General features: G+C 54.2%; 2 protein-coding genes across 10 annotated transcripts in view; both read left to right on the top strand.

Moving 5' to 3' along the window:
* ARHGEF10L (Rho guanine nucleotide exchange factor 10 like) overlaps positions 1 to 17,872 on the top strand; it is a 23,251-nt gene extending 5,379 nt beyond the window's left edge. For 3 of the 9 annotated variants that reach the window (XM_054222645.1, XM_054222649.1, XM_054222644.1), the window contains 22 exons: positions 1,191 to 1,299; positions 1,660 to 1,752; positions 2,723 to 2,829; positions 3,075 to 3,152; positions 3,253 to 3,432; positions 3,662 to 3,778; positions 3,867 to 3,959; positions 4,472 to 4,645; positions 5,302 to 5,447; positions 5,826 to 5,840; positions 6,020 to 6,204; positions 6,296 to 6,411; positions 6,582 to 6,709; positions 6,798 to 6,898; positions 7,811 to 7,932; positions 8,239 to 8,325; positions 8,456 to 8,688; positions 8,801 to 8,955; positions 11,163 to 11,308; positions 12,796 to 12,970; positions 16,679 to 16,801; positions 16,926 to 17,872. In XM_054222645.1, coding sequence (XP_054078620.1) covers positions 1,191 to 1,299; positions 1,660 to 1,752; positions 2,723 to 2,829; positions 3,075 to 3,152; positions 3,253 to 3,432; positions 3,662 to 3,778; positions 3,867 to 3,959; positions 4,472 to 4,645; positions 5,302 to 5,447; positions 5,826 to 5,840; positions 6,020 to 6,204; positions 6,296 to 6,411; positions 6,582 to 6,709; positions 6,798 to 6,898; positions 7,811 to 7,932; positions 8,239 to 8,325; positions 8,456 to 8,688; positions 8,801 to 8,955; positions 11,163 to 11,308; positions 12,796 to 12,970; positions 16,679 to 16,801; positions 16,926 to 17,410 — 3,168 coding nt within the window. In that variant the 3' untranslated portion in view covers positions 17,411 to 17,872. Of the gene's footprint in view, positions 1 to 1,190; positions 1,300 to 1,659; positions 1,753 to 1,777; positions 2,223 to 2,722; positions 2,830 to 3,074; positions 3,153 to 3,252; positions 3,433 to 3,661; positions 3,779 to 3,866; positions 3,960 to 4,471; positions 4,646 to 5,301; positions 5,448 to 5,825; positions 5,841 to 6,019; positions 6,205 to 6,295; positions 6,412 to 6,581; positions 6,710 to 6,797; positions 6,899 to 7,810; positions 7,933 to 8,238; positions 8,326 to 8,455; positions 8,689 to 8,800; positions 8,956 to 11,162; positions 11,309 to 12,795; positions 12,971 to 16,678; positions 16,802 to 16,925 lie in introns of those variants that run through there. The other 6 variants (XM_054222647.1, XM_054222652.1, XM_054222646.1 and 3 more) reach the window with 5 other exon arrangements.
* Positions 17,873 to 54,427: 36,555 nt separating this feature from the next.
* Positions 54,428 to 138,406, top strand: IGSF21 (immunoglobin superfamily member 21). The gene is made up of 11 exons (XM_054222682.1): positions 54,428 to 54,545; positions 89,023 to 89,136; positions 115,284 to 115,396; positions 126,324 to 126,445; positions 132,236 to 132,354; positions 133,018 to 133,133; positions 133,405 to 133,852; positions 137,097 to 137,182; positions 137,412 to 137,604; positions 137,707 to 137,745; positions 138,333 to 138,406. Exons 1-11 carry the CDS (start codon positions 54,428 to 54,430, stop codon positions 138,404 to 138,406), a joined length of 1,542 nt encoding a protein of 513 aa, XP_054078657.1.
* The last annotated feature ends 1,041 nt before the right edge of the window (positions 138,407 to 139,447 follow it).

The raw sequence follows: 139,447 nt of genomic DNA, 5'->3' as shown, positions 1-139,447 counted from the left end.
GACTGGTTTGGGCTGGGAAGGCGACGCCGACGTCAGCTTGGGCAAAAAATGCTGCGATTGGAGGGGTGAAAGGCCAACCCCCCCCCTACCCCCCCCGATTTTTATGCTCTCCCATGTAAAACTCCCTCCTGCCGGCTTTCGCTGCATGCTCCCGCTCTGCCCGCGCCTGCTCGCCCTGCGGAGGGAGGAGGGATGCTGCAGCATCCTTCTTCCTCGGCTGCCTGCCTCCTCTTCCTCCTCATCGGGCTGCCTGGGAAAACGGGGACGATGCTCAGAGGGGACATCCCCCCGGGGTGGGGGGCGGTGTGTGACACTGCTGCACCTGGATCCGAACTGGGGGACGATGCTCGGAGATGCCACCCCAAGAAGGTGGCATGGCTGTATCTGGACCCGAAATGGGGGACCAGGCTTGGAGGGGACGTCCCCGAGAGAGAGGTACCACTGAATCCGGATCCGAAACAGGGGGATGACGGTCAGAGGTGTCCCCAAGGGGGTGGCACCACTGTATCTGAATCTGAAATGGGGGATGATGGTCGGAGATGTCCCCAAGGGAATGGTACCCTGCATCCGGATCCGAAATGGGGAATGATGCTCAGAGGGGATGTCCCCAAGGGGCTGGTAGCCCTGCATCTGGACCCCAAATGGTGGACAATGCTCAGAGGAGATGTCCCCAAGGGGACGGTGCCCTCCATCAGGACCCGAAATAGGGGACAATACTTGGGGGGGATGTCCCCAAGTGGGTGGCACCGCTGTATCTGGACCTAAAGTGAGGGGTGATGCTCAGAGATATCCCCAAGGGGATGGTATCCTGCATCCGGACCCAAAATAGGGGACAATACTTGGAGGGGATGTCCCCAAGGGGGTGGCACCGCTGTATCTGGACCCAAAGTGAGGGGTGATGCTCAGAGATGTCCCCAAGGTGATGGTATCCTGCATCTGGACCCAAAATAGGGGACAATACTCGGAGGGGATGTCCCCAAGGGGGTGGCACCACTGCATCTGGACCCAAAATGGGGGACAATGCTTGAAGGAGATGTCCCCCAGGAGGTGGTACCACCGCATCCGGACCTGAAATGGGGGGCGATGCTTGGAGGGGACATCTCCGAGGGGATGGCACTGCCGTTTCTGGACCCAAAGCGGGGTCCCAGTGCTGCCCCGAGCTGCCCGCTCCCTCTCGTCCCCCTGCCCAGATGACCCAGCTGATGAAAGCGGCCAAAAGCGGCACCAAGGACGGTTTGGAGAAGACCAAGATCGCGGTGATGAGGAAGGTGACGTTCCTGCACCGGAAAGAAGCGCCAGGTAAGGGGGGAAACCTCCCCTGTCGCTTCTGAGAGCCAAAAAAAAAAAAGCCTTTTTTGAGGGTATTTAAAAAACCAGCTCCGTCGTTATGAATCCTTATGGTTTTCAGCTTTTCCTTTTGCTGATTTATTTTTTTGCGTTTTAAGCTTTTATTTGATCCCCCGCCACCACTCTTTACACCCCTGTGCAAGCTCGGTTGGTTCAGTTCTCTCCAAGCACCCGTGTCCCTTTGGGAACAGTGACCCCACCACGCCAGCGCCCCTGGGTGCACCCCTTGGATGCAGAGCTGGATCCGTCCCGAAATAGTGATTTTTTGGGGGAGGTGGGGTGTGTTTTCTTAACACTCCCACTGTCGCGTAGGGGATGGGGAGCGGAGGAGGAGGGCAGCGGAGGCGGAAAAGCAGCCGCCCGCCCGCTGGAGCTCGAGGGTCTCCCTGGAGCATCACGGGGGAGGTAGGATCCCGGTGGGCAACCTCGTGGCTCGGACGGGGTTGCCCAGGGGGGATCCGGCGTGTGTGTCCCCAGCCTTGCTGCATGTCCCCGCCGCGGGTTGGGGGGTTTAAAATGCTTTTGGAGGGGATCCCCAGAGTGATGGGGGGCATCCCCATCCCCCGGGGTGCAGCAGAGCATCCCGTCCCCGGCGGCGTGGAGATGGGGGAGAAAGGGAGTTTTGCGGAGCCAGCGGCCAAGGGCGGCCATCCTCCCTGCCAAAATTAGGGAAGGAAAAAGGTCAGCCGGCTGCCAGCACCCTCCCCTCCCGCTCGGCCGGTCCTCCCCGTTACCGGCTATTTATAGGCGCCCGGGGATGGGGCCGGGGTGGCCGTAGCGGGGCGTTGCGGCCATGTGGAAGAAGCGGCCGTCCCTGCATGGCGACGCCGCCTTGGCTCGCTCGCCCTCCTCCTCCTCAGCCGCTTCGGCCTCGGGTAAGGGACCGCTGTGTGCCCTGCCGGCCTCTCGCCTTCCCCATTTTCTTCTGCCTGCTGCTTTTGGCTCCTTTTTCCGCACTCCCCCCCCTGCCCCCCTTCTTCATTTTCCCTGCTCGCACCCGCCCTTGGAAGGAGGACGGTGGGGGGGGGCTTTTCCTCCCACCAGGGTGGCTTTTTGGGGATGGGGGCGGGGGGGACACCCTTTTTGTCCCCTCCCTGTGGGGACCTGGCTCCTGTCCCTGCTCGCAGCCTGACTCATGCCGGTGTCCGGTGACAGCGGCCGGAGCTTGGGGACAGACAGGCGATGCTGGGAGGACGCTGGCCTCCATCTCTGCTGGTGGCTCCGGACCCAAAGGCATCCCCTGGCTGATGGGGCTCTTCTTCAGACACCTCCCCCTCCCCCCCCCACCCCAAAAAAAAAAAAAAAATCTAAATTTGTGGGGTTTTTTGGCATTTGGTTGTGTTTTGTTTTTTTTTTTTTTTTTTTTGCCCTGCAGGGGACTCGGAGGAGGAGGACACGGGGTTCCTGGAGGTCACCGTCTCCGACATGAAGCACCCACCGCCGGAGCTGGGCCCCATGCCCGAGGGGCTGAGCCCACAGCAGGTCGGTGCGGGGGTGGGGGTGGTGGTGTTTTGGGGGGGTGGCACGGCTTCCCCTTGGTCCCGTGATTGAGCAACCGGGGAAAGGGCAAGTCAGCAGAAAGCGATACCACCGCGTCAGCACTTCTGCGGCGCGCTGTGCCCACGTTGCCCCCCTGAATCCCCTTTATTTTGGGGGGGGGGGGGGGGGGGGAACACCACCACGACGATGACGACACACCCCACGGCTGAGCCCTGGCGTCGTTGCAGGTGGTCCGACGGCACATCCTGGGCTCCATCGTGCAGAGCGAGCGGAGCTACGTGGACTCCCTGAAACGCATCCTGCAGGTGGGGGGATCCCCTTCTTTTGGGGGTGCTTTTTTTTTGGCGGGGGGTGGGGGAGGGAAGCAGGGATGCAGGGATGCTGATGCCCCGGCACCTCCCGCAGGATTACAGGAATCCGCTGATGGAGATGGAGCCGAAGGTGCTGAGCGCTCGGAAGTGCCAGGTGGTGTTTTTTCGCCTGAAGGAGATCCTGCAGTGCCACTCCATGTTCCAGATCGCCCTCGCCTCCCGCGTGGCCGAGTGGGACTCGGCGGAGAAGATCGGGGACCTCTTCGTGGCCTCGGTAGGAGGAAAAGTTGGGGGACCGCTGCTGAACCTCCCCCTGGACCCCTCTCGGTGGTAGCAAGGGGCGCTTGGAGGATTTAAGTGATGCATCCCCAACTTGGGGTACCACCAGCATCCTCAGCATCACTCCAAAAAATACCTGAGCACCCCCACGCTTTGCCGGCCCCCCCCCTTTTTGGGGCAGCCCCACGCCATCCATCGCGGCTCTCCTCCTGTCCTCTCCCCAGTTCTCCAAGTCGATGGTGCTGGATGTCTACAGCGACTACGTCAACAACTTCACCACTGCCATGTCCCTCATCAAGAAGGCTTGTCTCACCAAACCCGCCTTCCTCGACTTCCTTAAGGTCAGCAGGACCCAAAAGTGGACGAGTGATGCTTCCGGTCACCATTAGGGGTCAAAACTCCTCTTTTTTTGCCTTGTTCCCCCTGCAGAAGAGGCAGATGGCCAGCGCCGACCGGGTCACGCTCTACGGGTTGATGGTGAAGCCCATCCAGAGGTTCCCCCAGTTCATCCTGCTCCTGCAGGTACGGGCGAGGGGCACCAGCACCCACCTTGCTTTGCACCCTAATTTTTGTGGCCAGGAAAGGGTTTAGCAAGGGACACATATTTGGGTTGGCACTTTGGTGGCAGCTTTGGGGCCTTTCTCAAGGTTCGTCTTCCAAGCTTTGATTTCAGAGGTGCCAAAATAGGACGAGGGGCAACGGTTTAACCTAGAGCAGGGTGGGTTTAGATGAGACATTAGGAAGAAGCTCTTCACAGTGAGGGTGGTGAGATACTGGCCCAGGTTGCCCAGAGAGGTGGGGGAGGCCCCATCTCTGGAGACATCCAAGGCCAGGCTGGATGAGGCTCTGAGCGACCTGATCTAGTTACAGACGTCCCTGCTCACTGCAGGGGGGTGGGACGAGATGGCCTTTAGAGGTCCCTTCCAACCCAATGCATTCTATGAATCTATGAAAAGAGTTTCTAATCGTAGCATCTCCCAACGAGGCTGATTTTCCTGGGGTGGCTTTTGTCCCCCATCCTTTCCTTGCTCCAGGACATGCTGAAAAACACCCCCAAGGGCCACGCGGACCGCCTGTCCCTCCAGCTGGCCCTCACCGAGCTGGAGACGTTGGCGGAGAAGCTCAACGAGCAGAAGCGCTTGGCCGACCAGGTGGCTGAAATCCAACAGCTCAGCAAGAGCATGAGCGACCGCAGCAGCCTCAACAAGGTGGGTCCTTCAGCTTCACCTCCTCGTCCTCGTGATGAGCGGGGTTTTGGAGCTGGTGGTTGAGCCTTTGCAGCTTCCACCTTCCTCTCGGCGTCGGGGGTTTCAGGAAGCCAGGATCCCTGTTTTCTCTGAAGGGACGTTGAGCAAAAACAAATCTTGTGGCTGGCACAAGGAAATTCCCCTCCAGGGAAAAGCAAGGACAAACTTCCTTGTCTCATCTGACTGATTTTGCAACCGTTGGTGGAAAAAAAAAAAAAACAAAACAACACCCTAAATTAAGCTATTGCGACACATCCTGGGCTGGGGATGGCCACGGTGGCAAAAACCGCAGTGGGGCACCCGCCGGCGCAGCCTTGGGACCAGGATTTAGGGCCGGGGGATGAAGAGGGAGCCCAAAAAGGGCTGCGAAAGGGTCACCGTTGGTCTTTCAGGGCTCCCCTGGTGGTTGGACATAGAGGGTGCAAAGGGTTTTTTTTGCATCGTGCGGCCTCGGAGCGTGTTGTGCGGCCAACTCATCAGAGCTCGGGGCCATGCGTGCTCCCGGCTGGAGGAAAACCCCTTGCGATAAGGGGAAAAGCAATCCAAATTTTGGGGCAGGAGGTTTGCAAGAGCCCTGAGGCTGAGCCACCCCCCCTCCTGCTCCGTCCCCTCCGCAGCTGCTGAGCTCGGGGCAGCGGCAGCTCCTGCTCTGCGAGACGCTGACGGAGACGGTCTACGGCGACCGGGGCCAGCTCATCAAGTCGAAGGAACGGAAGGTTTTCCTCCTCAACGACATGCTGGTCTGCGCCAACATCAACTTCAAGTACGTGCTTGCTGACCCCAGAGCCCAAAAATCACTTCGCAAAGCATCGACGTAGCGGCCTTTCCCCTTCCCCACCTCAATATTTGAGCTTGGTGGGTTTTGCTAGCTCTGCCCCAAGGGCTTTTAAAAACCACCCCATCTTGTTTTGGAGGAGGAACCCACCTGGTTTAGGGTGGTTTCCCCCCGACTTTTGGCATGCTTCCCCGCAAAGCCTTCATCCCCAAGTGCTGTGGGGTCCTGGAGCCGGTGTGGGGTCCGGGAGCCTGCTGGGACCTCCTGGCTTGGTGGAGGTTGATGCTTCAAAGGGGGGAAAAACCCTCCTTGAACTTCCCATAACACCTCTTTATTCATCGTTTTTTTTTCCCCCCCTTCTTCCAGGCCGGTGAACCCAGGGTAGGTGCCGAGTGTGGTCTGCTGTGGTTGCGTGCCCCACGTTTCGGGGGTGCAGGCATGAAGCAACGCACAGCGTGGGGTTGCCCGTGGGGCTCGGCATGCGAAAATGCGTTTTGCAAGGGCTTGCAGGGCGAGCCGCGGTTTATTTACATACATTTCTTTGCGTCCTCCCTCGGCAGAGGCCAGCTGGAAATTAGCAGCCTGGTGCCCCTGGGTCCCAAATACGTGGTGAAGTGGAGCACGGCCCTCCCGCAGGTGCAGGTGGTGGAGGTGGGGCAGGAGAGCGGCGCTTACGACAAGGACAACGTCGTCATCCACAACGCTGGCGCCAAGAAGCACGCGCCGGCCGGGCAGTCTTCACACAGTGAGCACCCATCCCTTGATCTTGGGCTGGTTTTGATGGGTTGGGATGGAGCATCCTCCATGGACCTCATTTCTCCATTTCTCCACCCAAGATAAAGTCTACCTGGGGCCACCGCGGCTCTTCCAGGAGCTGCAGGACCTGCAGAAGGACCTGGCGGTGGTGGAGCAGATCACCCTTCTCATCAGCACCTTGCATGGCACCTACCAGGTACCTATGTGCCAAAGTGTGGTCAAACTCATGGGTTGGGTAGAACCATGTGGTTCGTCAGGGACTGCTGGACCTGTCATCCCCCTCCTGAGCCCCATGGATGATGAAATTTGGGGTTGGTTCAGGCGTGTTTTGGAGGCACTTCCACGATTTATGACTTTTTCCCCCAGAACCTGAACATGACGGTGGCCCAGGACTGGTGCTTGGCCCTGCAGAGGATGATGAAGGTGAAGGAGGAGGAGATCCACTCCGCCAACAAGTGCCGCCTCCGTCTCCTGCTGCCTGGGAAACCAGACAAGTGAGTTTACAGATCATGGGTGAGCTCTTCCCACCCTGAGGAGGAGGAGGAGGCTGAAGACCAACCTGGTGGTGCTTTCCCTACGCAGGTCTGGCCGCCCCATCAGCGTCATGGTGGTCTTCATCACTCCGAACCCCCTGAGCAAGATCTCCTGGGTGAACCGCCTGCACTTGGCCAAGATAGGACTGCGTGAGTAGCCCCCTGGCGTGTTGTTTGCCATCACCCTTGCTTCGAAAAGCCCAATTTGGGAGCAGAAGGGAGGTTTGCTTCAGCCCGGGGCGGGGGGAAAAAATTCAGAGCAAGGTGACGGAGAACATTTTGGGGATTTGCATGCCGGAAATACTGGGAATCGGTAATTCTGGCTCAAAATGCTTTGTGTTTCGCTGCTCTCGGCTGGCATCTCTGGAACGGCGTTGTGTGACGATGGGTTTCCCTTGGCTGTCGTGCCCACGGTGTCGGGGCTGACCCTTTTTCCATGAAATGGGATGAATAAGCAACGGGAGGAGCCGCCCCTCCTGCCGCTTCCCTATCTCTATTCCCGTTCAACTCCACCAGCTGCTGCAGGAAAGAAAAAAAACAAAATTTAATGGAAGAAAGAAAAAAAAAAAATTGAAACCCTGTTTGAGTGCTTAGATCCCCCCGGGCTGGAACGATTTTTGATTCTCTTGTTTTTAGCAGTTTATGTGCTTTTGGGGGTTTGTTTGTTTGCTTGTTTATTTGTTTTTTTTTAATGTGGGATGCCTAGGGGATAATCCTATATCCACGAGTTAGAAAGGAAAACGCATTAAAGCTTAATGTGAAGAAACACATTAGGGTGTATATATATCTTTTTTCCCATTTTTATATATATATATATATATTATTTGGGGTTTGGGGTTGTTTCCGCCGCTGTTCGGGGCAGTTGCTTGGCTGCCGTGGGGTGCAAGAGTTGGGAGGAACGGAGCGAGACGTGCCTCAGCTCCGCAGACGCTGGTGGCTGGGGTCGGAAAGGAGAGCTCTGTGCCCCAAATGACTCATTTTTGGGGTCTCATCAGGGAGGGGAGAGACGCTGGGGGCGGGGGGGGGCTTGACCATCCTCCGTATCTCCTCCGCTGGCCGCAGGGGAGGAGAACCAGCCGGGCTGGCTCTGTCCCGACGAAGACAAGAAGAGCAAAGCTCCTTTCTGGTGTCCCATCCTCTCCTGCCACATGCCCGCCTTCTCCTCCAAGGCCCTCGACCTGCAGGTAAGAGAGATGGCCAACCTTCCCCCCCCCCACCCCATTACCTCCTTCCCCTTTACATCCGGCTTTTTTTGGGGGGGGAAATAAAGGCAGAAATCCCGCGGTGGATGGGGTGTGACCCCAGTTGGTTGCGAAGGCAGAAACTGGTGCAATCCGTCCTGGAAAACTTGGAAATAACAAACTGGGCTTCGGCTGCATCCTGATTTTTGGGGGGGGGGGTGGGGGGCGCACCAAAACCTTGCACGCATTGGGGTAATTTGGGGGTGTTGTGGACATCCCCCCACCCCTATACTCCGGTTTGTCCTCCAGCTCGCCGCCGCGGTGCACAACCCCGTGCAGTCCTCGCTGCTGAGCTTCTCCGCTGTCAGCACCTCGCTGCCGCAGGGCTACCTCTGGGTGAGCAAAACCAACCCCGAAACGGGGCAAAACCCACCAGGTTTGGGGTCAAGCTGGCCACAAACCCCCCTCTCCAGTGTTTCCTGGCTGGTGCTAACGCCCATTATTTTTTTTTTTCGGCTCCCCGCAGGTTGGAGGGGGCCAGGAAGGCGCCGGGGGGCAGGTGGAGATCTTCTCCCTCAACCGCTCCGTGCCGCGGACGGTAAAGTCCTTCCCGGTGGCTTCGCCGGTGCTGTGCATGGAGTACATCCCGGAGGCGGGGGGCGAAGGGGAACCGACGGGCACCCGGGACCCCCAACCCACCACCGACCAACCCCCGGCAGCCCCGCATCCCACCGTGTGCTTGGGACTGCGGGATGGCAGGTGAAGCCCCCCCCCCATCTCCCTACATCCGGCACCGAACCTTGAGGACCGGCACGGTCTCCCTGCATCTTTCCCCCCCACCAAACCCCCCCACCCTCGCTTGCCTCCTCAGCATCGCGGTCTACGGCAGCGTGGACACGGGGACGCAGTGCTTGTTGACCTGCAAAAGCCCCGGCGTGCAGCCCGTCCTCTGCCTGAAGCACAGCCCCGACTACCTGTTCGCGGGGCTGCAGGATGGGACCGTGGCCGCCTACCCCAGGAGCAACGGTGAGGGCAATCCCTAACCCCCCCCCCCCGGCACCCCCTTGCATGCTTTGAGGCAAGCTTTTTGGTGGGACACCCCAAAAACCAGGGGAGCGGGAGGTTCTTCAAGCCAGCGAGATGCGCTGGCCGCTAAAACGGTGATAAAAGCGCCGTCTTTCATTTACTTCCCTCCCCCCCCCACTATTTCATCCATCCTCCCCCCCCACTATTTCATCCATCCTCCCCCCCCCACTATTTCATCCATCCTCCCCCCCCACCTTATTTCGTCCTCCCCCCCCACCTTATTTCGTCCTCCCCCCCCCCCCCTTATTTCGTCCCTCCCCCCCCCCCCAGCTCAAGGTGGTGGTGGGAGAAATTTGCTATTTTACCAAGACGAGGGCAAGAGTTTTTGGGGGAAAACATACGGAAAACCGTCCCGGCGAGGGGTTTCCGCCACAGCAAAGGGTTTGGTCGGGGGCTGCGGGAAGGGTCCGACGCCGGGATGCCCAAAGACCCCTTTGAGCTTTTTGCTTTCAAAAAAAAAAAAAAAAAAATATAAAAAAAAAAAAAAATCACCTTTTCGGTGCTATAAACCAAGGCGATCCCCTCCAAACCCCCTTCATGCAACACCCCCTTCCTTTATTAGCTCGATTTTGCGTTTATTTTCTCCGGCTCCGGCTCAGCGCAAGTCTGCGGCTTGCCGAAAGCCTTCCTCCCCGGGGGAGAAAATAAAATTTGCTATTTTACCAAGATGAAGGCAAGAGTTTTGGGGGGAAAACATACGGAAAACTGTCCCGGCGCAGGGTTTCTGCCACAGCGAAGGGTTTGCTCGGAGGGTGGTTGCGCTCGGGGGCTGCGGGAAGGCTCCGATGCCGGGATACCCAAAGACCCCTTCGAGCTTTTTGCTTTCCAAAAAAAAAAAAAAATAAAAAAAATCGCCTTTTCGGTGCTATAAACCAAGGCGATCCCCTCCAAACCCCCTTCATGCAACACCTCCTTCCTTTATTAGCTCGATTTTGGGTTAATTTTCCCCGTCTCCGGCTCAGCGCAAGGCTGCGGCTTGCCGAAAGCCTTCCTCCCCGGGCACTCCTCGCCTGGGCTGTTAAATACCGTCGCTTCATCGCTAGAGGGTAGGAAAGAGCCTCAAATAATGAGCTGCGATGGCCTATTTTTGGACAAAAACCCCCTCATTTGCTCGAAAATAACCTGCGGCGAGCAACACCCAGGCCAGCCCGGAGCCAGTAAAGCCATTTAAATGGCATTTTTGGGGTGCCGCGCGTCCCCTTTCCCGTCTTCATAGCCCCGGCGCGAGCCAATTAATGAAGCGGCTTTAATTTAATCTCAAGGGCATCAACGCACGCGGAAGGGGGGAGCCGCTGGCAGGGCTGCGGGGTGGGTTTTTTTAATCTTATCCCCAGCCTTTTGGAAGGAAAAAAGCTTTCCCAAAATAGCTCCTTTTTTTTTTTTTTTTTTTAAAAAAAAAAAAAAAAAAAAAGAGAAAATTAGGATTTGCTGAAAAAAAGGCGGCTCGGTTACAAACTCCCCCGCCGATGGGAGCACAGGTCCCGAGCGCCCGAAGGGCTCTTTTTATCCCTTGGATCTTGTGGTTTTAATTAAAAAAAAAAAAAAAAAAAAAAAGAAAAAAAAAAAGGTATTGGGAATAAGGAAAAAAAAGGAGAGCAATTATCTATTGAAGCTCCTCGGCCGCCGCCGCTGGTGGCGAATTCATCCAAATCCAGATTGGAGGCTGTTCCCGGAGATACTCCAGATCGGCCCCGGATGAATCGGATGAAGCACCACTCTGGAGTGGCGCTTCAAAAGCAAATACATTTTAAAAAAAAAAAAAAAATTAAAAAACGAAAAAAAAAAAATAAAAAGGGGGGATTTTTGGCTTTTTCCAGCGAGGAACGTGCCCAGGCGTTGCAGGTGCCCCGGTTGTTTGCTGCGGAAAAGCTTTTTGCGTGGGGGCAAAGGGGCTTTGGGGGGGGGTCGTGCAAACTAACCTCCGTCCTTTTTGGTTGTGGCATGAAGATGCTCGGGGGCATCCCCGGGGGGGGGACACGAGGGGTTCGTGGCCGACCCCAGCAACCCTTTAGGGTGATTGAAGCCGCCGTCAAAAGGGGATTGATTATTTTTGATTATTTTTCCTTGTTGCTGAGCGTCTTCTTGCCTATCCCCCCCCCCCCCCGCCCTCCACTTCCCCCATCCTTATCCTGCCATCTCCGCTGCAGGGGGGCTGTGGGATGTGACGGCACAGCCCACCCGCCTGCCCGTGGGTACCGGCCCCGTGCGAGCCCTCCTGACGCTGGAGGAGACCCTCTGGGCCAGCTGCGCCAACCAGGTCACCGTCCTCGATGCCACCAGCCTCCGCTCCCAGGTAGGGACCGGCACCGTCACACACCCCCCCAGTGCTGCATCCACGGGGGGACACAGTGATGGCTTTGGGGTGGGGGTGGGGGGGATCCCACTGGTGTGAGCCCCAGAGGATGCGCATCCCTGCCCCCAAACAACCTTTTTTTTTTTTTTTTTGCTGCTTTTCGTCACTTTTTGGGTCCCTTCCCTCCGACGTTGAGTCACGGGAGGAGGATGCTGAGACCTCTCCCGCGGCTGCATAAACAGGGAAGGCTGAGTAGTTCTTTTTTTCTTTAAAAAAAATTAAAAAAAAAACAAACCAAAAAGAAAAAAAAAACCAAAAAAACTTTCTCCCACCTTTTAATTTTCACATTTAGTGCCCAAACTTACTTTGCATGTATTAGCTGTCGTAAATCCAGCCTAGCGGCGGTGCCGGGGATGAATAATGCATCGGGGACTGGCTTCGTTTTTCGGTCGCTGATTTTTATTTTCCGACAGGAGCTGGGTGGGAATTTTTGCAGAGGAAAAGTGATGGGGGAGGTAAAATTTTAAAAAAAAAAAAAAAAAAAAAAGCCGGGGGTCGGGATGGGGGATATGGTGAAAATAACATTTGATGGAGAGCTGTGAAATTAGGGTCTTGGGTCTGCCTGGATGGGACCAGCGATTCGGGAATAAACCAGCGGGGAATAAATCCCACGTGGGGTTGAGGGATAAGGGGGAGGTCACTAAAAGTCTCTCTTCGCCCCCGTTTTGGGCAAGCTTTTTTTTTTTTTTGGGGGGGGGGATGCTCTACAGTGGTTCTCTCTGGGAAGGGGATCAATATTCCTCTTTTTTTTTTTTAATATATAAAGCAAATATTGAAGTAAAAAAAACCAAAAAAAATGCTTCAAAGCCATAGGAGGAACGGAGGCGAAGTCGCTGCGTGCAGGTTTCTCCCCCAGTGATTTAATCCTTTGATGCTATTATGAGTTTTTATTTTGGGAAATCTGCAGCGGGGGGTGATTTTTTGATACACAAAGAAAAAAAAGTGTTTTTCCTGCAGTTTGCGTCCTGCATCTGGTAGGGGAAATGCTCCGATGGACCGGTCCGTGACCCCCAAATAGCTCTCGCAGGGGGGCTGAGCCTTTAATCGCTGATTTTTTCGGGGTAGGAGAGAAGCAGGCAGGTCTCATCCCATCTCGGGATGAGTTTTGCAGATGCACCTAGTCCGGCAAGCGAGTCTTTTTAAAGAAGAAAAACCAAAACCCTGGAGGAGGAGTGGGAAAAGCTGTGTCGTCATCCAAAAAAACAAACAAAAAAACCAAAAAACCAAAGCCCCAAGGACGGTTTGGTCCTGGGTTGGTTTCGGTGTCCTCTGCCCAAGCCGGAGCTGGCGAGGAGGGATGGGGACCTCAAGGTCACCCCGGTCCCCTCCCCGTGGAGCTTTGCATCTCCTGGAGAGAGCTCGAGCTCGCGGCAATTTTAGGCAGGAACCCTTTTGATTTCCTTTCCGCCATTTCCCCCTGCCGGCAGCAAACCTTCGAGGCCCATCCGGACGCGGAGGCCAGCGTCACGCACATGATCAAGGCGGGCAGCGGGGTCTGGATGGCCTTTTCCTCCGGCTCCTCCATCCGCCTCTTCCACACCGAGACGCTGGAGCATCTGCAGGAGATCAACATCGCCACCAGGACCACCTTCGTCCTGCCGGGTGAGCTCCTCTTTCCTCTTGGCTCTTAATTGCAATTAACGGGCAGGTTGGGGCATCGCCCCGCGGACGCGTCGCGTTATGGCTGTGCTGATTTGCGGAGAAACTGCGGCAGGAATTTACCTGGTGAGAGGCGTAAAGGTTTCAGCTTGGACCGCTGGGTCTCTCCTCCTTGACTGTGGAGCCTGGAGCTGGTGGCATCTTTGCACCCGCGCGTGCATCCACGCAGCCCATCTTATCCCTGCACCCCATCCTCGCATGAGCATGTGCGTCCGTCCACCCCATCTTCATACCCGTGCATCCTTGCACCCTGTCTTCATACCCGTGCATCCTTGCACCCCGTCTTTTGCGCTCGTGGGCGTCCTTGCCTGCGTCTGTGCACCCCATCCTTGCGCTGTGGGTGCATCCCTGCACCGCATCCTTGCGCACAGCTTCACCCCCGTGCGTGCATCCGTGCATCTCGTCTGTCTGCCTGTGCTCCCCTGTGCGCGCCTTCTCCTTGCACCCCATCCTCGCACATGTGGGTGCATCCTTGCACCCCATTTTTTGCACTTGTGGCCATCCTCGCCTGCATCCACGCACCCCATCTTTGCACCGTGGGTGCATCCTTGCACCCATCCTCATCCCCATGGGAGCATCCCATCTTTATACCTGCGCTCCTGCATGTGCACCTTATCCCTGCAGCCCATCCTTGCACTGTGGGTGCATCCACGCCCCCCATCTTTGCACCTCTGCATCCTTGCAGCCCATCTTTGGCGCTCGTGGGCATCCTTGCCTGCATCCTTGCGCGGTGGGTGCATCCCTGCACCCATCTCCATCCCCATGGGAGCATCCGTGCATCCCGCCTTTACACCTGTGCTCCTGTGTGTGAACCTCATCCCTGCACCCCATCTTTGCACCTCTGCATCCTCGCACCCCATCTTTCGCGCTCGTGGGCGTCCTTGCCTGCATCCACGCACGCTGTCTTTGCACTGGGGGTGCATCCTTGCCTGCATCCCTGCACCCATCTTCATTCCTATATAGGCATCCTTGCACCCCACCTTTGGCACTTGTGGGCATCCTCGCGTGCATCCGCGCACCCCGTCTTTGCACTGTGGGTGCATCCCCGCACCCATCTTCATCCCCACGCGAGCATCCATGCATCCTATCTTTGCTCCCATGCGTGCACCTTATCCCTAACCCCCCATCCTCGCGCATGTGGGTGCATCCTTGCACCCCGTCTTCATACCCGTGCATCCTTGTACCCCATCTTTTGCGCTTGTGGGCATCCCTGCCTGCACCCACACACCCCGTCTTTGCACTGAGTGTGCATCCTTCCGCTCCATCCTTGCACCCGTCTTCATCCCCGTGCGTGCATCCGTGCATCCCATCTTTGCTCCCGTGCTCCCATGCATGCACCTTATCCCTGCACCCCATCTTTGCACCTGTGTGTGCATCCTTGTACCCCATCTTTTGCGCTTGTGGGCATCCTTGCCTGCACCCACGCCCCCCATCCTTGCACTGTGGGTGCATCCCTGCACCCATCTTCATCCCCATGCGTGCATCCATGCATCCCGTATGTGCCCCTGTGCTCCCGTGCATGCACCTTATTCCTGCACCCCATCTCTGCACATGTGTGCATCTGTGCACCCCATCTTTGCACCTGTGCATTCTTGCACCCCATCTTTTGTGCCTGTGGGCACCCTTACATGCATCCATGCACCCCGTCTTTGCATCTCTGCACCCCTTCTTCACACCCGTCTTCATCCCCATGCGTGCGTCCATGCGTCCCGTCTTTGCACCCATGCTCCCATGCGGACACCTTATTCCTGTGCCCCATCTTTGCACATGTGGTTGCATCCTCGCACCCCATCATTTGTGCCTGTGGGCATCCTTGCCTGCATCTGCGCACCCCATCTTTGTGCTGTGGTTGCGTCCTCGCACCCATCTTCATCCCCGTGCACCCATCCATGCCTCCCATACTTGCACCCGTGCTCCCATGCGTGCACCTCATCCCTGCACCCCATCTTTTGCACTTGCGTGTGCATCCACGCACCCCCATCTCTGCACTGTGGGTGCACCCATCTTCATCCTCAGGCATGCATCCCATATGTGCCCCTGTGCTCCCATGTGTGCGCCTTACCCCTGCACCCCATCTCTGCACGTGTGCGTGCATCCACGCACCCCATCCTTGCATCTTCCTCCCCCTGGGAGCATCCATGCATCCCCTCTTTTCATCTGCGCTCCTGTGTGTGAACCTTACCCCTGCACCCCGTCCTTGTACATGTGTGCGCATCCTCGGCCCCCATCTTCATCCCTGCGCCTGCATCCTCACCCCCCATCCTCGGCCCCCATCTTCATCCCTGCGCCTGCATCCTCACCCCCCATCCTCGGCCCCCGTCCTCATCCCTGCGCCTGCATCCTCACCCCCCATCCTCGGCCCCCGTCCTCATCCCTGCGCCTGCATCCTCACCCCCCATCCTCGGCCCCCGTCCTCGGCCCCCGTCCTCATCCCTGCGCCTGCATCCTCACCCCCCATCCTCGGCCCCTGTCCTCATCCCTGCGCCTGCATCCTCGGCCCCATCCCTGCAGGTGCAGGCACCTGCATCCTGGCCTGCATCCTCGCCCCCCATCCTCATCCCTGTGCCCCCGTCCTCGCCCCCCATCCTCATCCCTGTGCCCCCGTCCTCGCCCCCCATCCTCATCCCTGTGCCCCCGTCCTCGCCCCCCGCATCCTCATCCCTGTGCCCCCGTCCTCGCCCCCGCATCCTCATCCCTGTGCCCCCGTCCTCGCCCCCGCATCCTCATCCCTGTGCCCCCGTCCTCGCCCCCGCATCCTCATCCCTGTGCCCCCGTCCTCGCCCCCGCGCCTGCATCCTCGCCCGCATCCTCGCACCCCTCTTCATCCCCGCGCCCTGCATCCGCGCCCCCCGCGCCTGCATCCGCGCCCCCCGTCCTCGCCCCCCGTCCTCGCCCCTGCGCCTGCATCCTCGCCCCCCATCCATGCATCCCTGCACCCACCCCCGCTGCCCCGTGCAACCCATTTTCCCGTCCAGTCTCCCAACCGCATCCACCTATCCAGCTCTCACGCCCCCCGGGCTCGCAAGGTTGTGTCCCGCCTTGTTCCAGCTACCGAGCGACATAATTGCGTAATTAGTTATAAGCAAGATACTTGCGTTAAGTCGCCTTTTTTTTGGTGGGTTTTTTTTTTTTTTTTTTAGGGCATGTTAAAATATTTATCACTTCCTCTTCTTCCCGGGCGAGTGAGCGTTGGGTATTAGTGCGTTTTTGAACTCGCGCTCCCTCATCCTTTTTAACTCGACAGGTCATTAATAAAGTCCTCCCGGAGAAACCGGAGTTGCATCTCCGCAGATCTATTGCTTCGCTGAGTCCGACGCCGTGCAGCGCTAAGTCCTGGCGATAAAATATTCATTTGCCATTAGAAGCCTCACTTTTTTTCTTCCCCCCCCCGCCCCGCCGCCTTCTTTTTATTTATTTATATTTGTAGCGCTCTCCCGGCACGGAGACCTTTGTTGCAAAGATGCCGCTTGCTTTTTGGGGAAGGGAGGGAGGGGGCACTTGTTCGTCATGGAAAAAAATCCCCTGGGGATGGGTTATCGGGGAAGATGCTGCTGTGAAATCATCCCTCACCCTCTTTTTTTTTTTTTTTTTTTTTTTTTTTTTTTTTTTTTTTTTTTTTAATTTATTTCCACTTCCCCCCTCTTCTTGTAGGTCAAAAACACGTCCGCGTCACCAGCCTCCTCATCTGCCAGGGTTCGCTCTGGGTGGGCACCGACCAGGGCATCATCGTGCTGCTGCCCGTGCCCCGCTTGGAGGGCATCCCCAAAATCACCGGTCAGCACCCAAAAAAAAAAAAAAAAACCCCACCCTATGTGGACGCAACCTTAGGTTTGGGCTCTTTTTTATTTTTTTTTTTTTTTAACAAAACCCCTCTGTTTTATTTTTTTTTTTTTGGCAGGAAAAGGCATGGTGTCCCTCAACGGGCACGGCGGCCCCGTGGAGTTTTTGGCGGTGGCTTTGAGCACCCTGGCCCCCGACGTGCTAAAAGGCGACCAGGAGGAGGAAGAAGAGGGTGAAGAAGAGAAACCGGCGGAGCTGGATGGCCCCCCGCCTCGAGAAATGAGAAAAAAAGGGATTTTATTACAATATCGTCTCCGATCCACCTCTCACCTGCCCGGGCAGCTGCTGTCGGTGCGGGACGCGCCGGCGGGTGGGACGCCGGCGCACACCGAGGAGGACGGTTCCATCTACGAGATGGCCGACGACCCCGACGTCTGGGTGCGGAGCCGCCCTTGCGCCCGCGACTCCCCCCGCAAGGAGATTTCTTCGGTGGCCATCGTTTCGGGGGGTCGGGGCTACCGTAACTTCAACGCCGAGTCGCCGCGCCGGGGCGGCGATGCCGACAGCACCCTGCTCATCTGGCAGGTCCCACTGATGCTATAGCACACCGGGACCCGCCCCCCCGTCACCCGCCGCCTCCATCCACCCGGCACCTACCTCAAAAAAAAACAAAAAAACAAAAAAAACCAACAACAACAACAAAAAAACACAAACAAAAACCCACCCAAAAGCTGCCGGGGGTGGTCCCACCCTTTATTTTTTTTTTTTTTTTTTTTCTAAGGAAGAAAAAAAAAAAAAGCTGAAAAATGGGCTTCCCCCCCCCAAAAAAAAAAACCTCAAAACAAAACCAAACCAGCTTTGGCCGTGGGGAGAGGGAGTTTTTAACGGTGGGAACGGCGACCTCCCTGCGGGCTTTGGAGGTGCCGGCTCTTCCGAAGGCGTCCGTGTGTCTGCGTGTGAATATCTATATATATATATAAATATATATATATATAAATATGATGTATATTATTACCTGTATAAAGAAGGAATCTGTATATATTGGGGCACTTGGAGAAGCAGAAATAGCTGGGGGGGGGGGGGGGGGGGGGGCGCTCAGCGGGTGCCGGCTGCGCTGAAACTTTGGGGGGGGGGGGGGTGAGAGGGGGGAATTTTTTTGCTGAAATAGCTGTTTTTTGACTGTGAAGGGAGGGTTATTTGGTACCGAAATCCCCTGGTTTTGGGAGCTTGAGTACGTGCGGTTTCTGGAGGAGAGGAAATCCGGGGAGCCCGGAAATAAATCCGATGGGAATCAGCCCGTTTTCTTTGCGGTGTTTCGGAACCCGGCTTGGCTTTGGGGGTGCACAAATGTTTTCTCTCCCTTGCTTCAAGCGGCAGCACCCCCGAGGGGTTAATATCCACACGCTCAAAAATCGATAGGAAGCCCCAAAACGCGCTTTCCTCCCCCCACCACCCCCAAGAAATGGTGCGGGATGGAGGGAAAAAGGGCAGGAGGATGTACCCCGACGCCTGCATCTCCGGTACCCGCAGCTCTCTCCATCCTCAGCGGAGAAACCCGGGGCCGGGGGAGGTGGAAACTTGTCCGAGGACTAAATCAATTTATAATGCGGTCCTCTAACCGCCTTCCATTTGATTTTTCAGTTGTAGCATGACAATTATCAGATTGATATTCCCGACCGCTCAACCTTGAAATGGGACGGCACGGCTCCCGCTGCCGGCGAGCGAAGATTATCTGCCTTGCGCCGATTTCTGAATATTTTTTTTTTTTCCTAATTAGCCATCAAATGTGCTTTGCTGGTTTTTCTTTCTTCGCCCTTAAAGTCTCTTTTTTTTTTTTTTTTCTTTCTTTTTTTCTTTCTTCTTCTTTCTGATTAAGTTTCTCCCCGTCACGGAACAGCACGAAGAGGGTGGCGAAGTCTCCGGACCAACCACGCAACATCCGCAGCCAAAGGACCACGAGCATCCTCAGGAGCATCAGCGATGCCCGGGGGAAGGGTGTCAAGGCGCCCCGTGGCTTTTTCCCACCCGTTTTTTTTTCCTATTTTTCCTTTGCAATTTTGCCACCTTTGGGGTCGGCGGCCGGAAAGAAGCTGCTTCTCGAGGGGTATCACCCCATGGCAGGGTAGGGAGTCCCCATGGGATGTGACTGCACCGTTAAATATATATATATATATTTATTGCAATGCTGTATGTACCACCAACCATGGAGTTTGCGCTTTGTTTAGCGATGGCACGTCAAAAATTTGGGATGTCCCCCAATTTATGGGACCCCGGACACCGCCCCCCATGGGCTTACCGGCCGCCCGAGCTACAATTTCATGTAAAATACCCCCAAAATGAGGATGCCGCTGCTCTCGAAGCACGGAGGAGACGCTGCTGCAGACGTTTCCCCCCCTCCCCGGCGTGGTCCGGCGGCGCCAGGAGGCTGCTCCGTCTTGGATTATTTATTTTCTACATCCCCCCCCCCCAACCCAAATTAGCGCCCTTTAAATAACGAGGATGTTTCTCCCTACGACCCCAAGTGTGGTCCGACCCCAATCCCACCCCGGGGAGGGACAGCCCCGGGCAGGGCCGTCACCTTCTCCTACGCGCGGGCAGCAAAGCTTTTCTCTTTTAACCATAAAATGCATTTAATGTGTTAAATGCCGACATTTCTACGCTGGTACCCTTTAGAAGATGATTTTTTTTTTTTTTTCCCCCCGCAAGGCTTGAGCCCCCACCCCCTCATCCCAGCTGGGGATGTCGTGCACCGAGACTCACCTTCCCGAGCCTATTAATTATTATCGTCGTATTTTTTATTTCTGATTTCACTGCTTTCTTCTTGATATTCCCTGAATCGATCCCTTCCTCCAGCCTCATTATCTCGCCCGGATGCTAACGTGCCGGGGCAGCCGGCGAACTTGTCGCAGGCCGCGTTTGCAAACTCCCAGCAAACGCCATTAAGCAGAAATAACGACTTTAACGACCGAAAAACGAATACGTAAAACCTCAGGGCTCTGGTTTAGGAAAGATTTTTTTTTTTTTTTTTTTGCTTATTTGCTGAAAGACGCTGCCGGAACGGGGCTGCAAGGGGTTTGGGGCAGCCCTCTCTGGCTTCGGAGAGCTTGCAGGGGGGATATTTTTGGACTTAAAATGGAGATTTTTTGCTACCTTGAAGGGTTGGAAATGGTTGGGGGGGGTTGGTTCTTTTCTTTTGGAAAAAAAACCAAAAACAAAACCAGGAGAAACAGGCTCCTGACCTTCATGCTGGGGGTCATGCATCATGTATGGAGCATCCACGGAGAACAAGAGGAGGCATTTGCTGTGCCAGCGTGGCCAAAACCAGGTATGGACAACAGGGACCTGCTTCCATGATGCTTTTAACCCCCGAGGAGGCAGGATCCCCCACCCAAAGCGGGTTCTTTGCCCATCCGAACGCTGCTGGAGTTACCCTTTCCCACCTTCCTCCTCCTCCATCCCCTTTGGTTGGCACCAGGCCCTGCCCAGACCCCGGTGGCCGATGGTCTTCAGCCCTCCATCCGTGTTGCAAAGAGGACGGAGCGCGGTGGTTTCATGAGCAGCCCTCGTCCTGCGGCCCCTCCGAGTGATTGAAAAGCTCAGCCTGGTTTGGGCTGGCCGGTGGCCAACATCGCACAGCTCTCCCCAGCCAGGGATTAAGGATGTTCTGGTTGTATTCGTGGCTGAAGGTCAGGGGATGAATTATGCACGGCCATGATTTCCACCTTGGAGCACGGTATGGGGTGTAGGTGGGCAGAAGGTCATGGATGTGCCGTGGTCCAGGTCCTGTGGTGGTACGGCGGCTCGGCCACCAGCCCAGAGGGTGGTTGTAGGCCTTTGGGGGCTTTTGCTGTGGGGAAAAGGTGGGCAGAGCTCGGTGGGGTCTCTTGGGTCCCCTGGAGAGCTGCTGCAGCGGGGGCATGTGCCCAGGGTGTGCCATGAGGATATGTCTCAAGGGTGCCCTGGTGGCATCTCCCAGGATTGCCGTGGTGGTGTGTGTCAAAGGTTCTCTGGTGAGATCTCCTAGGGATGCTGTGGCGGTATGTCTCAAAGGTGCCATGGTGGCATCTCCCAGGGTTGTGGTGGTAGTATATCTCAAAGTGCCGTGGTGGCATGTCCCAGGTTGTGGTGGTGGCATCTCCCAGGTGTGCCATGTTGGTATGGCCCAAAGAGGTACCCGAAGAGGATGGAGACATTGGGCTGTGATTGATGGCTCTCAGTGGCTTTTTCTTTCTTCTTAAAGAACCTGCTCTGGTAACGGCTTGTCCCGTCGCAAAGGGAAGAAGCATGGCCAGAACAGCCGCGTCCTTCAAGCAGAGGGTTCCTGTGCGGGGACAATAAGCTGGGTTATGAGATGCCTGAGCCGGTCACAGCCATGGGAAGGAGAAATTTCCTTTTCCCCCCAATATTTGGTGTGGAAACCAAATCCGAGAGGTTTCTAGGATGGGTAGGTGGTCCAGCCCTGCTGTGCTTTCCCTTCGGCTTCTTCCCCAGGAGATACAAGCAAAGCCGGTTGCCTTCCTCCCTGCCCGTCATCCCCTTCTGTTGCCTTTAATCAAGCCAGTTTGACTCCTCCTGGATTTTTTTCCCCTCTCCCCCTCCTCTTTGCAAGCTGTGGGTGGGAAAAAAAAAAATTTATAATAATAATCATCATCATCATCATAACAAGCAGTGTGGGAGCCCGGGGGGGATAAGGAGCAAAGGAGAAATTGGCTTTGAGCTCCAAAGGCAGGACGGCTCTGAAGATGGGCTCGCCGGAGATTTGGGATGAGAAACCTGCCTTGAAAGGAGCAATTAAAAAGAGGAAAGCAATTAAATCGCCGCAAGAAAAGCGGGCTGAGATGGAGAAGGGGGTGGGGGTGGGGGGGTTGCGCTGGGTGCTGCATCCCCGGCGATGCCCCTCGCTCCTGCATCCCTTGCGATGCCCCTCGCTCCTGCATCCCTCGTGATGCCCCTTGCTCCTGCATCCCCGGTAATGCCCCTCGCTCCTGCATCCCTGGTGATGCCCCTCGCTCCTGCATCCCTCGCAATGCCCCTCGCTCCTGCATCCCCGGTAATGCCCCTCGCTCCTGCATCCCTGGTGATGCCCCTCGCTCCTGCATCCCTCGTGATGGTCCTCGCTCCTGCATCCCTCGCAATGCCCCTCGCTCCTGCATCCCCCGCGATGCCCCTCGCTCCTGCATCCCTCGCAATGCCCCTCGCTCCTGCATCCCCGGCGGTGCCGCTCGCTCCTGCATCCCTCGTGATGCCCCTCGCTCCTGCATCCCTCGTGATGGTCCTCGCTCCTGCATCCCTCGCGATGCCCCTCGCTCCTGCATCCCCGGCGATGCCGCTCGCTCCTGCATCCCTCGTGATGCCCCTCGCTCCTGCATCCCTCGTGATGGTCCTCGCTCCTGCATCCCTCGTGATGCCCCTCGCTCCTGCATCCCTCGCAATGCCCCTCGCTCCTGCATCCCCGGCGATGCCCCTCGCTCCTGCATCCCTGGTGATGCCCCTCGCTCCTGCATCCCTCGTGATGGTCCTCACTCCTGCATCCCTCGCAACGCCCCTCGCTCCTGCATCCCCCGCGATGCCCCTCACTCCTGCATCCCTCGCGATGCCCCTCGCTCCTGCATCCCCGGCGATGCCGCTCGCTCCTGCATCCCTTGTGATGCCCCTCGCTCCTGCATCCCTCGCGATGCCCCTCGCTCCTGCATCCCCGGCGATGCCGCTCGCTCCTGCATCCCTCGTGATGCCCCTCGCTCCTGCATCCCTCGCGATGCCCCTCGCTCCTGCATCCCCGGCGATGCCGCTCGCTCCTGCATCCCTTGTGATGCCCCTCGCTCCTGCATCCCTCGTGATGCCCCTCGCTCCTGCATCCCTCGTGATGGTCCTCGCTCCTGCATCCCCCGCGATGCCCCTCGCTCCTGCATCCCCCGCGATGCCCCTCGCTCCTGCATCCCTGGTGATGCCCCTCGCTCCTGCATCCCCCGCGATGCCCCTCGCTCCTGCATCCCTCGCAATGCCCCTCGCTCCTGCATCCCCGACGCTGCCCCTCACTCCTGCATTTAGGAGCACTCAACTAATGCACGTACATGTATTATATATTTTATAAGTATACATACATATAAAACTTTAAAAAAAAAATATATATATATATATGCAGCAGCGGAGGAGAATAATATCTCCGCGGGCTGAAGTTAAGCTCTTTCTGAAGGTGTTTGGTTATTAAATCCCGAAGGAAGCGCGGTGAGCCGGAGGGCACTCGGCGGGGAAATTATTCCTTCAACCGCAACAAGTGGCGGCGGGGCGGGATGGAAGCGAGCTCCGCTTCCGAAGAAACACTCGGCGAACCGGACCCCATCTGGAAAAGGTGTTTTTTTTTTCTCGCTGCAGCAAGCGGTGACGTCCCCTGGGCCCTGCCGCTTCCCCCAGCGAGGGGACGGCGGAGGTGGCACCGGGGGCTTTGGTGTGTTGACGCCCCTGCTGTAACCGTGCCTCAGTTTCCCCTCCCTGCTCAGAGGGTGCTTCTTCACCCGTCGAAGGGCGATATTTCCCCCTTTGCTGGCCTTTGCGTGAGGAATTTAGGGATGAAAATCCTTGCCTGCCATTAAAAATCCTTTCCTAAGGGGATTAAAAATCCCACAATCCTAAATAAAATAATATGTATTGTTATTATTATTATTATTATTTGCTTCTGGCGTGCCCCCTCCCCAGGCTATAGGGTGGGAGCGACTCCACTTCCCCCACCACCCCCCCCCAATCCCTTTCCTTCTGGGGGGTGCAACCCCATCCCTTCATTTCCAAGGGGCTCTTCGCACTAATTAGACCTTAATTACAGGCATAAATTAATCTTGGGTCGGGCTTTCCTCCAGCCCCCATCCTGCTCGGGGCGAGGAGCCCAGAGAGCTGGTATATACATATCTATAATTATATATATTTATGAGATACCTCCGTTCGGGATATATTCCTTCAGAATTCACCAAATTTAGTGTAAATCCTTCAGGATCCGGCCCTTAGACCTCCCTGGGGCCGGGCTTTTGCCTCAGCGGAGGCTCCGACCTGCTTTTTTTTCGGGGCTTGTGCCACAGCGGCGTAAGGACAAGCGGGTTCCCCGTGGGGAAACAGGGATTTGGAGCAGGTTTACATAAAAATCAGCTGGTTTTTTTTAAAAAAAAAAAAACAAACCCAACAAAAAACATATCTGAGGAGTGGTTCCGCATGTAAAGCAGCCTTAGAAAGGCTTATGCAGCACCACCTCCCCCTATACATACATAAATGTATATATCCCACGGCCATAACACACCCATGAATAGGCTGGATTGTCATTCCTGGGCAGGAAAAAAGGCAGAAAAGTGGTTTAAGCGGAGGGAAAATAATAAAAAAAAAAAATAAAAAAATCATTTTTTCTTATTTTTCCTGGAATGGGAGCTCTGCCGGGCGGGCAGGAATTGCATTTTCTCTCCTCTCCTTCCTCCTGACCCCTAAAATAGGTCAGGGGAGTTGCAGCATCCCTAATTTACGCCTTCGCCCCCGTCCTTTGGCGAGGAGCTGGGGGGGGGGGTCACCCCCACTGCCACCTTCCCCGCCGTAACTCAAACGCCGATGATTAGCCAACTAAAATTTCCATCTGTTGAGGACTTTCCGGGAGTTATTACCGGCAATAAAACCCGTGCGAGGCGAATGATGTATCCGAGGGGTAAGTGCCTCCGTTACCAGCAAAAGTGACTTTTAAATAAGGTTCCGGGCTTCCTTATCAGCCTGAAAAATCCCGTTTGAGACTGCATGGGAAGGGCGTCACCTAAATCCTGGGAAGAAAATCTCACTGGGAATGGCTTTCCCAGGTCAGACGGGGCGGATAAATGTGAGGAATTAGTTGCTCCAGGCTGATGGAAGAGGGTTTTAGATGCTGGGATGCTGGTGAAGCTCTGGGTTCCCTCGGGATGTGGCACCTTTTGGGACCGGAGCTTGCAAACCGTGCCCGGAGCATCACTTCGTCCCCTAAATCCTGGCAAAAATCCCACTCAGAATGGCTTTCCAGATCAACTAGGGTGGATAAAGGCAGGGAATTCATTGCTCCCACTTGTTGGAGGAGGGTTTGGATGCTGGGATGCTGGTGAAGCTCTGGGTTCCCTCGGGATGCGGCGCCTTTTGGGACTGGAGCTTGCAAACCATGCCCAGAGCATCGCTTCATCCCCTAAATCCAGGGAAAAAAATCTCACTGGGAATGGCTTTCCCAGGTCAGACAGGATGGATAAATGTGAGGAATTAGTTGCTCCAGACTGATGGAAGAGGGTTTGGATGCTGGGATGCGGATGAGGCTCTGGGTTCCCTCGGGATGCGGCACCTTTTGGGCCCGGAGCTCGCAAACCATGCCCAGAGCATCCCAAGTGAAGCGCAAACTCAAGGACCCAGCGTCCTTCGCTCATCCCTTTTCCTTATCCGACGCGATTGAAGCTGCCGGGGTTGGACGTGAAAATCCCCACACACACACCCCCCTCCCGTCCCCCCCTTAATTGAAGCGGAGGGTTAACGGCTGCGGCTCTTTGCACGCTCTCCCGGCAGGGAAATGGCTGCCTGCTTAAAAAAAGCCGGGATGCAGAGCCGGTTTTCCAACCTCTTCTTGCTCTCAATGAGCTGGGCAGCAAAACGCGGTACCCGGGAAGGGCGGCTGGATGCTCCAATAAAGCCTTTTTTAAGGGCGGAGGAAGGGTCGCACGCAGCAGGATGGGTGCCAAGGTGCGGAGCCCGCTGCAGGTGGGCGGCTGGATGCTAAACCCAGCTGGTATTGTGGGGGGATCCGCTGCCCCGCCCCCCAAAAAACCCCCCAAAACCCCCCAAACAGGGAATATTTCACAATGCAGATGCATCTCCGGCTTATTTCCCTGGTGCGCGCGGCCGGCGGCTGCAAACCTCGAGCCCTGCCCGGCTTTGCGTGGTTTTGCCTTGCAAAAACCACGGGGGGCGTTTTGCGTGGCGGAAAAAAATCCTCCGGGAAACAAAGTGGGGGGGGGGTGGATGGGGAAAGGATAGAGAGCGGCGGGATGGAGGCACCTCCTGCGGCCAAGAGGCAATATTTGCGGCCTCTTAATCCCTCCGAGCGAATCTTTTTTTTCCTCGGCAATTTGGAAGGATTAAGCCCAGCTGGACGGCGGGGAATGATCCCGGTGCTGGTCAACGCGTTTTCCCCTGCCCGGGGCGTCTCCCAAGGCAGCCTCCCAGGCAGGAATTTGGTGGCAGCTCGCCCGGGGATGCTTCAATTCCCCACGAATCTACGTATTCCTTGAGATTTAGGAGCGGCGGGCGGCGATTTCTATCCCTGCGCCTTTATTTTCTCACCTTTGCAGCTGCCCAAGGGCACAGGCGCTGCAGCAGCAGCCGCGCAGGGGGCTGGGGGGTGGGGGTGTGTTGGGGGGGGGGCATTTTAGGAGGGACACTGAACGGGTGTGGGATTTGGGGTTCATCACCCCAGCCTTGCCCAGGAGGGGTGGGCTTCCCTTCCCTTCCCTTCCCTTCCCTTCCCTTCCCTTCCCTTCCCTTCCCTTCCCTTCCCTTCCCTTCCCTTCCCTTCCCTATTCCATTCCCATTTCCCTCCCTTGTCTTCTCTTCCCTCCCCTTTCCCTTTTCCTTCCCTTTTCCGTTTCCTTTTCCATTCCATTTCCATTTCCCTTCCCTTTTCCTTTTTCACTTTTCCCTTTCCTTTTCCATTCCCTTTTTCCTTCCTTCCCATTTCCTTCCCTTGTCTTGTCTTCCTTTTCCCTTCCCTTCCCCTTTTCCCTTCCCTTCCCTTTTCCCTTTTCCATTCCTTTTTCCATTCCATTCCCATTTCCCTTGTCTTGTCTTCCCTTTTCCCTTCGCTTCCCTTCTCTTTCCTTCCCTTTTCCATGCCATTCCCATTTCCCTTCCCTTCCCTTGTCTTGTCTTCCCTTTTCCCTTCCCTTCCCCTTTTCCCTTCCCTTTTCCCTTTTCCATTCCTTTTTCCATTCCATTCCCATTTCCCTTCCCTTGTCTTGTCTTGTCTTCCCTTTTCCCTTCCCTTCCCCTTTTCCCTTCCCTTCTCTTTTCCCTTCCCTTTTCGATTCCTTTTCCATGCCATTCCCATTTCCCTTCCCTTGTCTTGTCTTGTCTTCCCTTTTCCCTTCCCTTCCCCTTTTCCCTTCCCTTCCCTTTTCCCTTTTCCATTCCTTTTTCCATTCCATTCCCATTTCCCTTCCCTTCCCTTTTCCCTTCCCTTCCCCTCAAGCCAGGCTGGGATTTGGGGTTTTATCCCAAAGAGGGTTGGGAAGAGGGGGGGGGGGGGGGAAAAAGGGATAATAAGTCTTAAGTCTTGGGAAAGCTTGGAAAACATCTCCCCACCTTCCCCACCGAGCTATCAGCGTCCCGGCGTCCCAGGCAAGGGATTTATCCGAGTTTTAAGGTGCTCGTGGCACCCAAACGGCTCTTCATCGTGCCTGGGACGTCCCCAAAGCCCGTTTAAGGCAATATTGATATTTTTTAATTTATCTCCTCATGGGCATTGGCGGGGGCGGGGGGGGGGGTGTGGGCTGGGGGTTCCTTGCGTGGAGGTGCCTTGCTGCTCCGGGGGAGACCGCAGGGAGCTATTCGGTGGGGGGGGGGGGCGGGGTGCGAGGGGCGGTTTGGGGGATGCAGGGAGCGATTTAGGGGTGCGAAGAGCAATTTGGGGGATGAGGGGAGCAACTCCGGGGTGCAAGGAGCGATTCGGGGGGCGCGAGGAGCAATTTTGGGGGCGCGAGGAGCAATTTTGGGGCACGCAGGGAGCAATCTGGGGGTGCGAGGGGCAGTTTGGGGGATGCAAAGAGCAGTTCTGGGGTATGAGGAGGAATTTGGGGGATGCAAGGAGCAATTTTGGGGGTGTGAGGAGCAATTTGGGGAACGCAGAGAGCAATTCAGGGATGCGAGGAGCTGTTTGAGGGATGCAGGGAGCAATTTAGGGGTGTGAAGAGCAATTTGGGGGATGCAAGGAGCAATTCCGGGGTGCAAGGAGCGATTCGGAGGCGCGAGGAGCAATTTTGGGGGTGCGAGGAGCTATTTTGGTGGTGCGAGAAGCAATTTTGGGGATGCAAGGACCAATTTGGGGCACGCAGGGAGCAATCTGGGGGTGCGAGGGGCAGTTTGGGGGATGCAAAGAGCAGTTCTGGGGTGTGAGGAGGAATTTGGGGGATGCAAGGAGCAATTATGGGGGTGCGAGGAGCAATTTAGGGGTGCGAAGAGCAATTTGGGGGATGCAAGGAGCAATTTAGGGGTGCAAGGAGCGATTCGGAGGCGCGAGGAGCAATTTTGGGGGTGCAAGGAGCTATTTTGGGGATGCAAGGAGCAATTTGGGGCACTCAGGGAGCAATTTGGGGGTGCAAGGAGCTGTTTGGGGGATGCAAGGAGCAATTTAGGGGTGCAAAGAGGAATTTGGGGGATGCAGGGAGCAATTTAGGGGTGCAAGGAGCAATTTGGGGGATGAGGAGAGCAATTCCGGGGTGGAAGGAGCAATTCGGGGGGTGCGAGGAGCAATTTTGGGGATGCAAGGACCAATTTGGGGCACGCAGGACCAATTTGGGGCACGCAGGGAGCAATCTGGGGGTACAAGGAGCTGTTTGGGGGATGCCAGGAGCAATTTAGGGGTGCAAAGAGCAATTTGGGGGATGCAGGGAGAAATTTAGGGGTGCGAGGAGTAATTTGGGGATGCAGGGAGCAATTTAGGGGTGCAAGGAGCAATTCAGGGGTGCGAGGAGCTATTTGGGGGATGCAGGGAGCAATTATGGGGGTGCGAGGAGCAATTTGTGGGATGCAGGGAGCAATTTGGGGGGTACAAGGAACAATTTAGGGGGTGCAAGGAGCAATTCGGGGGTGCGAGGAGCAATTTGGGGGATGCAGGGAGCAATTCGGGGGTGTGAGGAGCTGTTTGGGGGATGCAAGGAGCAATTTGCGGGATGCAGGGAGAAATTTAGGGGTACGAGGAGCTGTTTGGGGGATGCAGGGAGAAATTTAGGGGTGCAAGGAGCAATTTGTGGGTGCGAGGAGCAATTCAGGGACACAGGGAGCTGTTTGGGGGATGCAAGGAGCAATTTAGGGGTGTGAAGAGCAATTTGGGGCATGCAGGGAGCAATTTAGGGGTGCAAGGAGCTATTTGGTGGATGCAGGGAGCAATTCAGGGGTGCAAAGAACGATTCGGGGATGCAGGGAGCAATCTGGGGGTGCGAGGAGCTATTTTGGGGGGGATGCAGAGGCTGTTTTTTAGGCGGACCGGCGCCGGGGCACCAATCTGGAAGGGGTGGCGCTAAAAGCTGACCCCTCTCCCCGGCGTTTGCGCGCCCCCTGGGCCAAATCCCCATGGCAGGGGGAACGACCCGGAGCTTCGCTGGATGTTTTCCCTGGTTTTGGTGGCCGCTGTTGGGGCGAAGGCAACGCCAAGCGCAGCTCGCGCGGGGCGAACGTGTTCTCCTGGTGCCCGGAGCTGCCGAAACCAGCCGCAGGCATCGCCGGGAGCGAACGCAGCTGAATTTCAGCTGCAAAAACATCCCTCGTGGCATTTTTATCTCCCGTTTATAAAGGGAGGAGGGGAGGTATTGACCCGCCGGGCTGCAGCTTTCGGTATCAAAGCCCAGCGACACGACTCCGGCACAGGGAGCTGCCGTCTGCATCCTGGGAGCGATGATAAAAAAAAAAAAACAAAACCAACAAAAAAAAACCCCAAACCTCCAGAAATTCATGTTCATTCACAAGCTTTCCTCCGGGCTCTGCCCCCGGGGAGCTGAGAGTGAGAGACATCAAATATATCGCAGCAGAGCGAAGGAAATAAGCTCTTGCGAAGCTCGAGACTGAGTTTTGGGGTCAGGCTTAGCAAAGCTGCCCGACGCATCCCTGGCAAGAGCATCACAAATGGAAGGAGAATGGGGCTCCGGATATTAAATCCGGATTTTTCCCCACCCCCCCCCCCCCCCATTTTTGCACTGTAGCAGAGCATCCTCTGCTGCAGGCGAAAGTCATCCCACCCGCTAATCGCTTCTGCGGCACGATACTTGTGTCGGAACCTTAACGAAGTGCCGTGGGACAGACCCAACCTCTGCTCCCAGTTGACTCCTGCCATGACTAAGGCGCTGAAGGACCATCTTGGCTCCAGTTTTACCCCCTCGCCATTAACTTTTTTAGAGACACCTGATCACCAACAATCACCTCTCCCCAGCTGTTACGGTTTTAATTTAATTAAGCTGGTTTTCATTTAAGTGAGTGCAGTAATAGGTGTGGAGTAGAGGTAAAGATGAGTTCTCCTCCTTCTGTATGCCTGTGGTTTGCTCTTCTGGTTCTCCCACCCCAGGTAATGTGGGTTTTGCGGCTCCATGGGAGGGTTGGAGATGGGGGGCGATGGGGTTGTCCCCATCGGTTTTGGTGCCTTGACCGGGCGAGGGGAAGCCAAGCTCCACTGCTCTTGTTTCGCTCTTGGCCAAGCGCTTGAGCTTGGAAACAGTCACCTTGAGTTGGGCGGCCGGGAAGGAAAACACTTGAGAAATGTCAAAACACGGGCTGTTCAAAAGTAATTTGCTAAACTAACAATTTGGGCTGCAAGAAAAGCCGTGATTGCCCTCTTCAGACATCTTGGATGGGTTTGTTTTTCCTCCTGGCTCCGTGCCCTCCATGCAGGGTTTTGGTTTGCGACTCTTCTTCCTCTGAAACCATGGGGTGGGCTGAGGAAGGACCCCAATTTCTCCCCTTTTTGCCCAATAAATAAAGATGCCGAAGCCTCCGTGACCATCTCGGATGTTTCATCGCACTTTAGCGTTGTCTCCAGCCGTGCAAGGGCTCTTGTAGCATCATTGGGATTGAGCTACTATTAATTACCACGGGGGCACGCATAGGAGCAATTGCAACCCCGAAGGGGGCAATCCAGCCCCAGGAACTTAAATTATCCTAAAAAAAAAAAAAAAGAGGATTTCCTGCTCCTGTCCTTGCTTGCAACACCCCAATTTGTTGAGCTGGGGGCTGAGTACTCGGAGCTGGCTGTATTTCGCTACGAGGGCGGCGCTGCCTTTCCCATAGCCGCTATAGAATATAGAGTTGCCGTAGGCGCCCTGCCAGGCTCTAAATTTGGGTAGGAAGGTTTAATTTTAGGGCAACCCTCACCCCTGACTCTGACCGGGGCTAACAGGGCCGGCCACCGAGGCTGTCGTTTAATAACTGCCCGTCTTTTTTTTTTTTTTTTTTTCTTTTTTGAATGCCCGGCTTGCTAATATCAGGTGCCGTTAAATGGCACTTAAACGCTTTTAACATTTCACCCTGGCACGGCTCAGCTGCTTGTTCGCCCGTTCGCGCTGACGAACGCGACCAGTCTGCATCCAGCCAATTTCATGGTCTGATTCCCGCGCACAAGCACAATGCAACAGCGTCCCCGGCTAAAAATAATGCACTGTGCGCTGTATTAAAGGCTGATTCATGATGTCTCTATGAAGCCGACGCTTCCGTACCTTCCGTGGCGAGGAGGGGGCCGGAGGATGGTGCGGTAGCCGAAGCGTATGCGACTCGGGGGGGGGTTCATCCTGGGATGGTTTTAGGAGTGATACGGGGATGCCGAGCGGAGCCCAAGGGTTGTCCTGCTCCTGGCTGCTCTTTCGGAGGAGGTATTTGCTCTACAAACACCTTTCTGCTTCCACCCACCGTGGTGGTGGGCACGCGGGGAAGGGAAAGTTGGACCCAAGATGCTTCACATCTTGTTTCAACAGGAGCCAGAGCTGCTGGGAAGAGTTTCCCCTTCCCAGGGTAGGATATTAGGCAGCTGCCTTAATCAGGCGTCATTGTTTGCGGGAGCTGGACCTCCGCACGCGTTGCTATTCCTGGTGGTAGGGCTCTGCCAGCAAAGGTTGCCAAGAGGAGAAGTTGGGTGAGCTGAGAAGAAGCCGCTGCCTTCGGGGAGCGTCGTGGATTCAGCTGGGGTGGAGTTAATTTCTTTCATTTCTTTTTGTTAGCAGCTGGCGTAACGCTGCGGTTTGGGTTTGGGATGGGGATAGCGTGAAAGTGCACTGGTGGTTTTGGTTGTTGTTAGGCACTCAAGGCCTTTTCTGGTCCTCACACCGCCCCGCCAGCGAGTAGACTGGGAGCAACTGGGAGGAGATGCAGCCTGGACCACTGACCCCAACCGGCCAAAGAAATATTCCGTGCCGTGATGTTACGCTCAGTATACAAAGCTGGGGGGAGAAGAAAGAAGGGGGGGACACGTTCAGAGTGATGGCGTTTGTCTTCCACGTGGTGGTTGTGGCTGCCCCATCCCTGGAGGGGTTCAAGGCCAGGTTGGACGGGGCTTGGAGCAGCCTGGGCTGGTGGGAGGTGTCCCTGCCCAGGGCAGGGGGGTGGAACTGGATGGGCTTTAAGGTCCCTTCCAACCCAAACCATTCTACGACTCTATGGTGGAGATGTCCTGGAGATGGCTGAACACCCGCCTGTGATGGATAAATGAATTCCTTGTTTTGCTTTGTTTGTGTGCACGGCTTTTGCTTTACATTTCAAACTGTCTTTATCTCAACCCATGAGTTTGTGTGTGTTTGTTTGTTTTTTTTTTTCCTCATTTTTACTCTTCCGATTCTCTCCCCCATCCCAGCTGGGGGGAGCGAGCAAGCGGCTGCGTGGTTCTGGCTGCCGGCTGGGGTGAAACCACCACGGGGAGGTTTGCTACTGGTAGAGGTTTGGGAAAGGGGAAAGGAGGCAACGGGGCAGGCGAAGCCAACTCTTGCCTTTAGCGTGGCTCTCGGTGAGCTCGGCTATGGCTGGGGGTGAGGATGCGACTCAGGGTCCTGGCAATCTCGCCCGAAGAGGTGGAAAGACGTTTGGTGAGGTGTGGTAGGGCTGGTCCACCCTCTGCAGGACCAAGCTCCTGGGCTTTAACCTGGGTCATTGCCCTCAGGGATGGTCGCAACTGGGATCGGTAGGGCCGGAGAACTGGGCCCGGGGAGCCTCGTAACTCCCTGTTTACTGGCCTTGCGACCCCAAACCACCAGATTTGAGGTCTTAAATCCACCCAAGCCAAATATCTCCTGGCTGGTAATGAGAACTCACAGCTTCCCCGGCTAACGAGGCCCGGTGAGCTCCTCGTACCCCCGGCGAGGAGGGGGGGGAAAAAATAACTCGAGAATTTATTAGTCTAATTAACATTTTCCTAACGTGGTTGACCCCAGCTGCACAGCGGAGGGCTTATCAAAGCTGCAATCTCCCGGAGATTATTGGACTCTTCCTAAGAGTCAATCGGTTGCTGTTTCTTGTCGGGTTGGACGTAGCCGTCCCCCGGGGAGCGCGGTGGCAGCGGCGGTGGCTTCGCTTTTCCGTCGTGATGCTGATGCAAAGGGCTGCAGAGCTTTTGGGGGGGGGTTTGTGGGGAGAGAGGGGATGGAGATGCTCCTGGTGGGGGAGGATGGGATGGGTGGGACAGGGGGACTGCGATGCCTTGCGAAGGGGAAGAGGGGGTTGTAACCCCCTTGGGGGCGGATTTGGGGGTCCTGGGTGGCTCACTGTGGTCTCATGCCTGGCTCGGGTTGGGGGGGGCGGGTGTAAACCATCCTAATAGGATTGCAGGCTGCGAGCGGCGAGGGGGGGGAAAGTGCTTCTCGTAGGAGCCTCGCGCAGAAACAAGGCTTAAGCGCTCTTTGTGTCAGAGCTTTTTGAAGTCCTTGTCAAAAATGACAATTTCCAGGTTGTTAGCCAAAACCCCCCCCTCTGACAAACCCCAATCTGTCAAGTGGACACGTCCTTTCCCAGCCGCCTTGACAAAGCCGTTTTGATCCGCTGCCGGCACCGAACCCCCAACGCCTTCGCCGGAGCGAGATGCTGCCGGCGACGCCGGGTCATGTCGGGCGGGGCGGGGGGAATTTTGGAGCGCGGGAAGAGGGTTTAAAAGGCTGGGGGGCGGGGGGGGTGAGGATGCCAAAAAAGCAATCCCCAGGAGAGGACGGAGAGCGGGGGGTGAGGACGTGCCCAGGCTGAGCTGGGATGCAACAGGGCAGGCATCGGCAGGGATTTGAAGCCTTGGGAAGGTCAAATCCCGGTAGAGAGGGGGGGGGGGGTGTTAAAAACCTCACTTGAGACCGGCCACGTCATTTTCCCGTTGCTAATGGTGATGTTCTGCCCACGTTTGGGGGTGCGGCGTGCAGGGATTGCACCCCCCCATGTTTCCTTCTGCTTCCTATTAACCCTCGTTCAGGCCGGAGGTTAATGGGGATTTGAACCCGGGGCTGAGCATCGCGGCTTTGCCTCCTTCCAGCCCTCTGCAATTAACGCCGGAGGAGCAAACGAAGATGCTAATGCAATAGGAGGGGCGGGGGGGGGGAACCAAACAAACCCAACTCGTCGAGGCTGGCGTTAATTGCCCGGCATGGGGATGACAGAGGCAGCGTTGGGTTTGGGGCTGCCTCTCCCCGCTTCTCTGCCGGCGGGGGGGGAAAAGGGCATTTTTATTTTTTGGGACCTGCTTTTCTTTTTTTTTTTTTTTAATATCTGCTGACTCGTTTTCAGGGGTTTAAGACTGCAAAGATCCCGCCTGGCTCGGTTTCAGGTTGCCTGACAGGCTATAATCTCCTCTTCTCCAAACAATCGACAATCTCCGAAATGGCACAAAATAACCATCTGCAACTTTCGGGGGGCTTTTGTTTTGTGGTTGTTTTGTTTTTTTTTTTTTTTCCCCTGCCAGCCATCTCCAGCACTGGGAGGGGGAATTTTCTCCTTTCCTCCCCCCCCGCCCCCCATAAAGGGTGTTTTCTGGGGGGGTCTTGCTGCCCCAAACTGGTTTATAATGGTTTTGCGGGGGGGGGTGGCGGTCGGTAGAAGCCTTGCTTTGGGTTGTGGAATCCATCCTCATCGCCTTTGGCTTGCTGAGAAAGGTTCTCCTGCCCCAAAATACCTCTCCTGAAGATGGGCTGGATGCGGCCCCTTGGGTCGGAGGACGAGCACGGATGCTCCCATCCCACGCCCGGCGGCTCGCTTGGGCTTTGCGGGGCACGCAATGGCGCGGTGGCGGTGACGAGCGGCTGTTTCGGCCTTTTGGGGCTATTTTTGTCTCACTTCTTAAGCAAAAGGGCCATGGAATAAGACGTTATTGAATTTGCCTCCTCCGGGCTGTTTTTTTTTCCCCGTCTTTATTTCCCTGACGCTCTGATCTCCCTTGAAACCAGCTTTAAGGCTGGTGGCTGTCCGAGCTTAAACTCTCACAAAGGCTTATCCCTCCGTACTCTCATTTTTGACAAGCCTTTCAAGCCACGCAACCGCTCCACGTCTCTCTCTTTCCTAGATAATGAGATTAATTACAGCCAGATTTGTGTTCTCTGCACTGGTTTTGGAGGAACTGCTTATATATGTTGATGGCCTTGCGTTCCCCCTCCTCCTCTCCCTCCTTAATAGCTTGGCTTTAGAACTAATTAATGACCAGGAAGGTGGAAGATGATGGTGTAAAACTGCAAGACCCGGAGCTGGGGGAGTTTGTGGGGTATTTTTCAAACCGTGCTGGGCAAAAAAGCTCTTGCCGCGCTGGTCTTGGGGATGTTGGATCGGTGGCCATGCCATGGGGGAAAGCCAACCAACGATGATGCTGATCCCAACCATCCCATCACGGTACGGGGCCACGGGCTTCAGCAAACCCTCCCCCCAAGCCTTGGGGATGTTGGATCGATGGCCATGCTGCTGGGCAAAGCCAACCCGTAACGATGCTGACCCCACGGTAAACCCACAATGATGATAACCCACAACGATGATGACCCCAACCACCTCGTTGGGGTATGAGGCTGTGTGCTGCAACAAGCCCTCCACCAAGCCTTGGGGATGTTGGATCGATGGCCATACTACTGGGTAGAGCCAACCCGCAATGATGTTGGCCCCATGGCAAACCCATAGCGCTGATGACCCCGACCACCTCGTTGGGGTACGAGGCTGTGTGCTGCAACAAACGCTCCCCCCAAGCCTTGGGGATGTTGGATCGATGGCCATGCTGCGGGGCAAAGCCAACCCGTAACGATGCTGACCCCACCATCCCACCCCAGTACAGGACCACACGCTACAGCAAACCCTCAGGGATGCAAAACAGCCGGTGGGTGGGATGACGTCGTCCCCACCACACCATCGACCTTCGGGATGTCCAGGTCCACCTTCAGCCACCATCCTTGCACGCCCTTGTACGCTAATTACGATCGCTGTGTTCTCATTAAGGCTCAAGCCTGGGCTATTTCTCAGCACCAGCATCCGAGCGCGTGCAGCTGGGGAGGAGGTTAGCTGGTCCATTCATAATTACAGGGCCAGAGCCCGCGTGAACATCAAACCATTAGTCTAATTTGACTATCTAACAAGGAGCTGTGATGTTTTATGCATGGCGCCTAATTTTACCCTCGCAATCTCCTGCTATATTTAACATCATTAATCATTGATTCCCATGGGACTGGAACCCTGATTAGTGTCAGATGTATTATGGGAGGAAAGGGATTTAAAATAAAACCCCTCGCCTTTCTCCTGGGGGGAGACGAAGCCGGTTCCTCGGCGTTGAGCTGCCGGTCCTTGGCTCGGTTGAGTCCGCGAACGCGGCTGGAAGAGATCGGTCCTTTGCCGGGCTTCTTTGACGCCGTTTTTAGGGCAAAGATGGGGAAACGTGGGAGCTGGGTGATGCGGGACTGTTTGCCCCTCTCCGCTCCCTGCCCCGGTCTTATTAGCCATGTTTACATGGCAGGGATGTCAAGCGATTAATTTTTAATGGCTCGGTTTATTGCGGGTTTGAACGGTTTATTGAGTAATTCCCACATTTAAGTGATTAATTCCCCAGGGTTGGGAGCGACTGGTTAGTTTTACATTAATCAGGCAGTCTGGATGCCAAAGGCGGGACAATCAATCAATCCCCGCCGCCAGCAACAGGGATGTTAAAATACCTCAAGGTGCAACGAGGTTAAGGGAAAGGAGTAATTAAGACTCCGAGTGCCCTTTGCGAAGCTGGTCCCTGGCCAGAAGCCACCTGCTCCCGCCTTCCTCCCGTTCCCCAAGCAAAAACAACCCCCCTAATTAATTTGGAGACCCAACTCCTGGAGCTTAATGTGGTTCGGTGGGGTTGGTAGCAAGAGCAGGGGGTTTTCTGTGCACGCGGGAGATGTTGCTGCTCTCGAATCCTCCAACGCCCGAGCCGAGATCGATGGAAAACCTCCTCAAGGTCGAGCGTTTTAAGTAAATGACACTAATTACTGCGCGACTACTTCTTCTTTGGGTGTTAATTGCCGCTTGCCGGTGATGTGCCGGAGGGATGGGGAGATGCCGGGCTGGTTTAGCGGGGCAACCGGCTTCTGCAGGCGCCTTGGTCCTCGGCCCGCTGCCGCCTTCTCGAGGCGACCGCCCCTGAGGATCTGCCCTGCCAAAACTGTCCTTGCACCGAATTGTCTGCGACGTGGGAGGGTGGAACGCTTGGGGAGACGCCGAAGATCGCTCCGGTCCGTTAAATCTGATTGATTATTATTTATTTTTTTTTTTCCTCCCTGTGCCTGTAGAGACGGGGGGCTTGGGCGGCGTCCACCACCACCCCCCGGCTTGCGGAGGGGCCGCGGTCCTGTTTTTCCACCACCCCCTCTTGGCTGAAGGGCTTTATTTCCCCTTCCTTACCTCCGTTCCCTGCTGGTTTGCGCCCAGGCAGCTCTCTCCTCTCCCACACGCTCTTTTTTTTTTTCTCTTTCCTCCCCAAGCTGCGCAAAACCCACCTGCAGGAGAGGTGGGAAAGCAGCAAACAGGTGCTTTGCAGCACACCTCCCCTTGCCGCGGGGCCGGCAAGTCAAACAAACGAGGCGGGTTTATTTATTTTATGTTACATATACGATTTCTTTTTTTCTTTTTTTCTCTTTTTTTTTTTTTTAACACCTCCGCGTGGAAAAGAAGCCGCTCGCTGCTAATGACGGCTGCCGACGGCGCGGGGAGCCGCTGTCTCCCGTCTCATCAAAGCAGGCGGAGGTATTTTTAGCAGAGGCATCGCGCCGGCAGCGGGGCCGAAGCATCATCGGTAGAGCGCGAGATGTACGTGTTTTCCCCCCCCTCTCCCCGCGAGGCTCTTTTTGCAAAGGATGTTCAGAAATCAAACCCTTAACAGGTAAAAAAAAAAAAAAAAAAAAAAAAAAAAAAAAAAAAAAAAAAAACCCCAAAGCGTGCGTCCAACCGGCATCGGGCGTCACCTGCTCGCCCCAAATTTGCTGCTTTTTATCCCCGTTTTTGGTCCCACAGCTTGGGAGCTGGGGGGGACATTGGGACATGGGGGGTCTGAGTACCCAAGTCCTGGGCTGGGGGGGACATTGGGGTCTGCGGGGGTCTGAAAAATCCATGTCCTGGGCTGGGGGGGACATTGGGACATGGGGGGTCTGAACATCCTGGTCCTGCGCTGGGGGGACATTCGGGTCTGTGGGGGTCTGAACATCCACGTCCTGGGCTGGGGGGGACATTGGGACTTGGGGGGTCTGAACATCCACGTCCTGGGCTGGGGGGATGTTGAGACCTTAGGGGGACGTTGGGACCTGGGGGGTCCAAAGCATCCAAGTCCTTGGCTGGGGGGGGACATTGGGGTCTGTGGGGGTCTGAGCAACCGTGTCCTTGGCTGGGGGGGGGGGATATTGGGACCTGGTGGGGTTGAGCATCCAAGTCCTGGGCTGGGGGGACGTTGAGACCTGGGGGGGACATTGGGATATGGAGGGTCTGAACGTCCAAGTCCTCGGCTGGGGGGACATCCTGGGGGGTCTGAGTAGCCAAATCCTGGGCTGGGGGGGACATTGGTGTCTGTGGGGGTCTGAAAATCCATGTCCTTGGCTGGGGGGGGACATTGGGACCTGGGGGGTCTGAGCAACCGTGTCCTTGGCTGGTGGGGGGGATATTGGGACCTGGTGGGGTTGAGCATCCAAGTCCTGGGCTGGGGGGGACATTAGGATATGGGGGATCTGAACATCCAAGTCCTGGGCTGGGGGGACGTTGAGACCTGGGGGGAACATTGGGATCTGGGGGGTCCAAAGCATCCAAGTCTGGGCTGGGGGGGACATTGGGATATGGAGGGTCTGAACGTCCAAGTCCTCGGCTGGGGTGACATCCTGGGGGGTCTGAGTAGCCAAATCCTGGGCTGGGGGGGACATTGGGGTCTGTGGGGGTCTGAGCATCCTTGTCCCAGGCTGGGGGGACATTGGGGTCTGTGGGGGTCTGAAAATCCACATCCTGGGCTGGGGGGGACATTGGGGTCTGTGGGGGTCTGAGCATCCTTGTCCCAGGCTGGGGGGACATTGGGGTCTGTGGGGGTCTGAAAATCCACATCCTGGGCTGGGGGGGGGGGGGATGACACTGGGACATGGGGGGGACACTGGGACACAGGGGGTCTGAGCATCCAAGTCTTGGGCTGGGGGGGACATTGGGACACCTGAGCATCCAGGTCCTGGGCTGGGGAGGAACACTGGGGTCTGGGGGGCTCCGAATATGGGGGGTCTGAATATCCAAGCCCTCGGCTGGGGGAACACTGGGGTCTGGGGGGGTCTGAGAATCTCAGTCCTGGGCTGGGAGAGGGCCGGGGAGCAGGGGGGGGGGGGGACATTGGGACTTGCAATCGCAGAGCTTTTGTGGAAGGCAGGATAAAAAAAAAAAAAAAGAGGGAAAGAGGGGAAAAAAAGAGCAAACCAAGGGCTGCAATCGCATCTTCCCAACGCACAGATGGTGCAATTAGAGGACAAATCCTTCGCCGAAGATGATACCACTCCAAGAAAGCAAACAGTTCCACGGGGGGTCCTTTCCCCGGTTTAAAGGGCCGCCAGCAGCACGTAATTCCTAGTTGGAAATTGTATATTTAAGCACTTAAGATGGTTATGGGAACAGCGGAGGGCACGGAAACGAACGTTTTTCCACCCTGCCAGGTTCAACGGCGCGTCGTTCTTGGGGCGCCGCCGAAGAACCCCACGCAGATAATTTGGGGAAGCCGAAAACGCCAGGAAAAAAATCCAAAAAAGGGAATATCCGGGCGCATCGCCACCCAACCCGAGGGCTGCGGGCGGGTTCAGGGCGCGATGGGGGCAGCCCTACCTCCCCGCTCGCCTCCCTCCGTCTTCTCGGGTCGTTGATTCCGGCGCCGGAGCCCCGAAACAATTTTCCACCGCTTTAAATTAAGTGCTTCCTATATCGAGAGTTTAATTAGCACGTTATAGGGCAGTTACTGGGCATTAGGATTTTTTATTTTAATTTTTTTAAAAAAATAATTATTAATATCGTCTTAAACAATGAATTATCGCGAACCATTAAAATTAATTACATTTCTCCAAGTTAATTAAATCATTCCTATAACAGGGAGACGAGTGTGCTCCGCCATAAAAATTAGCGTCCCTCCCGGGAGCGTGGGATGAGGTGTCGCCGGCAGGAGCAAGTGGGGGGGGGGGGGTCGGTGCTCCCAAATTTCACGTCCCTCTTAATTTCCCTTCTTTCCCTCCTCGTCCCTCTCCCCTCTCCGCATCCTCCCGCCACCTTCCTCCGCGGGCTCGGAGACGGTGGGGGGTTTTTTTGTTGGAATTTTTTTTTTTTTTCCAGATATTTCCCCAAGGAAAGGTTAAAAAATGGAAAAATGGTGGGTTTGCCGAGTTCTTCTATAGGAAAAGGGATTTTTTTTTTTTTTTTTTTTTTAAAAAAACGAATGGTGATTTTTATGGAAGCGGCCGGAGGCAGGTGTGGAGCGGAGGATAAGGGACGTACCCGGGGTCACTCAGGGACGCTGTAGCAGAGCATCACCCCACGGTAGCACGTTTCCAGCAACACGAATCCCCAAACGCCCCTTAATTCGGGGCAGTTTTCCCCCTTCGCGTGACCCAAGCTTGGTTTTCCCGGCGTCAAGACGGGTTTAGAAAATTGCCCTTCACCGAGGGGGATGTTTTCCAGAGGCTCCAAGTGGCCGTGAGATGAGCTGCCCGGTACTAAGCGCAGCAGCACGGCCGCCTGGCGCCGGGGATCGGCCCGTTTGACCTTCCCCGTTCTTGCCCGTAATAACTGTTATCCTCCGCAATCGCTCGGAAATAACTTGGGGTCATTATGCACCTTCCGGCAATTTTCCCCCATTTAGTCGACCGGTGGCTTGTCCCGGCCGGCCGAGGATGGGATGTAAGGGCTTTATTTCCTTTATTTATTGTTTTTTATTTTATTTTTTTTTCCCTTTTCTCCTTTTCTTGGCGAGCGGAGGTGGCTTAACCCTTCGTGGGTTAAAAAGAAGAAGGAAAAAAAAAAAAAAGAAGGGATATTGAAATTCCCCACTCCATTCACGAGTTGGCCAGTCGTCTGCGGAAAAAAAAAAAATAACCCCGAGGCTCCCGACCTCGGTGATAATTCCTATTTGGGAACAGGCTCCTGAAAGCTTTATTTCCCATTTCCCAGGTAAATTTGTAACTAGGACCTTAGAAGAGAAGGGATGAAAGAGAAAAACGGCAGGTAATTGGGGAAAAAACAAGGGGAAATGGACATTTTTCTCTCTCTCTCTAGGTGTGTAATGCCCTGAGATGGAGCAGTGCGAATCCCAACGGGACGGGATGCTGGAACAGGATTAAATAAGCGTATTTTTGGGGTGTATTTACCACCTTCGGGGTATCTCAGCCCCCAAACAACCTGGTTTTAACTCCTTTGCTTGCTCTGAGCCTCTCCCGCTGCCGGATTCATCCCACCCTACCCTGGATTTATTTATTTCAAGGATTTTTTAATTTTTTTTTCCTGCTTAACGACTTGCTTTAAACTGTCCCTATATTTACCCCATCCGTAATGTTCCTATTACAGAGACAAGGGAAAAAAACAACCCCCCAAAACCCCTTGGATTCTCAAAAGACGCATAAAGGCGGAAAAAAAACCCCACTCAAACGCAGCCAGCAAAGCACTTAAGCACCTCTGCGGCGCTGCTGACAGCACTGCCGTGATTAGCAAGGAATAAAACGTTGAAATTTGGACGGGATCCGGCCCGGAGACGACGGGAGGACGGTGGGAGCAGGTCCCCGAGGCCGGGTGACAGCCCGTTTTTATTTTCCAGCCTGACCTATTTGTTCGCAGCCCTAGCGCCGGGCGACGTGTCGGTGGCACCGAGGCGGTGACACGAGTCGGAGCCAGCCCAGGGAAACGTAAAAAAAAAAAAATAAAATAATAATAAATCTATTAATAAAGTAGCGGGTGCGCTGAGGGCGGCCTGAGCTCTGCTAAAACCTTCCCTTTATTTCAGCTAAACGGCGCGATAACGGTATATTTTGCTCTGCAACAGGGTGAAACGCCAGGAGAAAGATCCGTTCGTTGCAAAAAAATTCTGGTTTTTTTTCCCGGCTCGCCTTTGTAAAGCTGAGATTTTTATAACACTGAGGTTTTGGGGTTTTTTTTTATATAATATAACGTAAACGTTGCGATACGGTATATTTTGCTCTGCAACAGGGTGAAACGCCAGGAGAAAGATCCGTTCGTTGCAAGGAAATTCTGGATTTTCCCCGGCTCGCCTTTGTAAAGCTGAGATTTTTATAATGCTGAGGGGTTTTTTTTTTTACAACGCTGAGATTTTTTATTTTTTTTTTATAACACTGAGATGTTTTTCTTTTTCCAACACCGAGATGACGAGCGTTTGAGCTGAGCTTTGGCCCCTTTTAGAACGGCGAGGGGCACCTCGCACGCGTGCGCCGCGTCGCGCTTCTGCGCCTCCCCGACCTTTTAAAGTTAACCTTTTATAAAACGCAAGAAGGGAGAAGAGTTTTGGAGGGGGTGAGGGGCCAAGCTCAGCCAAAACTGGCTTTAGGTGCTGGCTTTGACCTCCGCAGGGCTGGAAATCCTTCCCCGAGGGCCATTTGCAAAAGCAGGGGGTTGCCCCTGCCAAGAAGCAGCTGCTTCTTGCAGTTTCCCCTTCATTTTGTTGGGTTTTTTTGCCACTTTGCCCTTAATTTTGGCAGCCAAATAGGGGTGGGGAGGCACCATTTGCTCCAGGTGGGGCATCACCTGCAGCTCGTCGGGAGTCGGTGGTACCTGTGATGGTTCCTGGACTGGAGAAGCCGCTTGGGTTCTCCTTGCTGCTCCTTTCTGTCTGTTTTACCCCAAAATGAGAGGAAAAAGAGTTCCCCGGTGTCTAAACCTCACCAGTTGCGGGCTTGTGCCTGGAGGAGCTGAGATGACGGAGAAGGAAACTTGGAACTCGTCTTCCAGCTCTTCACCTCCTGCACCGAGGGCAGCACGGTATGTTCCTAATGGGATTTCAATCTGTTGTGGGGTGGTTTTTTTGGCGATGATGATTTTTAGGAAGGAGATTTTTTTTTTTTATTATTTTTCTTTTTTAAGGAAGCCTTTCGGCACGGTGGGGAGTTTGTGCTTTGTAGGGTCTTCTGGAGAAGGCGGCCTTCAGAAAGGGGCTTTTTTGGACCTTATCTCATGGGCTTTCCTGGCTGGGATGGGTTTTGTGCTGGCCGTGCGTCCCACCGCCGGGATTTTCACATCGTCTGCTTGAGCTGCTCCGTGTATCCCAGCCTGGTCCAGAGCTTTTCCGAGCTGCTGGGATAAAGGCATCACCTGTGGTACCCAGGACGGGGGACGCATCCCTGGGGGCATGTTTGACCTGCTTTTCGGGGTCCCCCCTATGACACCAGCGTCCCGGTTTTTTGGGCTCCGCTCTACTTCGCCCTTCCTCTGGCCCAAGGAGTGGTTTAATTAGCAGGGCCTGTAATTAGGGCGTTGGTCTGGAAGGTGGGAAACGCTGCTCGGCATCGGCTCCCCGAGGATGCATCACATCCCGGGGCCGCCTGTCCCTCCGGCCACATCCCACGCCGCTTGCGCTCCATCACACTGGCTCGCCCTTGAAACCCATGGAAAAAAAAAAACCACGGATTTGGGGGGGGGAAAAAAAAAAATTAAAATTAAAATCATCCCTTTTTGCCCCATTTCCACCAGCTCGAACGTGGGTGGAACACCAGCGCTGGCGCTGGGTGACGTTCAGCGGCGCAAAGCGGAATTTTTCCCGCATCCCCGGGCAAGGAGACGGAGATTCCGTGCAACCTCCGAATTTCTGAAAATACGAGCTTGGATTGGGCTGCGAAGGAGGAAACCGCTGCATTTGCGGCAAAATTTAGGTTCCTCCTTAATGCAAAACGTCCCGGGGAATAGACGGACAGGAACCGGTCGTGCCGTTTCGAGCCGACGCTAAAAGCTTAATTCGTTTCACTAATGGGCGCGCGGGTGAACGGGAAGCGACGTGAACGGCGCGGGTTTGCGGCAGCAAAAGTCGCGGGGCTTTTAGAAACGGGGAGGCAAGGGTGATTAACGGGATCGTTTTGAGGGATTTGTAAGCTTGGCTAACGGAGGTGGTACGGCGGGAGGTGCTCATTTAGTGCTTGAGTGAAATCGGACTTTTATTTTCCCCCCCCCCCCCCCCCCAAAAAAATAGCTGCAAAGTTGGTATATTGAAGGCGGCGTGGAACTGGGCGTACTGGGGACCTGCCACCAAACGTATCTAAACTCCATAGCCTGGCTTAGGGGCGGTATTTTGAGATAAACCCCCCCTGTTTTTCCAAAAGGATAACCAGCCCTTTTTTTTTTTTGTTGTTGTTTGACGTCGTCCCTGTGTCCCTGGTTGACCTCCCCCAAGCCACCGCTTGGCTTTTTGGTGCCGTTTTTCCTTCTTCCGAGCCCCGAGAGGGGAGACGAGACAGGGATCCCTCTCCCATGCTGGAGCTTCCCAGCTCCAGGGCTGCCTATTTGTCCTCCCAGGGGTGCTGCAGACCCCAAATTTAGGCCGCGCAGGGAAAACAATTGCAAGTTAGCAGGGATGGGTGCGATTTTTACTGCTCTGCGACACCTTCTGCCTCTTGTGCCCGAAGCATCTCCCCGTCTACTCTGCCCGCGAAAGCCGCTTTCGCGAATCCGCGTTACGTAGCTATTCTCTCGCTCTTATTTCCCCTCTTCGCACCAACCCGCGGGGCTGGGAGATGCCGGGAAGGATGTCGGAATGGCTGCCGGACCCGTTTCCGTCCCGTTGATGCCCTCCGTGCTTTTCTTTCCTTCCCTTCTCTTTCATTTCCCCGGCACGCTGTGTACTTCTGCTAGATCAGCACAGGTGTGTGTATAGACACAGGCGGAGTTCATTTATAGACAGCCTTTCTCATCTCACCCTCGACCGCGAGCGCTTCTGCCGGCGCTCCCTTACTCGTACCATATAACTTACGATCCTCTATCATCGCCTGGTTGGTTTTTTGGGTTTTTTTGTTTGTTTGTTTGTTTTTTTTTTTCCCCTCCCACCTATAGTTTGACTGTTTTAGACTAACGTCTTTGATTCCCAGGTCGAATTGCTCGTTTCGAGTGTTACCAGGCGATGGCAGGAAATAAATGCAAGAACCAGGCTTTTAAGGGGGGGTGAGGGGTGGAAGGAAAGCATCGTTTCATTAAATTAAAATCCGCCAACGTAAATACATCGTCGTTATCAGGAGGGAAAATGCAGACAAGGCGCAGGAGACTTTTAAACATGAAAACGTCTTTATCTAGAGGTCTGCGCGCGCCTGCGGCGGGGGAATGGGAATTGCGGTAGACGAAGCCCTTGTGGGTCCTGCTGGGGCTGTATACTTTGGGATTTGGGGGGGGAAAAAAAAAAAAGATATTTCCACGCTGCTCCACCTCGCCAGACACCCCCCCCCCGTCCCCTACCATGGGATTTTCCTGGCGCTCTGCGAAAGGAATAAGGAATTAAAGGTTTTGCGCTGGGCTTTGGAGGGGATCGAACCCAAGGGATGGACACCATGGCTTGGTCTTCTGTCCATCTGGCTGGAGAAATTGGGGTCTGGGGGTGCTCAGGACGGGGGGGGGGTGTTGGGTGCCCTGATGAGTATATCACAAAGCTGCTCTTGGCTTCGATGCTCAGAGCTGGGGATGCGGAGATGTATGTATTTATTTATTTATTTATTTTTCCCCAACCTTAAATATCTCTTTTGGAAACCGGAGCGGGTCCTCGAGTGCGGCTCAGCCCAGGGGGGTGTCAGCCCCAGCAAACGCCGACTGGGATTACTGGCGTGCCCAGGAGCTGCTTTGCCTAATCTGGTTAGAGGGGAAAGAACTAAACAAGTCCCTTTGGACGCGGCGTTTCACGGGGTAAATGGTTTAGCGGCGGCTTGGTGGGAATTAGCTGGGCTCGGAGATAACGAGGAGGAATCGCGGCGCGTGGAGGGTCTTGCTGTTTATCTTCCAGCTCGGACCCGTTTTGGTGGAATTCCCAAGCTTTTTCCGTGCAATCACAAGGGGGAGAAATTCACATTTCTCTTCCCAAAGCCTGAGCCGCTCGTGCGGTGATGAGATGCCGGGAGCCTTAAACCCACAGTAATCACGAGAGCTGTCAAACAGCACATTAAAGTAAGTAATTACAAGCGTGGAGGGTTCCCAATTCTGCGCAAATTTTAGCTTAACGCAATTTTTCGTACCAAAAAGAATAGAGGAGATCGACTGGGTTGTGACTGGCTCCCCTTGCAGCCTGGTTTACACCTGTGTGCCTGGACCAGTGTTTCCTGTCCCCTTCCTCCTCCATCCCCGACCCGGGAGCAGAAAGCTGAGATTCCATGGCACGTGGTCAAGAGGGGGGAAAAAAAAAACAAACTAGGTTTTGGGGGGATTTTTTAAGCTGTTGGGGTTTTTTTTTTCTAGTCTTTGTGGTCACATGGAGAAGTTTGGCTACAGAGCCAAACGATGCCATGATATATAAAAAAAAATCCCCCTCAAATATAGACTCGTAAGTGGTGCAGTTTTCATAAAAGATCTTTTGATTTGGGAGACAGAAGAGCAGCTTATATTTTGTCAGCGGCTTTGGATGAACTTTTTTTTTTTTTTTTTTCCCCATGAAGCGCCTTTGCGGAGGTAGAGAAGGGTGATTGACTGACAGCGGCGCTGCTTTGAAGACGTTGCGGCGTGATTGCAATAGGTTTTTATGTTCCGAAATTGTCAAAATGGAGCAGCTTTGTAGTTGCAAATGATTTGCTTTGGAAAGCGAAGCCGGTGATGGGAGGAAATTGAAATCGGGGGAATGAGGAGAAACACGCCTGGGAGCTGGCGTGCCTCTAACCGGTGCAAATCCATCACCCGTCATGGTCCTTTGATGCAAGCCTGGGTTTACCTGTTGGCTCACGAGCCGTCCCGCCTGCCCTCCTCTTGGGGATGCTTCAGGTGACAAACGGGGTTGTCATGACCCCAAAAGCTGTGACGTGGCTCGTCCGTGGCTTTTTGGTCTCTCTTGGTCGGCAGTGTTGGTGGTGAACGTCCTGGTGAGGCTGCAGGGAGCTGCTGGCTCCTGGTTGCGCACCCAGCCCTGTTATTTATGTCCCAACGTGGGGACGTTTCTGCTCACGGCAAGGAGGTAGCCATGTATTTACCTCCTCCACCAGCATTTTGCCCGCAGAACTCTTTATCTTTTCTTTTTTTTTCTAGCAGAAAGAGGTTTGCTGGTGCTCAGAGAGCAGAAACCACCTTCTTTATGATGTTGCAGGCGCTGAAAAATGTGCAGTTGGGTAACGCAACGATCTACCAGCTTGCGTTTTGCCCAAAAAGTCCCAGCATCCCAAAAAACCTTCATGCAACCGAGCTCAAGACCGTTGATTTAGTGTTCAACCCTTGGAAAGGCTCCTGGGTGACCTTGCTCGTCTCCTTCTCCTGCTCGGCCTTTTATTTGGCATCTGGGGAGGAAAGAAGGGGAGAAGTAATCCTCAGTAATTTGGGGATAAACCCACTTATGGAGTCAGAGGATTCAGGAGGACCAAGTGCCCCCTGGAACGTTTGAGGGATGTGACGCAGACCCCATCCCTGCCTGCGCCGAGGTCATTAATGGCACTTTATATTCATCCTTCCTGATTGCACGCGCTGAAGAAACGGGGGAAAATAAATTAAAATGAAATTGGGAGGCTCTTGAGTACGAGCGACGCGAGGTGAAGCCCCGTTCGAGGCTGTTTTTCTCCTGTCTCAAGTGGGTGGGATTTGCACGGCTGTTTGCTTTACCTGCTCGGCGTCATGTGGATTGAAATGATTTTGGGGAAAGGAAATACCCTGGGGGTGAAATGTTGTATTTTTGGAGAATAATTACTCGGTACGGGGCTTGTGCTGCCCGTCCCATCGTGCGCCGGGTGTCTCCTCCCTGCAGCATCCCTTGTCAGTGGGTTGTTGGGGTGGGTTTGGTTGTGTTTTCTTTGCAAACCACTCCGTGCTGCACCTAATGCTCGTCATCCTACAAAAATAAGAGTAATTCCCGTGCGGGAAGGGAAAGCTCTGCTCATCCCGGAGCATCATGCCCAGACACGAGGACGCGCCTCTGGGAACCAGTGCGAATGCTTCGCCAAGCCAAAACATGCTTTATTGTATATATTTATTTGTTTATCGTTATTTAACCTTTTCCTTCCTTTCTTCTTTGGCAACTCATCCATTTGCCGAGTGCTTTTCATCCCGCTCTGTTCCGACTCTAGTGCCGGACCTCATGGGATCCCCGCCGCACGCGCCGGCGATGTCGCATCGCTCTCCGCATCTTGCGCATGAATTATTCACGCCGTTTGCAGGCTGCCTTGTGCATCCCGGAGTCGTCCCGCCGTTGATTTTAAGGCGTTGTGACAGGTTGAGGACTGGATCGGTCGCGTTAATACGCGGGCTTGGGGCACGGCGGCGCGGCGGAGCAGATGTCGCGTAAGTCACAGCATGTTAACGCTGTGATGAGGCATCGCGGTGATGCTGCAAAGATGATACCACCCCGGAGAGTAAATGGGGCGTAGTGGTAATTAAGGATGCTCTGCACCATGAGCATCTCCAGTGTCTGTGCTCTACTAAATCCCCTTGAGGACCTGATCCCTGAAGCTTTGGGAGATGGGATGCTGTGGGGGAAGGATGCGCTTTGCCTGGGTTTAGGTACGTGCAGTGAAGATATTGGTACCAGAACAGGTTGTGCACCTTCCCTTAAGGATCATCAGAGAGAAATAAGTGCCTTTAGGGTGCTGTTATCTTGGGCTAACGTCCTTTTTCTTTGCTTTCTTGTTCATGTATCTCCTTTTTTCCCGGTTGACTATTAAGAGCGTGAAGGTCACGGCCAAGATGTGAATATCTAAAGCCACCTTGGGTGGTGGAGGTGAAGCCCACCTTGGGTTTCTCCTTTGGTTGGATGCCAGGAGGGCCAAAACTGTCAAAGCGTGCAAGGTTTGCTCCCCTTACTGCTTGCGAACTGCCTGTATCCCGCTGGCATCTTTGTGAGGAGCAAGTCAACTGGAAGGAAGCAAAAATCTTGAACTTGGATTCAAAGCAGAAACCAAGCTTTGCTGGTGCCAGGCTTGGAAACGCTTGCTTCTGTCACAGCGTGGGGGTTTGTCTCTGCAGCCTTCCCTGCCAAAAAAAAAAAAAAAAAATCCCAATATTACTAGAAACCCCACGGAGCGTGGCTCATATTATTTCCAGCTCCTTCGCAGGGGGATGGGATCCCATCCAATGCCCTCACCAGCATCCAGGGTCCTGTTGAACATCTCCAGTTGGATTTGGGGGGTTTCTTGGAGCCAGGTGAGCTCCGTACCTGGCAGAGAGGGATTTGAGGAGGAGACGGCGTGCAGTTTTGCTCCAGCTCAGGCGACGTCCCAAAACCCTCATTAAAATTGCATGAGCTTGGCAGTATATAAACATGAAACTTGGACAAAGATGTGGGTTTTTTTCCCCCCAAAGTACAATCAATTCCTCCAGTCTAAGTAAGAGCATCTATATATAGCGATGGGAAGACACTTAAGTATTGCAAAAGGCTCTGCTTGGGGGGTGGGTGTGTTCACCAGGCTTGAAGAAAAGCCTCCGAAAGCTGGAAATTTGGGGCTAAAGACCCCTCTTTTTGGCACCCTGGCTCTGCAAAGGTGGCTGTGCATCCTCTAGCACCCGTGGCGATGCCTCTTTGCTTCGCTGGAAGAGGCTAAAGGAGCCCAGCGGCTCCCGGTTTGGGGGAACCGAAGGGTTGGTTTTTAATAAAAAGACTTTTTATTTAACATCGGCGTCTAGGAGAAGCAGAAGTCCATAATGGGGTTAATGACTCGGTCGCCGGTTCCCCGCGAGCTGGCAATAACCTGATAAATTGCTGAGTACACTCAAGCTCGCTTCGCCCGGGAGTCCCGGCTCAGGTTATTTCCTGCACGGTAGAGACCTCCAAGTAGGTCATTACTGCCTAATTACTGCCTAAACGCTCTCATTTGTCCTCCTCTTGTCAACCGAGGCGCGGGACTGTGCCGCCAGCAGCGGTGGAGATCCCTCCCGGCCTCATCCTTCCACATTGCCCAGACCGACAGAATGCGGGGAAAGGAAAATAAAAAGCGTGTTTGGTTTGTTGTGGGTTTTTTTTTGTGACTTTAAACAAAATTAATTCCATCCCAGCACGTGCTGGAGCTTTTTCTTTTCAACGCAAGCCAGGAACGAGCGCGTCGCAAGCCTTGTCCCATCTTCTTGCTCGCTTGGGTGCGAGCAGCCACCGTCAGCTCCTCCAGCCAAAATCGCTGCCAGTTTAGGAACATCTTCCCAGGCTTCACGTTATTGGCGTGGATCGTCAAGCTTTGGATGGGTTCAGATTATTTTTTTTTTTAATCTTTTTTTCCTCTTCTTATTGATGGTTGGGTTGTGTGGGGGGTTTTTTTTTGGTTTGGGTTTTTTTTTTTTTTCTTGCATTGCGCTCGCAGCCCGGCTTGTTGTCACTGGGTGACAAGTTGATGAAAGCTGCTCCGAAAAGAGGGCGAGGAGATGGATTTGTGCACGGGAAAGGGGGGTGGGAAGGGAAAAGGAAGGAGGGGAGGAGGTCGCGGAAGGAATAACGAGACATCGAGATGCCACTTCGCTGCCAGCGCTCGCCTTGATTATCCGATTGCGGCTCTTCAGAGCTGGAGTGCGCGCCGCCTCCCCCCTCCTCGCACGCCATGATTAATCCCCTCCTCCGTTTCTGGTGGCTTTCCCTATTTTTATATATATATTTATATACTTTCATATATATACATGTATATTTTTGATATATATATATATACACACATACATATATATAAGCCAGAGCCATCTAGGTACCAGCTGCATCCCCGCAAGGTGGGGATGGGGAAGGACAGACGTGGGGCTGGGCTGGTCCCTTCCCCACGTCAAACCCGCAGCAAAAATCTCTCCAGAAAAGCTTCTGATGGCAAAACACCAGGCAAAATGGCTCTTTTGCTTAAAATAATGTGGGGTTTTTTTACTTCCCCCCCCCCCCCCGCCCCCATGGAGAGAGGAGGAGCTTTGCAGGCCTAGTTAATAAAGTTTTCTGTTAATGAGACGGGATTTAGCAGAAGTTCAGCTGTGGAAAGTGGTTTTCAGGGCTCGGGTTTCCATCCGTGGGGCAAAGCGTGCGGGGAATTACGGTTGGATCCGGGGCCGGGCGAGGGGGTTACTCTCCCTACCCTTCCCTTGGGGATGAGGCGGTGGTTGTGCCCCGTGTCTAATCTTCCCCCGGGGTCCTTCGTCTGGGTTTTGGGGCGCTCTCAGCTCCCAAGGCATCGGTGCCCCCTAATTTTACAGCAAGAAGAAAAGTCCACGAAGTCCAGCCTCTAATTCTGTGCCGCGATGGTTTTGGGAAGGACGGGGTTTCTCTGGACGCACGGGTGAAAGATGATGCAGAGAAATGCAAATGCCTTCTTTTTTTTTTTTTTTTTTAATTACTATTATTTTATTATTATTTTTTTTCTCCTTTTTCTTCTTACCTTGCGCTTCCCCCAAGCTGTCGCTGGCAGCAGCCTCCTCCCCAAGGCAGCGGCACCTGTCTCCGGGATTATTTTTACCATCTCTTTTTGGCATCGCTCTCTCCTCCCGCACAAAACCACGTCCTATAAATAACTCCAGCCTGCGCTCGTGCTCGCTCTCCCCCCAACCCCCCCCCCCTCATCCTCTCCTATCACTCCATCTTCCTTTCTCCTTGCCTTGTCTGTCCCTTCGCCTGCGGAGAGAGGAGACGCTTTAAGAACCCGGAGCGGGGGCTCGTCGTATCCGACGCCCTCGTGAGCACCTCAGTCGGCTGCATCTCGGGCACGTGGGTGACGCCCTGTAATTGGATTACGTGCGCAATAACCCACCCCCAATTTTCTCCCCAAACCCCCGTAACACGATCAATTCTTATACAGGGTCGACTCTACTCTCTATCCTCCCTGATGCTCCCACATCCAGGCAGCTCCCTGCTTAAGATTCCCCTCCACCCACGTAATTCCCTGTTTTTTCACCCCCCACCCCCCAAAAAAAAAAAACCCCAAACCCTAAAGGTGAGCTTTTCCTGAGGGAAAATGGCCATAATGATGTTTTTGCAGCCTTTTCCATGCACAATAGAGCCTGGTTCAAATACATTTTGGGGGGGGAGGGGTGAATTGCTGAACCTGGATTAAGAATGGGGTCCCTTGGCCTGCGGGAATATATAAGATTTCCCGAAATAATTGTTGGGTCCGGATGAACACGTAAAGCTTCGAGAAGTAAAAATGACCCCGGTGAAAGCATGTCCATTTTTTTTGGACCCACTGGAAAAAGCTAAAATGAGCTTGAACCGGGGGGAGCGCGACCAAAGCTGGGTCTGGGTGGCGGAAACTTCGCGACGGCAAATCGATTTGGGGAGCGAGCCGAATCCCTGGGGGTGGCGGGGATGGCGAATTCGGGTTTTGCTTTGGGGTTTTTCCGAAGGGAAATTCGCTGGGGCCGGTGGTGGCGGGGGTTGCGGTAATGAAATGCCGCTCACGCGCCCTAATGAAGTGCCGAAAAGACTCGGCGCTGGGCTCCCGGCAAATTAGATCTGGATTATTGAAGCAATGAGAATTGAACGATCCGAGATGTTATCGGAGGGGGCGGGAATGCCTCGCGGCACCAAGTGGTGTGTATTTAATTACCTGGAAGAAAAGAAAAGGTTTAAAACCCCTCCAAAATCTGGACTCGAGGAGGATGAGAAGGGAGGGACCGTCATCGGTGGTGGTGATGCCGGGTTGAGCGGGGATGCAGCAACTGAGATGCCTAAATGGGGCTCTCCGGAGCATCTCCAGCTTTTCTTGGGCTGCATCTCTTCAAATTTGTTGGCAAAGGAGCTTTTTTTTCCAGTTCCTGGCTGGATTTGGTGCTCTGCTCCTTTCCGAGAGGTCCTCGGATGCCTCCGCATCCCGGTGTGTGGTCCGAAAGCGAGGTGTTTGGGGAAACGCGACGCTTAAGCGTGCAGGATGCTTGAGTTTCCCAGAAGGGAGAAAAAAAAAAAAAAAAAAAAAGGCTTTTTCATCAAGTTTGCACCCAGTTCAGCCCCTTTCCCATATGGGTGCTCACCCACGCACCGACACGCTTGGGACAAGCAGGATCCGGCCGGCGCATCCCCCCTTCTCCCTTGCAACCGCGGTGCCCCGGGAAGGAGGGCGCCATCGGAGCATCCTCCCCCCTGCCCGATAACGGGGGCTCGGAGCTCATTTAAAAGCAGAGAACAAGCTGATTTAATTAAACATCACCTTCCCTTTAGCGAGAAAATAAACTGCCTTCTCCTTCTAGAACAATTAGTATTTACAGTCGTCCCCCCCCCCCGCCCTTTGCTGTGCTTCCCCCCTCTTTTAATACCTCTCCTTTATTATCCCTGGCTGGGAACAGGCGCCGTTTGATTTCCATAAATTAGCATGAGGAATTGGGGCGGGGGGGGATAAAAAAAGGCTGGAAAAATGATATTTCTAAGCAATGAACTCGCTACGGAGAAAGATACAACAACACTCCCCGGCTGGAGGAGGGAGCTGGCAGGAGGAGGTGGGAAATGATGCTTTTTTTATTTATTTTTTTTTTTATTGTTATTATTTTTTTAAAGTTCACCCAGTCCCTGGTGTTTCTCGGGAGATAAAAGCTTTCGCTGGCCTGGGCAGGGAGCCAAAATCCGTGTTTATCTGAACACAAATATAAAATATGATCTGCACAACAGCCGCTAATTCCCTGGTTTGATTTTTTTTTTTTTTTTTTTTTTCCCCTTTTTCTGCGGGGAGGATCCGCCGCTCTCTGGCTTTTCCATGGTGGGGAAATGTCATCTCGAAGCTCCTGAGTGTTTTGGCGTGAGAAAAACCCCACCGGTACCCCCGAGGTGGAGCTTTGAGGATGGGATGCACCAAAACTTGAGGCTTTGGAGGCTCATTTTGCTTCCAGACTGGCTCGTGCCGGGGATTTAAGTGAAGCCCCATCACCCTGGTGGAGAGGAGGATGCTGAGCATCGAGGACCGCAATGGTCCCATCTCTCAGATGTGCAATTGGGTGATGCGAGTTCAACAAATCAGATTTATCCACGTTGTGTGCACTCTCCCCCACGACATCCTTGTCTCTAAATTGGAGAGACACGGATCTGATGGATGGACCACTCGGTGGATAAGGAATTGGCTGGATGTCCGCACTCGGAGAGTTGCAGTCAATGGCTTGATGTCCAAGTGGAGCCCAGTGATGAGTGGTGCTCCTCAGGGGTCGGTACTGGGACTGGTGCTGTTTAATGTCTTTCTTGACAACGTGGATGTTGGGATTGAGGGTACCCTCAGCAATTTGCCGATGACACGGAGCTGTGTGGTGTGGTCAACAAGCTTGAGGGAGGGATGGCATCCAGAGGGACCCGGATGGTCTTGAGTCCGTGACAACATCATGAAGTTCAATCTGGCCAAGGGCAAGGTCCTGCACATGGATCGCAGCGATCCCAAGCACAAATCCAGGCTAGGTGGAGAACAGCTGGAGAGCAGCCCTGAGGAGAAGGACTTGGGGGTGTTTGTGGAGGAGAAGCTCCACATGACCTGTCAATGTGCGCTGGCAGCCCAGAAACCACCCGCACCCCGGGCTGCCTCCCCAGCAGCGTGGGCAGCAGGGTGAGGGGGGGGATCCTGCCCCTCTCTCCGCTCTGGGAGACCCCCCTGCAGTGCTGCCTCCAGCTCTGGGGCACCAACAGCAGAAGGACACGGAGCTGTTGGAGCGGGGCCAGAGGAGGCCCCGGAGATGCTGGGAGGGCTGGAGCCCCTCTGCTGGGAGGACAGGCTGAGAGAGCTGGGGGGGTTCAGCCTGGGGAAGAGAAGGCTCCGGGGAGACCTTCCAGCCCCTTCCAGTCCCTAAAGGGGCTCCAGGAAAGCTGGGGAGGGACTCTGGAGCAGGGAGGGGAGCCATGGGACGAGGGGGAATGGTTTTACACTGGAAGATGGGAGATTTAGATGAGATATTAGGAAGAAATTCTTTACCGTGCTTTTTCGGGTAGTCTTCCTTCTGATAGAATTGTCTAGGTTGGAAGGGACCTTTCATGATGATGGTTTCTAGGGGTTAAGAGCTGGGAGAGAGGGCTTGGCATTAAGGAGATATTGGGATGATGCTTGTTCCTCTCCCTTGGAACCTGTCCATTGCCACCAGCTGCCTATAGATGCCGCATCTTTGCATATCTGAAGACTTGATGGTGATGGACCATAGTGCGCCTATAAATCCCGTATCGAAATCCCCTATAACATCCCTGAGATGTCTCACCAGTTGTTATTTGGGCGCTGTGATGAAAAGCCGCTTGCGGAAGAGCGGTTCAGATGGCTTTCCGTTCCCGATGAGAAACCGGTCCCTCTACCCAACTCATCGCCAAAACCCGCCTGGTTTTTGGGCGGAGGTGGACGCGGAGCAACTTTGGGGTGGGGATTGCACCAAAGAAGCTGTTCCTTGCTTCCCGTGTCTTAAAACCATTGTGTTCTTTGTTAACTTTAATAGAAAAAACCCCCAAACACTTTATGGGTAGAAAGTGCTATCTGCGGCATATCTGTTTACACTCTTATCCCACGCCGTCGGTCAACCGTTGTGATTATGTCGGTGTGATTGATGGGTGCGCGGAGGTGACATCACATCTGCTCACAATATTTGGGGGGGGGGCGGATAATGAATGGCTTGCAGTGATTTATGACGACGCCAATCAAGGTGCGTGGTCACGTCGAAAAACACCCCCCCCCCCACCCCCCCGGGGGCTGTTGCTCAGCATCCTCGAGACAGAATTCAATCTGCAAGATTACCAGTGGTTCAAAAGTTCTAGTCTACGTATTTTTGTCTGTTTTGGTGATGGGGAAGGCGTAAACCAGCTGAAACATGTAACTGGGTTTGAGGAGTTGTTATAGGAACACCAGGACTCAATCTGCTCTCACCCAAGAGGAAGAAATTCCCAGAAAGCCAATTTAACTGACACGTCTGAATGAGTTTTTAGTTAAAATCGCATGTAAATGCCATTTTCTTCTTTTTAAATGACCTCGGTGAAAGACGGCTAACCTGACATCGGCTTTTTGCTGCCCGGGCAGGCCCTTGCCTGTAGACATTTAGAGACAGCAATTACCGAAGTCCGCTTCCCCCAGCGCCTGCTCATCCCGTGATGGAGGGATGTCCTTCGGGGATATTTCTAGGGAGGGTTTTGCTGCTCTTTCTCCCCCGCTGAGGCATTTGCCGGGGCACCGGAGCATTTTTCCAGCTTTCCTTTGGTTTTCCAGGCTGAGGTTTTTTTTCCCCTCCCCAGGAGACTTTAATTCGGGCTGCCAATTCGGGGCTGTTGATAGAGATTTCCCGCCCACCCCCCCCCTTTCTTTATCCGGGTTTGAGTTTGCTTTTCCCTGTGGAAACGCAGTCCTTGGAGGCAATGGCAGAGAGAAAATCAGATTTTTGAGAGAGACGCCCCACCCGCCCAATTCTCCCCGTGGTCCCCTGGGCGCACGCACCACCCTGACACAGAGAAGAGTGTCCCGTGGCAGGGGCGGAAAAAGGAGAAAACCGTCGTCTTTCAGACAAGAGAGAGAAAACAAGGGGGTGAGAAGCTGCAAGCTGGAAAACACCCCTTCTTTTTTTGGTGCACCGCCACACTCGGCATCCCTAAAACTACCCCATTTCCCCCCATTTTGTAGGATGCCCACTCATTCCTGAACTTGCCCTCTCTGTTTTTCTCTTGGTCCCTATCCATTAATATATATATATATAAAAAATATATATATAAAAAAATATATATACACAAAATATATAACTATATATAACTAAACATGTATAAAAATAAATATATATAAATATAGACACACACATCTCTCCGCTTGCGCCTGCAATTTCTCCAACCCTCTCATTTTTTATTTTTTTTTTATTTTATTTTTTTTAAAGCGAGTTGATTTTTTCAGTTGATAATCCTTTTGAATGTCGCCTCTCTTCCCCACACAAATCCCCGCAGCTGTTAGGACTTCAAATCCTTCATCCATCAAGAGAGGCAAGGAAAAAGGCGGGGGGGGGGGGGACGGGGGGACGGGGAGCCAGAGGAGTTGGGGGCGGGGGGGGGGAATGAAAGAGCGACCCGACACGCGCAAAAGCACCAGAGCCTGGAAAAAGGCGCCGGCGATGCGGCTGATGCATAAACCGGGGAAAATTTCCTGGCACTCCTCGTATCATTAATCTGTCTAAAGTGGCTTTGATCTCTCCTGCTTTAATTAACTTATAATTATAATGTGATTATATTATGTATTATTATTTTATTTTTTTTTTTTTGGTGGGTGAAGCGGTTCTGCAGCAGGGTTGGGCTCTGCCCGTCACCGTCCCCATGGGGACGGGGGACCCATTTCCAAGGTACCTCCATCCACGAGACCCTTTGGATGGGGTTGGGGGGGGACCTGGTTTAAGATTCCTTTTCATGGAGCATCCCTTGGGGACTCGAGCTCCAAAATACCTTCAAAAAGGCCGTTTAGCAAGAAAAGGCAAGCGGCAATTTGAGTTTTGGGGTCATCCATCTCGGCACCTGGCACGCGCAGCGTCTCCCATACCCAGCCGCAGTTGAATTTGGGATTTTTTGGCCAGTTTGCCGCAAAAGGACTGGCTTCCGGAGTGACGAAGCAATTCATTGACCGGCCAAATTTCTAAAATAAAGGGTGGAAAAAGAAATTGGGGAGAGGTGCGTGAGGCTGCCCCAAAGGCCGTGCTCCTGGGGACCTGGACCACAAATAGCCCTTTACAGGAGCAACTGCACAGGGATGGGGACCAACTCATGCTCGTCACTGGCCCAGTGGAGTTTTTTAAACCTTGTTTTTGGGGTCGTTTGCCTCCTTTCACATCTCTTCCAATTGCTTTGGAAGCCTGAGGGCGGCTATTTGCTTTTTCCAAATGGGACACCTCTGCTGTGTAAATTGGTTTCCTTTAGGAAGAATTAAGGGGGATTGTAGGGCTGGAGCTGCAACGAAAACCCCAACTCATCCTTTTTGCAGGTGTTGATGAAGTGTGTTTGCCCTGGGAAGGGGAAAAACCGGGATGATGTTGGATGATATCCCTTTGGGTGATATACATTCCCTCAAAATTGCTATTGAGCGGTTGCTTCGCAAACCATCTGGGGTTTGGTGCTGGGGGGAACGCAGAAAATTCAGCAAAAGGGGGATTCGCACGTCATTTTTGCCTGCAGTGATGCAATGCTGCTTTGTCCTGAGTTTTTCCTCGTTGGTTTTCCTCATCCTGCCAAACTGATGGGTATTAGAGTGGGGATGGAGGGATGCAGAGCTGTGTCGCCTTCCGACAAAATACGGGGTCATTTAGCAGCCCTCGCTAAATCCAGAGCCTGAATTTGAGGTTGGGGTTGGTTGGGGTCTTGCTCATCTTCCACGAGAACCATGCGCATCCCTCCAGCCGCCCCCAAAACGACCCACCGGGAGCTGCTCCTCACCTGCCTTCTCCTCCATTTTTTGCCCACGCGTGAGCGGTTTCTGCATCCAAATCACAAATTAACGCGAGCGGCTGAACCAGCCGGTATCGATCCACTTTGTGCATCTGAAATTTTGCATGCTCATCCACGGAGGCAGGCGCAGGCAGGAAAATTAGGGGGTTTAGTCGGTAATATCTTCAGCAGGGATGTTTGGGCATGCTGGTGGGTGCTCTGCAGGGTTTGTACGAGGGAAGCAAAAATGGCATCCCTCCAAAAAACCTCTTTGGCATAACCAAGGGCTAAAGGAAGGACTATTTCCTCAGAAACTTTTGGAGCCAAGAGCCAGCCCCAACATCAGAAGGACATGGACCTGTTGGAGCGGGGCCAGAGGAGGCCACAGAGATGCTGGGAGGGCTGGAGCCCCTCTGCTGTGGGGACAGGCTGAGAGAGCTGGGGGGGTTCAGCCTGGAGAAGAGAAGGCTCCGGGGAGACCTTCCAGCCCCTTCCAGTCCCTAAAGGGGCTCCAGGAAAGCTGGGGAGGGACTCTGGAGCAGGGAGGGGAGCCATGGGACGAGGGGGAAGGGTTTAAAACTGAAAGAGGGGAGATTTAGATGAGATATTGGGAAGAAATTCTTTGCTGTGAGGGGGGGTGAGCCCCTGGCCCAGGTTGCCCAGAGAAGCTGTGGCTGCCCCATCCCTGGAGGGGTTCAAGGCCAGGTTGGACGGGGCTTGGAGCAACCTGGGCTGGTGGGAGGTGTCCCTGTCCAGGGCAGGAGGGTGGAACTAGGTGGTCTTTAAGGTATCTTCCAACCCAAACCATTCTATGATGGTTATTTAAGAGATATATCACTGGCTGGAGCCTCCTGGGTCACCTGCATCCATCGCGTTGTTTTAATCCCCATCCTTGTGTTTTAGAAAAATAAATTATAACTCATGGGTTACCCCAGCTCTCCCTCTTCTTGCAATTGGCACTTGGACCCTCTGGATGCACCTGAAGCTCGTGGCAACAGCAAGAGGATGTGGTTTAGATGGGGTAGGAGAAAAAGAAAGTGAGATTTGGTGGATTTCAAGCTATTCTAAATGATGACAGCACCTTGCCCTCAAGGTCATGGGCTGTTAAGCTCACCAGAGACGGGATTGACCTGAGTCATCGGCTCATCTGACTGGGGCAGGATGTCCATTTGTCTGTCTACACCGCAGTCCCTGTGCAAGAAGAGAGGCGGAAGCGGTTCCAGCTTTCCTGCCCAGCTCAGAAATTCAATTAAAATGAAACGCCTATTGATTTTGCAATCAACATTTCAGGAGGACTCTTCTGCTTGCTCGCCCTGAGATAATCAGCCCCGCAGGAAAGCGGGTGCTGAGCGACCAGGAGGACGCAGCAAAAAGCAGTTGCATGTCTCTGGTGCGTGCATGGAGTTCTTCAGGATGACAAGCATGGCCAAGACAAACACCTTGGCATCTCCTGGGGATATTTGATGGTGATATTGCCTTTGGGCCATGGGAAATTTAGCTGTTCCCCTCCTGTACAGGACCCTGTGGTGCGGTGGTGTCCTGTCCCCAAACCCCAGGTCGTGGAGGAACCCAGTTGGTCAAAGCTTGAGGAGTTTGGGGTTGCCTGCAAATGTTTGGAGGACACCAGTGTCGGCGCTGGGGTGGCTGTGGGACCTGGTTGAGCTACTCCAGCTGTGAATAGTGGCAGCGGAAGAGAAAGTGGGACTCTCCACCAGGAGAAATGCTGCCATCACAGCAGCACAGTGTCCGTTTCCAAGGCTGTGACATCTCACCAGAAGTTGCTTGTGGAGAAGGTTGCAATGAAGATCTCATTCACACCTGACAGACTGTGAAATAGGCACCTGCCAGCAGAAGAAATACCGTATCTCACCCCAAAATTGTATTTATTGGTGGCGGACAGCACTGGGTGCCACTGTCGGGTGACACCAAAAATCAAGGGACGGAGCTTGTCCCCACCATTGGAGCCACCCCTGCTCCATGCAGGCGCTGTGAGAAGGTCCCATTTATAAAAGGCATCACCTGGATGCGTTAATATATTCAGAATTATAATTTACAAAATCAAAGAACTGGTTCCTAAAGATGCATTTGGGTCCCCAGGCAACTCGTGTGAAATCCAGCCTTGGAGACAGACTTGTATGAAGGCGGCGGAGGGTTGGTACATCTAACAGGAGACATCTCGATTGAATTATAATCTATAAAAAAAAAAAAAAAAAATCCCAATACATTGCAAAAATACCGCTGGTTTTGCCAGGATCCTGTTTGGGGAAGAAAGGTCTGGAGAGAGCAGAAACGCTTTGTTTCAGCTTTTTTTTTTTTTTTTTTTTTCCCAAAACCGAATTGCTTTATTTATTTATTTCCCCCACTTTGAAGCGTTTGGGCTTCAATTTGGTTTTGAAATACAGCAGCCGACATTACAGAAAAGCCTAAACTGACGCTTTTGGAGGAGTTTTCCTCTGGAGAGACGGGGAAGTCTGTAATTTTTTTCTTTGAATTTTTTTTTTTTTTCTTTGAGGACATCAGTGAAATCCAATTTTCACGTTGGCGGGGCGCGAGTTTCTGAACTTGGCGGTTATCTGCTCGGGATAGGTGTCGCTCATCGGGCGGAAAAAGAAAAACCCTGGATTTCTCTGTGCTGTCTGCTGCACGCAGGAGATTACAGGTACCCCAAGGAATTTATAGCAATAAGGTTCACCCTGCCAAGGGGAAGGTGGAAAAAATCCTCCCTAGAGAAAAGATAACCAGCTCCTAGGCTTTTTTCCTCCGTGCCCAGCCCTAATATTTTTTTTTTTTGCGTGAGATAAATTCACATTTTTTGGGTTCATATTTTGCCTTTGCTCAGGGAGCAGCTCCCAGGTGGGTTTGCACCGTCAAGAACAACCTTAGCCCATTGCATCGCTATCCAAAATTAAATTAAAGCAAGTTTCTGTTCCTCTCCATGGACTAATACCTTCTTTGATTTATTATGGATTTAGTATTTATTGATATTTATTGCAGGCAGCAAATAGAGAGGGGCCGTTCCCCCAGCGGGTGTAAATCGCTGTTGCTCCTTAGCAATCGATGGGACCTGGGGGGATTTACACCAGCTGCTCCGGACACCCATAGCAGACCAAAATTGACCGATTTTGGGGATATTTTGCGTGGAGTTTTGCGTCCTGTTCCGCAGCAGCATGTGCGGGGATAGGAAGGCGAAATGGGCATTTTCTTGCATTGCCCAAAAATGTTGGTTCTTGCACAATTTGGCCAAGGTGGATGGGTGTTGAATTAAGCTGTGGCGAAATCAGTCCTCCTGAGGGTACCAGGGAGCGGAGGAACCATCGGATCCCGGTAAAAATCAGGCTACTGGGGTGGCTGAGCCTGAAATAAGAGCCTGAATGATGCTATTTGGGATAAAAGGGCTCTGAAATGCCCTTTTAGTTGCCCACAGTGGGAGCTACACACAAAAAAAAACCCAAACCCATTGCACAGCCAGCAGAGATGGGACCTCCCAAGCACAGCGGAAACTTTCACAAAAAAATAATTTAAAAAGACAAAGAATGTATAGAATGGCTGAGCTCTTGCAACCTCAGCGTAAATCCTGGGGTGAGCCGTTACGGGGTCTCACAGCTCAGCGCCGAATTCAGAAGCAGATCAATGTTATTTATTTTTATTATTATTTTTTTTTTCTCCCCGAGCAGAATTCATAATGTTTTATGGCAAAATCGATGCAAATGTCCATGAATAAAGCAATGGAGTGGTGTAGGAAAAATAAGGAGAGGACTGAAGCCATCCAAGGGCACATGGTGCTTGGAGGAAAGGGTTTTGGGGACCCAGCCTGAGGACTGAGGGCGATGCTCAGCCCCAAAATCGCATCCCTACCTCGACTCATCCCTGGGGAATTGAGACCGACCCTCAACTCCTGCAGATTTTAGCCCTGTTTTCCTGATTTATAGTCCCAAAATACTTAGTGTGTTTCCTCTTGCCCACTCTTGGGATGGAGCTGCGGGATGTTGGGCTCCTTCGCAAGGATGCTGGGAAAGCGTTGCATCCTCTTGCCTGGAAATAGCCAAAATAACCCGAATATTCATAAATCTGCCTGTGGTTTGCAAGCGGGTGTGGGGTGCTGCCACGCATTGGAGGAGGTTGCCACGATCTTGCAGAAAGCCTTGTTTTTAGGAAATCCACCCTGAATCCATGCAGAAAATTGGCTGCATGAGGTTTAGCTGCTGGGAAATAATGGCGCGTTGCATTTTTTTTCCCGTAAAAACCACGCCAAAGCATCAAACTATCCCAACGAGGGATGGCCACGTTGGGATTTTGGGTCAGATCAAGACAGAGGAGGGAGCCTGTTGTGCTGTCCTTGCTTGGCCGAATCTCCTGGGACTTGTTAAAAATAAATAAAAATTCACATTTTTTCAGGCTGCAAAGGCACTTGCAGGCTTTGACTCATGCCTGGCGAGATATCGCCTTCCCCGGGAGATCCCGATCGGGAGCGAAATGCAGCATCCCTGTGGAAACATGGCAGATAAAAGGCAGCAGGCGCCAATGGAAATGTGGGGAAATTGGGATGGAGAGGGGATGCCCCTGTCCCGCTGCCTCCTCCCGCAGCCCGGCACCCGCTCAGCCCTTGTCTCCTTCTTATTCATCATGATTAAGCCTCGAAATTGGCCAAAGGCAGGGAAAAAGGTGCCAATTAGAAGCTTTATTTCGGCTATCCGTCTTCCTTTCAGGCCCTCGGCTTGCCGGAGAGGGACCGGCGGCAAATGAAGAAAGACTTAAACGCCCCCAAATGACTTCCAAAATGTTTAAATAAGACTTCCATCAGTCTTTCCCCTTTTTGACCAGGCGTTTCAGCAGGCTGGAAACGGGATGATTTACAGCTTGCAGCTCCCTAATGGGCTCAGCGTCGCCCTGGCGGCTGTGGGGAGGGAGGAAGAGGAGAAGCACAGGGGGCGATGAAGGCTGAAGGTCAAGGGAGGGGGGTTTGACACTTGGGGGAAAAAGAAAAAAAAAAATCATTTAAGGATTTTTTTTTTTTTTCTGGGCATTTGTGATTAAAATGTGGCGTCTTTTTCCTTGGAAAAATTAAAAAGGCAAGGCGGGGGGGAGAGGGGAAGCATGAAATGCTTGAAGCCACAGCAAAATGCATTGATTGAAACGATCATTTTTTAAAAGCTTTCAGTAGTCAGCCTTTCTGGAGATTATAAATAAATAAATAAATATATATATATATATTTTTCCCCCCTGATTCAGGGCAGAAGCATTTATCAATATCCTGTGAAGAAACCGCTCCCCTGGCCCCGTCCTCCTGGGGCAGAGCTGGGCTCTAGGAAGCAGAAACCAGCAACATTTTCTGACATGGGGACAGATTTATCCCAAAATTTGGATTAAACACATTTACACCACCCACCTAATTTCTTTCTACCCACCTATACGGTTTTTCCCCCTTTGTGGTTTTTTTTTTATTATCCCACTAAAGACCAGGTTGAATCCCCATTAACAGGATTTACCAGGGCTCGATGTGTTTGAACCCCCTCCTCGCCTTAACGCTTTGCCTTTAAAATGTTAATTTTTACCCCAAATTGCCACCCAGTAGCAACTTTTGCTGCTTTTCCAGCACCAGAAATAATATACAAATGCAGATATCGGGGGGGAAATTGGGAAAACTGCTGCACAGTGGATGACTGCAACCACCTCGGTGATGGGGAAAAAGTGGGAATTTGTGGAAAACCGAGATTTTTTTTTAAAGGCTGAAGGATTTCTTCACCTCTACCAGTCCCTTTTGCCCGTCGTGCTTGTGGAGCAAGGAAAAGAGAGCAAATCCTCCGGCGACCGATTCCCGAGCCAGGATCATCAGTAACAGGAGCGAAAGTAGCTGGAATAAATCTTGGTGGGAAATTAAAGCAGTTTAGGAGGAGACAGGAAGGGTCGGGGGGAAGAAAAAGGCCATTTATGGATTTCAACCTTAAATGAATGAATCCTGGAGAAACGCGGAGAGAGGGGTGTGATAAATGCAGTTTTGCTGTCTGGGATGAAGGCACAAGTTGCAGAGCAATATTCAAGCACGTCCCTGTGGATTTGGTTCATCTCAGCCCCGATTTATGCAAAATTTAGCTTCGAAGCGTCCTCCGGCATCTTCCCCCACCTCCCCGTACCCTCCCCAAGGCCAAATGCGGCTTTTTTTTTTTTTTTTCTCCCCAAATCCATCTCTCTCTCTCCATGAATTCACCCATTTTCTCTGGTGGCCTCTCCATCAACTTGCATGTGGTGCGGTTTTGGGTTCAGAAAGAGGCCTTTTGGGCTTGGAGCAAGACTTTTTGGATTTAGAAAGGGGCCTTTTTGGGCTTAGAAAGAGGCTTTTTGTCTGTAGAAAGAGGCCCTTTGGGCTCGGAGTGAGGTCTTTTTGCATTTAGAAGAGGCTTTTTGGGCTTGGAGCAAGGCCTTTTGGGCTTAGAAAGAGGCCTTTTGGGCTTGGAGCAAGGCCTTTTGGGCTGGGAGTGAACGTTTTTACGTTTAGAAAGAGGCCTTTTGGGCATGGAGCAAGGCTTTTTGGGCTTAGAAAGAGGCTTTTTGTGTTTAGAAAGAAGCCTTTTGGGCTCGGAGCGAGCCTTTTGCGTTGAGAAAGAGGCCTTTTGGGCATGGAGCAAGGCTTTTTGGGCTTAGAAAGAGGCTTTTTGTGTTTAAAAAGAGACTGTCTGGGCTCGGAGTGAGCCTTTTGCAGGCCTTTTGGACTCGGAGCAAGGCCTTTTGGGCTTGGAGTGAGCCTTTTTGCGTTTAGAAAGAGGCCTTTTGGGCTTGGAGCAAGGCCTTTTGGGCTTGGAGTAAACGTTTTTACGTTTAGAAAGAGGCCTTTTGGGCTCGGAGTGAGACCTTTTTGCGTTTAGAAAGAAGCCTTTTGGGCTCGGAGTGAGACCTTTTTGCGTTTAGAGAGAGGCCTTTTGGGCTTGGAGCAAGGCCTTTTAGGCTTAGAAAGAGGCTTTTTGTGTTAAGAGAGAGGCCTTTTGGGCTCCAAGCAAGGCCTTTTGGGCTTAGAAATAGTCTTTTTGGGCTCGGAATGAGCCTTTTGCGTTTAGAAAGAGGCCTTTTGGGCTTGGAGTGAGGCCTTTTTGCATTTAGGAAGAGGCCTTTTGGGCTTGGAAATCAGTTTTTGTCTCTGGAAGCAGAATTTGGGAGGGATGGGGAGGTTCTGGGTGAGTTTTTCTCTATGCTTCCAGCTCCTAGGCAGGGCGGGCGATGCCACTTCACCTCGGGGGGCAGAAAGGCGGCCGCCCCCGAGCTTGCAGAGCTTTGGGGGGCTGCTCCTTACCCGCTCCATGGCGGCGAACCCCTGGGGGGGCTTTTTTTTAGGTGCTGGGCTGAATTCAAGCCCAGTGTGGACCCCCCTTCTCTTCCCCCGGGGAGTTTTAGCTGCACGCGGGCGCAGTGGGTGGATCTATCCATCACCAGGTTGCAGTGGGATTATTTCCCCCACCCCTCTTTTCTTTATTTATAGGCATCCTATGGGGGCTGGAAAAATCTTAATATCGTGGGGTTATATAATGTGTGCCAAAGTGCTTGATAAAGTGGGAAAAGCTTCACCCACCAACGAAAAGGAATCGCTGCGGGAGCGGGAAGATCCTTGGAACGCAGCGAGCAGCCAGGATACCGCAAGCAAGCGTTTTGGGGCGATTTCTGCCAACTTTGTGTGTGTTGTGGGGTAGGGTTGGCTTTCCCTGGTGTGGGATGATCCGTTGGGATCTGTCCCCAGCAAACCAAGGGGAAGTGATGGGGTTAACAGTGCCGATGTGGAAAAGCAGGAGGGGAGATGTTTTGCTGGAAATTTGGGGGGTTTTTGGTTTTTGCAAGAGCAGAGCAACTTATTTGCGCTGGGGCAGCGGCAGATCTCTCATTACTGTAAATGTGAGACCACCGAAGATGGGATCTTCTCCCTTCTTTAATTAACCTGAGCAAAATTGAGAGCAAGCGTTGCAGGGGAGAGGCATCCTGCTGATTCAGCATCCTCAGGAGCTGTACTTTGGGCTCTCTGGGTTTTGAGGCTTCAATTTTTTCCGGCGTCGAGCCCTTGGCAGCGATGATACTCTGCCAGGAGTAAAGGGCAGCGATGCAGATCTGGAGGGCAGACGGGGCACTGAGCCCCGATGCCTTTGTCACACAGATGACAGTGCAGAGAGCTGCCAGTAACGGGAAGACTTCCAAGCATGGAGAAATTATATTAACCCACCGGGGGCTTGAATTCGTTATTGGGAGATGAGGGATCGATGGGCCCTGATCCTAAATGGAGCATTAATGCATTAGCAGCAGTTCTGTGGAGCGGTGGCAGCCCTAATGCGATTTCCCCAGGCTGTGGCCAGCTGCCTGTCCTGCCCACACCCCGTCCCTGCCTGCTTTCCCATACCCGAGGCCAAATTCCCTCCAGCTCCATGCTCCCATGCAGTTTAAGAGGCATTTCTCAGCTTTCAGAGGTCCCCCACGCCTGGTCAGGTTTTTTTCTTCCCCGTCGTGTTGGGATGCGTGTAAAAAGGCATTTACCTAAAATATTTTCCCTCCTCATAAATCAGACCGGTGTGTCCTCACCCAAGCAACGCCGAGCTAATTAGAGAATTACTGCATGATGGATTTAAAAAAAAATACTCAAAATCCAAAATGATATCTAGCAGAGGAATTAATTTGGCAAATGTTTGACTCGGGCACTGTCATCCTATCCTTTCATCCTATCCCTTCCTTCTCCGTGTCAAAACCAGCGCTGGCTAAAAGGACTTTGAGTAATTTCCTATTAATCAATCTCTTTTTAAGAGGAGCTCAAAGGACATTCAAGGCCAAGGATGGAAATGAAGGCACACGGCCAAATTAATCCCCGGCGCAATGTTACGGACTCAAGTGAAGGAAGGCAGCAAGGTACTGAAGTCACAGGAGGCAGGGAGGAGCTGGGGGTCCCAAATTCCATTTTGAATGGAAATACGGGAAATTCCCAGGGCAAGTGGAGGAGTAGAAATACAGAGCAATGCTTGGCCGCAGTGCTTTGCCGCTGCTCCTGTCGTCTGCGGTCCAGCAACAAACCTGTGAGTACCCGGGTTTTAGGGATGCTGGGGCAAGCAGCATCCAATCTAAACCTGGTTTTAATTGCGGTGGTGGCACCTCTCTCGCAGGGAGGCACAGCCGGAGCTGGGAATAGGGCTGTGAAAGACAGAGACGGCAAAACGAAGATGAAATAGCAAAGAGGAGGATGAATAGAGGAAATAAGAAGTCAAAGCCAGTGATACTTGCGCTGCAAGAGATCCCTCTGCATGGGATGCTCTTGCAACCTTGCAGTGATTTTGGGGTGAGGTGGAAGGGGATGGCGTGCATCCTTGAAAATCCAACTTTTCCAGGGAAAACCGCCAGCATCCTGGCTTTCATGCTGCTGCCTTGAATGGCTTTTGCTGCCAGCACAAGGCTGCGGAGAGTTGAGTTGCAAAGGGAGCGTCGAAACGCGGAGGGACCCTGAGTCATAGGGAAACGGGGCGAGCTCGCCGCGTGCCGGGGTACACGGTGTGCGTGGGGGAGAGCAGCTAAATCGGGCTGCGTGATGAGTCACAGCACAAGGGATTTGCTCAGCCGCCTTGGAGAAGTTTGCTTTCCCTGGGTTGCAGAAGCTCAAGGGGAGAAGAAAGGCACCAGCGATCTCCAAATGGAGATGTGAAGAAGGATGGCTTTGCCCTGGCCATGCTTCCAGCCGGTGCAGCTGTGGGTTGGTTATTTATTTCTCCTCCTTTTTTTAAATTATTTTACTTTATTGTGTGGTTTCTCAGAGCTGGAAACAAGACCTGAAATGAGCTGTTTGGAGATGTGGCCAGGGATGTGGCCACAACCTTCAGCATCAGCCCAAATTAGCCCCAAAGCACTAAAAACCTGCTTTTAGGTGAGGCCTCCGCCCGCGGCTCGATGCCATTTCTATTATTGCAATATGAAGCATCTTGGCTGGGCGAGATGGAGAAATGCAAAGTTGACACACCGCTTACGGAGAGAGCAGGATGAAAGGATGAAGAGGGGAGTTTCTGTTGGGTATTTGATTTTTCTTGGCAATGCCGTCGCCCAGCCCTGCCCTCTCCCCGGGGAGGAAGGGAGCAGTTCTCCAACAACAAGGAAAACAGTCCGCTTTTGTGCCCGGCCTTTTCTTTTCCTTGGCTGCCGGAGGATTTACCAATTAAACGGTTGTTTAGGGCTCTAAAACCACTAATCAGATCTGCCAAAAGCCTTAATGAGAGCTTTTCACTTCCTTTCCTCTTTGGTTTTTTTTTTTTTTTTTGGCGTGTTTAAAGGTTCATTAAAGATCCACAAAGGACAGCAACGAGTTTCTCAAGCCACGCTCCTCTCCCCAGAATAATTGCGCCAGCGGCTCTTGCTCAGCCCTTGCCGCCGTCACTCGCTAACCTGCCCACTGCCATGCTGGTGGGAACTGGGGATGGGACGCTTTTCCCTGGGAAGCATTTTGCTCTTCTCTTCCCTTCCTTGTTTCCCCCCTTTCTTTCTTTGTTTTTAATTTTTTTTTTTTATTTTGGGCCTTTTTCCTTCTTTTCCCTTTGTCTTTGCTATTGTGCGTGCAAAGGCCCTTAGGAAAAAGGTGTTTGGAGCACGTTGGGTTGGCTCCATCCTTGACCTCCAAATTCCTTCTGGATTTTTTGCTGCTCTCATTCCAGTTCCTCTTGCTGTTTCCAGCCTTGGAAACTAAACCTCTCCCCAAAGAGCACGAGCCCTTCAAGGGTAGCAGATGGCTGATGAGGAGAAAAGTCGTGGGCAGAAGGATGCAAATGATCTTGGATGTCTTTGCCATATTCATCTCGTCAAGGCCGTGCTGCTGGGGAAATGCATCATCCAGCTTGGCTTCTTCCAGGTTCTTCCCCCCAACCACCCAGGTTTGGGCTATTTCATGACTATTTTATGCTTTTGCAACACTTCTAATGTCTCTGCTGCTATCGCATCACATGCTAACAAAATATTAAAGCCCCGCAAAAAGTGTCTTGTAAAATCACCCAGACGTTTCTGGAGACGCTGCTCCAAAACAGAACACCCGTCCCCCACGTCCGTGGGCAGTTTTGCAATGGTATCTTCTCTGTCAGCTGGAACAAACCTGCAAATTTCAGGATGTCAGAATTTCTCCTGGGATTGAAATTCCATGTTTTGACCAGCTGTAATTATTGGGTGTCACCGTGCGCTGCTTGTGCCATCCGAGCGTGTAGGCGTTTCAAAGATCTCAAGAAAATAACAATTTCCAGTGGGGGTTTAGCTTTCAAAAGTTGGATTTATTTGCAGCAAAACGGGATCTGCCTGCATCTCATTAAAAGAAACTCTTGCTTCTAGACCCGCTGCCAACTTGATGTGCGGTGCCGAGCAGATATATTTTAATATCGAAGGGAAAAACCGTAATAACGTATGCAAAAATGATGGGGAGTTTCTCCAAGCTACTTATCAGCTGCAGAACTTCCCCAGACCTCTTCAAAACGGCAAAACTCTGCTCTCAGATGAGCATATTGCACATTTAATTCTCTCCGCACAGATCTCCTCTGCATTGCCAGGCGGCTTAAGATACTTTAATGTGTGCAGCAAAGACTGGTGGTGACACATGTAATTAAGTCTTGCAGAACACCCTTCAACAGTAGAGATCAAAGCAATTTGCAAAATAAATGTGCGTCATTATCTCAACTTTACAGGGAAACTGAGGCTTAGAGAGGGGAAATCTCCCAGCAGACAAAGGCTTGCAGGCAGGGAGGGGAAAACAGGATTCCCAAATCCCTCTTCTGCTGACAAGGCGAAACTGCGGAGTGCTGAAATTGCTGGTGAATGTGTTTGGTAGCCTACGGACGACGAAGGCTCCAATGGGGGAATAATTCGGCTTGAAAGAAGAAACAGATTGAGATGCAAACAGATTCTCCCCCGAAAAATGACAGCTTGAAACAGGGACTTGACTTGCCACGTGGGAAGCTATTTCAAGGAGAAAAGTCAGTGTTTTACTGTGTTGATCCAAGGATCCCCGTCCTGCATGTACAAACTCAATCTGTCTCCGGTTCTCATGCTGTGAATTGGGGTGAGCCAACTTGTTTGCATCCCTTAGGCTCTACTTCACCCCGAAAGTCCTGCTTACTGCCTTGTATGCCACCTCCATAGACCATGTCCCCAAGATGACCTGGAAATTTAGGATGCATCCACACGCTGGCTTGTTCATGGGTCTCTGTGGCCACATTGGCCAAGACTGGACCAAGCCAGGGGTGTTGCTCAGGTCCCCATTTCTTGTCCCTCTGTGGTGGTTATTTGCTCCAGACAGTATTTCTTGTTCTTATTCCTCGTTGAGCAGAGCTGGATCCACCGCTCACCCACTCAAGGCTCTTTGTTTCCAAAAGCCCTCCAGATAGTACCCCTGCGCTTTCTTTGCCGTAATTACATTTTGCTTTGCAACCACCAAAAAAAAAAAAAAAGCCTCATGACAACCAGTGAAAAATAATTAGCAGCACATTGTGTCATTAAACACTAGACTTTAATTAAATTGCATAGAGATAACTGCCTCTAACGACTGGAAGTCTGGAGCCTTGAGACAGCCAAGCACTCAGCAGAATGGAGTAAAAGACCTCATAAAATAGACACGTGTCAAGTCCTTTCCTCTGGCTGATGAAGCACCTGCCTAAGTAGGGCATCACATTGCATCTTCCACCTGAAAATAGCTTATTACCCCTTGTCCTCCCCTGCTTTTCATCTCTTTGGAGCTAATGGGCTTTTGTCAGGGTTGGGTTTCATCCCGGGAGGAGATGCTGCTCTTCTCATGATGGCCTCTTCCTGTTTGGCAACTTCTTTTTCATCTTTGTGCCTTGGAAAAAGGCATTTCCACTGAGATGTGAAGTGGCTGGACCTGGCCCAACCATGACAGCAGCTCAGTGGAGGTCACCCACAAAATCGCAAGCTCGTGCAAGTGGTAGCTTTGGTGGGTTGACTGCAGGGAGAGCTTCTTGGAGCTCCTATTACTCCTAACCGTGTCCTATTACTTGCCCATGTCCTTGATGGACTTGAGCTTCTCTAGAAGGGCTGGAAATCTTAAACGGACCCATTTTCAAGGTCATTTTGGGTCTACCCACACGTCCAAGCTGATTTCCAGGTGTGCAATGAGTCTACTACCTAGCTACAAGCCTCTCTGCTTGACGGTTGTTGGGATCAGTTTGTACCACTCATGAACTTGGAGTTTCTGTGCATGCTTAGAGGGTAAAAAGGTGGTAGTTGGATTAATATGGGAGGGGAAAAGGTGCTCCCAGGCTTGCGCTTGTTTTTTTGAGCTGAAAACTGTTACGTTTTTCTAGTATTATTGCCTTGCCCTAAATACAATTGCAATCCCCCTGTCGTTGGCCCACCCCGATGTTTTATGCTGACTTCTCCCAATGCGGGCGCGAAGCAGAAGCCTTCTTCCGCGTGAAAATTTAATTACTGCTTTCTCGCATCTCACTGCCAGACCTATAAAAAGAGGCTTATCAAGAACGATAAGCCCAGCGTCCTCGGGAATCGCACCGTAACTCATGCACGGAGCCGAAATGCAAAGGGGCAGCTCCTTTTGTGGCCTTTTTCCAACCGCCTTCTCCTGGCAGTGTTACAGCCAGGCACTTTGATGCAAATGCCCGAGGTTTTGGGTTTGGCTTTTTTTTTTTTTTTTTGCCTTTTAAATAAAGTAAATATCATTAAAATTCAACTGCTTCTCTCTTGCTTTTTGCTTCGTCTTTCATCCTCACCTCTTCCAGCTGTAGTAATATTTTTCCGCCCTACTGTTTCAGTTGTGGATCCTCTTGGGAGAAGGTTTATTTCGAAGGGATCGTGTTGCTGGTGTAAAGGAGCAGAATCCAGGTCAGATGTTGACAGTGACTCTTCGCTCACCATCACGTTGCAACACCCCCAAAAGCTGCCTCTTTGCGAGCAGACGTCTAGCCGAATCTCCAAAGAGCTCGTAAACAGAGAAAGCAAAAGGAAAGCGAGATGCCCTCCTCGCTAAAAGTGAGTTTTCTGCAAATTCTTCAAGGTGATTTCCCTCCTCATAAAACTACCGGTTACAACCCAAGGTTGGGTCTCCAAAGAAAATGGTCATGTGCTGGGCAGGGTTGTGGATGTGCCAGGAATTGATACAGGCGCCGAGCACGATGCTTGCTGTAAAACTGCTCGAGGAGGGCAAGGTCTCCTCTGAAAGACTCCAAAAAAACCCTTAAAAAGCAGAATTCTCTCTCTGAGCTGGAGGCGAGGGGTTGCGCTCGTGCAAAGCAACTCGCTCCCATCCCCTCTTGGCTTTTTCCCCGCGCGAGCTGGGTCGTGCTCCTTCCCTTTCGCCTCCTCGTTGCTTCACGGCAGGTTGCGGCGGTTGGCTTTGATTTATTATTGCTGGGTTTGCTCAAAAGCACCGGGGAACACGGCGCTCTGGCTGTTGTTTCATCAGGACCAGCGGAGGAGCAAAAGCTCCACGCCGTGCCAAAATTATTATTTATTATATTTTTTGGTTTGAAACGGTTTTTAGGAAAAATAACTTTCTCTTTTTTTTTTCCTTTTGCTCCGCAAAAAAAAACCCCAACAATAACTGCTCGTTTGTCTGGTTGGCGGGGGAGATGCACAGGACCTGGCTGCTCTTCTGCAGCGTTTAAGGTCAGCTCCAGACATTTGCACTCGCAATATTTGGCTGCCAGCGCCATGGCTTGAGCCGACGCTGGGCGGTGCATCCAACCGACCAAACACCTCCTTGTCTTGACAGCCCCGTCGTTTCTCTCTTGAAAGCTCCGGCTCTTTTTCGAGGTCATTTTTAGGCTCCTCGCCCCGCGTGATGCAAAATGTGGCTTCTCCCAAATTCCTGCTGGCTCCGATGCACAAACCTCTTTCCGTCCCCGTGCGAAACATCGCTGCCTTTGTTATTTTCTAGAGGATTTTGTCGGGGGTTTTTTAGGGTTTGCTCCCGTCGGAGCGATCTGGCAGGAGCGTGGTGGTGCAGGTCTGCTCTCCAGGGACAGGCAGGAGCCGTCTGGAGGCAGCGATGGACCATCTGGCAGGGTTTTGTGTGCAGGCAGGTAGCTGGCAGGGGAAAGCTCGCTGCTTTCAAAGAAAGGGGGAATAAAGAGACATTTGGAGCACGCTCGGAAACTTTGCAGGCTGGAAGGTCTAACGTTTACGCTGGGTTGGTGGAAGCGTTTTCTTACAACCCTTGCTCAAATCTAGCGATTTAGAGGGCAAAAAGACCAAGGGCGGTAACGGGTTTCAACATCGTATGGGATAATCCTGTAAATTGACGGTCTGGCTTCAAATCTGAGCTGTGCTCCTATTCCTGCCCTCTATATGGATCACAACCTTCCTTGGGTTTGGGAGGTTTTGGGGTGAGGAACAGGGGAAAACCACAGCATGCTCAAGAGCATGGCGTGATAAGACAGCGACGTGCACCTGCCTACCTGTTCCGACATCAAGGTTTTGCTCGGTGTTGTGGTTTTTTTGGTTAGCCTGGGAAGAAAATAGTGATTTATTCCTTGGGGGAAGCATTTATAAAGTCTGCCTGCCTTGGAAAAAATCATCTCTGAAGAGCAATTGCGAAGATTGGACTTATTTATCCAAGAGGAGAGCCTGGTAGGAAGCGTATTATGGACCTGGTAAATACAGAATAGGATAAAGATGAGAAATCAGGCGCTGGCAGTCCTGGAAGTTGGGGGCTGAGAAATGCTGCAAAAACCCAATGGGGAAAACCTGGCTCGATAAAAGGAAAATTTCACACATCTGGCCCGTAATGAGACTCTCTGCTGTAGTTTTAGCTGTTTTCTCTTCCAGTTCCCTTAAATTTTGACCGGTGGGTGCTACGGTACGGTGTATTGGATTTGTTTTTCAATGAGAAAAGCTTCCCCGCCGCCATCAGATGCATTTCTTTAACCCTGTTTCCATGCAAACTTCAGCTCTGGTTTATTCTGCTCTTCTCCAGGTACTTGGCGGTGAATGGATTTAATACTTAACTACAGCCCATTCGCGCACCTCACCTGCCCGAGGAGATGCGGGGAGTGATTTGCATATTTATTAAATATCTTTTAGTAGGATACACAAGCCGCATTGCTACATCTCGCTCGCGATGCTGGGAGGTGAAGCAGCGATGGAAAGGGGGAGAAAACCCCTCGGCAGAAGGGCACGTTAAAAAATATTGACGATAAAATAGGCAGGGTTGCTCGAGGAGTCAGGATCTTGCTTTTTTTTTCTCCGTTATTTCCCCTTTTTCGCTAAACCTCGAGCAGCGAAACCATCCCGGGGCTCCCAAAGGAGTCGTCTGGAGTCGGAGCAGGCGTAGACAGGCAGCGTGGGAAGCACTCGGGGTCCTGTTTTTAAGCTCAAAAGGCCTGTACTGTGCTCGAAACGCGTTGCTTAACGTGGCCTTAATGAAGAAGGAGAGCACCCGTGGTGACGGGATGCTCTTGGAGATCAGAGGGTGATTCATCTCGCTGCATTTTTGACGCCGGCCACGCGGGTGCTTTTGCATCCGAGCTCGTCCTCCGGCTGCTTTTGCATCTGCCGAAGGCGATGGGCAGCCCCCGGGGTGGGAGGATGGGGTTGGTTTGGTTTTTTTTTCCCAAATTTGGCAGCAATTGATATATTCCAGTACAGCAGCAATGAACCACTGAGTCCTCTTGGGCTTGCCCCAAAAATATACTTTTATTTTCATTTTTATTTTGGTCTCAGTAAGCAGTGAGATGGCCCATAAGGTATTTACATATAGCGGGTCCAGAGCAGCTTGTTTTAACCCATTTTCCCAAAGGAAACCCATCTCGTGCGACTACTCCTTGTCCTTCCGTGTGCCCAAAAAACCTGAAATTTGGGGCTGGCTTGGTCAGTCATCTCAAAACCCCTATTTTGAGGCTTTTGAGCCAAAAAAAGCACCCTTTCCCCTTCCCTCACCACCGGGAAGACGTGCACTGAAGCGCTGCTAGAAGCCATTCCATCATGGGCTCGTGTCGCTTGCTTGGACGTCGAGGAATTGACCTACGTGCCTTCAATTTGGGTCAAAACTGAGGGGTTTTTTTGCTCTACTGCTTGCAGTGGCGCTTGCTAACGCGGCTGCTGGGAGAGCTTGCATAATTCACCTTTCTTCCAAGGCAGAAAGCAAATATCTTGCTGCTGGGGGAAAAAAAAAAAAAAAAAAAAAAGGAAGCAAACAAGCAAATCCCATTTACACCTTTGGGAGCGAGTCTCAAACGGGTGGAAATAAACGGAAAACTTGGCTGCGAACTTCCCCAAGCGCCCGAATTTCACCTGTTTGTGGCGGCGCGTGTTTTGCTTGGTATCTGTATTTCTCGCTGGGTGATGGACGGTGCTTCAAGTCGGCATCTAGAGCAGAAAACACACGCTCTCTGCTGAGATGGATGGATGCTCCCCGCTCCGTGAAACATCTTATGCGCCCAAGGTGATACAGACATTGTAAGAGCTCCCCTGACAATATGTAAAAAATTTATAGTCGCTTCAAACCTGCAGATTTACGGGCCGGGGAGGTAAAGCTGCGTGAAAGCAGAGCGGGTATAAGGATGCTGGAAGTGGGCGAGGAGGAGGAAGGTCCGGATGCTGCAGGTGGTGTTAACACAGAGGGGGACTTGGAGCGGAGCTACGTTGGGATTGCGGTGAATTTGGAGGAAAAAATACAATTTGCTTTGGGCGGCCGGGGCAATCCCTTTGGGCTCTGGATGCGAGGAGGTGCGCTGGGAAGGGAAGCAAACCTCGTAACGTGGGATGCGAGGAGAAAATTTAGGAGACGCGGCTGAGACGTTGAAAGGAGATGACAGCCGAGAGAGGCTGGGGTGATATTGCCTTTGCAGGAGTGCAAACAGGCGGGCGACGCACCCGACGGCGTCTTCTGTTTAAACAGACGCCGGCTGCTGTTTGCTCCCGTGGAGTTGGGTGATGAGAAACATGGAAAAACCACTCGCCCCGCTGCCAGCCGGGATTGCCCCCAGGCGAGCCCCTGCGCCGCGGAAATCCCTCCACGGATGTATGGGGGATGTATTTGCCTTGTTAAGGGCAGGGAAACAGGGAGGGGGGAGGTAGGAGCCAGCCACCCCCCCTGCTCCTGCCGTGCCAGGGAGCCGGGCGGGGGCTGGAGGGGACCTGTCTGATCGCATTTGGCTGGGTCCCGGTGAGCCCTGCCTTCCCAGCCTTGGCTTTTCCCAAGGTTTCGGGCATCTGCGGAGGAGGTGAGGTCGAAAGGGGATGCAGGCAGGGCTGGAAAGGCTCCCGCTGCCATCAGCATCCCTCCTCGGTCCCTGTTTGGGGAGGAAAAATCACCGAGTCTATGAATCCGCCTCATTCCCCAAGACACAGCCTGTTTATTAAGTGACTTTTCCATGCAAAAATATATCTATATTGTCCTATTATCACCTCGTAAACCTCCAACCTGTGTCAGATAAGCCCCGGATCAGCCCCCCGAAACACAAGCGAGCTCAGGCGCGGTGGAGCAAGGCACCAGACACAAAAAAGACCTGACAGCCTTTTGCAAGCGAGCGATAACGACGGGCATCGGTAAATAAATACCGGAGATCTCCGCGCCGGAGCTGGCAGCGGGGCTGGGTTCTGCTGACCCTGGCATCTTCGCTACCTGAAAGAAAAAAAGGCTCTATACAATATCGGACAAAATAAGTAATAGGCAGGTGGACGGCGTGATGGGAGGGAGATCTGTGCGTTTCCCGAGCCGCCGCTCGCTCCGTTTGCAAAGCCGGGGAGATGCTCCCGAATGTATTTTAGCAAAATATATTACAATCCCAATGGCCACATGCAGCAGCCCTGAGTTGGTGGGGAGCTGCCCTGTGCTTTTAAAAGGTGGTTGTCCCTCCGTCTGTGTGTCCGTCCGTCTCCTGCTGCTCCTCAAGGTTGGAAACACGTTGCATGGGTTGGATTTGGGGCTGGCGAGATGCTTTGAGGGTTTTTCCCCACGGCATGGAGGAGCGGCTGGGTTTTTTTTTGGTTTCGCACTGAAAATTTCCCCCACGAAAGCAGCCCCGACCGTTAAGATAAGGAGATTTATGTTTCTTCAACAGCTGCCAAGTGCCAGCTCTGCAGAACCAGGCTGGGGCTTTGCAAATGCTTGGGATCCACCATCCTTCCTCCCCGCGATGTCTCCATCCCAAAGGATGCTGCGTCCATCCACTGGTCCCATTTTATCCCCAACATCCCCACACCAGCGCTTCAAGCCCTTCTCCCCAAGCAGAAACCAATCCCCCAGCGCCCATCCGAGGGCAGGCTGCTCTCCAGGAGCCCTCAACGTTTATCGAGGATAAATCGGCAATTATTCCTCAGCCCCCAAATTACAGATATCTATGTTTAAATCCCAAATCCACCATCCCATCAGCGCAGGAGCTCAGAGGCTCGGCTGTTTGGCTCTGCTTTCCCGCTAACCGCTCACCGTGCCTTGCATGCAACTGGGAAATATTATTTACTCCTTTTCCTGCTCTTTGCTGGCTTCCTCCATGCCCTGCCAAAGCCACCATCAGACTTGAACAGGATCCGTCCCCAGGGGCTCGTAGCTCGGCCGAAAAACCCCATGGGAGGCTGTAGGTAGCTCTGACCCAGTGCCGGCTCCATCCTTTACCCTCTCAATTACATGGTAATGCGTGTTAAAATTACAAATTTATTTATAGCCTCTATTTTTTCCTTCCCCCCCCACCCCACGAGATTTTACAGCTCATCTGCTGTAACAAATTCGACTTCATAAAGCGAAGGCGCAGGTTATTATTGCCTTATGGAAATAAACGGGATCTTTATTCCCGGGCCTGGCATTTGTCTCCCTGAATGCTCAACACGGTCTCAGTCGACACTTCGGATTTGTTCCAGTCACTAAAGACGGCGACAAGCTCAGCTCGGGAAGGGGGGGTATTCCCTCCCTCTCCTCACTCCCTGTGTCGGTTGTTGCTGGTGAACACCCCGTTATTTGTTCCCTGAGGTGATGCTGCACTGCAAACCCCATTATTTGTTCCCCAAGGTGATGCTCCATTCCAAACTCCCCGTTATTTGTTCCCCAAGGTGATGCTCCATTGCAAACTCCCCGTTATTTGTTCCCCGAGGTGATGCTCCATTGCGAACTCCCCGTTATTTGTTCTCGGAGGTGATGCTCCATTGCAAACTCCCTGTTATTTGTTCCCTGAGGTCACGTTCCATTGCAAAACCCCTTTATTTGTTCGCCAAGGTGGTGTTCCATTGCGAAGTCTCTGTTATTTGTTCCCCAAGATGATGCTCCATTGCAAACCCCCGTTATTTGTTCCCCGAGGTGATGCTCCATTGTAAACCCCTGTAATATGTTCCCCGAGGTGATGCTCCATTGCAAACCCCCGTTATTTGTTCCCCGAGGTGATGCTCCATTGCAAACCCCCGTTATTTGTTCCCCAAGATGATGCTCCATTGCAAATCCCCATTTTTTGTTCCCCAAAATGATGCTCCATTGTAAACCCCCGTTATTTGTTCCCCGAGGTGATGCTCCATTGTAAACCCCTGTTATTTGTTCCCCGAGGTGATGCTCCATTGCAAACTCCCTGTTATTTGTTCCCTGAGGTCACGTTCCATTGCAAAACCCCTTTATTTGTTCGCCAAGGTGGTGTTCCATTGCGAAGTCTCTGTTATTTGTTCCCCGAGGTGATGCTCCATTGTAAACCCGTGTAATATGTTCCCCAAGGTGATGCTCCATTGTAAACCCCCGTTATTTGTTCCCCGAGGTGATGCTCCACTGCAAACCCCGTTATTTGTTCACCAAGGTGGTGTTCCATTGTGAAGTCTCTGTTATTTGTTCCCCAAGATGATGCTCCGCTGCAAACCCCCGTTATTTGTTCCTCAAGATGATGCTCCATTCCAAACTCCCCGCTATTTGTTCCCCAAGGTGATGCTCCATTGCAAACCCCGTTATTTGTTCCCCGAGGTGATGCTCCATTGCAAACCCCCGTTATTTGTCCCCCAAGGTGATGCTCCACTGCAAACCCCCCCATTATTTGTTTGCTGGGGGGATGGTCTGTTGCAGACCCTCCATTATTTGTTCAAGGAGAGATGCTCTGTTTCCAACTCCCTGTTATTTGTTCAAGGAGAGATGTTCCACTGCAAACCCCCCCTTATTTGTTTGCTGGAGGGATGGTCTGTTGCGAACGCTCCATTATTTGTTCAAGGAGAGATGCTCTGTTTCCAACTCCCTGTTATTTGTTCAAGGAGGGAAGCTTCGTGGCAACCCCCCCCCGTTATTTGTTCGCCAAGGTGATGCTCCTTTGCAAACCCCCCATTATTTCTTCAACGGAGGGATGGTCCGTTGCAAATTCCCCGTTATTTTTTCACTGGGGGTTGCTCTGTTGCAAACCCCTTGCTCTTTGTTGACCAGAGAGATGCTCCATTGTGACCTCCCCCCGCCCCCCGGCTATTTGTTCACTGAAGGGCGCTCCGGGAGGAGGTAGCGGGGATGCGTGCCAGCTCTTTTGGCAAAACTCTGCGGTTTTGGGGTGGTTTTCCTGCAATGGATGGAGCAGGGGGTGGTGCTCTGGGTTTGCTCACTGCAAGCTTGTGCTGGGAGAGGGTTTGCACCAGGTTTGTCAGGGGTGAAAGAGGGATGGAGCCAACAAGGTGGACACATAGAATCAGAGAATGGTTTGGGTTGGAAGGGACCTTAAAGGTCAGCTGGTCCCAACCCCCCTGCCCCGGGCAGGGACACCTCCCACCAGCCCAGGTTGCTCCAAGCCCCGGCCAACCTGGCCTTGAACCCCTCCAGGGATGGGGCAGCCACAGCTTCTCTGGGCAACCTGGGCCAGGGGCTCACCACCCTCACAGCAAAGAATTTCTTCCCGATATCTCATCTAAATCTCCCCTCTTCCAGTTTCAAACCCTTCCCCCTCATCCCGTGGCTCCCCTCCCTGCTCCAGAGTCCCTCCCCAGCTTTCCTGGAGCCCCTTTAGGGACTGGAAGGGGCTGGAAGGTCTCCCCGGAGCCTTCTCTTCTCCAGGACCCCTTGTCCTATCACTCAGTGACATCTGTGCCGTGCCCCATCCGTTAGCCACCGTTGCGTTGAGATGCCCCAAAACCCATCAGAGTTTTGGGCATTGCCCCACGGCGTAGTCCCCTGGCCCTTTGTCCCGAACATGGAGTGCCAATGGGGGAGGTGGGCAATGGCCACACTCTGCTCTTATTTCTCCTCTTGCTCATTTTTATGGCAATTTCCTTTTTTTTCTACCCATCCCACGGGGGGAAAAAAAGCTGAAGCGAGTGTTCAGGATGGCTGCCAGCATCAGAAACAGAGCTGAAAAGTGTTGCTTCGTATGTTTTTAACCCATTTTCAAAGCTGAGACGCCCTGGTTGGGCATTAGTTGGGTTTTTCGGAACGGGGACTATTGGGGGGGGAAAAAAAGGAGCATTTTTGTCCGCGTCTAAGCATTGTTCGGCAGCAATTAGTTTGATGAAGGTGGGGATGGATGTGATCCCTGGCAGCCTAAGCAAAAAAAAATCCCAAGCCCTGAGGCTGGTCCTGAGAAGAGTTTGAGGCCGTTTAACCCATCCATGGGCAAATGGCACCGTTTTAGTGCAAAAATGGAGTTTGGGGAGGCTGGGTGATGGTGTTTTCCAGCCCTTCTGCAAGATGTGTGGGGACGGAGGTGGGAAAAATGCCGCGGAAAGGGTGCCTGCGACTTTTAATCTTATTTATATCCGCCCCATGGCTGTCATCAACCTATTTATACAGCTGCGAAGACGTACTCTCCAACGTCTTTTATATATATATATATATATATATAGATGCATGTGCACTTTTATATTTATATAGCTCCCGGGAGGATTCATTTAGCGACGGGAGATATTTCTTGGAGGGCGCGTTTGGGGGGAATTTAGGGTTGTGGGCTGATTTGAGGTGTTTTGGGGATGGGTGTCCCTATTTAAAAAGCAAAATATTTCCGATGGCGGTTGGCGTCAAAGCGATTTTTTTTTCCTCCCCTTCCAACTTGGAGGTGCTGCAGGAGCGCTGGGTGCGCGGGGCAAAAGACAGTCGCCAAACCCTGCAAATAATTTTGGGGGGGAATCTGGGGGAGAAGGGTTATTCCAGGATGGAAAGAAAGTGTTAAGTTTTCTGGCAAATCGTGGGTTTGGGGGGAAAATGCGAGCAGCTGAGAAGTTTGGTCTCAAAGGCAGCTGAAATGTTTCAGTTTTGGGTTGGTTTTTTGTTTTTTTGGTGGTTTGGTTTTTTTTTAAGGCAGAAGCGAAGGGATTTCTGTAACAAAATGTTCTTTCCAGCAGAAAAACCGAAACCATCCATTTGCGGGGAGGGAGAGAAAGGCCACGCTAATCCTTTCGAAATACTCCCAATTTTTCTCGAAACGTGACATTCGAGCCCCAGACCCCTCCCTGAGTGACTTCAAAGCATTAAATACTGCTGCGTTTTCAAAAAATGAGGGTTTTTTCACTCCCCCAGATCTTCGTTTTGGTGGAAAGCAGCAAATCCAGCCCTAATATTGACTCGTGGGCTCGGGGGAAGGACAGGGCTGAACATACTGGGATTTATATTCCGAATTTTGACCCATATACAAGGTTGTTTCTCCCTCTCGTGTGATCATATATTTAGTTATAAGGTCCCGTTTTGGTGCAGAGATGAATGAAATAAAGACTTCTAAAATGTATTAGCCACCGGCACGGATTTCTAATTATTATTATAAATAATAAGGGAATAATTATGGCCCCAAACACCAGCCCTGGGATTTAGTCAACGCATGGTGGAGCTGAAGCAAGAGGCTGGGTTGAATAATACCTTAATTTTGAGAGATTTGGGGCTAAGACCACACGTATGCGCATTTAGGCTGCGGGTTGGGGGGCTCTGGGGTTTGCCCCTGCGCCGATGCTGGAGCGTATTCGTTATAGTTTATTAATTACGGCGTGCGTGCTGTGAAAAGCCCCTCGCTAACGCGATGGTGCTCTTTCGCTCCTCGTGGTTTTCCACCGCTCGGCTTGTCAAGGGAGGAGAAAAGCATTGAAAAAATCGCTTTAATTCCCTCCAGCGTCACAAGGCTCGGATGCTTCCCATTACCTGGCCGGAGCGGGCTCAGCGGTGGGCATTCGGCACTTAATGATACGCTAAAAATAAATGCAATAAGATTTTTTTTATTTTTTTTTTTTAACCAAGGAAAAACGGCGCTTTGGCTCCAGCTGCTTTGCTAAGAAAAACTTCCAAGCTGCCTTTTGGAAACACGGTTGGTTCGTTTTACAACGGCTTTTTTTTGTTGTTGTTGTCGTTGTTGTTGAAAAAACGGATGTTGCGGGTGGGAAAAGCCAGACCTTGGGCTACTGCGGGGAAGGAAAATGTTTTGGGTTAAATGCGGCGTGTTGGGTCATCCTGTGATGGTCATTTTTTTGCTTTTTGGCTGCTGGCGTTTTGATTTTTGCTGGAAAAGTGCCTGGGAGGAGAAAAATGGGTTATTTGAAGTCGGGCACCTGTGACTTGATTTAATTTTGCCTCGGGTTTCAAGCCATCGAGGGATGCAAAGAGGGATGAGCTGGGGTTTGGGAATTTCATGGCAGGGTATGTTTTTCCATGGGGTAATTAGCCAAGGATAGCACTTATGGGAATGATTTGCGGTTAATTACCCCTTCGTGTCATGGCTTATAATGAGAAAGCGGATGGGAGGAGGAGAGGTTTTGTTCTCCAGACAACATGGGAAATATCCCAGTCCCACGTGGACAGCGGGATTGAGGGCACCCTCACCCAGTTTGCCAACGACACCAAGCTGTGTGGTGTGATCGACACGCTGGAGGGAAGGAACGGCATCCAGAGGGATCTGGAGAGGTGGGTCCGTGCCAACCTCATGAAGTTCAACCAGGCCAAGGGCGAGGTCCTGCACCTGGGTTGCGTCAATCCCAGACACACATCCAGGCTGGGCGGAGAACGGCTGGAGAGCAGCCCTGAGGAAGGACTTGGGGGGGTGTTGGTGGATGAGAAGCTCAATGTGATGTGTCAATGTGCACTGGTAGTGCAGAAACCCCCCCACATCCCGGGCTGCCTCCCCAGCAGCGTGGGCAGCAGGGTGAGGGGGGGATCCTGCCCCTCTGCTCTGCTCTGGGAGACCCCCCTGCAGTGCTGCCTCCAGCGCTGGGGTACCAACAGCAGAAGGACACGGAGCTGTCGGAGCAGGGACGGAGGAGGCCCTGGAGATGCTGGGAGGGCTGGAGCCCCTCTGCTGTGAGGACAGGCTGAGAGAGCTGGGGGGGTTCAGCCTGGAGAAGAGAAGGCTCCGGGGAGACCTTCCAGCCCCTTCCAGTCCCTAAAGGGGCTCCAGGAAAGCTGGGGAGGGACTCTGGAGCAGGGAGGGGAGCCACGGGATGAGGGGGAAGGGTTTGAAACTGGAAGAGGGGAGATTTAGATGAGATCTGAGGAAGAAATTGTTTGCTGTGAGGGTGGTGAGCCCCTGGCCCAGGTTGCCCAGAGAAGCTGTGGCTGCCCCATCCCTGGAGGGGTTCAAGGCCAGGTTGGCCGGGGCTTGGAGCAACCTGGGCTGGTGGGAGGTGTCCCTGCCCAGGGCAGGGGAGTTGGAAATAGATGGTTGGAAATAGATGGTTCCCTTCCAACCCAAACCATTCTATGATCTCTTCCCCCTCCCAATGGCTTTGCAGTAGGGACCATGGGATGCAGCCCAGACTGGGTGCTGGGAAGCCAAGGGATCATAGAATCATAGAATTGTCAGGGTTGGAAGGGACCTTAAAGATCATCTAGTTCCAACCCCCCTGCCCTGGGCAGGGACACCTCCCCCTAGATCAGGTTGCTCCAAGCCCCGTCCAGCCTGGACTTAAACACTTCCAGGGATGGGGCTTCCACCACCTCTCTGGGCAACCTGTTCCAGTGTCTCACCACCCTCGTGGTGAAGAACTTCTTCCTAACGTCCAATCTGAATCGTTTTAATCCATTCCCTCTAGTCCTACCATTACCCAACAGCCTAAAAAGTCCCTCCCCAGCTTTCTTGTAGGCCCCCTTAAGATCCTGGTAGGCCACTATAAGGTCTCCTCGGATCCTTCTTTTCTCCAGACTGAACAGTCCCAACTCTCTCAGTCTGTCCTCACAGGAGAGGTGCTCCAGCCCTCTGGGCATCCTCGGGGCCCTTCTCTGGACATGTTCCAGCACCTCCGTATCTCTCTTGTAGTAGGGGCTCCAGAACTGGACGCAGGACTCCAGGTGGGGTCTCACGAGAGTGGAGCAGAGGGGGAGAATCACCTCCCTCCACCTGCTGATGCTCTTGGGGTGAACTGATGTTGCTTTAGCTCATAAAAAACGGAGCTTTGCAGGTGGAGGACCAGAGATGAGCCCTCGCCGTATCACCCTTTACCGCATAAATTGAGTTGTTATTTCAGCTCTGAGCAAGGGTTTCCCAGCACTTTGGAAGGTGCAGGAGCCAGGCTTTAAGGACCGGCTGAGACCCTGAACGCGTTACGTAGAGATTTCCCACCTACAGGGAAAATTTGGGTTATTCCGGTCTTAATGAGGACTTTCTCCACCAACTCGCTTTGCCATGGAGCATCCCCCCGGTTTGGGATTCACCCCGTTTTAGGAGGTGCTCAGCCACCAGCGAAGGGCAGGGGGGAGCCGCCTGCTGCTCTTTGCCTCTTACCTCATTAATCTTGATTACGGAGCCCTTGCGCCCGAGTTAATTTTCTTGTAGATGCATATCAGTCATGTAGCTGGGAATCTCTTAAAAGCTAATGAGGAATCGCATCCTCGCTACGTTATTACTCGGCTAATTAGTACACGGGCTTCTTCTGGAAAGGTCAGGAGAGAGGAGCTGAGAAATTTTGCCTTTTTGGAGCCTTTTTTGTGCCGAATCGGGGTCGCCGAGGACAGATGGAGGAGAGTCGCTCGCAATACTCTGTCCTGGATTTAAGCTGCTCCCAAAGGATGTCGGAGATGAGGCTTCGGACCTAGTTTTCCAGGCTGGATCCATCCCTCGCGAGGGTGGGAAGGACGGGGATGGAGGACGACAGGGTGTGATGCCTGGCGGGAGCGATGCAGCTTTTTGCAATGGGATGGGACTGCGAGGAAACCCTTATTTATTTAAAAAAACCACCACAATATGGAATAACCCCCCTCACGGTGCAGATGGCTGCGTTTGGCCGGGGAAGGAGCATCACACCCCAGCGGCTCGGCTCATTTCATGCCTTTCCAGGGGACCGAAGCCTCCGGCGCTGTCAACCGAGCAGCTTTTACCAGCCGCTGTATTCACACGAAATTAAAACCCAGGCGAAACCCAAGTGAGCCCGACACCCAATACAAACGGCAATATTTTTATCCAACAATTTACATCACTTACTGTCTCCTCCAATGTCCTGGGATCCGGCTGACAGGGCCGCGTGCTTCTCTCTGGGTTTCCCTGCGCTCAAATATTAAATCTGGAGGCTGCCAAAGACGCTTTGCCAGGGGAAAACGACTCCTGGTTCTGAACGTTTCGGGACATTTAGTTTAGGCTTCGCTCCCCGGGTCATCGCTTTTGCTCGGGGGGAAGGTTCGTGCAGCCAAAAGGCAGAGCCGGAGCTCCAAGGGGCTAAAATTCAGGTTGAAAAGGCATGGGATTTATTTCTTTCTTTAATATTTATTTTGCAAGGAGGTATCTCGTTAAACATCTCTTCTGCCTTGCTTCTGTCTGGATGACCCTTCACCGCTTCCCAGCCTAAAATCTTCCTGTCTTTAAGCACTTTGGCCTACGGGCGACTGCATCCGAGGGCAGAAAAAATACCTCCGTGCGCCTCCTTGGGAAAAATTCCAATTAAGTCCCTGCTTGCTTGGGATGGGAGTGAAAAAGGGGATGACGGGGCTGAAAAAGGGGATGGTGAGGGATGGAGCCGGGGGTTTGCGGCTCGGCAGGGCAAAGGAAGAAGAGGAAAAAGCCCGTCTCGGCAGAGGTGTCTGGGAGGGGCAGCTGGGAGAGGAGCTGACGGCACCATCGGGGTCGAGCGCGGGCAGTTACGGCGGCAGAGCGGCTCTCGGAGCCCGGCAGCACGCTCGGCTGGGTGAACACGCTTTCACCTCGGGGCTGGAGCTTCTTTAGGGTCTGCTGGCTTTGCCGGGATACTTCCCGCGAGCGCCGCCCGTTCTTCCTACCCCTGGCTGTTCTATTCCCGGCCGAGCAAAGCAAAGGCGATGTGGCGACGTCTCTCAGGGGAAGGGGGTCTATCAATCCCGCCATCAAATAAAGCCAGGTTTGATTCCTAGGCATCTCCACGCAAGAACAAACCGTGGCTTTTCCCGGCAGATGAAAGGCGAGGGGGAGAAGGGAGAGAATATCCAGCTCACTCAAAGGAATTCCAGCAACTAATTGATTTTATTTAATGTTGTTTTTTTTTAGCGCCAATCTACGCAGAGCCTGATTTCTTTCGGGGCGCTTATTTAAGGCACAAACCCATAACCCACCAGTTTTCATTAGACTGGTGTCACTGGTTGTGCCCAAGTCTCAACACAGGGGATGTTCCGCATCCGCATCCCAGGGAAACCTTTTGCCCTGATGCTTTTTCTGCAAATATAAGCCTCAAAAGAGGACGCTGGGGTTGGGTTGGGTTTTTTTTTTTTTCTCATAGGTCTGGCTTCGCGCTGCTGGAAATGAGGGGCGTTCGCGTGCTTTTGGGAAGCGGTGGAGTTAAACGGGGCTTGAGGGCTGTAAGAACAAGTGTCGGGGCGACAGGGTGAGCGCATGGGATGGGGGGGAAAAAATCAAAAGCAATGGCAAAAAAAAAGCTGATTTTGCAAAGACGAGAAGTGTGTTCTGGGGGAAAGTTTCTTCTAATGTGGAATAGCAACAGAAAGAGGCCTCCAACCTCGAGGAAAAGCTTCCTCCAGCTCCCTAATCTCTTCTTCTGTCTGCGAGCCCCAGGCCATCCCGCTCCCTACCTGGGCTCTTCGTGAATGATACTCGCGTCGTCCCCTATGTCCAGGAACTAATTAAATCTGGGGAGTTCGAGGAAAACAAGGTCATCTGCGTGGCAGGGCCGTGGAGGGGCATGCATCCCCTGCTAGCGTGTGATTTTGGGGAGGACTGAACGGCTGCAGGGCTGGATCCTGCTGCTGGGGGCCGCAGGCAGGGGGGGATTGCTGAAGGAAGGGGGGTCTGGTGGAATCTGCTGCCCCAGGGCTTCCTCTGGCTCCTTGTGCCTGCATCCCGCATCCCTGCCTGCGCCCCGCATCCCTGCCTGCACCCCCCCCCACCTGCACCCCCCATCCCTACCTGTGCCCTGCATCCCTGCCTGCATCCCTCCTGCTCCCCACATCCCTGCCTGCACTCCGCATCCCTGCCTGCGCCCCCATCCCTGCCTGCATCCCCCGCACCTGCACCCCTGCCTGCATCCCCCATCCCTGCCTGCATCCCCCCACCTGCACCCCGCATCCCTGCCTGCACCCCCCATCCCTGCCTGCATCCCTCCTGCTCCTGCGCCCCCCATCCCTGCCTGCATCCTTCCTGCTTCCCACATCCCTGCCTGTACCCCGCATCCCTCCCTGCATCCTTCCCCCCACATCCCTGCCTGCACCTCTCGTGCTCCCCACATCCCTGCCTGCACCCCACATCCCTGCCTGTACCCCGCATCCCTCCCTGCATCCTTCCCCCCACATCCCTGCCTGCACCTCTCGTGCTCCCCACATCCCTGCCTGCACCCCACATCCCTGCCTGTACCCCATATCCCTCCCTGCATCCATCCCCCTCCTGCCCCCCACATCCCTGCCTGCATCCCTCCTGCTCCTGCACCCCCTCATCCCTACCTGCATCCCCCATCCCTTCCTGCTCCTCACATCCCTGCCTGCACCCTCCTGCTCCGACACCCCGCATCCCTCCCTGCACCCCGCATCTCTGCCTGCATCCCTCCCCCTCCTACCCCCTGCATCCCTGCCTGCATCCAGCATCCTTCCTATGCCCCCCCCGCCAGTACCGTGCCCCCCTGCGCATCCCCTCCTGCACACACCCCCCAACTCTGCACCCCCCCCGTGCAGCCCCTCGCTAAACCGCCCTTCTCCTCCTGCGCCCCTCTAAACCGCCTCACATCCCTCCTCCTGCACCCCCGTACAGTGCCCCCCTCCTACCGCCCCCCCCCCCCAATACACCGCGCACCCCCTCCGTATACCGCTTTACCCCCCATGCAGGGCGCAACCCCCCGTCCTGGACTGCGCATCCCCTTCCCCACCTCCATACACCGCGTCCCCCTTCCCGCGCCCCCCCCACAAGACACCCCGCACCCCCCAAATATACCACGTTACCCCCCCCCCATACACAGCACAACCCCTCCTGCCCGGTCCAACCCCCCCCCCCCCGCCGCCTCCCGGACCGCGCATCCCCTTCTCCATCCTGCATCCCTCTCTGCATCCCCCCCCCCCCATATACCGCCCCCTCCCTCCAGTCCCGTGTCCCCCCCCCCCCGCCCCGGCCTCGTACGGCGCTCCCGCCCCCTCCAACACCTCCCGGGGGCCGGGCTGGGGGCCGGGCCGGGGCGGGCTGAGCTGCGGTGGGCGGGGGGGGGCCGGGGGCGGGCAGCCGCCAGCTCGCTCCGCTCCCGCTGCAATAAATCGGCTTAGGGCGGCAGCGCGACGGGAGCAGCAGCGGCGGGGGGGACCGCGGGAGCCAGGCTGAGCCCCCCCCACCGCCATGCCCGCCTGCCCCCCGGATAGGGGGCTGGGGCACCGGTGAGCCCCATGGGGCTGCCGCCCCCGCGGGCATCATGCGGACCATGAGCCCCCTGCCCCTCTGCCTGCTGCTCTGGGACCTCCTCGATCTGGCGCTGGGTGAGTGTCATCCACCCCCCCCCCCGACTCCCACCCGCCAGCTGGGGACAAGGGACACCCCCCCGACACCCCCCCCTCCGGCCCCCCCGCACGGTCGCTGAAATAATGGGGTGCCCACCCGCACCCCGGTAAGGATGCGGCGGCTCCGGGCTCCGCATCCCCCCCGTGGCTCGGGGGGTGATGGGGGGGCTCCGGAGGGTGCCGGGGGGTGGGGGAAGCAGGCACCCCGTTCGGACCCGTGAATAGGACACTGGTTTTGGAGCCGTTAATGGGGCACCCCCGGACAGGGAGCTGGTTTTGAACCCGTTAACAGGGTGCCGGTGTTGGACCCCTTAATGGGGCAGCTGTTAATTGGGGATCAATTAAAGCACCTGCTTTGGACCCGGTAATGGGGTGCTGGGGAACAGGGTGAGAAGATGGGGGGGGGGGGGGGTTGTGTGCTCGTCCCTCGCCCCTGAGCCAGCGTCGCTGCGGGGGGACCAGTATCCCCCTTCCCCGATGCTCCGAAATGGGGCTCCGGCTGCGAGTCCCAGCCCTGGCTCCACTCTCTCTGTACGGGGGGGGGCGTCTGAGCCTTGGGGACCCCCACAAGCCTTGGGTCTGAGCCTTGGGGACCCCCTTTTTGGGGGGGTCGCAGCACCCAGGGGCACCCCAGCCCACCCTGCCCCTTGGGCGTGCAGGGGGTACCCTGATCCCTATGGATGGGAGGGAGGGGGGGGACCCAGCAGGGAGAAGCAGCCCCCCAAATCCCCCCCATCCCAGGGGTTTGCACCTCGCTGAGCTCCTAAATGAACATCTGGACTCCCCGCTTTGCTCCGCGGGGGGTTTTAATGAGACACTCCCACCCCCCCTCCATCCCATCCCCAAAAGCGGGGCTACCAGGAGGTAAAAATTCATGGAGCAGGAAACTTTCCCCTCCCCGCATCCCGGAGATTGGGGGGTGGCCATGCAATTTAATTTCTCGTGCATTTGAACGCAGTCTTCCTCTTCTCCCCCCCGGCCTTTCCCCAAGCGTCCCCGTGCCCCCCCCCCCCCCCGCCCCGATCACCCTCTGTGGGGTCTCAGGTGGCCGCTCTCTAACGAGCACAGCGAGACCCGGCTGCTCTCCGGAGTCTCTACCGAGCGCTGGGTGACGGAGGGATGAGCAGAGCTTGCTCGATATCGCCTCTTTATTTATTTATTTATTATTTTTTTCATTTATAATGTACTTTTTCCTCTCTGGAAAGCCGCCGTCAGCTGCTGCAGGGCGCGGGGAGGGGGAACGGCGGCCGCCCTCTGCGGGGTTGAGCGGGGAGAGGTTGACACAAAGGAGCCAATTCTTCCCCGGCACCGCCAGCAGCTCCAAAATCATCCCCGGGGAAACCATGGACCACCGAGGTTCTCCAGAGCCCGGCTTGGATTTGGCTGGACCAGGGGCGGGAAGGCATCCTGCATCCCCTGCATCCCTCTTTGCCATTCCCCCCCGATGGGTTTTACGCGCTGCCAGGCTGCGGCTCCTGCTTTTTTCCCCCCCTCCTTCCCCGGTTTGCTCCGTGCATCCCGAGCATGCCGCCGGCATCCTGCTGCCGAACACGCGGTCGATAATAAAACCTGCGCGGGTCAAGGCAGGGCGAGGGGGGAGGGGGGATAGAACTTGTGCCAAATCCCACCTGGATCTCCTCTCCCCCTCCACCACGGTTTTAAGGTCACGGATAGATAATTTCCAAGGAACAATTCGTCCTCCCGGCTTTTCCTCAGCCACGAGCTGTCCATCACCACTCCGTGGATCATTTTTCCGTCCTTTCCCTTCTATTTTATCTCTGCAAGCTGGGCAGTTGCTCTTCTGCTGCTGCCGCTTTGTGAGAGCGGGTGAGCGGGTGTGGGCAAATCTGTGCTTGAAATGTGTATTTTGAGGGGGGGGGGGGGAAGAGGTAAAAGTTGTTTTGTGGTGGGGCTAGAGGAAGCTGGGGGAGGGTCATGGGTTCTAAAGCGATGCGGGAGGAGGATCCTGGCGTTCAGTAGGGTCTCGCAGGCAGCACTTGGGTTTGGGCATCCGCGAGCCAGGTTTTGGCTCGTAAAAACCACGCCGGGACTTCGCTGCTTTGCCGTATCCTGAGGATCAGCTGCTTTAAGTATCTCCTGGCCCTCAGTGGAGAAACGCTGTCCCAAAAAGCCGGTTTGCCCTCTGCTTTTTTCAGCAGACGGCTAAAAATCGTTGCAAAAAGCCTGGTTTTGGGGATGGGTGCCCCCACGCTGATGCCTCCCTTCGCTCCGGGCAGCAGGAGGCTGCGGAGGCCGAGCGCTGCTCCCGAAATTCGGTGGGCAGATGGCTTTTCCGTGGCTGACGGCATCCTTGGCTGGAGCTGGCGGTGAGGGAGGACATGCCCGCAGAGGTCCATCCCCTCCTCATCCCGGCGCTTCGCACACCGGGGATGGAGCAGGATCCGGCTGCGTCTCCCGGGAAGATACGGGGGTGGGCACGTGCCCAACACACAAACTCCCACTGCTCTTCCCTACAAGTGTATTTGCTCTGGGTGTCTTCCATACGCCCCCAAAGCCATTTTGGGGGGAATCTCCCCTATTTTTATCGTCACCTTACATATTGCGCAGTGCCGGCTCGGCGGGCAGCTGCCCCCATCGCTGCCCCATCCAGGAGGTCCCGCTACCGGGGGATCCATCAGAAGGGCTTCCCGTCCCGCAAAGCATCCGCGCCTTCGTGTGGGAGCATTTTTTTGGGGAGGGGGGTTTCCATCCATCGCCTGCTAACGAAAAAGCCCTTTTATTTCCCCTGAAGGAAGCGGCTTGCTTCCTCCTCGCTACGCGGTGGGTGGGCCAGATCCTTCCCGATGTGTGATACATCCCTCCGGGGAGCGTCACCCCCTGTAAAACAGCTTTTTGTCCTTATAACAAGCTCGATGTCTCCCCTTGGCCAGGAAAAAAATTGCTGCCTGGGGCAGGGCTAAGTGGGTTAAGGAGCCGTCAAGATGGAAAAAGGAGGGCAGGCGGAGGAGGCGAGGGGCTGGACCACGGATAACGACGGAGCCGTAGCCCCGGGCTCCCCCATCCCTTGGTTTTGGAAAGCCGGGGAGCCCCATCCGCAAGTGGGGCGCTGGTTTCTTGGCATGGCCGAAATCCGGGGCCGGCCGAGGAGCCGGCGCTCTCGGCTTCTCGCCTGAAATCCGTGCCCGTGACATGTTCGCGGGGGTTTGTTTTACGGCCGCGTAAAACCGGAGCTGTGTTTCGCCAACACGAAAGGGAGGGCTAAATACGTCAAGTTTTGATCTCGGCGAGATATTTATATAGTCCTTAGCGGAGCCCATGGCACCTCCTGCGATGGGGGCGGGGGGGGAAGGGGGGAAAATTCAAGCGGAGCTCCTTATTTGAAGCTGTTTATGGGTTTTCTGGCTTTTTGCCCCAAAACTGATTTGCTGGGGCTTGGCTTTGCAGGGACCTGCCCTTGGGGATATCCCTTTGCTGCTCGTCCATATTTCTTTTTCCTCGATTTTTTTTTTTCTTTTTTTTTTTTTCTCCTCTCCTTTTGGTAATGGAAAATAATGGCAGGTGGCTTTTACCGGGGTGATGGGAGCCACCTGCTCGCGTCTCTGCTGAGCTCCTTTAAAGAAAAGAGGTTTTTGGTGGGAGTTTGCGTGCTGGGGGGGGGGGGGGTGGGGGGGAAAGGAGGAGCATCTTCCGCGCCGCGTGGGAGCGAAACCTGCTCTAATTCACCTGCAAGTGCGCGGCACTGACCTGGAAAGCCATCCCGCGCTCCCTCCAGCCTTTTCTACTCGTGTTTTTCCCCGGCAATTTTTGCATTCAGCTCAGGGTCACCTCTTTTTATGGTCTTTTTCCTACTGTTTCCATGAATTTTGCTTTTCCTTGAAGCCCGTGCTTTGCTCTCCGGGTAAATCCAGGCCACGCAGGCGGCCGAAGCCCTTTCCAAAAATCCTCCTAACCGTGCTGATTGCCCTTCCCCAATTAGCCCAATTTTTCCTCTTCCCACCGGCTGCGTTTTGTAGCGGTTTAGAGCTGCCGGTTTGAATCCAAAGCTCTTTAAAGAAGCTTTAACGCAGGCAAGTGTCTTCCCCTCGCCTTGTACCTTTCCGAGCTAATAAGCATCTCCAGGGTGCCCAGATACTCCGGGCTTCATTTCTCCGCCGAAACCCTCACGCGTTAAATTGCGGCTGGTCCCTGGCTGTCCCGGAGCATTTCCATGTGTCGGAGTTCAGGTTTGGGGTATTTACCTCCCCAATTCTTTCGCTGCAACAAGTAATCCCTTCGTATCCTTAGCACGCACCCCCACCCCACCCCCAAAAAAAAAAAAAATAATAAAAATCCTAGGGGTGCTGTAGGGTTCGGGTTGGGGCTGTTGCTCCTCTGTCGTGAAATAAGGACTTGTTTTAGAAGTCCTGGCTTTGCTTCTAAGAGCCTGGAGCTAAGCAGCCCCCGCTATCCGTCGTGTGATAAGTGCTATATGCAATGAGCTATATGTTAAATGCTACGTGCAGTGTGCTCCATGCCAAACGCAAGGCGCTACGTGTTGTACGCAGTGCGCTAAACGCAAGGTGCTACGTGCTGGGCGCAAAGCGCAAGGGGCTGCAACGCTAGAAGCTGCGTGCTAAATGCAAGGTGTATTTACATGCTATGTACTAAATACGATGCGCTATATGCTATAAGCTACGTATAGTGTGCTAAATGCAAGGTGCTACATGCTATAACCGACATGCTATAACCGACATGCTATAACCGACATGCTATAACCGACATGCTATAACCGACATGCTAAATGCAGTGTGCTAAATGCAAGGTGCTACGTGCTACAAGCTACATGCTAAATGCAACACGCTGTAAGCTACCTGCTAAATGCAAGGTGCTACATGCTATAAGCTACCTGCTATACGCAATGTGCTACATGCTATAAGCTACCTGCTAAACGCAAGGTGCTATAACCTACCTGCCATAAGCTATGTGCTAAATGCAACGTGCTACGTGCTATAGGTAGCGTGCTGAACGCAAGATGCTACGTGCTATAAGCTGCATGCTAAATACGACGTGCGATGTGCTGTAAGCTGGGCACTAAATGCAGGGCACTACACGCTATAACCTACATGCCGTAACCTACACACTAAATGCAAGGTGCTACACGCTAGAAGCTATGTGCTAAATGCAAGGTGCTACATACTATAAGCTACGTGCTAAATGCAACACGCTATATGCTATAAGCTACATGCTAAATGCAAGGTGCTATATACTATAAGCTACGTACTAAATGCAACACGCTATATGCTATAAGCTACATGCTAAATGCAAGGTGCTATATACTATAAGCTACGTGCTAAATGCAACACGCTATATGCTATAAGCTACGTGCTAAATGCAAGGTGCTATATACTATAAGCTACGTACTAAATGCAACACGCTATATGCTATAAGCTACATGCTAAATGCAAGGTGCTATATACTATAAGCTACGTGCTAAATGCAACACGCTATATGCTATAAGCTACGTGCTAAATGCAAGGTGCTATATACTATAAGCTACGTGCTAAATGCAACACGCTATATGCCATAAGCTACATGCTAAATGCAACACGCTATATGCCATAAGCTACGTGCTAAATGCGAGGTGCTACATGCAGTGTGCTAAACGCAAGGTGCTACACGCTGTAAGCTACGTGCGAAATATAACGTGCTGCATGTATTGCAGCACAATTGCATGTATTGCTAAATGCAAAGTGCTATAGCCTACATGCTAAATGCACGGTGCTGCGTGCTACATGCGGTGTGCTAACTGTAATGTGCTACATGCTGTATGCAATGTGCTAAATGCAAGGTGCTACATGCTATAACCTACATGCTAAATGCAAGGTGCTGCGTGCTATATGCGGTGTGCTAAATGCAAGCTGCTACGTGCTATAAGGTACGTGCTAAACGTAATGTGCTACATGCTGTAGGCAATGTGCTAGATGCCAGGCGCTACATGCTAAATGCCATGTGCTATACGCTGTAAACTACACGCTAAATGCAAGGTGCTACACGCTGCAAGCTACGGGCTAAATACAACGGGCTGCATGTGGCGTGCCAAATGCAAAGTGCTATAACCTACATGCTAAACGCAAGGTGCTACGTGCTATAACCTACATGCTAAATGCAAGGTGCTACGTGCAATGTGCTAAAAGCGAGGTGCTGCGTGCTAAATACAGTGTGCCACGAGCCGTGTGCTAAATGCAAGGTGCTATAAGCTACGTGCTAAATGCAACATGCTATAAGCTACGCGCTAAATGCGATGTGCCATGTGCAATGTGCTAAATGCCAGGTGCTCTGTGCTATAGGCTACGTGCTAAATGCCAGGTGCTATATGCTATAGGCTACGTGCTAAATGCAAGGTGCTCTGTGCTATGGTGGTAAACGCCAGGTGCTACATGCTATAACCTACATGCTAAACGCAAGGTGCTACACGCTGTAAGCTGTGTGCTAAATGCAAGGTGCTATGTGCTATAGGCTACGTGCTAAATACAGTGGGCTACATGCAGCGTGCTAAATGCGATACGCTACCTGCTACGTGCAAGGTGCTACACGCTAAATGCGACGCGCTGCCTGCTACGTGCAAGGTGCTACACGCTAAATGCGACGCGCTGCCTGCTACGTGCAAGGTGCTACACGCTAAATGCGATACGCTGCCTGCTACGTGCAAGGTGCTACACGCTAAATGCGACACACTGCCTGCTACGTGCAAGGTGCTACACGCTAAATGCGACGCGCTGCCTGCTACGTGCAAGGTGCTACACGCTAAATGCGACACGCTGCCTGCTACGTGCAAGGTGCTACACGCTAAATGCGACACGCTGCCTGCTACGTGCAAGGTGCTACACGTTAAATGCGACACGCTGCCTGCTACGTGCAAGGTACTACACGCTAAATGCGACACGCTGCCTGCTACGTGCAAGGTGCTACACGCTAAATGCGACACGCTACCTGCTACGTGCAAGGTGCTACACGTTAAATGCGATATGCTGCCTGCTACGTGCAAGGTGCTACACGCTAAATGCGATACGCTGCCTGCTACGTGCAAGGTGCTACACGCTAAATGCGACGCGCTGCCTGCTACGTGCAAGGTGCTACACGCTGTATATATCCCAGCCCTCCCGCATGCCCCGTGGCTTCTCTGATGCCCCCAAGCCCTTCCAGGCCAGGTCTACCCTGGCGCTGGGTCCAGGCTTGAGCCACATGGGAGCTCAGCTCCTGCATCCGTGGGTGCTTTGTGGAGCATCCAGAGGTGACCTGAACCGTGCGCTCGTGAGCCTCCCCCTTCCCCTGGAGGTGTTTCAGGGCTTCGCGCACCCCACCTGCCTTTCTTTTTCTGGTTGTCATTGCAGAAAAGGTCTTTTCTTCAGAAAATCCTTGTCTGGGGGCGCTTGACTGGCTCTCGCCTTGCTCCTTACGCCAAGTGCTTTAAGATCTGCGGATGAAAAGCTCTGCGCAGTGTCGGGATAAGAGCAGGTTTTATTTAATCCAGATGCGCTAATGGCTTGGGAATTAGGCTGAGACAGGGGCAAGGAGCCTGCTAAGGCTCCTGCAGCGCTTGCCGAGGGAAAAGCCATCCAGGGAGATGGAGATGGAGCTGAAACCTCACCCTGGCAAGGATGGAGATGGCCAGGACCTGCCTGGGACCATGTACAGGGAGGACAAAGCATCACCCCCCTTGGGACCCGCCAGTGGTGGGATTTCCTTAGCGCTTTGGGGTTTTTTCCCTTATTTTTTTAAGAGAAAACCTTGTTTTCAGTGATGTCGAGTCAGTCTCTTTGCTCGGAAGTTGGCAAAGAGGAAAACGAAGGGAAGGAGCCCCCAGATTCCTATTTTTTGGGGGTTGTTTTTTTGGTTTGGTTTGGTTTGGTTTGGTTTTTTTTGGAGGCAGGAGGTGCAGCTCTCGCCTTGCAAACTTCCCGGCTCGTAAATCCCGCTGGGAAGAGCCGAGGGAGCGGGGAGGATGCAGCTGATGTGGCTGGTTTTGTTCCCTTGCCAAGCTGCTCTCTTTGCCCTTTTGTTTGCTTTCTGCCGAGGCACTTGGAGTACTGATGGGCTTGTTTTTAACTAATCACTGGCGCTCACATTATCTCTCCCCCAGCATTATCTCCTTCCCACTTTTCCCTGCCTCCTTCCTAAAATAAACCGTCAATCACGGCCTTGTTTTCAACGCTTTTGGGACTGGATTCGCCCCGAGCGCCAAGGGCGGGCAGGCGGGCTCGTAGCGAAGAAGCGCAGGGACAACGGACCCGCCGCTGAGGTTTCCCTCTATGGAGTTATTGTAGAAAATTAGGTTTTTAGGGTCTGGGGAACCGTTTGGACTGGGGAAGGTGCGTGCCCTGCCTCTTTTCCCCTCTCCTTTGGCTGAGAAATGGAGTTTGGCCCCCCCAAAAACACTGCGTCGGAGCCCTCTAGTGGGGTGACCATCTAGTGGGGTGACCTCCAGCCCTTTTGGGGTGACCCTCCTTGCCGCGCCCCTGCCATCTCGCAGGGTCATCACCTGAGGTGGCGTCCGCAGCAGAAGCCAGCGTTGGAGCCGGCCCTTTGAAAAGTAATTAGTGCTTCTATTAACTAGAAGCAAAACTATCATTAATAGGGTCCGGACAGCCCCGGCGAGGGAGGTTTGAAGCAGGGATGGAGGTTTTTCCAGCGCTGGGCTGAATCCACAGCGAAAACCTGGCTGCTGGAGACCACCTGGGGGGAGGATTTGGCTGTTGGCTTCGCAGGGGTTTAGCCTTCAACTCCAAGGAGGTTTGGGGAACAGCAGGAAAAACCCACGTTTCCCGGCAGAGGGCCGTTGCGACCCAATGGAAAGGGGCTTTGAAGGTGGAAACGTGGCGTCGCCGAGCCCTTCGCAGCCTCCAGACCACACGTTTTGTCTCTTCTGGTGCTGGCAGCGCATCTCCAGCTGCAAAAGCCTTCTTGGCTGGAAGACCGGGTGTCTCGGAGGGCTGCCGGCGTTGCAAAACGGAGCAGGGGAGGTAGGGATTTAGTTCCTCTCCTGCCCAAACCTCCGTTTATTTTCCCGTTTATATAATGCCTTCAACAATATACTTCGGAGGGGAGGGCGAAGGGGATTAGCAGCCGCTATTCCAGCCCTGCTCCGCCCTCCCCTCCGGCGCTTGCCGATAAATCCCGATGTTGCATCCTATCTGCCCAGGACAGGGAAAACGGGAGCCGGAGACCCTTCCGTTGGGATGCGCCTGCTTGGCGCGTGTATTTATACCTGTTTGTTTCTTTGCAAAGGGATCGGCAACGACGGGGACAGGCCGGAGCGAGGAGAGATGCTCTGTGCTGGGGGTTGGCTTCTCCCCAAGGGGGCAGAGTGATGGGTGGGACGCAGGGTGGGACGGGGGACATGGTGGGTGGCACTTGGGTTCGCTCCTAGGTGGTCTGCCATCCATGGAAATGCTTTTTTCAGGGATGGGTTTCATGGATAAACCTGGATTTGCTGGGACCAATGTTGCTTTTGATGGTGCTCGTGCTGGGGAGGACGCCCGGCTGGTCCCCAAGGGGAGTTTTATTCTTGGTCCTGGTCTTAAAAGAAGAAAGGGGTGACCTTTGGCTGGCAGTTGTCATTGTCATGGGCACCGAGCGATGGCTTTGAGAGCTGCTGGCTCCTCACGGTGGGCTGAGATGGACCGTAACAGCAGGAGGGGGAGGAAAAGGCTCACCAAAAGGACCAGGATCACCCCAATTTTGGTACGGGGGGGATGCGGGTGAGCTGAGCTCCCTGTACCCCAGCGAGCCCTCTTGTAGAGACGAGCACCTTCTTCAGCGCAAGCCGGGGCTGTTGGCTGTGTCTTCCCTTCTGCGCCAAAAAAAAAAAAAGAAAAATAAGGCAAATCCATGGTTTGATTGGATATAAATGGTCTGGAAGGGGACTTTAATGGCCAAGTGATTTAGGTTTCCATCCCAGCGTTGCACCTCCGGAGAGCGGGGTTCAAAGCTTGGCTCTAAGTCGGTCTTAGGAAGATTTCCAACCTGAATTCGGGCAGTCCCTTCATGTATCGTGTTCTGAGGTACTTCTTCTGCTCCATCCAGCATCTTTCTCATATTGTAAGCCCAGAAAAGCCCCGTTCCCTGCGGATTTAGCTTCTGCACGAGCTATTAGATGGAGGCCACGCGCACAGGCTTTGCCATCCCACCCCCGTGCCCTGCTTGCGGCACCGAGAGCATCCCACAAGCCGGTGGTTGAATTTGGCCGGTTTTCTTGCTTTTCTCCTAAAGATATACCTGCCAAGTTGCATTGCAGAAGGATGTGGTGACTCAGAGCAGGGTGGGAGGACTTGGGCAACTTCGCCGTGCCCAGCACCCCAAAATACATCCGGCAAGCTGCTGGGGAGCGGAGTTTTTTCCATGTCGGATGAATTAACGGGCTAGATCTGCCAATGCGGAAGCACTGTGTAATGGGTAGATGTTGCTCCAGAAAGGAAGCAAAAGATGTATCACCAGCAGGGACAAGGCTGGGCGATACCGCGACTGGTTGGGCTGCCAGACAGAGACCATCAGTCATGGAGGAAAAACCTCCAGCGCTTCGTCTCCACGCGGGGCCGTCTTCTCCGTGCGACTTGATGATGAGATATTTTCCATAAGTGCTGGCCGAGGCGGCTCTGTTTAAGCTACGCTTGCATCTCATCGCGTGACTACAGCTGTTTGGGGGTGGGTTTTTGGTTGGTTTTTTGGTTTGTTTTTTTTTTGCTTCTCCGAGGAAGTTCTCTGCAAGCGGGTGAGGGGCGCAAACTGGCTGGCGATAGTCGGGTTTTCCTCCTGCCGGAGAGCGAATTTACGCCGCTGTAATTATAGCAGCGGCGTGGGAGCGGAGCGATGCTCGAGGAAGCTCAGGCGAGCCCGGTTTCCAAATTAAAACCCTTCTGCTCCTAGAAATGTGGCTTTAACGTTGTGAGGTTTGGGGTGTTTTGGTTTTTTGGGTTTGGTTTTTTTTTTTTTTTTTTTTAAGAGCGGGGAAACTACATCTGGGCGACTTCGTGCTGGGAAATGATTTGGAGCGGGGCAGGATTTGGGCACTCAGGTGTTAGGGATGCTCGTGCCCCCTGGGTTTGTTTGCATGGACACCCCCCACCCCTCCTCCTCCTCCTCCTCCTCCTCCTCCTCCTCTGCCTCCTGATCTGCTGAAAGCTCCCCGCCGCCCGAAAACAGCCCGGTTCTTTAAAATTGAAAGGGCTTATTTCAACAATGTTATCTCTCTGGCGAAGGGAGAGAGCATATTGAATGGTTATATTTAGTGCCGGGTGTAGGACAAAGCAGATGCAGAGAGATTTTTAACGCGGGAATGTTAATCACTTACGCCATGCCGCCTCAGAGATGCGTATATATATATATTTTTTAATATATATATGGGACACGCACGTGCGCAGACACCCGTGTACTTGCCGAGGATGAGGATGGGAGTTGAACATTCCTCCTTGATTTACTTTTTGACCTTTTTCCACTCTGGAAAACCCATCCCGGAAGGGTGGCTGGGCGCTGGAGATCCCCCGAAACCCCACAGCAGGAGGGATGCGCTTTGGCTGTAGGGGGGCATGCGCGGCCCTCCCTCAACCCCCCCCACCTTCTTTTTGTCCCCCAAAACGGGACGGGGATGGGAAGGAGAGCACTTACAGGCTTGCGAATGGGCTGTTTAACACCCCCAGCAGCGCTTTTTCCCCCCTCCCTTGCACCCCGGCGAGCCGCGAGGAAAGCCTACCGCATTACCCAGCCGCTATTACCCACCCTCGCGGGAGCACTGAATTAAAGGAAATATTTTATGATCCTACGCTTCGTTATGTTTTATTAAAAGCAGAGCATCGGCCTCCCCTGCCGCATTCATCGGATCAGAGGCTCTGTTGGGTTTTTTTGGTTTGGTTTTTTTTCTTTTTTTCCCTTTCCCTCCCTCCCTCCCTCCCAAGCTCTGGCTGCCGGCGCTGCTGTTCCCAAAGCATCCGACTGCTTGGGTTGGTGTCGGGCCGGTCCAGGGTCTCCTGGCAAAGGAGGAGGAAAATATGCACTGGAGGGGTGGAAGATGTGGCCGATCGGTTTAGCTGAGGACGCTCCGTAGCCAGAGTGGCGCGGGGCTGTGGAGTCGTGCTGCGGGAACAGCCGGTGGAGGCAGGAATGGGGGCGGCCGTGGGAAAGGGGAGTCGTGGGGAGATGGCATCCCGCGGAGGCGTTTGAGTCGTGGATGGAGATGAGCAACATCCCCATGAAAAGACACTCAGAAAAGCCTCCCCTCTGTTTTTCACCTTTGGTGGTCAAGCCCAGGTTGGGAGAACCTCCAGGATATCGCCCTTTTGGGGGAAAAGATCCCCAAAAAGGCCTTTGCAGAGCTAAAGCAGCGAGCGGGGCCGGGAGTTTGCTCTGTCAACCTTTGAGACCAGCAGCAAAAAAAGCCAGACAAATATTGATAGCCAGGCATATCTGGAAGCAATTGGGAGACAGAAAGCTATTAATTAGCAGTTATTTCTCAATGGTGCGGAGATGGATAGGGATTAAGGTAACAGCCATGTGCATCCTCTCCGTAAGAGCGGCGAAGTAACGGTAAATCAGCGTTATGAATCGGTGCTGTAAGAGGGAGATATGTTTTAATCTTATTAGCGGCGCGGCATTACTGGGAGAGCAAAGGGATTATTAATCACGGAGCATAAATCGGGGAGAAGAGGGTAGCTTCGAATTAGCCATACGGCTTTGGAGAGCGGAGAGGGGCAGCGGAGATGGAGGAGGAAGGGCAGCGGGTGGAGGCTGAGTCGGGGGGGGGGAGGTACCCAGGGAAAGGGCAAAAAGCCCGTGCCGGGGAACGAGGGAGAGGTTGGGATGCGGCCGCCCCCCGCCTCGGCCAAATCAGTGCCTGGGAGTGAGTGAAGGGACGTCTCTGGGCCGGTGGCAAAGCCCAGAGCGGGAAATCGCTGTAGGTTGTGTCTGTTACAATGTAGGATATGCAGGGATCTGTCCCACCAACCCACCCGCCTGTCTGGCCCTCCCTCCGTCCTTCCATCCCTTCGTTCCTCCCTCCCTCACTCCACCCGTCCCCATGTTGCTCCCTCCCTCCATCATCCCTCCATCCATCCCTCCCTCCCTTCATCGCTCTGTCCCTCTGTTCTTCAGTCTATCCCTCCCTCTACCCCTCCATCCCTTCCTCTATTCCTCTGTCCATCCCATCCTCCATCCCTGCATCCCTCCCTCTATTCCTCCGCCTATCCCATCCTCCATCCCTCCCTCTACTCCTCTGCCCATCCCTTCCTTCATCCCTCCATCCCTCTATTTTTCCATCTATCCCTTCCTTCATCCCTCCCTCTATCCCTCTGTTCCTCCTCCCATCCCTTCCTTCATCCCTGCATCCCTCTCCCCATCCCTTCCTTCATCCCTCCATCCCTCTATTTTTCCATCTATCCCTTCCTTCATCCCTCCCTCTATTCCTCCACCCATCCCTTCCTTCATCCCTGCATCCCTCCCTCTATTCCTTCCTCCATCCCTCCCTCTATCCCTCTATTCCTCTGCCCATCCCTTCCTTCATCCCTCAGTCCCTCCCTGTATTCCTTCCTTCATCCCTCCCTCTATCCCTCTATCCCTCTGCCCATCCCTTCCGTTGTCCCTCCATCCCTCTATTTTTCCATCTATCCCTTCCTTCATCCCTCCCTCTATTCCTCCACCCATCCCTTCCTTCGTCCCTGCATCCCTCCCTCTATTCCTTCCTCCATCCCTTCCTCCATCCCTCCCTCTATCCCTCTGTTCCTCTGCCCATCCCTTCCTTCATCCCTCCATCCCTCTGTTCTTCCATCTGTCCCTTCCTTCACCCCTCCCTCTATCCCTCTATTCTTCTGTCCATCCCTTCATCCCTCCATCCCGCTATTTTTCCATCTATCCCTTCCTTCATCTCTCCCTCTCTCCATCCCCTTCCCCCATGTACAACCAGGAGAAGGCGCCGGCTGCCTCGGGAGCGCTCCGGGTGCGAGCACAGAGGGTTTGCAGCGACGGAGCAGAGGAGCGCGGTGGCTTTGGCTCCTTTTTAGCACCCACCTGGGCTAACGACGGTGACAATCTGGTTGCCCCAGGGTCGACTTTGGGGTAAAAAGCTGCGCATCACACTCTAAATGTCAAAAAAAATGTGGATTTTGTAGCTCTTGAGACTTCTGCCCAGCACCAGGCTTTATTTTCCCCCTTCCTCTGCCCGAGGTTGTGCCTTTGGAGAAGTTGTTCAGAAGGAAAATGGAAAAAAAATATTAATAATAATAATAATAATAATAATCCCTTTCCGGTTACGCGGCGCAGGAATCGATGGCGCGGGCAGAGATCGCTCACGGCAGGCACCCGCGGAGGGAGGGGGAGAATCGATGGCTGCCTCGTTTGTCACCAATCATAAAGGTGGGATAATTGGATTTCCTGCTAAAAGAGAACTAAATAAATAAATTCATCACCTGGGTCATGGTCACCAACGTCTCCTGGGCCACCTTGGCCACCTTGGCATGGAAAAACCCTGCCAGCACCTTGCCGGGACTCTGAACTTGGTGGGAAACTTGACGGCAGCATCTAAGCCCAAATCTTCATATTTAATTTCTTTGGTGGAATTAACTATTTTTCCCCTTCCGCCCACCCCGAGCCTGCGTACCTCCTGCTGGAGCTGGAAGAAGAGAAGGTTTAGGGAGGATTGTGGGGTTTCAGGTGGGAAAATTCAAAACTGCGCTTCTTTTTTCCGAGGAGCGGCATCTCTGATAACCCCTCGCCGTTACTCCGGGCTGGGCTTTTTGCTGGATCTCAGATGGGTTTGTGAAGGGTCTACAAGTGGGGAAACTGAGGCACCGGAGCGGGACTTGCTCCAAAAAGCAGCTCCCGGCTGCTTCCAGCTCTGCTAATGAGCCGCGGCTGGGATTATGCTCCAGCCTAGATTAACGCCACGAGCAGCGGTTTCAAATAATTAGCTGCTGGCGTCGTAATCCTCACCCCGACGGAGGGCGAAGCAGCGGCAAAACCATCGGCTGCCGCCGGCAGGTCCTTCCCCAGTTCGCCCAAGCAGCGGATCCGGCTTTGTGGGGGGCTCAGCGTCTTATTTCCCCCCCCCCCCCCCCCCCCCCCCGTCAGGTTTCAACATCTGTATCTAATCCATCAGCTCCAGTTTGGAGCTCTAACAAACCAGGATACAAATAATTTGCGCCCTTTTATTTTTTTTATTTTTTTTTTCTTCTTTTTTCTTCCCCTTCCCTCCTGGATTGCGTCGCCCGGGATGGTTTTTGCTCGGCAGCGCTTTCGGCGCTGGCTGGAGACGAGACCCTTGACCCCAGGTGAGGTTTTCCGTAATCCCTCCTGCTCGGGGCGCAGCATCCAGGCGTTGCGTCTTCCTGGTGCCGACACGGAGAGATGCCAGAAGGGATCCGGCTGACGGGGGGGAATCTCTTCCGCGTCAGGATGGAAAGCCGAGCCTGTTGCTGGGAAAAGGGAGTCTGGATATTTGCTGGGGGGGGGGGGCGGGGGGACGGAAAACCCCATTTCCATTCCGTTGCAGAGCGGGATTACGCTACGGTATCTCCTTCTCCTGCCACACTTAATTGTGGATTAAACCCCACATCTGCCCTCGGATGGAGGGGCGGGGGGGGGTTATTGCTGGAGATTAGGAGATCCCGCCGCCCTGGCCGTGATGCCGCTTGATTAAAAATAAGGGGGGGAGAGGAAAAGTAGAGGGGGTGTGAAGTTTTAGCGCGCGCAAGCCCTGGGGGGGCTGCTAAGGTTTGCAGGGTCCCTGGGCATCCCGGCCCCGAGCATCAACCCCCATCGGCACTGGGGAGGTGACCGTGATCCGTCTATTTTTCCGGGGGGATGCTGCACCATCCCGGAGGTGTTGCATTGAATCTGGGGGGGGGGGGGACGTGGACGGGGGGGCGGCGATGGGCTCCTGCTCTGCAAAAAGTGGGATCGAAGGAAAATTCCTCGTCCGGCGAGCTCGGGAATTTGCTGGGGAAAGATGAGACCCGACCCCGACACCCTCCCCCCGCCCCCGCCAAAGTCTCCGTGGAAAATACGGGCAATTCCCGCGCTCGGTGGAGAAGCGGTCTGCGTTGCAGGGGGCAGCAGGGGGGGAGAGCTGGGAAAGCGATAACGGGGTAAAATAAGAAGGGATCGGGGGGGTTTTAGCAGGTCTCGAGGTTAATTAGGATCCGTAATGAGGAGCTATTAGGAAAAGGAGAAAGCAACTCTCTCCCGGGAGTTATTAGCAGAAGTGGCACGCAGGAGGGAATTATTGCCCTGGGGTTGAGGGGTGGGTGGGGGGGGCAGCAGTTTTGGGTGGAAGGCTTTAAGGAAAAATCCACCTGCCGGGGAGGAAAGGCGCGGGAGAGCGGGAAATCCGGCGGGAACTGGGTTTGCTTCCCTGGGGAGAGGGAAATTTGGGGTGGGAGGGGAGGGACGCCCGCGCTCAGGGCCGGCACAAGGCAGCGCGGGGATGGGGGGCGTCTCCACCCCCCCCCCCCCCACATTGCACCCCGTTTTGCCAACGTCTGTTGGCTTCGGCTCATGGGGTGGGAATAAAATTGGGGGGGGGGGCGGCTGGTTTAGGGGCCTCTGCCTTAACTAGGTGCCGTTTGTCAAACAGCGTCGGTGGCAGGCTGCGCTGCAGGCGATCAGCCCCTATTTGCATATATGCATACATGCAAATGAAGAGCACAATCCCCATTTTTAAAAAAAAAAAATGGGGCATTTGAGGCCCAGGTTGAGCCGGGCGCATTTTGGGCTTCATTTTGGCACCGGCAGCTGTTTTCACAGCTGGGGAGAGACCAAGAGGTGCCAGCAAAGCCATTGCTCCGAATCAGCGATGCCGCTGGTTTTTTTTTTTGGGGGGGGGGAACTTCAGCTCTGCCAGACTCTGTTTCCCCCTCCCCTGGGACAAGGCATCATTTAGGACTCTCAAAACCCACCCCCCAAAAAAAAGCACCCGGGGATGGCCAAACCCTTAAATAACCCGTAAATTGGGAATAAAGGAGCAAGACTGATGAGCGACGTAACGATGACAGACATCCTCCCCCTCCCCAAAAAAAAAACCAAACCCAACGACCCAGCGCGGGGTCACGGCCGCCAATTTCATCAGCCGTCAACCGCAGCCGGGCGCTTCTAGCGCTGCGCTAAAGCGTTAGCGTTTTAACGGCAACATCAGTAGCGTGAGGACGCGGTAGTAAAATATACTCCTCCCTCCCCTCCCCATGCCCCAGCGTCGTTAGGAGACGGAGGCGTGCGACGTAAGCCGTTGGCTTTACGGCGACGCGCGCGGAGCACGCCGGCGGTGTGTATGTGTGGGGGGGGGGGGGGGGAGAAAAATTATAAATAAAACTTTACTGCGCTCGAGTAAATGCTGCTAAACATACTTCACGTCTGCGCGGCGGCGGGAGATAAATATTCCATCCATAATTTATGTACACGGCTTCGCAGCCGGGGGCGGGGGGGGGGGCTGGTAGGAGCTAATAAAACGCGATATATCAAGAAGACTTATCAATGCAGCAAGCGCAGCCCTGCTGATAACCTGCGTGGGGTGGCGGGACCCGCCGTCTTCGCGTCGACCGTGCTTTTGGGGGGTTGATTTGTGGGGTTCAGGGGTTGGGTGAGTGTTTGCCGAGCGGGCGGTGGGTTCGGTTGGGCCTCTGGTCTTTCTCCGTGTGTGTGCGCGTGGAGAAATGCTCGTCTCGGAATGACCTCAGTTTTCAGGCTTGAGGGTGTTGAAATATTACCCAAATGGAAGATATTTCCCATTAAGCCCAGTAAGGTGCCCTCAAAACTGCTCGCAATTCTCCAGTGCCTGTTGCTTCCCTCCAAACCTCCTTTTTCTTGCGTTCCATCCCGAAATTCCCACTTCACCGTCTGGAGCATCTCGCGTTTTGTAGTCGGTGGGTTTGGCTCCGCAGCGGCTCACGTCTCTCGGGGCGGGCAGGATGCGAACCTTGGCTTCATGACATCAGGATTTACACCGCCAACATTGTGTCTCTGAGTTTCTCTCCGCAAAATCACCTAATTTTTAGGTTGAGGGATCCATTGAGCACCCAAATGACGCATCCAAGGTCGTCCTGGGTGTTTGTAGCAGGGCACGGGCTTGCTCCAGCCGTTTTGCCTCAAAACTTCTGTCTTTTTGCTGGAATGACTGATTTCCCGGGGATTTCGAGCAAACGCCTTGACGGAGATGTACTACAAGCACTAACTTGGCGCCGCGAGTAAAAGAAGCCAAGCTAGAAATGGGCTTTCTCATCTTGTGCTCCGATGAGCTGGAACAGCCTTCCCAATGAGCCTTCGCTTAGAAAACGCACAATGAAGACGTTAAAGCGAGTTTTGTTTCGGTCCGTGCCCAAGCCGCGTAGCTGATATGGATGGCTCTATCCGCCGCGGATTTGTTTGCGGGGAGAAACACACCAAAGCTGGCGCCAGGCTTGTAAAAAGCTCTTTACACCTATTTTATTAGCCAGTGCTTGGTGATGGATAGGGCTGGTGCTTGAGTCGTTGATAGAGGAGTTACGGGAGAGGGAAAGGTGGGAATGCTGGAAGGAGGAGACGGAGAAGGGGCAGGAGATGGGTGTTGGAGATGGAGAAGACACCGCAGCATCCCGAGGCTCCCACGGCTCAAATCCCCCATGGCATTTGCATGCCCAAAGTTGACCCAAACTCTCCCTTTTTGTGTCCGAGGTCTTTTATCTTGGATAGAGCTGGTGCTTGAGTAGTTGGTAGAAGAGTAACAGGAGAGGGAAAGGTGGAAATGCTGGAAGGAGGAATGGAGAAGGGGCAGGAGATGGGTGTTGGAGAAGGAGAAAGAGACACTGCAGCATCCCAAGGCTCCCACGACCCAAATCCCCCATGGCATTTGCATGCCCAAAGTAACCCAAACTCTCCCTTTCTGTGTCCGAGGTCATTTATCTCGGATAGAGCTGGTGCTTGAGTAGTTGATAGCAGAGTTATGGGAGAGGGAAAGGTGGAAATGCTGGAAGGAGGAATGGAGAAGGGGCAGGAGATGGGTGTTGGAGAAGGAGAAAGAGACACCGCAGCATCCTGAGGCTCCCATGACCCAAATCTCCCATGGTATTTGCATGCCCAAAGTTGACCCAAACTCTCCCTTTTTGTGTCCGAGGTCTTTTATCTTGGATAGAGCTGGTACTTTAGTAGTTGATAGAAGAGTAACAGGAGAGGGAAAGGTGGAAATGCTGGAAGGAGGAGATGGAGAATGGGCAGGAGATGGGTGTTGGAGATGGAGGAGACACCGCAGCATCCCGAGGCTCCCACGGCTCAAATCCCCCATTGCCTTTGCATGCCCAAAGTGGCCCAAACTCTCCCTTTTCTGTGTCCGACATCATTTACCGTGGCAAACTTGTGCTGATGTGCAGGAAAACCCCACTGAGCCAAAGCATTTGTACCATGTTTTTAGCCCAGCGTGATCCATTTTGAGCCTCGCTCTTCGTTTCCCTGCGGCCTGCGGTGTTGCTGCCCCATACCAGGGCTTCGCTATAGGCGCTGGTATATCGGAGCCAATCTCTGCCCTTAAGAACCTAAAAATGACTGTAGTGTTCATAACGAGGACAAAACGGGTCTAAAAATTGATTTTTCTTAAGGCGTATTGACAGAACTCTTTGGGAAGCCCTTACGTGATTGCGCAGTGTTGGAGATGCCCTCCGTGATGCTAAGACGGCTGCGCGCGAGTGATGGCACGGCACAAAATTAGGCTTTATTGCTTTTTTCTTTTTAGCTGGGATATTTTTTTTTCAGGAGAAATCCAGGTTTGAAGGAAAACAAAGAAAAAAAAAAAAAAGGGAAAGCTGTGGGCAGTGTTCAAAAGTCCCAGCTCAACAGGATTTCGTCACCGGCATTGAAACAGTTGGAAGTCGGTGTTGGTTGTTTGCATTACACCCCACCACCACCACCAAAACTAGGCAAAACGCTTTGGATTGGGACCTGGTGATAAATTTTGACCAGCGAAGCTTAAAAACCCCATCATTTTGTAGGGTTTTGACAGATTTTCATCATTAAATCCTAACTGCAGCAGGCCCCTTAGGGCCCGTCTGTTCCCGGCAGCCCCAATGAAGTGGTTTTCTCAGTTAATCTTGATTTAAAAGGGGTCGAAAGGCCAAACCGGCCACGCTCAATCAATGTATTGATTAAAGTTATCGATTTACGTTACAAAGAGCTAACAAGACGCATCCGTAGGATCTGTCGGGTTCAGCGTCCAGGTTGCATCTTATTTAGTTGGAGGAAAAATGTACCGAAGCGTATTTTATACCTATATATTCTGTACATTTTCTCCCCGGCTCTGCAATACCTAAAGATTTCGGGGCTGGTCCGGCAACCCCCCGTAAAGAATAATTAGAGGTAAAGTGTTTCCTCCCACTTATGCAAATGGGTGAGGTAAGAGGCATCTAATTAAATGTTCGTACTTTAATACACCGCAGTGCGAAGGAAGATGAATTTTAATTACCGGCTCTTAATTGTTTGGTCGGCCCGTTAATATCCTATTTACACAGTATTAATACAATTTGCTCTCTGCCAGCAGGGCTCTTCCTCGCGGTGGGTAACGCTGCCTTTTGTGGGTTTATTTCACGAACCAGCTGCGTTTTGCCCAGGCCAGCCCCATTTTTGGGCGGGCGGCGGTGGGTTTGGGGATGCTCGGCCCTGCGGGCGCTCGGCTTTTGGGTTTGCGGACGGGGAAAAAACCTGGAAATCCAGGTAAAAATTCAAGCAGTTCTTGCATTTAGAAACACAAACGGGCTCCCTCCCAACCTGTTCTTTGCCTCGCAAAAGGACCGTCTCCTTTGGAAGCGCGATGCTGGCTCCATCTGTCACATCCCATTCCACTCGTTGCTGTTAAACCTGTGTTAAAACACTTACTCCTCCATTTGAAAAAAAAAAAAAAAAAAAAAAAAATCAATGCAGCAGCTTTCGAGGAGGAAAACCTCAAGATTCAGCAAAATTTGGCCACTCCGGATTGGGACAGATGCGAATCCTTCGCCAGTTCGTGCCCCTTGGAGCCCTCCTGGGTTGGCGAGGGGAGGCGGCAGGACATTATAATTGTAAATTGTCCTGGAATATCATAAATAAAGCATCGCCGGAGCCGGGGAAGGCGGCAGGGGGTGGTGGTGGGGGGGGGAGAAGGTATTTGCTGCGCTCGCAGGAACGGGAGCAACTGCTGGCGTTTAATCTTTAATGAACAAGATGTTGCAAAGTGCCGCAAGTCAAAGCGCGTTTGTTTAATGCTCCTCAGCCCCGGCGCGCGGCGGGTGATGTCCCTGTCCCCAGGGCTTCGCGCACGGCCGTGAACCCTCGCACGCCGGTGATCTCCCCGTGAGCCAGCCGTCATCTTCCTCGGCTTGAGAACGGGGAGCGGGATTTTTTTTTTTTTTTTTTTTTTTTTTTTTTTTTTTTTTTTTTTTGGCGTGGGGCACTGGGGGGGCGTGATTTGCAATCCTTCAGCAATCCCGGTCGGCTCTTTTCCCAGAGGTGAAGTGCCTCCTCCAGCAGTAAACGCCGTAAATTCTGGCAAATGATGAAAATCAGCCCTGCGCCGATTGGGGGGGGGGGGGGGGTCCTGGTCCCTTTTTTTCCCCCCCCACCCTCCTTGGATTTGCACCCCAAAATACCATCCTGGCCCCGGCTTGGAGTGCCGGAAGGCGGTGGAGGAATTGGTGTGAATTATGTATGAGCCCCAGTAATCACGGGCTGATTAAAATGATGATGTGTTAATATTATCTCTCCCCCTCGCCTCCGCCGGGGGTGGGGGGGGACGTGGCGGCACCTGAAGGATGGGGGGAACGCGGCGGGGGCAGATGGGTCCCCACGCGGCCTCTCCTCCGGCTCCATCCCCACGCTCCGCTCCGCTCCCTGGAAATGCTCCTTGACCGTCCCCAAACGCAAGGACGGCGAGAGGTGGGACCTTGGGGACGTGTCCCGAAGGGGGAAAGCCCATCATTGTCGGTTTGAGGTTAGCTTTTTGGAAAGCGTCGGAAGGTGAGAAATCAGGGAACAGGAGCGCCGGTCGATATTAATCGATTGAATATTTCATTTAGGTGTCGCTTAAAAACCAGCAGGCAGGTGGGGAAGGGGTGGAGAGGTTGCGTTGCGGTGCTGGGACGCGCCGAAAGGCTCCGTCACCCCGAGAGTGACGGGGACCCGCGGCGGGTTGCCCTTGGGTGGCTGCCAGCCACCCACCCAGCCGCTCGCTCTGGCTCCCCCTCCTCAACAGGGCAGGGGGGAACCTCAGCCTTTTTGAGGGGGGGGGAGGTGGTTCGGCCACGCGTACTGCATCCCCAGAGATTTCCGTGGGGCTACCGGTTGCTCTCTCGCCTGCCAAAATCCCCCGGGGGATGTTCGAAGGGGGCAGAAACGGGGCTTTCTGCCGGCGCCTGGGTGCAAGCTCCCGGCCGCGTCCTCCGCTCGCAGGGCCAGGGCGAAAAACCTGCCTCCTCCCTCGCAGCTCTTTTGTGATTGAAAGCGCTGAGCGTGTTACAACGTGCTCCTTTTATTAACGTGTCGCTCCTGATTTAAAAGGACATTTCATTTATCTCTCCCTTCCCCCTCCCTTTTTTTTTTTTTTTTTTAACCACCTCACCCCCCCTCCTTAAACTGGATGTCGCAAGAATTCCCACCGCTCGCAAGCAAAAATACTCTTTTCTCCCCAGGGATGCGATCTAATCAGAGGGCTGAATTTCCATAGGTCAGAATCTAATCAGAGGGTGGCCCGGCACAGCTTTCGCTATGAAATATGTCTTATTTAAAAAGAGCAAAGGGGAAGGAGCGGAGCTTCGGGGATCGGAGCTGCCTCTGGGATGCTGCCGATGAGGAGGATGACGGAGATGTTGGGGCTGGGCTCCTCCTTTGGAGGTGCAAAGCTGGTGCTCAGCCCTCTTTCAAGTCCTTAAAATTCAGCGATACCTGTCACTGCTGGTTTTTCTTCTCCCCGGTAAATCCTATAAAGGGACCGAACCGGGGATTTTGAGGAGCGGTGACACTTCGCCATCCTCCGCTGTCGGAAAGCAAAGGGAAAGGGGGGGGACGAGGGATGAGACTCGCACGTCAGCCGCAGCAAAACAGCAGGTTTTTGGACGGCTCCATCTGGATTCCTGCTTTATTTTTCGACACCTGGCTTTATTATCCCGGCTTTTCCCCCCTCCCTTATACGCATCCTTAGCATTTTGGGAGCTGGCTCCTCCGGGGGCTGCACATCTGTTTCTCTCGGTTCCTCTCGCTCGTGCTCTTTCCCTCCTCCTTTTCCCCATCTTCTGGCCTCATTTCGCTCTGAATTGGGGCAGCTGATGCTCTTTGAGCAGGAAGGGGGTTTTTACCCTCCCTCCCCTTCCAGGCATCGCTGGGGCTCCGGCATCAACCCTCTGTGGGTTCCCTGTCCCCCCACGGCACCGGTGCCATAAATCATGAAGCTCCGGAGCTTCGGCTTTGCCGTGCGGGATCTGCTCTGGAGGAGAAGCGCAGGAGCATCCCGTGTTTTTTAGGACCTGATGTTCTCCCAGCACAGCTGAGTCCGAATGACGGGGCGTAGAGGTGGGAGCTGGTGGGCTGTAGCCCGGCTGATATCTCAAAGTGGTTTTGCAGCACGTGAAGGGGGGAAAAAGACCCTATTTCGGCTTTTTTGGGCGATCTAGAAGATGCAGGCTTGGGTTGTATCTGTAGGGGGATTGGCTTGTTGCCATTGCATTTGCTGCACGTGAGCGGCGGCGGGTGGCTGAGGCCACCCCAAGCTTGGCCGGTTTTGCCTTTAAAAAGCCACCACCCATCAGGAGATGCTCTGAGCATCCCCAAAACGCCTGGCTGGACCGGGATGGGGGATGCTCCGGCTTCCCGTTGCCCTGCGCAGGGTTTGAAACGCAACGCCACGGGAAGAGGGATGGAAAAGGACGGGGAGCTGGCGCCGTTCGGAGCCGGGAGCTCCTGCGTCTCCATCATTCGCGGGCAAGAGGGAAAACGGGATCTTGGCTCCGTCTCTGCCACCCGTCGGTTCTGCCGCCGGCTTTATTTAATCGCCCCCTTGATCCGCGCCGGGGGGGGCAGGAGGGAGATGTAATCTCGCCCGGCGGCTCCCAAGGCGGGTTGAGGAAGAGGCAGAGCTTTTTCCACGCCCCTGGAGCCTTCATCCCATGTCCGCGTGCCCCCCCACCCCGCACCCAATTCCCTTTGGGCAGCTGCCAGCAAAGCGTTTGCTCATCCCCCTCCCTTTGCTTTCGTGCCTGTTGCTCATCTCGCTTTTGGAAAGGTCAAAAGGCGAAGCGGGCAGAAGCCGGGCCCCCACTGCGAGACCTCGCCTGACCTTCCTCACGTCCCTCCTCCTCCTCCTTCTTTCTTTTCCCTCTCCCATCGCCGCCTCTCGACATCCGCAAAGCCCCGCGTTCAAGGGGGCTGCGCGCCGCGTCGGCAGCCGCAAGGAATTAATCCCCGCTTTAGCCAGCTAAAATAAACCCCGTCCAGGCGAGGAGAGAGGCTGGAAAGGAGCCGGCCCCCGGACGAGCGGGGCTGCCGGCGGGGATTTGGGTCGCCCCACAGCAAGGAGAGAAGGCGTGGGGCTGGGGTTGCCCAAGTGCGATATTAAAACCTCATTAAATCTCGCCGTGCGCCATTTCTGGGCTGAAAACTGCCCTTAATTTCGCCCCCAGCCCTGCTCGGCGCCGCCGTCACCCGTGCACCCGCCGCGCCATGCTGCAAAGCACCTTCCAGGATAAAACAAAACAAAACAAAACAAAAAAATCCACTTTTTTTCCAAATTTCCTCGCAACCAGCCGGCCGGTCGTGGCAGCAAACCGGCTTTTGCAGCCCCTCTAAAAAAAAAAACAAACCACAAACCATAAAGAAGGTTTCTTTAATTTTTCCAGCCCCGTGCTCAATATGCCGGGCCACGCTGCCTTGCTGTTGCAGCAGGCACGTGTGTGCGCAGCGTGCTCTCCCCGCAGGTCACGGCCGAGATTTATTGCAAAAAAAAAAAAAAAACCACCCGCAACTTGTTTTCCGAGGGATGCGAGCCTCAGAGAGCTGGCCGCGGGACGTGGAAAATCCCCTTCCCCACTTTTTGCGGAGGGGGAATCTTCCGCAAAGGAGCCTCGGTTGCCGCCGTCCCCCCTTTCCAAACCCGCTCCCGTTTTCCAGGCGTTTCTCGTCGTTGCTTTTCCACCTGATGCAAGGAATGATTTTTTTTTTTTTTTTTTTTTTTTTTTTAAAAGAGGGATTTTTGCAGTGGGTTAAAGGCTGGTTTGGGGGGCCCTGGTTGGAGGCGGTGTCAAACGGGCACGGGCAGGGCACGGATGCTAAAAGGCAGGCTCGGATCTGCCGGGCTGTCAATCTGGCACCGGAGGAAATAGAGGGAAATAAAATGGAAATACAATCTCCCGCCCTCCTGACCTTGGCTGCTCCGTGCTCCTGCGAGAGTTTTGCAGCAAATCCAGGGGAAAAACGGGGAGAAAACGGCCAGACGGAGCCGCCCGGGCTCTGATTTTCCCCTCTGCTAGGAGGACAGGTCCTGCACCCCGCTAGGGGGGATTTGGGGAAGGAGCAGGGCTGTCGGCCAAAGCTGGGCTGGAAAACCACGGGTTGGGCTTTGCACACCTTCCGATTAATGTGTCAGACCCGTTCCCGTGAGAAATGAGCGATTTGGAGGGTTTTCAAGCAAGAGTGGAGGAATTTGGGCCGCAATGGGGAGAGACCCAACGCGGGGCGGGTGATGGGGGAGACGAAGTCGAAGCCGGTATCTCCGTCGGAAGGATGGGCTTGAGTTTGCAGGTGGGAAAGGCGGGATCAGGGTTTTGGGCGTGGATCAAGGGGAACCTCAAAATCTGGGCGCCCGGGTTTTATTTGGGCAAAAACGGGCAGTTTTGCAACGCTGAGGAGAGAAGCAGTGAAACGCTCGGTCCTTACCTTTGGGTGCCATAAACTGGTAGATAAGGGCAGGACAGGAAGGATTTTCCCCAGGTGGGGGGTTTTTTTGGTGCTTTGGGAGCAGCCGAGATTCATCCCTGCAAGGGGCCAAGATGCCACGCTGACGGGCTTGCCCATGGGTCACCCCTGGGTGGGATGCAGCCAGTGCTTGCTCCTAACGGCGGAGCTATTAATACCATCAAAGCACTTGAGAGCGGTATTTTAACCCCTTTCCCCATCCTCCCCTGGCAGCTCACGTCTCTTTTTCTCCTCTTTTTCACTTTTTTATCCAGCCTACCTGACGGTCAGCATCGAGCCGCTGCCGCCCGTGGTGGTGGGAGACGCCGTCACCCTGAAATGCAACTTCAAGACGGATGGGAAGATGCGGGAAATCGTCTGGTACCGGGTAAGCGGCGCCGGTGCATCTTCCCGGCCCTCGGGGACAGGGGACGCGAAGCCACCCTGATGTACTTTGAGGCTGCTTTGCTCCCGTACGACAGAAGGTCAAGGCTGGACGGCGGAGAGAAAGGCAGCCGGCGCTGGCGCTGATGGGGATATTGATTGGGGGAAGGAGGCAGGCAGGCTGGCCTTTGAAAACCTGGCCGGGGGTGGTGTTATGGCGGGGGGGGGGGGAGAAGAGATGCAAACCGGCTTTGCGATCATCCTGAGGGCTCCGTGAGGCTTTCTCCGGGCGTTCTGTTACGTTTTCCGGGTGGATTCGGAGTTGGCAGGCTGGGTTCGGCGCTGGCGACTCGGTGCCAGTCGGGGTTTGGGAGCCGGGGGTTTTGGGTCAGCACCACCCCCCCCCCACCCCCGACCCTGCGCTGAGAAGATTTTCGTGTCGGGTGCGAAATGATGCAAAATAGAAGGTGGGTTGTTGGGGTTTTTTTTTGCGCTGCAGGGGAAATGATGCAAAATCGAGGGCGTTCAGGGCTTGGCGGGGGGGGGCAGCGTTAGGCCTTTCACGCTGGGCTCTTCAAGCCTCCCCCCGAAAACCTTTCCCCTTCCCATCCCTGTCCCCAAAATACTTCACGGCTGTGGGATGCTGATCTGGAGCACAGCACAACTCGCAGCGTCAGGTTATATTTGGGGAGGGGGGGGATTTGGAGGCTGTAGCTTCCCCCCCCCGCCGCCACCCCGCCTGGATCCCAGCCTGGATCCAGCCTCAGATATCACACTCCAGAGCCGTATTTTTGCCTTTCTCCGGGGAATTTCAGGCTAAGCCGCCAAACACGAATAAAAAAACCCCACGGTGGTTTGAGCAGAGAAAAATTAGAAGTTTTCCAGGGGTTGGGGGGGGGGGTGTGGAAAAAAAAAAAATCCTCAGCTCTTCTCCTTGGCTCGCGGAGGAGGCGAAGAAAAAGCTAATTTGGCTGGTGGCCTCGGCTGGAGCGGCCGCCCTCGGCTGTAAGATATTTGGGTTTTTGTGGTTTTACCGTCTTGTTTCTGCTCCCTGAACGAGGAGCATCTCTGCCTTAAAGCTCGTCTTCGCGTCCAGGCAGGTTTATAAATAGGAAAAAGCGCTCTCTGGGCCGAGAGATATTCAGTCGCCGGAGCGCGGTGCGTGCGCAGGAGTATTTCCATCGAGTGCTGGCCGTTTCCTATAAATACGTGTATTTAGGTGTGTCGGGGACGCGAGTAGAGCAACAGCAACATATAAACCAAGAAAAAACCCCCAAACTATCCCGAACCCTAAATTCTTGCAATTGGCTTCGCCTCCCCGCTTTTTTTTGGGGGGGGGGGGGGGTGGAGGAAGCTTTTTGCACGGTGCTCCTTCCGCCGGCGCTGCCGTCTCCAGCGGGTTTTTCCTTCCCTTTTCCACTCGGTAATATTGGATTAACCCACTTTCTTGCGAGCTGGGGCTGGATTTGCATAATCCTCCCCTCGCCCCCCCCCCCCCCCCCACACGCACACGCTGCGCCGAGGGATGCCGGAGCCCTCAGCGCGAGGATGACGCGCCGGGGCGGCCCAGCAAATTACGCTCCAAGAAACCACGGAGAGAGGGAATGGGGAGGGGAAAAAAAAAAAAAAAATAACCCAGCTTTTATTTTTATCGCCGCAAATCCCCCTTTCTCCCAGGTTTTTTATCCCCGCCCCCCCCGCCCCCCCGACTTCCCTTTTTCTCCTTTCCCAGGGAGCTCCCCGCGTTCAGCAAGTCGGGTTTTTCATAGGGCATCTTGGGATTTCCCGAATTCCCTCCTGATTTTGGGGATTTATCTCCTTTCCCCCCCCCCCCCATCTTGTCTCGCTCATGGACTTTTGCAACTGCCCAAACCCCTGGTCGCAGCTCCCCCGTGCAGGAGGTGACGGGTGGTCCCAGGCGAGCCGGGTTGTATTTATACCGTTTGTAAATCATCCTGACAGCACCTCTGTGCGCGGCAGCGGAGCGCGGTGATGGGGGGACTCGCTGGGGCTCCCGTTTCCCTTGGTTTATTTTACCGGGAGCAGAACGAACTCGTGGAGTTCAGGGATGCAGAGCTGCTCCGGGGGCACGCGTCGGGTTGTGGAGGGGGGAAGGCAAAAGAGGGGGGAGCGCAGCAGCAAAATCAATGGCAGCAGTTGGATGTGGAGCATAGGGTGGGTGGAAAACCCATCGGAGTGGGTGCATAACCCATCGGGGTGGGTGCATAACCCATGGGGTCCATCCGTAACCCATTGGGATCCATCCGTAACCCATTGGGATGCACACATGACCCGTAGGGTGCATGCATGACCCATGAGGTGGGTGAATAACCCGTCAGGAGCATGCATCACCCGTGGGGTGGGTGTATAACCCACCAGGAGCATGCGTCACCCATGGGGTGGGTGTATAAGCCACCAGGAGCCTGCGTCACCCATGGGGTGGGTGTATAACCCACCAGGAGCCTGCATCGCCCATGGGGTGGGTGCATCACCCATGGGGTGGGTGCATCACCCATAGGGTAGGTGCATAACCCATCCGGCTGCGTACGTAACCCATCGAAGTGCATACATAACCTGTCAGGAGCATGCATAACCCATCAGGGTGCATGCCTGACTCATGGGGCACATGCATGACCCATTGGATGGGTGCATAACCTGTCGGGAGCATGCATCACCTGTGGGGTGGGTGTATAAGCCATCAGGAGCATGCATCACCCATGGGGTGGGTGCATAACCCATCAGGGTGCGTACGTAACCCATCGAAGTGCGTGCGTAACCCAAGAGGCTGCATGCGTAACCTGTCAGATGCGTGCATAACCCATCGGGGTGCATCCATGGCCCATGGGGTGCATGCATGACTCATTGGGAGTGTGCATAAGCCATCAGGGCTACCAAGGTGCTGAGGGAACTGGAACCCCTCTCTGATGAAGAAAGGCTGAGGGATTTGGGTCTCTTCAGTCTGGAAAAAAGATGACTGAGGGGGGGGTCTTATCAACGATTATAAATACTTGAAGGGTGGGTGTCAGGAGGATGGGGCCAGGCTCTTCTCAGTGGTGCCCAGTGACAGGACAAGGGGTAACAGGCACAAACTTGACCATGGGAAGTTCCATCTCAACACGAGGAGGAACTTCTTTGCTGTGAGGGTGGCAGAGCCCTGGCACAGGCTGCCCAGAGAGGTGGGGGAGTCTCCGTCTCTGGAGACATCCCAACCCCGCCTGGGGGCGTTCCTGTGCCACCTGCTCTGGGTGACCCTGCTCTGGTAGGGGGTTGGACGGGATGATCTCCAGGGGTCCCTTCCAATCCCCCCTGTTCTGTGACTCTGTGGTGCATGCATAACCCACCGAAGTGTGTGCATGACCTGTCGGGAGCGTGTATGACCTATTGGGGTGCAGGCATAACCCATGGGATATGTGCGTAACCCATCGGGGTGCATCCATAACCCATCGGGGTGCATCCATAACCCATCAGGGTACGTCCATAACCCATCGGGGTGCATCCATAACCCATCAGGGTGCATCCATAACCCATGGGATATGTGCATAACCCATCGGGGTGCGTCCATAACCCATCAGGAGCATGCATAACCCATGGGGAGCACGTGTAACCCGTCGGGTGCCTGCAGCACCCGTCGGGGTATGGGGTGCATGTGTAACCCCCTGGGGTGCATGCATAACTTGTTGAGAGCGCACGTAACCCGTGGGGGAGATGCAGAACTTGTTGGGGTGGGTGCATAACCCCTTGGGTGGGGACTGTGAGGCGTTAAAGGGGTTTCTTGCCACGGGAAAGGCAGGTAACACCCCACCGCGAAGCACCGCGCTGCAAACCGGCACCCCCGGACCCCCTCTCCAGCGACTCCCCCGGGAGCCCCACGGCCAAGGGAGGGCGAGCAGGGGTGGCAGCAAGGGACAAGGTTTTTCTGGGGGTCAGAAAACACCTCGGTGTGAGCCGCAGCTCCGGGTCGCTTGAAATGCAGAAGGCTCGAGGAGACCTGGGAAGAGCAAAGGGGCTTTTTCGCAGCATAAACAAGAACACGCACCGTCTGCAGAGGTGTTAATTAATATCCAACCACCCCCCTTCCACGGTAAATTCACCTCCAGAAGGTGTGATTTGCCCGAGAACATGTACAAACATGGGTCCGAACACCTTGCACGTTAGGCGAGTGCCCAAAAAACCCTTGGAGGGAGCCGAGGGTGGTGGCATCCTTGCAAACGAGCTTGTAATGAGTCCGGGAAGACACGGAGCTGTCAAGCTCTTTGCTGGTTCCCGTCGCTGGCGTCTTGGGGGTCGCGCTGGAGACCTGATTAGTATGGTCACTGCCACGCCGCAGCGAGGACCGGGGAGGGAGAAAATTACTTTTTGCAGCAGTGCAGAGCTCTTAAAAAAATAAAAATAATAAAAAAAAAAGGAATAATAATGCAGAAGCAGGAGAGGGAGGGAAAAGTCCTCCGAGTGTCTGTTCCGGCTCTGTGCAGACAGCTGGCAGCGGCGGGGGGAGGCAGGCAGCTGGCAGCAGCCAGCCTGTACACACAGCCGGGGGCTCGGATGAGATGATGGGTAATTGCAAAAAAAAGTGTTTTGCAGATTTTTTTTGGTGGCAGGCGAGGGCCGGGCGCGCTCCCCAGGCGGAGAGCAGCGCTCCCACGCTCGCCATCCCCCTGCTCGGCGGGGACCCGGGGGCTTGGCCTGGGGATGTACGGCTGCGAGGGGTGGGGATGGAGGGGAAGCCCTCGGGTCCGGGGGGAGTCGCTCTGCCTCGATTAATTAGGGTTTGGTGTTCAGTCTAATTAGCAAGAAGGAGAATAACTCAGAGATGAGGCTGGTGTTACTGTCTGCAGTGCCGGTGTGTGGGCATTGCTCTCCATGGCACCCATGGAGTATATGGACATCGCTCTCCGTAGCACCCATGGTAGATGGACATTGCTTTCCATAGCACCCATGATGCACGAGCATTGCTCTTGTAGCACCCATGATGCACAGGCATTGCTCTCCATAGCACCCATGGAGTATATGGACATCGCTCTCTGTAGCACCCATGGTGGATGGACATTGCTCTCCATAGCACCCATGGAGTATGGGCATTGCTCTCCATAGCACCCATGGAGTATATGGACATGGCTCTCCATAGCACCCATGATGCATGGGCATTGCTCTTGTAGCACCCATGGTGCACAGGCATCGCTCTCCGTAGCACCCATGGAGTATATGGACATCACTCTCCGTAGCACCCATGGTAGATGGACATTGCTTTCCATAGCACCCATGATGCATGGGCCTTGCTCTTGTAGCACCCATGGTGCACAGGCATTGCTCTCCATAGCACCCATGGTAGGTGGACATCGCTCTCCATAGCACCCATGGAGTATATGGACATCGGTCTCCATAGCACCCATGGTGGATGGACATTGCTCTCCATAGCACCCATGGAGTATGGGCATTGCTCTCCATAGCACCCATGGAGTATATGGACATGGCTCTCCATAGCACCCATGATGCATGGGCATTGCTCTTGTAGCACCCATGGTGCACAGGCATCGCTCTCCGTAGCACCCATGGAGTATATGGACATCACTCTCTGTAGCACCCATGGTGGATGGACATTGCTCTCCATAGCACCCATGGAGTATGGGCATTGCTCTCCATAGCACCCATGGAGTATATGGACATGGCTCTCCATAGCACCCATGATGCATGGGCATTGCTCTTGTAGCACCCATGGTGCACAGGCATCGCTCTCCGTAGCACCCATGGAGTATATGGACATCACTCTCCGTAGCACCCATGGTAGATGGACATTGCTTTCCATAGCACCCATGATGCATGGGCCTTGCTCTTGTAGCACCCATGGTGCACAGGCATTGCTCTCCATAGCACCCATGGTAGGTGGACATCGCTCTCCATAGCACCCGTGGAGTATATGGACATCGGTCTCCATAGCACCCATGGTGGATGGACATTGCTCTCCATAGCACCCATGGTGGATGGGCCTTGCTCTTGTAGCACCCATGGTGCCTAGGCATTGCTCTCCATAGCACCCATGATGCACGGGCATTGCTCTCCATGGCACCCATGGAGTATATGGACATCGCTCTCCATAGCACCCATGGTGGATGGACATTGCTTTCCATAGCACCCATGATGCATGGGCCTTGCTCTTGTAGCACCCATGGTGCACAGGCATTGCTCTCCATAGCACCCATGGTAGGTGGACATCGCTCTCCATAGCACCCATGGAGTATATGGACATCGCTCTCTGTAGCACCCATGGTGGATGGACATTGCTCTCCATAGCACCCATGGAGTATGGGCATTGCTCTCCGTAGCACCCATGGTGGATGGACATCTGTCTCCATAGCAGCCATGATGCATGAGCATTGCTCTCCATAGCACCCGTGGAGTATACGGACATTGCTCTCCATAGCACCCGTGGAGTATATGGACACTGTTCTCCATAGCACCCATGGTGGATGGACATTGCTTTCCATAGCACCCATGATGCACGGGCATTGCTCTTGTAGCACCCACGGTGCACAGGCATTGCTCTCCATAGCACCCATGGTAGGTGGACATCGCTCTTCATAGCACCCATGGTGGATGGGCCTTGCTCTCTGGAGCACCCATGTTGCACGGGCATTGCTCACCGTAGCACCCATGCATGAGCGCTTGTCTCCGTAGCACCCATTCGGGTGGCCTTTGCAGTCAAGGGGACATACACCATGACCCAGTGGGTCCCCCTAATCCCATCTCCAGGCCGTTCTCCCCATCCTTTGTGCAGCACCTCTCATTTTCAAGCTCGTGGGTCGGTGCATGGGGATCGCAAAGCATTTTGCTCCCTGAAGGGGCTCGTTGGGCCAGTCCCCGGCCGGCAAATGCCCCCGGGCTCCCAAACCCACGGCCACGGCAAGCAGGGATCGATGCATTACAGATGTTGGCGGCGCCGCTCGGAGCCACCTGATCGATGGTGACAAAGCGCGGTCCCCGTGGGGGCTTCCTCTGACACCGCCCATTAGGAGAAATGAGATGTTACAACCCCGGCCGGCGGCTCCCGCGGTGGCTCCGGGCGGGAAATGTTGCTGGTGACAGTGATAAAGTCACTGCTCGCGGCAGCATCGGCTCCAGGGGAGGGGGAAGACGGGATGGAAGAGCCAAGCGAAGGGCACCCGACGTGCTGAGGCTGTTGCAAGCCCTTCCTACACCGTAGGATGCTGCTGGGAAAGCCCGGAGCCTTGGCAAATTTAGGGATGCTGGTTTGGGGTTGCTCGGGAGGAGCCAGGATGGAGGCACCGGGATGCAGCTTTTTACCTCTCGCTCCTGGAAAGCATCTCCCAGAAATTCACGGCCCCCTCCAAATTTTCATGCCAACCCAATTCACAGCAGGTTGTGCCTCTGGTTTATAAACCTGCTCCCCTTTAGGAAAAAGAAAAAAAAAACCTCGAGTTTTACGGCTGCGGAGAAATTCTCTAAAATCCCAGCAAAGCCGCTGATGGAGAGATCTTGGGCCAGTGACTGCAAGAGGTCTGACTCGTGCCATTCATCTACGCGCCAGCTGGGTCGTCTCTGCGCCTCGGAGATGATAATTTAAATGTCAGAATGGGGAACTCTCTTAATTCCTCACGCTCAGGCGGGGAGAGAAGGTCACGAGCACCAGCACAGTTTATTGAGCTCTCTATTACCGCTGGCCAAGGGCATCGCTCCGGCTCTGGGGAGGCAGCGGGGAGCCCGGGCTGCGCCTCCCAAAATTGCACGACACTCTTGCAACATCAATTCCATTGTGCGTGTGGATTAGCGACGCTGGAGAGGGGGGTACCGGCGTGGGTGCTGCCCTTCGGGGGATGGAGATGGGTCGTGGTGCTCAATCTGGGATCAAACCATCCGGGTTTGGGCAAATAAATCAACTGCTCTGTATTTTTGGAAGCCAGATTTGGCGCCGGCGGTGTTTTGGGTGTCTCTGAGCAAGGTAGGACCGAGCGGTCCAGCAAGCTCAGGGTGAGAGGAGGGATTTCAGCAGCTGAGCTGGCGTGAGCTGGGGAGGGAGGCAGAAAAAAAGCTAAGAAAGGGGTTTTCCAGCGTGATGTGTTTCTCCCAGCGGCTGCGACATAGAATGATAGAATCATAGAGTGGTTTGGGTGGGAAGGGAGCTTAAAGCCCACCCAGTGCCACCCCCTGCCCTGGGCAGGGACACCTCCCACCAGCCCAGGTTGCTCCAAGCCCCGTCCAACCTGGCCTTGAACCCCTCCAGGGATGGGGCAGCCACAGCTTCTCTGGGCAACCTGGGCCAGGGGCTCACCACCCCCACAGCAAAGAATTTCTTCGTGATATCTCATCTAAATCTCCCCTTTTTCAGTTTAAAACTGTTACCCCTCGTCCCATGGCTCCCCTCCCTGCTCCAGAGTCCCTCCCCAGCTTTCCTGGAGCCCCTTTAGGGACTGGAAGGGGCTGGAAGGTCTCCCCGGAGTCTTCTCTTCTCCAGGCTGAGCCCCCCCAGCTCTCTCAGCCTGTCCCCACAGCAGAGGGGCTCCAGCCCTCCCAGCATCTCCGGGGCCTCCTCCGGCCCCGATCCAACAACTCCACGTCCTTCTGGTGCCCCAGAGCTGGAGGCAGCGCTGCAGGGGGGTCTCACAGAGCGGAGCAGAAGGGCAGGATCCCCCCCCCTCGCCCTGCTGCCCACGCTGCTGGGGAGGCAGCCCGGGCTGCGGGGGGGGTTCTGGGCTGCCAGCGCGCGTTGCTGGGTCACGTTGAGCTTCTCGTCCACCAACACCCCCATGGGCAATGACGCGGGTACCTTCAGACCCCGGTGCTCCCCCCCCCCCCCCCGAGCACGCTAAGCGTTGCAGTCACCCCTTGCAGCCCCTTTGGGGTGTCTTCCCTCTTGCCATAGCTAGTGCTTGTTGCGTTTGCTTGGAGAAAAGGTGTAAATTCAGCCCCAGGATGAGGGCGGTTGGAGGAATCTGGTCCGGAGCCCAGCACCCCTCACCCTCCTGGGGTGATGCCCCATGTCCCAGGGTGCTACGGAGACCTCCTGTCCTATAACAACCCACTTTGTCCTCCCAAATCCACCCCCCCACCCCCCCCATCGCTTTGGTCCCCCCATCCATCACTCCCCGATGCTTATCTAACCCGCCCAGCGAGCATCCCGGCGAGAGGCTCCGGCAATATTAATGGTGCCAACGGATTTTGGGAACAGCAAAGCGCCGGGTCAGCGGCGGCGGGGGGGAGACACGGCGGGGGGCGGGGGGGGGCTGCCTCTGCGCCAGCAGGAAGGAGCAGGAGGTTAATGTCTCCCCGCGCAGTGGCAATCGCCGGGTTTTTGTCAGGAATAAGATTTTTACTGGGGTTTATAAATAATGCAGCAGGCAGCCCTGGGCTGCCTGAGCTCGGCTCCCGTGCCTTAAATGTGCCTTTTCCTCCCCCCGTGTCCCTTTTCCTCCCGCTCCTTGGTATTTGGGGCAATTGTCGTTGGATGCTGCCCAATTACCATCCTTTTTCTCCCCAGCAAAGAAGCGTTGGGCTTGGCTGCTCCTGCACACACCCCCCCGACACACACACACCCCCCCCGCCGTGGGTTCACCGACAACTTCATATGTAGCTCCTCTCCAAAAAAAAAATTGACCCCAGGGCGCAAGATAAAAGGCTGAAAGTAGGTCTAATCCCTGGAGAGAGACTATTTTCTATGTGCCTTTTCATCGGAGCCTATTAGCTGCCTGTAATCCCCCAAGGATGCTCCCGGGCTGCGACATCTTCCCTTGCCGTGCATCCCCGGGGGGACACGAGGGGTCCCCAGGGGGGTCAAACATCGGCAGGAGTAATGCTTCCAGCTGCATTTTTCCCATTTTCATCCTCGGATCGGATCTAGCTCGACGCTTTCCTGCTTTGCCCACAATCCGTCCAGATGTGCTGGGGAACCTGTCCGTGGGCGAACCCCTGGTCCATGGGCTTCACTTCCACCCCTCCCCATCCCGCTTCCCCTGAGCATCCCCATCCTCTCTTGCATCCCCAAAATAATCGTCGGAAAACCCTTCAAGCCGATACACGGGGAGCTTCTTGCTCCGGGAGCAGCTCCAAGGTTTCTCCCCAAACCCACCCCAGGGTGTAATTACAAGTGGGGAAAAATGGGATGCGTCCTTGAAAAATTCCCCTCGTTCCCAAGGCTGGAGATTTACAGCTCCGATCATTCTGCTTGCAGTTCCTTATCCCACGTCTGTGCCAGCCTGTATTTTCTTTGCAATAAAACCCTCAGCCTCGGCTAATAAATTTGAAGAGGTGCTTTTAGTGATGGCTTCCCCCCGCCCCTTTCTTTTTGCCATAAAAAAAAAAAAAAGGGGGGAAAAGAGTAAATCTGGAATCAAAGTTGCGTTTGGCCCAAGTGGGGAGTGAAGTTCTGGGTAGGGAGAGTGGGGTCTCCTCCCGAGAGATGCTGGTTGGGGGCGGGTTAATCCCCAAAATCCCCTTCTCCCGTGCCTGGCCTTTTATAAAAAACAACTATTCCAACCCTCCCATGGATCGATCTGAGCTGTTCTAGCCCCAAAACACGCATTTCCCATCTGCATCGCGTTCTTCTGCCTTTTCCTCCTTAATTTTGTACTAAGCTTTGCCCCTCCCGAGAGGGGGAGATAAATCTGAAGGCGGGGGGGACACAGGGAAGAAACGAGTCCTCCTCAGTCCCAAAAAGGGCCTTTTTCCCCTTAAAAATTACAACCCGAGCGAGCGGCTGGAGACAGGAGACGGTGATGCCGTAACCGGCTAGAAACGCGCGGGTTTTGCTTTAAATCTCAGCAGGCTCATAATAAAGAAATACCGTTTCTTGAATCGTAATGAAAATATTGAAAAGAAATCTATCAGAAATAAATCCGTTAAAAAATCCTATAGAAAATTAAAAAGCGGGTGCAAACTTCTTCTCATAGATGGGGTTTTGTGGTTGTTTTTTTTTCTTGCAGGTCACCGACGGCGGCACCATCAAGCAGAAGATCTTCACCTTCGATGCCATGTTCTCCACCAATTTCTCGCACATGGAGAATTATCGGAAGAGGGAGGATCTGGTCTACCAGTCCACCGTGCGGTATGTCACCCTGCCGTCGCCCCCTTTGACGCGTCGGCAGCTTTTTAATGCCTGTGTTTTAGGATTTGTTTCACCCCCCCCCGGCCGTTTTGGGGCAGTTGAGGGTACGACGGCAATGCCCGACGTGTCCCCTCTTTGGCTGTCGGTGGGGATTCGTGGCACGGCAAAGAAATTGTCCTCCCTTAATGCGCCGTCGCCAAATATCTGAGGTCTGGCCCCGCCGCCCTGCTTGTCCCGAGAGAAAAGGTGGCATCGGCGGAGATTTTCAGGGGTGAAAAAATGGGCAGAGAAAAACAAGGCTTGGAAAAAAATCATCATCATAATAATAAAATATATATATATATATATATAAAAAAAAACAGGCAGCGGGGAAGCTTGTCTTTGCTTTTCTTCCAAGTGCGAAATCACTTGCAGGAGTGTCAGCTTTATTACTAATTACACACTTGCTTTATTGCCAGTGTTATAAAAACAAAACTGGAGCCGGAAAAAAATGTCAGGGGGAGAGTTAATTCAAGGCAAAAGAGGCTGGGGTGAAGTATTCATTTTTTCATGGGTTTGTTGGGTGGTTGTTTGGTTTTTGTTTTGTTGTTTTTTTTTTTTCCTTTGTTTCCTTTTTAAATTAGGGTTTGCCGATGGGATTTCAAAGCTCGTTTTTCCCAGCGTGGGGTAATAAAAATTCTGTGTACGGTGGGGAAAATACAGTCGTTTCTTCCGGGTGATGCGACGCTTTGCACCTGCAGGGGTTGGAACGGGCTCGGCGTGGCTCGTCCCGTTGGATGCGTGCAAGCACGAAATTCTTTCTAATTGTTTGGAATCTGAATTTTTGGGTTTGGTTTTTGGTTTTTTTTTTGCTTTTTCTGCTCCACTCAGAGCTATGTTGTATTATAAGCAAGAGCAGTCGCGTTAGATGGCTGCATGGGAATAAAAGTGAACAGAGAGGGGAGAAAAGCAGCAGGAAAGTAGGGCTGGAGCGGAGATGGTTGTGGTCATACGGGAGGATGCACAGGGCTGGCTCAGGAGATACTTGGGATGCTCAGGGGTTGCTCCAGGGAATGGTCTGAGGATGCTCAGGAGGGTCAGGAGATGCTCGGGATGCTCAGGAGTTGCTCAGGAGGACGCGCAGGGCTTGCTCCAGGGAGGCCCAGAAGATGCTCAGTGGTTGCTCAGAGGTTGCTCGGATGGTGCTCAGGAAGGTCAGGACACACTGAGGGGAATGCTATGGGGATGCTCATGGGATGCTCAGGCAACGATCAGAGGTTTTTCAGGGGGATGCTCAGGAGATGCTCAGAGGATACTCCGTAGAGTCAGGGGATCAGCAGGACGCTCAGCAGGATGTTCAGAGGTTGCTCAGAGGATGCTCAGGGGTTGCTCAGGAGAATGCGCAGGGCTTGCTCCAGGGAGGCTCAGAAGATGCTCAGAGTATGCTCAGGAGGATGCTCAGAGGATGCTCAGGGGTTGCTCAGAGGATGGTCAGGTGATGCTCAGGGATTGCTCAGGCAATCATCAGGATGCTCAAGGGTTGCTCAGGAGGGTGCGCAGGGCTTCCTCAGGAGAGGGTCAGGAGAAGCTCAAGATGCTCAGGGATTGCTCAGGAGGATGCCCAGAAGTGGCTCAGCGGTTGCTCAGGAGGATGCTCAGGGGATGTTCAGGAGATGCTCAGAGAATGCTCAGAGGGATGGTCAGAAGATGCTCATGGGATGTTCAGGAGGGTCAGCAGATGCTCAGATGTTGCTCAGGGTTGCTCAGGTGATGCTCAGGAAGGTCAGGAGATGCTGAGGGGAATGCTTAGGGGATTGCTCAGAGGATACTCCGTAGGGTCGGGGGATCAGTAGGATTCTCAGCAGGATGTTCAGAGGTTGCTCAGGGGATGCTCAGGAGGATGCTCAGGGCTTGCTCAGAGGATGCTCAGGGGGATGCTCACGGGATGGTCAGAGAATGCTCAGAGGATGCTCAGGAGGGTCAGCAGATGCTCAGGGCTTGCTCAGAGGTTGCTCAGATGATGCTCAGGAAGGGCAGGAGATGCTCAGCAGATGCTCAGGGGCTGCTCCGGAGGATGCTCAGGAGGGTCAGGGGGTCCTCAGGATGCTCAGCAGGATGCTCAGAGGTTGCTCAGGGGATGCTCAGGAGGATGCACAGGGCTTGTTCAGGAGACGCTCAGGAGAAGCTCCAGATGCTCAAGGGTTGTTCAGGAGGATGCTCAGGGGTTGCTCAGAGGAATGCTCAGGGGATGTTCAGAAGATGCTCAGAGGATGCTCAGGAGGGTCAGCAGATGCTCAGGGGTTGCTCAGATGATGCTCAGGATGGTCAGGAGATGCTCAGAGGATGCTCAGGAGGGTCAGGGATGCTCAGAGGATGCTCAGGCAGTAATCAGAGGTTGCTCAGGAGAATGCTCAGGTGATGGTCGGAAGTTGCTCAGAGCGATATTCAGGAGATGCTCAGGGGCTGCTCAGAGGATGCTCAGGAGGGTCAGGGGATACCCAGGAGGATGCTCGGGGGATGCTCAGGGGATGATCAGAGGTTGCTGAGGGGGATGTTCAGGAGATGCTCAGAGGATCCTCTGTAGGGTCAGGGGATCATCAGGATGCTCAGCAGGATGTTCAGAGGTTTACTCAGGAGGATGCTCAGGGGTTGCTCAGAGGTATGCTCAGGGGATGTTCAGAAGATGCTCAGAGGATGCTCAGGAGGGTCAGCAGACACTCAGGGGTTGCTGAGATGATGCTTAGGAAGGTCAGGAGATGCTCAGGGGAACGCTCAGGGGATGATCAGAGGTTGCTCAGGGGGATGGTCAGGAGATGCTCAGAGGATGCTCGGGAGGGTCAGGGATGCTCAGGTGATACCCAGGAGGATGCTCAGGGGATGCTCAGGCGACGATCAGAGGTTGCTCAGAGCGATGTTCAGGAGATGCTCAGGGGCTGCTCCGCTCCTTGAGTTTTGTTTCCCCACGTAGCACAGGCTCCGCTCAGCCGCCCGCTCGGATGTTGTACAAATTTCTGACACGACTAATTATTGTTTAGAGGAGGTTTTGGCGGCTTCACAGACAGATTACACATTCCCTAACTCCACACCCTCGCTTTCCTGCCATAAACCCAGCGGTTTCGCTTGGCGCTGGATTTAGCCATCGCTCTCCTCTAGCAGGGAGCACCAGGAAAACCGGGAAATTAAACCAGCAAAAAAACCCACCCCTCATGCACGGAGCAGGACATCCCGACCACGAGCATCCCTTGAGCAAGGGACAAGGATGTTGCGCCGTCCCGGCGAGGCAAAGCAGATGCTCGCTTTTTTTTTTTTTTTTTTTGGCTCGGAAACCTCCGTTTTGCTCCTTTTCGCCGCGTATTGTAGAACTAATAGAATTTGCGAGCAGAAAAATTCGCCGCCCTAGGACCAGGCACTTTAAAAGCATTGGTAATCGTCGGCACGGCGCCGGCAAATTGTCCGTGGAGCCGGGGATGTTCGCGGTAAAAGCGTTTTCACGCGGTTGTTTTCAGAGGAAAACAGCAGCATGCCCGAGGAGAAAGGAGAGAGTTCTCAGAGGGTATGAAAGGAGCTTGTTTTCTGAATCGTTGGCTTGATGCTTTTTTTTTCGGGGGGGAGGGAGGAGGGGGGGGCCTGCCTTATTTTGGGCTCTGGTGAAGAAGAGGAACGCTATTGGGAAGGGTTTGGCGATGGGTCGGTCGCTTCCCGGCCGTTTCCGCTCAGGTTTTCGCTCCCTTTTATTTTACCCTTCTGTATTTTCCTCTTTTTAATGGCACGGTCACGTCGGTGCCGGCCCACGGAGCGTTATCCCGGGCGGCTCAGCTCTTATCTGCGCGGCACAGAGGGCTGCCGGGACTGCCTCTTTTCATACCGGCTTTGAATGCCACCCGCTCAGATGTGAAGAGCAAAAATATCCAATCCTGGATATTTCCCCCCCCCGCCCCGCCCCCTCCTCTGATTAAAAACCCACCCTCGTCGAGTAAGGCGCTGCTTTATGAATATCTATATGATTTTTGTTCCTTATCTCCAGCACACTTAGAGGACGCAAAGGACACGACGGGCTGCTTTGCGGGGCCGGGGGGTTCCCTCTCTCCGGTCCCTACCCATCGCGGAAGCATCAAAGCGACCCAATTAGGGCCATTTTACACCCGAATCCCCGCGCAAACCCAAAGGGCCTGTCCCTCGCCGCGAGGACGCGGCGGGTCCCCAGCTTGGCAGGGACGCAAAGCGCCGGCGCCGCTCCCCGCGTGCCGCTAACGAAGGGTGTGGATGATTTCCCGCTCGGTGCGTGGGTAATTAGAGGCTGGAACAGATGGCGAAGGCTTAGTTGAAAGCGTCGCAGCCGTTCAAAGGAGCTGCTGGGCGACTGTTCGCTTCGACAGGGGCTCGTTTGTGCTGGCGGGGGGCAGGGGGGGGGCTCGCACGGCGAGGAGGAGGTGTGGGGAGGCAGCCAGGGGCTTTCGGAAAGGATCCGGCAAAGCAGCGCCGGATTTCGCCCCCTGGCTGGGGAAACTCTGCAAGGTGCACGTCTGGGTTTGTCCGGAAGAGTGGGGGGGCGGGTTTAAGGTGGGGGTCATTGCCACGGTGGGACACTGCCAGTGGCTCCTTTGCAGCCGGCGCGAGCATGTCCACCTCCGGCAGCACCGATCCTCTTGTACATCTCTTCCTCTCCTGTTTTATATATATATCGATATAAAATATATATATTTTTAACGTGTATATTTCTATCTAAATGGGGATGGGGATGCGTATGAGGATGGGGATGGATATGGGGATGAGGACAGGGATGGGGATGGGGGTGGAGATGGAGATGGGGATGAAGAGAGGGGTGGAGAAGAGGATGGGGGATGGGGATGGGGATGAGGACAGGGATGGGGATGGAGATGAGGATGGGGATGAAGATAGGGGTGGAGAAGAGGATGGGGGATGGGGATGAGGACAGGGATGGGGATGCAGGTGGAGATGGAGATTGAGATGGAGATGAGGATGGGGATGAAGATGGGGGTGGAGAGGAGGATGGGAGATGGGGATGAGGACAGAGATGGAGGTGGAGGTGGAGATGAGGATGGGGATGGGGGCAAAGATGGGGGTGGAGAGGAGGATGGGGGATGGGGATGGGGATGGGGATGAAGATGGGGATGGAGAGGAGGATGGGGGATGGGGACGGGGATGAAGATGGGGATGGGGAGGAGGACGGGGGATGGGGACGGGGATGAGGATGGGGACAGGGATGAGGACAGGGATGGGGATGGAGACGGGGACAGGGATGGAGACGGGTGGGTATCGAAGACACTGTGCTAACACCCTGGCTCTGCTCCCCGGCAGCTCCTCTGATGTGTGTGTATATAAAGAATCTAGATAACGTGTCGATTGAAGCGTGTTCTGGATTTGCTCGGAGTTTGGGCTTGTGATGCTTTTGATCCGCCACGCTTTGCTAAGCCGTTGCATCGCCCGAGAGGTCTGCGACGTCCGGCGCCCAGCCTTTTACATCGGCGTTTTGCAGGCGTTTAATGTCCACGCTTCGCGGGTTTTTGCTCTCGGCGGTGCCTTTACCTCCCGTATGCTTCTCCTTTTGATAATGCAATTACTTACCCTCCCGAGGAGCTGTCAGTGCCGGTAAACTCCAGCTGCTAAACCGCATTACACAGCTCTCTCCTGCAGCCCTTGCAGTTATTAATAGTTTATTGATCCCCATCGCTGGCGAACAGCAACCCCCCCCGACGCCTTGATATCCGGCTGCCGACCGCTGCATCCCCCGGGAGAACGGGTTTGGGATGGAGCGGGGAGCAAGCGCTGAGCCCCTTCTCTCCTCCCCAGCCTCCCCGAGGTTCGCATTTCGGACAACGGTCCCTACGAGTGTCACGTGGGGATTTATGACCGAGCCACGCGGGAGAAGGTGGTCCTGGCCTCCGGGAACGTATTCCTCAACGTGATGGGTGAGTGCAGCCCCCGGCTGGGTGGGAGCAGAGGGGAACCGGCTGCGGGGTCTCAGGGTGGGGTGGCAGCAGAGATTCGGCTCATTTTTCCATCCCCAAGGATGGGGATGGGGACAGGGACGGGGATGAGGATTGGGACAGGGACAAGGATGGGGATAGGGATGGGAACAGGGACAGGAATGGGGATGAGGATGGGGATGGGGTCAGGGACAGAGGTGAGGATGAGAACATGGACGAGGATGGGGATGGGGTCAGGGGTGGGGATGAGGATCAGGACAGGGACGAGGATGGGGATGGGGACGGAGAAGGAGATGGGGACAAGGATGGGGATGGGGACAGGAATGAGGATGGGGACAGGGATGGGGATGAGGATGGGGCCTGGGATGGGGACGGAGATGAGGATGAGGATGGGGATGGCGATTGGGACAGGGATGAGGACGGGGATGAGGGCAGCAATAGGGATGGGGATGAGGATGGACACAGGGATGAGGATGAGGAGGGAGGTGAGGATGAGGATGGGGATTGGTACAGGGGCGGGATGGGCATGGAGGCAGGGACAGGGATGGGGATGGAGATGCGGATGGAGACAGGGATGAGGATGGGGATAGGGACAGGGATGGAGATGGGTGGGTGTGCTAACGCCCCAGCTCTGCTCCCCGGCAGCTCCTCCGACGTCCATCTCAGTGCTCGCCGCCGACACGCCGGCACCCTTCAGCCGCTACCAGGCGCAGAACTTCACCCTGGTGTGTGTGGTCTCCGGTGGCAAGCCCGCCCCGCTGGTGAGCCCCCAGGGTCTTTGATCTTTCATGTATGTATATGTGAAGCAAGCATAAAAAAAATATATTAAAACTATATCATATATATGTGCTGCTTTTGGAGGCAAAACAAGGCAAATAGCTGCCTGCTACCCAAATCTTGCCCTGCAGCATCTTTCCGTGGGGACTTTGGGACGGAGCCCCGTGCAAAGCTACCCAAGGGAATGGGATGCTGGGGACGTCTGGGGTGGTGGCTGTTCCCACCGGGCTCACCGTCCCTTTTGTCCCCACGCAGGTGTACTTCAAGAGGGACGGGGAGCCCATCGAGGCCACCCCGCTGCCGGAGCCGCCGGTCGGCGCCGGGAGCTGGGCACCCCGTAACCTCCTTCACCGCGACCTGGATGACACCAAGGTGCCGAAATCGCTGGCGGCCGAAGGGGAGGTGGGAGGCGGGCAACCCCTGGCCACGGCGGACCCCCCCCGGGGGCTGGCGGCCGAGAGGGGTCCCGTCACCGAAACCATCCCCGAAACAGTGGTGAGCCGGGAATTCCCGCGATGGGTGCACGTGGCCGAGCCCATCTACTATTTCCGACACACGCACGCGCCCGTCAGCGATGGGACGGTGGAGGCGCGGGCCACCCTCACCTGGACCCTGAACCCCCAAATCGACAACGAAGCGCTCTTCAGCTGCGAGGTGAAGCACCCGGCGCTCTCCATGCCCATGCAGTCCGAGGTGACGCTCGGTAAGCGCGGCCGCCGCGGCTGGGCTTGGGGGGGGCGGGACGGGAGTTCTTGGCTTTTTTGCAATTTTTCGCAAATTTTTTGTGTCCTTTTTTTGCAAGTTCGGCTTTTTTTTTTTTTTTTTTTTTTTTTTTTTGGCTTCCACTTTTTGCACTTTTTGCGCTTTGGCTTTTCTTCTTGGGGCTTTTTCGGGCGCTGGCGGGTCTCAGTGGGATGCCACATAGTGACAGGAGGAGGTGATGGCGGGGGTCCCGGAAAAGAAGGCTTGAGGGCGGCGGGTTTTGCCGGGGGGGCGGTTCATCAGGCAAGAGAAGAGGTTTGCCGTGTGTTGTAGGGGAGACAGAGCACGGAGGGGCTGTGTGGGGCAGGATAGGGTGTAGGGAGGAGGAGGAGGACAAGGGCAGTTTTGGGGGGGTAAGATAGGATTTGGGTGCTGGCAATAGCGTGCTTGGGGGAGGTTGTCCTGGGGTCTATGGGATGCAGATCCCCTTGTTGGGGGGGGGGGGTAAGGAAAGCTGTGGGGGTGCTGCTCCCCAAGTCCTCATAGTCTCAGGGTGCCCCGGAAAGGGGAGAGAGCCCCCCCCAGCCATGGGGGATGCTATTGGGTGGGGGTTGATGTAGGGCTGGGGCTGGGAGGGGGCTGTTGGATTGTGCTGTGGGGGTTTGGGGTGATGTGTGGGGCTGGTAAGGGGGGAATTGAGGTTGCTGGGGTATCGGAGCAAGGCAGCGATGTCAGTGGCAGGGGGTAATGTGGGCACGGCCCTAGATCTGGGGGGGGCTGTGCTGGGAGAAGCCCCCTCTATGAGAAGGGGATGGGTGTTTGCATACAGGGGGGAGGCATAGGATCGGGGCAGGGGGGACAATGAAGGGCTGGTCTGGGGGGGAGCCAGGGCTGTGTTGGGTGTAGGAATGAGCAGGGAGGGGGTTGTTAAAGCCGGGGGTGGGGGCTCTGTTGGGGGACTTGGTGGATCTTTGCCTTGGTTGCCTGCAGGGCAGGTGAGGAAGTTGGTAGCCCCTTAACGTTACCTCCTATGGGGTGTAACTCTGGGAGGGGATGGGTCAGAGGAGCTCCCCTTGACTGGCGTCACGTTGTGGGGGGGAAACACCTTCAAACCCATAGTGATGTCGCCTCCATCCCTCTATACCCAGTCCCAGGAGATGTGAGGACATGCCATCACCCTTGTTGGCCATCACCACCCAAGCCATCCCAGTGGGGATTGCTGGAGAGAGACCAGGTTGGCCCCTGCACGGGGGCAGCCTATGGGGCTGGTGAGGCTCCAGCTGCGATGGGGTGGTGAGATTGAGGTCGGGGCTGCCCCATTGGCTCCCAGCATGCCCAGTAAAGCAGAAGCTCCCCAAGTGACCATGGGAGCTGGTGAGCAGAGTAGTTATCAGGCCTCTCACTGCTGCCCCACCTTGGCTGATCAACTTGCCTCCAGATAAGGCTGGGGCTCCCCTACCTTCTCCTGGTTCCCCATCAGAAGAGGCTGAGCTCTCCACCAGGCTTGCCCCAGCTTCGGGGCACCCTCCTGAGCAGGCTGCTCTATCCTTTCTCCCCTAGAGCCAGGAGGAGAAGACTGGGCTTTGCTCCCAGCCAAGTAGGGCACTTGGCTCGCTGCATCAGCAGTGATGCACCATGTCCTGGAGAGCTTCATCTCGTTGGCTTTCCACCCGTCTTTGGCGCGGGCTTCAGAGTGCACAAGCCTCTCAGTGCTGGTGCTCCGTCTCTTTTCCTTCAGCTCATCAACCACCTCAATTAGTGGGAGGCTGGCAGCAATGAGGAGGTCAACGGGAGGTTGGCAGTCAACAAGGAGGGCAGCAGCTCTCTTGCTAATAGATGGCCTTCCATTATCTGTTCCTCCCCACTGAGCATTACAGCTCTCTCCCAGCATACAACTGGCAAAGAAATAACCTAAGTCCTGCATTTTCACACCTTCTGCAGCTTAGGTGTCCGCTCTGTGGGGCTCCCTGTGAGGCCAAGATTTTGATGGCCTGTCCCCAGTAGTTCCTGTAACAGCAAAGCTCACCCCACACTGACCCCTCCCAAATCCACAACTCTCCTCATCCCCTAAGATGCCTCCAGCCTATGCACCTCGCCAGGTGCCCCACCACCACCATCCACACCCAGTTTTTTGGCAGATCCCCCATTAACCCCCTCCCTACATATAAATATTATATATACACTATAGATACGCTCAATACAAGTCGCGTTGAAACCGAGACAAACCATTTGCTTTGGTGCAGAAAGAATTCTTCCGGTACAGACCATAGCATGGTGTAATTATCTGCAACCCATCACCTCCGCTTTAACACCAGAGGACCAGATCCTGCAGGGGTATTGCAGGCCAGGTGCACAACTGTGGACTCCGGCACACGTCCATGCAGAGCATCCTGGGGCGTGGATGCCCTTTTTGAGGGCCAGTGTCCACCAGTGCAGACCAATGTGGTTTCTGGTGGCTGTTTGTCCCTTTGTGTCGTGCCAGCGTGATGTCCAGGCTCAGCCTGTCCCATCCACTGCAGCACTTGAGTATACAAAGGATGAAACACCCACTCCTGGCAAAGCACAACCTCCCTCCTGCCCATTTTTCCCTTTGAACCTGCAAAAGGCTCCTTCCGTGCAAAGCCCAGCCAGCTCCTGGGGCTGTCCCATCCCACCCATGGCCCAGGAGGGACAGCCACGCACCGTGGCTGGCTGCATCATTGCTTCTCCCCGCAAGGCACCAGGCAAGGACACCCCAAGTCTGGTGTGGGAAAGGGGGTCCCCCTCTTCTTTACAGGGCTGTCCTTGGCATTTTGGGCCAGCAAAGCTTTGTGGCTGTCTCCCATGCTAACAGCACTTGCGCGAGACTCACCAAGGCCACCTTGTCCTGGCGATACTTTTCTGAGTTGTCCACCTCCATGGCTTCAAACCAGCCTGACCCCTCTTGACCCCTCTTTCTGAGCAGAGAGGGGCTTGATTAGGAAATCTGTCCTTCACCACCGATGCATCCCATTACAGTCACATATCAATCTCACCGTCTTCCCGTTCATCGCCTGTGGGGCCCTTGCCTACCTGTCTATCAGTCATTTGGACAGCCGTCAGCCTGTCCATCAATCACCCAGCCATCAGCCCCGTCGGCTGGCACACACTGCCTCCCCCTTGCCACGATTGTTCATCAAACCATCATTAACGCTGGCCAAGGGCACCCACCAGCACCGGGAACCCCTCGCTCGGCTGATGTCCCTTCTTCTCCCCTTCCCTTGCAGTCGCTCCCAAGGGCCCGAAGATCACAATGACCCCGACGAGAGCCCGCGTTGGAGACACTGTGCGGATCTTGGTGCAGGGCTTCCAGGTCAGCATCCCCACCCATCCTTATTGTCGTGAGGCGATTCCATTGCCAACAGACAACCTTGCATCCACACCAGCACTTTATGGGGTTGGCTTGGTGGCCTTGGGTTACATCATGGTCCCTACATTGGTGCACCCCTGGGCATTTTGGTTCTACCTCATCCTTCCTCCAAGTGCGAGACAGGGTTTGCTCACCCTCTACACCCATCTCAGAGCCCCCCATCTCCCCACAGAATGAAGTCTTCCCCGAGCCCCTCTTCACGTGGACCCGGGTGGGGAGCCGGCTCCTCGATGGCAGCGCCGAGCATGATGGCAAGGAGCTGGTGTTGGAGCGGGTGCCAGCCGAACTCAACGGCTCCATGTACCGCTGCACCGCCCAGAACCCCCTGGGCTCCACCGACACCCACACCCGGCTCATCGTTTTTGGTATGGTGGCACTGTGGGGGTCACCCCTCGCTCCATAAATCCTCACTCATCTACACGCCACACCCTAATAAAACTCTCTCTCTGCTATTTCTTTCCCATTAGAAAACCCAAATATTCCCAGAGGAACAGAGGACTCCAACGGTGAGTGGTGGTGGCACTGGTATTTTGACCCGAAACCCCAGAGGGATGGAAGGACCATGCAGAGAGCATCTCTCCTGGCCTTGCCCCAAGCCCTTGAACACGTCTCCTGGCCTTGCCCCAAGCCCTTGAACATCTCTCCTGGCCTTGCCCCAAGCCCTTGAACACCTCTCCTTGCCTTGCCCCAAGCCCTTGAACATCTCTCCTTACCTTGCCCCAAGCCCTTGAACATCTCTCCTTGCCTTGCCCCAAGCCCTTGAACACCTCTCCTTGCCTTGCCCCAAGCCCTTGAACATCTCTCCTTGCCTTGCCCCAAGCCCTTGAACACCTCTCCTTGCCTTGCCCCAAGTCCTTGGCCATCTCGCCTTGCCTTGCCTCAAGTCCTTGCCCTTGGCAGCAGGGATGTCCTTGCAGGGCCCTGTGGATGCTCCCTGCAGCATCCCTGACCTTCTGCCCACCCTTCACAAGCTCCATAGCAAGTTTAGGAGGGGGATCCCCTCCAAAAAAAGGTGCTGACCCCATACTACTTTAAACCCAAGTGGCGAGACGCGGCTCCCTAAACTCTCCATCCCTCTTCTCCTCCTGCCTAGGTTCACTTACCGGCCACTGCGGCTTCAGATTAGTTTTGGCGCTCGCCCTAACAGTGATCCTGGAGCTAACGTGAAGCTTCGCCTGCCTCTTCCTCCTCCTTCTCTTCCTCCGTACGGCTCCACCTGGCATTTACACCTCCGTCAGTCGGTTCTCTCGCTCTCTCTCTCTCTCTCTTTTTTTTTTTTTCTATACTATTTACAGTCTCGGTCTCTTTCTGTCTGTGTCTTGGCTTCCTCAGACAATTTAATTAAAAGGAAAAAGAAAAATCTCCCCTGGTAGAAGGCTGCGCTTGATGTTTTGCCTTGCGCTGGGGTACCCAGAACCATTTTGGGCTACCTGGAGGCTTTGCAAAGTCTTGGGGGGTGGTTGGGAGGGGGGTGTCTATTATGCAAGGGCCAGGTTTCCCCTGGAAAAATCCATTTACACCATTCCCACTGCACCGAGCCAGGTCTCAGCTCCCCAGGGTAGGGAGCATGAAGGATGTGTCCCTGTCATGAGGGATGTGTCCCCATCATGAGGGATGCGTCGCCATCATGAGGGATGTTGGGGGACGAGTTCTACATGCGGACGGCAGCACCGGGAGCCCAAAAGCTGCGGATCACTGGCCTTACACCCCGGGACCTCGGTTGGGGCACGTCGGTTTTGGTGGAAAACGGGCGCCGTGCGCAGCGCTTGTCCCGGGCTGGACGGTCAATCTCTAGTGACAGACGGCTCCCCACCCAAAATGTCAGCGCTCACACACGAGCGGGCAGCGCGCGGCCCGTCGGGCAGCCCCGGCGCCCAGGCACCGGCCCAGTTTAAAGCGCTGCACCCACGTTTGGTCCATGCCACCCTCCCCATCCCTCTTGGCTAATTGTCGCCATGGAAACAGATAACGGGGCAGCAGGGCCAGATCCTGGGCGTTCCTACGGTACCCCGTGCCGCCGGGCGCATCCCAGTACGGTGTTAATCCTGCTGCAGGACGACTCTTTGCAAAAAACCAAGTGGTTTCGCCTCAATCCTGCCCAGCGCGGGGGGATGCCGGCGGTTTGCCCGGCTGCTTTCCCTCCCCGTGGTGCCCCGAGAGCATCCCGGCTCCCTGGGGAGTGGATGTGGGGGGAGAGGAGCCTGAGGA

This window comes from Rissa tridactyla, chromosome 16 (genome assembly GCF_028500815.1).
Source record: "Rissa tridactyla isolate bRisTri1 chromosome 16, bRisTri1.patW.cur.20221130, whole genome shotgun sequence".
NCBI lineage: Eukaryota > Metazoa > Chordata > Aves > Charadriiformes > Laridae > Rissa > Rissa tridactyla.
Note: the sequence above shows the minus strand (reverse complement) of the source record. Positions and strands in the feature narration are given on the sequence as shown.

What these genes read in the sequence shown, in the direction of transcription:
- IGSF21 (XM_054222682.1), top strand. Translation starts at nt 54,428, where the DNA reads ATGGATCGCAGCGATCCCAAGCACAAATCCAGGCTAGGTGGAGAACAG. An exon ending in GCAGTCCGAGGTGACGCTCG is followed by an intron (nt 133,853 to 137,096) that starts GTAAGCGCGGCC and finishes CTTCCCTTGCAG; the next exon opens with TCGCTCCCAAGGGCCCGAAG. An exon ending in CACCCGGCTCATCGTTTTTG is followed by an intron (nt 137,605 to 137,706) that starts GTATGGTGGCAC and finishes CTTTCCCATTAG; the next exon opens with AAAACCCAAATATTCCCAGA.